Consider the following 144,179-nt stretch of genomic DNA (forward strand, 5'->3'; position numbering starts at 1 on the left):
GTATAGTAAAAAATATATTTACATTTCATGTCGTTAGTTCAATCTTTTCTAACTAACATGTTTATTTTCTCAAAGTCTAACCAAAATGTTCCCTTCACCTTGAAAAACCTTTAGACTAGGTTTTTCCTGACTATATGCTCCTGATCTCCCTTTTTGTAAAGTATTACTTCAGAAAACTTGCTGTAATTTCTGTAAATTCTCTGCCCCTTCGAGATTTAAATCTTTTACAACTCAGAAATGTTTTTCTCGTGGACCTGGGAGCCATCCCTTTGAAATGTAATCTTCCGAGGAGACACCACCCCAGTCTCTCAGTATCCGTGAGAGGGTAGAAGCCTAATTTCAGTAATTGACAGTTAACAAACACACAAGGCTACGCATTGATCAACATACTGTCTAATGTCCTTCAGTACTTCTTTAGCTTACCCCAATGTTTAAAAATCCTCCCACTTTTTGTTTCAGAGGAATTGAGTTCAGTCTCTCTACCATCTTGCAGTGGTCTTGGCCCCTATTGCAATAGTCTTCAATAAAGTCTTCATTGCCATTTTTAAAAAGTGTCTGGTGCAATGCGTCTTTGATAAGTCTCAAATTAAATTATCATGAAAATTACTGTTACTGTACAAGATGAATTTCAAATGATTATTTTACTTGTGTTTTTGATAATCATAAAAGACATATTATGTTTTTGATACCCATAAAAGACACATATTTGAATTACCCTATAAAAAAAGCTATGGCATTAAAGATTATTTGTGTCTGAGAGTGCCATATATTGTACAGTTATCTACAAAATATACACTAAAATGAAAACTTACATGCTTACCAAGCATCATTTACTAGGCATCCTCAATATTATGCAGTTAGTCAAGACTCTCATGACATTATGAGCTATGTAGCAAAAAACTATCTTAATGAAAAACTTAGAAACTTTAACTAGGATTTACTTCATCTCTCATTATAAACTTGAAAATTCACACTGTAGTAGTTTCTCCTACTGTATATTTGCCTTTTTCATCTTACAAATTCTAAATATGTTAAAACTTGTAAACAATTTTTATTAATGAAAACAATGTAAATATGCTAATTATGTTACATGAGCAAGATAAAGTGCTGGGTTATTTTGTTTGTTTATTGTTGGAAAAGAAAAACTATTACTTTTTGCTGCAGGTTTGCTCAACATCAACACTATTGAAGTATTGGGCTGGATAAGTCTTTGTTGTGAGGTACTGTCTTGTGTACTAGAGAATGTTTAGCCACAATTCTGGTCTCTCAACACTCTGGATGATAGTAGCACAACACCCCCAGTTGTAACAACCAAAAAAAAACAGAATGACATTCTTCACAGAAATAGAAAAAGCAATCCTAACATTCACATGGAACAACCAAAGACCCAAACAGCCAAAGTAATCCCAAGCAAAAAATGTAAAGCTGGAGGCATTACGTTTCCTGACTTCATACTATATTACAAATCTATAGCAACCAAAACAGCATGGTACTGGCATAAAAACAGACATGTGGACCAATGAAACACAATAAAAAACATAGAAATGAACCCACATATTTATAGCCAACTGATCTTCAACAAGGGCACCAAGAACATACACTGGGGAAAAGACTGCCTCTTCAATAAACGGTGCTGGGAAAAATGGATATCCATTTGTAGAAGAATGAAACTCTATCTGTACCTCTCACCGTATAGCAAAATCAACTCAAAATGTATTAGAGAGCTAAATATAAGGCCTGAAACTTTAAAACTCCTAGAAGAAAATGTAGGGGAAATGCTCCAAGATTTAGGGCTGGGCAGCGACTTTATGAATAACACCCCAAAAGCACAGGCAACAAAAGAAAAAGTAAACAAATGAAATTATATCAAACTAAAAAGCTTCTGCACGCAAAGGAAACAATGAACAGTGTGAAAAGACATCCTACAGAATGGGAGAAAATATTTGCAAACTACATATCTGACAAGGGATTAATATCCAGAATATACAAAGAGCTCAGACAACTTTACAGCAAAAAACCAAATAATCTAATTAAAAAATGGGCAAAGGAGCTGAATAAAAATTTCTCAAAGAAAGACATATAAATGTCCAACAGGTATATGAAAAAAATGCTCAGCATCACTAGCCATCAGGGAAATGCAAATCAAAACTGCTTTGAGATATCACCACACCCCAATCAGACTGGCTATTATAAAAAAGATAGAGAATAATAAATGCTGGTGAGGATGTGGAGAAAAAGGAACCCTTCTACACTGCTGGTGGGACTATGGAGAACAGTATGGAGAACAGCCATTATGGAGAACAGTATGAACATTCCTCAAAAAACTACAGATAGAACTTCCATATGATCCCGTAATCCCACTGCTGGGGATATATCCAGAGGAAGGGAAAACATCAGATCAAAGGGATACCTGCACTCCCATGTTTATTGCAGCTCTATTTACAACAGCCAGCTGAGGCACCCAACCTAACTGTCCACTGATGGATGACTAGATAAGGAAATTGTGGCATAGATACACAATAGAATACTACTCAGCCATAAAAAAGGATGAAATTCTTCCATTTGCAGTAACATGAATGAGCCTGAAGAAAATTATTCTAAGTGAAACAACCCAGGTACAGAAAGAGAAATACCACCTGTTCTCACTCATAACCAGAAACTTAATCCATAAATAAACAAATGAACAATAAAGAGAGACAGAGAGAAAGAAACAACAATGACAGTAATACATTGAACTTTTAGAAAACTAGAGGTGGATGCAGGGGGGAGAGGGATGGGGGCTAATGAGGAATTGGTCAATGGACACAAGAATGATTGCGTATTGCAATGATGAATAAGCTAACTATACTGATCTAACCACCACATATTGTACACAATTATTGAAAATCAACGTTGTACCCCACATGTATGTATAATAAATTATCTTAAAAAAGAAATATCTTCAGACATTGCCAAGTGTCCACAAATTGAGGGTGGGTGAAGCTGTTCTCATTCCTTGGTTGAGAATCACTGCTTTGTTCTTAGAAGATTAGTGGATAAAGACTTTGAAGTCATCTAAATATATTTGGAATTTATTAAAGCTCTAATATTTAAACTAGTCAATTCTCTTCCTTACATTGGGAATTATAACAAAAGCAGGAACTCATTATTTGACATTTGTTCACCCATTGATCTCTAGGCATGCCTGATCTAAGATGAGAACATCTGAACAATTATCAAAGGTAACCTGACACTGCCATTGGTTGGGTCACTGGGATACATGGCTCTAAGAACAACAGAAAAGATAATTTGTCTGGTTATAATCCATGTATGGCAAACCAAACCACACTATCTGAATAAAGGAAACAAGTTCAGGATTTGAGAAGCGGGATGAAATTAAACTGATGAAGCATAGGCTCTGAAATTAGTTATTCTCTCAGTGGTCCTAATGCCAATACTGCAAAGCAGGTTCCACCAGGGGGCAATTGATGCCTTACCATGGTGCACAAAAGGAGCCAAGGTACCTTCAGACCAGAGTGAGAGGAATATATCCAGGCTAAAGTAATAGTGTGTTGGTGCTTTAATTATACTATATACAAAAGGTATTTGTTGAATTAAAATATTATATCATTTTTCAAAACTCATCTCAAGTATCTCCTCCTCCAGTAAGTATTCTAAAATTTAAATCTGCATGTCCACTTCTATACTATAGTACTCCTTAGTCTAGCACTTGTCATAATACATTGTAAAGGCTTATTTGTCATTGCCTTTTATTATACTGGAAGTACCTTTAACAGCCAAGACTGTGGCCAATTTGACCTTGTATTCCCAATAATATAGACAGATCTCTGGAGTGAAGTCACTGTTTGCTGAATGAATAATTTATTTAAATAGAATATCTAATCAAAAGTAGAGCCCCTTATCAAAATAATAAATTAAACTAAAATAGCATATGGAGATGCTAAAATATAAAGTTCATAAGGAAACAATGTAATAAAATCATAACATTCGGCTGTATTTACCAGACTGGCATTTGCTTGCATATTATTTCCCATGATATGTTTTTATAAAGTGAGGCTTCATATTCCCTTTCCCTGATACTCGTCTCTCAATTACTCTTTGTCTAGGATCCATAAAAACAAAGTCAAAAACAAAAAGTTTCTGTTCCTTCCTTTTGCTTAAGACTCCAGGGTCCCACTTCCCAAGCAGAAAAGTATTATTTGAGTGCATCTACACTTGATCTGTCATATACCACTCTCTCGCTGGATTACTGCAAACTTTTATTGGTAGTGAATAAGGCTCTCTAGGGTAGTAGATACAATGTTTCTTCAAAGTACAGGTCATTCTTTTTCTGCTGGAAAAGAGAAAACGCTTTAAATATTTTAAGTATTTATAGCAAAAAACAAAGAACACATTTTCAATATAATACATATGACTATAAGAGAGTTGTTCAGGTGAGTGATTCACTAATGTCACTAACAGAGAAGTTCCTTTACAACTTGGTGCCAGATACTGTGAATTTGTATTGATGCAAAGCTCAGCCCATGGACATAAAAATTTGAGACACAGACTCATAATTTATTAAAAACCATCATGTTCCAGGAAATGTGATGAATAATCTACTCCCCAAATACATGTGAATTATATGCAATCCTTTTCCAGGAGACAGAGACTTTTGCTGAATCCACATGAATGCTCCTTATGTATATTTAATAAAAAAGCATGCTGTTTCTTGCAGATATTCTCTGAACAGAGATAAAATGAATCAAGCAATAACAGAATGAAAGATAGCTGTCCCACAGAGTTGACTAAAAAGAGATCTAAAATGATAAAGAAGGAACAAGATACAATGAGGGAATCTAATCAAGGCAGAGGCAATAAAAGAATAAGTTTAAAAAGCTGGATAGTATTTAAGATAAAATGAAGAATAACTTCCAAGTTAGTGAAACAATAAAGCTAGAAAAACATAATTAGGGTACCAGAGACTGACTAGAAAAATTTTTGCAGAGTCCAATTTCCTCTAGAACAAGTGAGCTAGGGTGTTTTTTAGGAGGCTCAGAGGAAGAAGTCTAGTCCAGGGGTTAAGAAGATAAAGAGCAACTAAAGAATAGACACCACAGGTTCAGAAGAAACTCATAGTTATTCAGTATGATAAACTACATATGTGCTAACTATTTCCTGAAATTCCCTTTGCAGAAGGTGTACTGATTTTCATGTAAGTTGAGAAGGAGTTTCCAAGGAGCAGGAAGATTATGGACATTTTAAAGCCAGGGTTTTATTTTTAAAGGGAAAATCCGACAAGGGGGTCTCCCATAAATCCCTTGGATGGAAACAACAAGTATGACCAACAGAAAAATCAGCTTTTTATCTAACAATAGATATTACTGACAGTGTTATCACATGCAAAACATATTAAAAGGTGTATCAGAGGTGATTACCATTCAATCCCACATTTCTTTATTCACCTTAATCTAATGAAACTACATACCTTCCTAGTGGACAGGGAATGATATCTCAGTGTTCAGGAGATGGTAGGACCACCACGTACCTTGGGTGTTTCAATAGCCTCAGGGTTCTTAAAAAGTCTTAGTCACTCAGAGAAGATACCCTGGCCACCGTTGTTAGGCTTGTGTTCAAAATGCATGTGTTCGCTGGGAATGCTCCTATGTGGAGCCTGACTCTAAATGTCAAGCTTCCCTAGACATAGCTTGTAGACATTCCTGCTTTCAATACTTCCACTTCTGCTATAGGATGTGTGGAAATGGAGGCTGTTCTCTATTACTCTGATAAACTGAAAAATAAAAATCTTTTCTGCAGGATTAGGATAAATTCTGAAAATAACAATAGTAAAGTCTTTATTTCTTCTTGGTAAGCACTCACACAAAGCCACACAAAACAAACAAAAAATTTGGAAGCTCTCATTTGAATATCTGACCATTATCCATTTGAGGACCCTACAATTTAAACAAAATAAAACAAATAACTATTAAGGAGTTCCTAAGCTTAGACATGATCAGAACACAAAGCTGCCTTTTGAGATGAGGATTCTTCTGATCGTTTCCATAAAAACGAGAATGAAAATAATTGAATAATCTATATTTTATCCTTCCACAAAGTCTACCTATGATTGAGTCTAATAATATAACATATTCCAAATTTGGCCTTTCTAAAAGACATTTTGATTTAGTACATGAAACTTTTTAGATATTTATGTACAAAAGTTAAATTCTAACATCATGACATTTAATAGATTGACTCTCTTGTACTAACGGAATCTGGGGAAAAAAGAGACCTCATAAATAGTACTTTGTGAAAGATTGATAACATTCTGATATATTCAGAAACTAATTAAATTTACACAATATACTTTTGTGTAGAACCAAATATTACATTTCTATTTCTATAACAGCAAAAGCTAGAAATCACATAAACTTCCAAAATTTGTTGAAAAGTGAAATATATTATTAGTAGACTTATGTTTTAAAATATCCAGAAATAAAATATCATGTTCAAATGTATTTTATATACAACAAAACAAAGTTTAAATGACTGAATACTTTAAAATCAGTTCTTTCTTGGGAATATAATTATAGTACTTGAAGAGAGACCAAAAAAGACAGAAGAAATAATATAATTTTTCTCCTCTATATAACTGTCTAGAGTTTTCCAATATTTTAAATAAATATGTTATATGCTTATATGAACCAATATATTACATAGCAATAAAATAATAAAATATGCCGAACATAAAAAAAGATTACTAAATATACTTTAAAATAAATGAGAATAAGTGCAAAATAAATATGTGGCTAGAAATCAGCAAGAGTAACATCTAAAACATAAATGGGGAAGCATAAAAGCTAAAACTGGACAAAAGTGTTTAAAAATAAATTTAGGAAATGAATAATAACATGTCTCATTGTAGTAATAGGTAATTTTTATTTAAAAAAAGCAGTAACCTGAGTTTAGGATATAGAAAATATAAAATACAATCTCTTTAACAATTAAAGAGATATTAAGTAAAAAAGAAATAAAATTAAAAATTATTCTTATATATCAGAAATAAGAATTTGAACATAGCATTCATATAGTAAACAAAACCCAACAGTAATATCAGGTTCACATTGTTACAGCAATTTACAGGATGTGATATGCTTTATCCTAGCACTAGGTTTGTTTAAGAAAGTGTGCAGGACAAAGAAAGAAGTATATGTAGCATCAAGATCTTAACCTGGAGTCACATCGCAGCCCCCAGTTCACAGTGCTGCACAGTATGCCCTTGGCCACAAGAGGCAAGGCTTATCTGCAGGGAGGCATCTTAGCATAGGGAAACTGTTCCTGTGTTTTTGCATGTATGCCCAATGAAATTGTAGATGTGATTTGAATCCAGAGATGACTAAAATAAATTTTAAAAAGATGACATTACTTGGGATGCTAAATTTTATTTATTTAGGCGGATAAAACATAAGATAACTTTATTTGAAGGCCAGGATGCCCTCTCCTACCAGCAAGGCCTCATGCCAAAGATAGAGTTGATAGGTTTACAGCCCGTGGACCAAAGCTTTAAAGAAGTGTGGGTTTCTAACTTATGGAACTGTAGGATAATACATATGTGTGTGTTTTTAAGCCTCTAAGTTTGTGGTATTTCCTTCTAGCAACCGTAGAAAAGTAGTAAGCCACAATAATCAATAATTAATTACTATTTGAATTGTTCAGGACATGGGAGATGGTTGTGCCTTCAAAGGTTTAAAACTTTTATCTTGGTTGGAGATTTTCTGACCCATTAGTAGATTTTCAAATCATTTGAAGCTCCAAGTAAAAGAAGAAAGTTTGGTTATGTGAGATCCCAGTCATTTTCCAAGAAAGAGGTTTGTTTTTAATTTCTTTTTATATTTATATTATTTCATTTTTTAATTTGGGCCAAGTCTGGAATGATCTAAGATGAACTACCTAGTCCATTTATCTTAACTGTAATTCCAATTCCCCCCAATATACATTTAGATCTCTGAAAGTTGCACTAAGTACTTATTTAGTTAATTCAAATTCTAGCCCCACTATCAGGAGTGTTTGCTCCCCTTCTAAGTAATTACATCTGTGTACAAAGGAAATTTTACAGTTGTCATGAAGTTTGACTGAGAAGAAGCTTTCTCACATTATGCTGCAGAGCATTTTGGTTTGGTCCTAGGCTGACAGGAATCCACTAAATTTCTAAGTTTTGGTTGGTTCTGTTCAAATACAGTCATGTGCCATGTAACAGAAGTCAATGATGGGCCACATACACTACAGTGACCTCATAAGATTATAATGGAGTTGGAAAATTCCTATTGCCTGGTGACGTTGTAGCTGTCCTAAAGTCACATGGTAATACATTACTCACATTGTGGTGACGCTGGGGTAAACAAACCTACTGCCCTGCTAGGTATAAAAGAATAGCACAAATAATTATGTACAGTGCATAATACTTGATTAGAAACAATAATAAACCATTATGTTACTGGTTTATGTATTTACTATACTTTGTGGGACAAGATACGGTGGTGGACAACAGTGATATTGATGACCCTGACCCTGAATGAGCCTAGGCTAATGTGTGTATTTGTGTTTTAGTTTTTGACAAAAAAGTTTAAAAAGTAAAAAAAGAAGTTAAAATAGAAGAAAAGCTTATAAAATAAGGATATAAAGAAAGAAAATATGTTTTGTACAGCTGTAGAATGTGTACAATGTGTTTGTATTTTAAGCTAAGGGTTATCACAAAAGAGTCAAAAACTTAAAAAAATAAAGTTTATAAAGTAAAAAAGGTTACAGTAAGCTAGAATTAATTTATTATACAAGAAAGGGTTTGTTTATTTTATAAACAAGCGTAGCCTGAGTGTACAGGTTTATGAAGTCTACAGTGTATACAGTAGTGTCCTAGGCCTTCACAGTCACTCACGACTCACTCACTCACCCAGAGCAATACCTAGTACTGCAAACTCCATTCATGCTAAGTGTCCTATACAAGTGCACCATTTTTTATCTTTTATACTGTATTTTACTATACCTTTTCTATGTTTAGATATTCAAAATACTTCCCATTGTGTTACAGTTGCCTACAGTATTCAGTGCAGTAACATGTTGTACAGGTTTTTAGCTTAGGAGCAATAGGCTATAACATATAGCCTTGGTATATAGTAGGATACACCATCAAGGTTTGAGTAAGTGCACTTTATGTTGTTCACACAACAACGAAATCACCTAACGACACATTTCTCAGAACATGTCCCTATTGTTAAGTGATGCATGGTGTATAACATTCTAGTGTCTGCTGCTGTGGTCCAGAACTAGTTAATAGTATGTTCTCTTGACTAGATTTTAGTGGTTCTACCTTGCTCTTCTCCAGGAACTTTAGATCCCTTCTTCCCCCCAGATCTGGACCCAGGGGTGGATTTAGGTTTTGTGGGTCCAAAAGACTGTGCATTTTGGGGACTCTTTAAAAAAACCAAGGGCCCGCCCCGTGGTGCACTTGGGAGAGTGCGGCTTGCGCCGCGGGTTCGGATCCTATATAGGAATGGCCAGGTGCACTCACTGGCGGAGCGTGGTGCGGGCGACACTAAGCCAAGGGTTGCTCCCCTTACCGGTCACATAAAGACCAAAAAAACAAACAAACAAAAAAAACCCCAAAATAATTTTGAATACAAATGTAGGTATAGGGTCTTTGAAGAAGGGCATGAAATGAGGAGCTCTTAAGTTACAGCTTCATTAGTTTCATGGTAAATCCAGGCCCAATCACATCACCTAGCACATTCAGAGATCAAAAACATTCTATACAAATGAGGCTATGATATCGCCCTAACTGGCAAGCTAATGCATCTGCAGCATAAGAGTCAGTCAGACTCAGTGCATCCTTCACTGAAACATGGAGGAACTTCTGGGGCTCTTCCACATCACATCCAGATTTTAGGTTTCCAAGAGTACCGCCTTAAGCTCTTCTATCTACCCATATCATGTCACTGCTTTACAATTGCCACTGTTTTGGTGTGGGTATTATATGAAGATTTTAAAAGAGAGAAGGGAAAATGTCCTTCTGTCAGCTGTCTCTATGACCTGTCTCACTGCTACCATTGCCAGAAGTAGGATCCAGAGGAGGTAAGTAAGTTCACGCACACATTAAAAATGCACTATTTCTTCTTGGAATAAGTAAAATATCCATTTTTACTCTTACAGAAACTTTACTTACTTCATACCTCTTTTATGTGTCTTCTCTTTCATTCTCAAGACGTTAATAATTCTGCTCCCATCCTTGATGCTATAAAGGTGGAGGGAGTAAGAAAGGGAACTCAATCTCCACCCTAATGTCAGAAGGTTCAATAAGAGGTATTGCAAAATGATCTCTCTCATTCTATATTTGGTGGTTAGATTACATAAGGAAGAATTAAAATGATGGGGATCCAGAATGGTGAAGGGTATTCTGTTTCTTTTTCATATGCGATAAACTTGCATACATAGACAGGGTGGGCATGATGCCAGTGGAGAAACAGTGTTCAAAGACACAGGAATGAGAAGGAAAAATGAAAGGAATAAACCAGAGGAAATTGTTCCAAATTCCACCTTCTCCTCCAGTCACAGTAATGAGATGAGCATGGGAGATGGTGAAGACAAGAGGGAGGGAAGGGGATGGGGGGTAGAAAATTGAGATATTTCAAGACTGATGGGCTATGTTTCCTAGCTCCGTCTTAAGGGCTAGATGTTATCTTCTGAGAGAATACATTTATTTTTAGGGAAAATGTCCTTTGACTGAGTTCACTTTGATTGTAAAAATATGAAAGTTATATTTTTCAGGTTTTGACATTGTCTTGGAAATTGCAATAGAAGGAATGGAAGACAAGGGAGAATTACCTTGCTTGCCATGCTTGCTCAAGTGATGGTAAAAGCATGGAGGTTGGGTAAGAAAGAAAGTGCTGAATTGGCTGATAGAATTAACGTTTTCAAAGGAAGTCTAAATGAGGTCAAAGATGAGTTTTCATGGAAGAAACACAGCAGTATGTAGAAAAAGTGGTTGTTATAATGTTAGAACTTCAGTATATTTCATTCTAGTTATCATAACATTTAATTATAGTTTAGGAAATGTAGTCCAGAGTGAATATAATGAAATTGAAGGTCGTTTTAATTGAGGCAGTCAAAATTAATATAGAGATGTAATTTTGAATAGGTTATTTTAATGACTATGAATACCCCATATATGATGTTATTTTTTATTCTTGAGTAGCAAATTACCACTTTGCCACTTAAAAATTACATTTATTATCTCACACTTCTGTAGGTCAGAAGTCCAGGTGGGCTCAGATGAGCTCTCTACTTGGCATCTCACAAGGTTGAAATTAAGGTGTTGGCCAGGCTAGGCTCTGACATGGAGGATCTGGGGAAGAGCTGAGTTCCAAGCTCATCAGGTTGGCTGAATTAAGTTTGTTATACCTGTGAGACTGAAGTCTCCATTTACTTACTGGCTGTCAAATGGGGGCTGCCCTCAGTTCCTAAAAACTATCCACATCCCTTGTGCATAGCTCCTATTACAAAGCTCATGACAGTGCACTGAATTCAAATCTCTGACTTCCTCTTCTTCTGACAGCCAAAGAAAGCTCTCTGCTTTTAAGAATTCACATGGTAAGATTAAACCCACCAGATAATCTCCCTTTCCTAAGGTTGTATCCCACACAACATGGGAATGATATCATATTTACGTATTCTGGGTATTAGGTGGGACATATTTGGGAGATCATTTTAGATATTCTATCTACCATAGGTGATGAGGATCTGGAGAATTAGATCAAGTTTTTAATAATGTAAAGGTAAACAGATAATAGCAACCTAAAGAGGCATCTATCTGTTTGCTGTGAAACGTAAAGACATGTTTTAAATACAAGTGAATACATAAGATTTTAGAAGTGGTACCGTGGAGCATTTCCCATTTCTACAAGATAGCTGGGCGAGAGGTAGATAAAGCAATCGACAACACTTACCTGAGAGGATTGCAGGGAGAGTTGTGATGTCAGGGTTTTGATTAAGAGCGAGAAAATTATAGAAAGTTTGGATAATGTGTAAAAACTTGCTGACAATCAAATGACAACTTCAAAGTCTCAATAGTGGGTATAGTGATGGGATGATGAGCTCCCAGAGAGTAAAATATACAAGGATGTTAATACAAGAAGTGTAAACCAGGGATTGTGTTCTGAATTTTGATTGAGAAGTCATAGATCAGAGTCATGGGTAAAACTGATCAGTCAAAATGGAATTTTGGGTCAAATAAGCTTAGGTGCTAGCACAGGCAAGAGTCCTGGTTGCTCTCTAAAGCTCAGAGACTTGATGAGCTCATCAAAAATAAAGCCAGTTAGACAAAAGTACTACATAGCAGAAAGTATACAAAACACCCAAGAGGTGAGAAGTTGAAATCAGGAGGAGACAGTGTTAGGTAAAATGTGGAGACCTAGCAGTGAACAAAAAGAGGGATTTTGGGGGGAAGCAGGGAAGAGAGTCTTTCTGCAGATTCTATGTCATAGGGAGAAGGCAAATTTCATTTGTTTCCTCAAATTACAGAACCCAAGAGCCAAGTGTTGTTCTGGGCTATAGGGAAAGATTGAACAAACACCACAATTCAAAATGATTGCAGTTAAATAAGGCTCATTTAATCACCAGTCTTGATGTCCCAAATGATATCCCGAGGCTCAGGAAAGCGAGGAGCATAATTTGATAGCTTTAGGTCACCACTAAGTTGAATTTCAGGGTTAGATGTAAAACCCCTAGTTGAATCCAAACACAAACAGAAACTAGAAAAAAGGACATGAGGGGACCAGACAAGGAAGAATGTCGATTCTTTGAAAGTTATCGTTCCCATCAGTGATCTCCAGACTGTTTGACTCTCCTGACAAACTTAGAGTGTGGCTCACTGCATATCTACTTCTGTAGCTGCGCTCTTGCTTAACCCATCCATAGAACTGTTTGCTGAAGATGAATCTGGAATAAGAACATTTCTTTACCATATCATATGTAAAACATTTCTTTATAACCCTCCTCAACCCTTAATCTATGCCTAATTTCAATAACAAATAAAATTAAAAACAAGATCATGCCATATTTCTGATTTCTAGGACCCATGGTTTTACTTGGCTACCTTAGAGATATAATGACTTAGTGAGCTTCTGCATTGAATGCTTGGATAATTACATAGTCTGTGCTTCTTAGATAATTACCATAGTCTGGCTATGATGCTTTTTGGATGCCATACGGGAAAGCATATTTTGTTCACAAAAACAGAATTTGTAAAGCAGATTTACTATCTGCAGTATATGAATTTGGCACACAGTCAAAACAGCGTTCTTATTTTTTCCCCATTTCGCTGATAAATGCTGAATTTTAACCATTCTGGCTGCCACTGAGAAGTTTATTTTTTTAAAGGACTATAAGTTGCTATCCCTAGAAGTATAGTGAACCTCACTAAGAAAATATCATTTGATTTGAATTACATTACTATACTCCTTATGTGTAATATTTCAAGACCATATTTCATCAAAATGTGAAATTATTTAACTCCAAATCTTGGTCCAATATTTATTTCTTATATCTTAGCAAATAATATCACCATACAAACACTGGATAATGCAAAACAGCATCATGGTAGCCATCAGCAATTTCTGCCTCAATGCCATCACACCCAAAGTGTCCCCAAGACCTGCACGTTCTACCTTTTCACAGTTTACAATCTAGTGTAGGTTCTGATGCCAGATAGCATGAGTTTAAATCCTGACTTTATTTACTAGTTGTGTGACACTAAGCAAGTCAGTTAGCCTTTCTGTGCCTCAGTTTTCTAAAATGTGGATTATTGTATTATGCACCTCTTAAGATTTTGCAGAATTTTTAAAAATTATTATAGGTAAAAAACTTAGTGGCTGACTATAAAATTTTTAGATATTACCATTTAAAAACAATAATATTTTTTTAATTTTAACTAATCTTATTATTCTCATTCTAATCTCCATAGCTTCCTTGTTAGTTTAAGTCAGTCTTACCTAAACTACTAAAATTACTTTGTGACTCAGTTCTGCCTCTCTGTGTCTCTCCATTCTAATCCATATCTCACACTATTTACAGTTAGTGCTCTAAAAAGCAAATATAACAGTGTCATAGCCTCCTAAAAAACATTTAGTGAAATCACCATAGCTTTCTTAAGCATTATAATATAGTCTCACCCAGTTGCTAAAGCCACACAGATATATTGAAGAGCTTCAAACTTCTAGCACTTTCTCATTACCCGTACTTTCTCAAATGCTGTTTCCTTGATTAGAACACTCTTCCATTCTTCTACCCATTAATGCGTTTAGGTCCTGAACGGTGCAGTCCAGCTATCACCCTTTGCAAACATATTTCTGATACCTATTCTTAGGCTGAGGGGGAGGCCCTTCTTCTGTGTTTCACTTTTTATATATATGCCATTTCTGGAATATATCTATTATTGATTCTCTTGTATATCACTTCCATTATCCCATGATCTCCTTGAGGGCAGGAACAGCATGTGGATCTCCAGTGTCTGTTAGGATGAATGAAATGTGGTTGATGCATAATAAATATTTATTCAGAGAATACATGGAAGGATGGAAAGTAAAAGGGGTGTTAAGATATGCTGGTGTCCATACACAATTTTAGCCCTTGCTAGATGGTTTTCTCTTCTACTTGACCTCTAAATGTTGGCAAGCTGGGGCTAAGTTCTTGACACTGTACTCTTCTCTAATTCTTTCTATATGTCTCAACCACATCATAGATATAAATATTTTCTGTACTCTGAATTGACATCACCATATCTGACCTTTCTTATGAGTTTCTGACCAGTCTTCTCTATATTGCCACTGGGATATCCAACAGGTGACTCAAACATATTGGCCGTAACTGAATTCTTTATTGGCTCTCCCCAAATCCCCTTCATTCTATCTCAAAAACAAAACAAAACAAAACCGGTTTCTCCGCTCAAGACCCCAGCCCAAGATTCTTTATCTTTATTTCACTACTCTCCCCTCTCCCTATCTAGTCCCTGAGAAAACATTTTAAGTCCTTTTTAGAAAGTTAGATCATGATTCCCACCACTTCTTAACACCTCCCTATTACTCCAATCCACAGCAGCAATGACTCTTCCCTGAATTATTACATTAACCTGCTGAATGGATTCCCTGATTGTATGCCTGATGACACACATTCTTTTTACATAGGCAGCCAGAATGATTTCTTAAATGCAAAATATATCACATCACTTCCCTGTTTAAAATTGTTCAGCAACATACAATTGTACCTTACAAAACTCCAAATTTTCAATCATAAATCTCAATGAGAAACGCTGTGAGATAGCGTAGAAAATGCCTCAGAGTTATCTCACGTGAAGAACAACAAAGCTGGGTATTTGTCTAGCAAACTTCTGCTCACGATTGGCTGCTCCTGCCAGGATTAATTCTCTGGAATTTCTGTGTTCAGTATGAGGGCAAGGGAAGTCTTGTGGCTGGAAAAAAAACACCTTCAGGTAGAGTCTCAGGTATAGAGGTACGCACGCAAAGGATATGGGTGGGGCACAAAAAGCAACTGTTCTACTGTGGCTTACAAAGCCTCAAATGACCTGGCCCCTACCTATGTCAACCTTTGCCCCTACTACTTTCCTTCCCCTTCACTTTGCTCTGTTCATTCCGCTGCTCCTTTGACATCTTTTTTTAGTCCATTTCTGTTGCTTATGATAAAATACATGGAACTGGGTGATTTATAAAGAAAACAATATTTATTTGCTTACAGTTTCAGAGGCTAGGAAATCTAAAGTCCAGGGAAATCTGGTGAGGGTCTTGCTGGTGGCAACAGTGATGGCAGGGTATCACATCGTGAAATGGCCAAGCAGGGAGAGAGAAGGACAGACTCTCCTCTTCTTTTAAAGCCCTCAGAACCACACCCTTGACCACCATTTTTAATCCATTCACTACCATACAGTCCTACAATCCAATCACCTCTTCAAAGCCCCACCTTTCAATGACCATAATAGGATTACTCACCCTCTTAACAGTCACAGCGGGGGGCCAAGTTTCTAAAACATAAAACATAGGAGACTCAATTCAAACTTCAGTGAGTTTTGGAGAGACAGTTCAATCCACTACAGCACTAATCTCATCCTTGCCTCAGGACTAACGTAGGTGTTGTCCTCTTAGTCCAGAATGATCTCCCTTATTTTGAAATCTGCCTTTTATTCCTCATTCAGGTATAAGATCTAATGTTGCCTCCTGAAAGATGCCTTCCCTGAATCCCATCTAAAATACTGTTCCTAACAAGATCACACCTGATATATATTTTTTACTTGCACTTTTCTATCTAAAGTTGTACTGTTTATTTGCTTACTTATTTATAATCTTGTCTTTTCCCTGAAAAGTAAACTCCTTTTGGCTAGAGACTTGGTTTTGTTCATCAGTGTATCCCCAATGCCTAGAACACACCTGACATATGCAGGTTCTCAGTAAATGTTGTTGAATAACTGAATGAACCTAATAAATCATGAAACATGATCTTCTTGATGAATACCAAGTTTTTATATATATTACATGGTCATTTAAAAATAAAACATTGCCTTTTTGCTTTACTTTGTACTTTGTAGCTATCCACCATTCTTCATAGTATCTTCATTCTTATATTTTAGACTTTGCACATACACTTATTTGGAATTTATTTTTCTTCTTAATGACTAAGTACTTAATGGCTCACTGATTCTAAAATTTTGCAATCATTCAAGTAACTAAGGATAATATACCTGTGTGCACATGTGTATGTTGTATGTACATGTGTTATCTGTGTGTTATTATTCAATCTAGAAATTTCATAAAATGTTTACTTCAAAGTAAGTATATTGGCCCTCTGAGTGCTGTTTAATAGATTCTAGTTTTTAGTAACTAGTTTCCTAGGTTACTTTTTTCTTTATTAATGCATAATCGTATACTGACAGAATTACTGTATTCTCCTATATCTAGTGTTTGGTTATGCAAACTACCTTTATAAAGTATCAATCATTTTTAAATCATTCCTTGTGAATAGCATAGTAGATATTTGTATGTTTGGAAGATAATGGAAAATTTGAAATGTTTGCCATTCTCAATAAAAATTATTTTAAAAGAGTTAGATTAATCATTTAAGTAAATTCTCTAAATAATGCATAAATATCAATGCAGTCATTACTTCCATACAACCACAGATTTCAGAATATTTCAATATTAAGTAGAAATCATGGAAGCGTTATTAAGAATTCAGAAATATATTACATATTATCCAATTTAATTCAAGAGTATCAAAGCAAATAAAACATTATCTACTAATACCCATATTAACTAAGAAGTGTGTAATATATTTTACTAGTCCATATATAGGCCATATTGAAAGTAATATATATGCAACGGTGATTGAATATGAATACAGAATGGCATGGATTTATAACCTGCTTCTGTTACTTACTACTTTTATGAACTTAGAAAATACACTTACTTAATCATCCACTGAAAAGAATAAATTGGATGGTTATTCTGTACTAACCAGAATAATTAGTATTGGTGTTTTTTCCCTGCATTCAAATATAATCTATTCAAAATATGAGTCTTGAAGTACTGCAAAAAAATTAGATGAGATTTTGTACAAGATGTGTTTATCATTGTGCTAGCTCAGGAAACACAATACGTATTAAGGCAATATAAGTACCTCCATTACAGCTAGAAATATTCTTATCTTCCAGATCACAGTTAATTATTTAAAGGCCAAAAGTCAAAATATGACAATGTTTGCTATCAAATGGCAGTCATGATTCAGTTTAAAAGACCACCACCACTGAAAAAAAATATTGATCACGATTATATCTGGTGCATTACATGCACCAATTAGAAAGCCAATAATTACTTTGAATAATTGAATGTTCAACTTAGGTATAAATTTTATACTACATTGCACTTTTTAACCCATTTATTTTAATTTCAAACATGACCAGTAAATAGAACTGCTATTAATGAGGATGTTTAAATACCACAGGAGACTTTTTTCAATACTATCCTTTTTGCCTATAAAATTATTTTAGCAGTTAATAGGAAGAGGTGCAAATATTGAATACACATTCATGGCTAAAAAAATGATCCATATCCCTAAGGGATATAAAGAGAGTACAATTTATTCATACTCTGAAATATTGTTCAAACTTTACATATGGAAGGCTCCTCTTTGTCAATCTCTTAACAGCACTGATCTCATAAAAACAAAATTAAGTGTTTAGAATTTTCTTTCATGTGTGACCTAATGAGTGAAAATAAAGATAAGTGCATACGAGGATAGTTAGGTTTCCTGGACTATCTTAGAATAGAGAGTGCTGGGTTTCCTTCTCTGAATTCAAATATAATCCTTTCCAGGTATCAGTCTCAAAAATAACGAAAAAGTAACAGGTCAGTAAAGGTTTAGGTATCTAATGGGTTGTAGAATAAGTTATAAAGTAGGCCTAATAAATAATTAAAATAATTTTTAAAAAAATAAACAATTGGTCATAAGTGAGGAAAAACAGACTCACTCAAAAAACAAAACAGATGCAAAAACATATGGGGAATGGAAAAAAATATTGATAGGTCAGAGTAGCAACAATTATTTTGTATATGATGCAACAGAAACTATTTTTTAATTTTTACCTAGTTTTCACTTAAGAAAGCAAAATTACAGTTTTCCTATATTTTAAAGAAAATAGACTAGCTCTATGGTTACATACAAAAATAATAACTGGGAAGGCACATAAAAAGGTAATTCAGTGAGTCAACCTACTTTACATATTATAATGGGTTTCATCTTCAAGGAGGTAGAGGCAAAGGATTAATACGGGTACAGAAGTCAGCAACACCGAGGAATGAAACAAAAGGCTTGGTACAGAGGAATTGAGAAGGGTACCCAATGGAAATTTAAAACACTGTCAAAAGATGGAATGAAGAAGGAATCAGAAAATTTTTAAGACCTATGTTAAGTCAATCATTAATGTTTGAGATTGTGTGTATTACTGCATTCTTACAGTTCGTCCACTGACCCAGTGTAAATTAGAGTTACAAGACTGAGTTACTTCATATCCTGTTTCACCGATGGGTAACACTGTAATGACTGTTCTTACCTGAGAAGCCTAGCGACTTAATTCCCTAACAGAGCTTGTGAGGTGAGCTTGTACTGGCCACCAAGAACAGCTGGAAGTGAGGGCAATGAAAATAATGTAGGGAACATTAAGAATTACCACGGAAATTAGCACAAACCTTCATATTTCACTTCCACGTCACAAAGTCAATATTTTCCCACATTGAAAAGCAAAACCAATAGATAAATGCAGATATTAAGGTGATTTTTAGGTGAAATCAGAATGACTGAAATAAAAAGTACTTTAATATTTACAACAGCTTATCTTTTAGTCACAGTTCCTGTCTTTCAATGTAAAACCTGATATACAAATTCTTACATATGGAAGTTTAAAGAACAGGATCTACAAAAAAAAATTATATATAATGTAATGTTTCTGGAGTTTTTTAACTGGTAAATCTTTAAAGAGATTTAAGAACAATAGATTTAGAAGAATATATATTACCCATGTATATCTGATAGTTCTTGGTCACGTCCTCCTGCCCTGGTAACGTAAAAGTTAAGAGAACCTTTGCTGCATGTGTAGTCAAACATAATGAATAAACAATCAAAAACCAATCAGAAAAATAAAGTTTAACACCCACATTTCCACCAAAGAAGATATATTCCAAAATAATATATAAACTCTTTAGATTATTTTTATTTTAAGTATGTATTCATTTCAATATCAAAGAAAATTAAATTAATGTGGTTAATTAACCATAATATACATAAAAGTTGTTCCAATCATAAATGACTTTTACAAATTTAATCACACACACAAACTGTAGAGTTTGACACTACTTAAAGATTAATATTTTAGGTTAATTGCACAGTATACACTCATAAGTACTTAGTAATTGATTAATTAATAAAATGGAAATAATCAATATGCTAAACTATTATCCAAGTTAAATGTTCCAGAAAGCATCTTATGTGTAATAACTATAAATTTACATCTTCTGTGCTCAAAAATGACTTACTTTAAATGAACAAAAGTACTTCTTCCTCTGTTTTTTAGTTAAAAATAACCAGAAAGACCTCATGTGAGGTTGAATTATTCCAAATTCAATTGGAATAAACAACCTGCAAAAGCTTCTGTAAATGTGTAGTCACAAGAGAGCCATCTGGCTCCATTTAATTATACCCATCTTTCATCCAATTCTGAATTCTAAATGTGAAAGCAGGTCCAGGAATGTCATACAGATTTGTGATATACACTTGGGGACTACCAATCCATAAACCAATTAACAGGTTTTATGCATATGTGTGTGTTCCTGTTTTTATTTACACACATCCAAAGAGGTCCAGATTCAGAGATTACTGAGCTGCTGCTAGTATGAATTTATTTCTATTGAAGTATTTCAGAATGACATGAAAAGGAAATTAAGACACAGTAGGGTTATAAGACAAAAAGTAGAATCTACCTCACTCTTTTTTTCAAATAAATTATTTGAATCAAGTTGATAGGTGCCTTGTCAGTACAGAAAAAATGTTTGTGGCCATTTACTGTACAAGATCACTGACTTCTGCAAGCTTGCTGCAAGGGATTAGATTTGTTGTTGGCACAGTATGGCCAAATTCACATTTATTAGTCTATATTTTGTCTAGATTGCCTTTCTTTAGAATAGTGCATTTCTGAGTAGAGGAGAAACTTCTAACAAATTTTAACCCCAGCACAGTAGCATTACAGCCATAGATACTTTATTGTATAGATGACATATCTTTCCTTATATGAATGGCATGGTCAATTGCTCTGTCTCATGCTTCTACTTGTTACACTACAACTTCTTTGTTTTCATAGCTTCTCTTTTATAGCATCAATTCTAGTTTGATTTTTTGTTCATGTATTATTAATTGTACAGCCAGATCATATTACAACTATTCATGTGTGCCTTAACAACTTCTATTTTATGGCAAATATAAGATCACCTTTTATAACTTTTGTTACGTATAAAAAAACTGAATTAGAATACTGTACTTGTAACTTGGACATAGAAAAGTATATTCAGGATTATATCATCCTTATTTATTTTCTTAGCAGTACTAAAGTTGAAATTTATGTCAATATATTTGTTATAAATATATCCTTAAGAATTAATTTGAAACATGTACAAAGATATATGAATCAATATATTTATATGTTAATTTATATGTTATATCATACAGGTATATGTTATATAGATAAATTATAACTAACTTAAATGTTCAATAAATTCTGAAGCATTAAGTGTATAATAAAGATCCATTCAACTCATGATGATATTATATTTATTGGCACTGAAAAATAATGCTGCATAAAAAGCACATAATAAAATGTATGCATGGAATGTTTTAATTTCTAATGTATGTTCTAATAAATACAGATGTGTGTGTTATTTCGTATGCTATTTTGTATGCATGCACACATGCATACACATATACACATAGATATATTCAGGATACAGAATGTGTAAAATGGGGAATATGTAAAAGTATTTTCAAATAATGAGTTAAAAAAAACTAAATGAACAGCTCAAGGCTTTAAAATTTCAATATGAATCAATAATTATGGGATTGCATAAAATTATTTTTTTTCCAAATAATTTTCAACAATAAAACACTGTTCTGCAAAGCTGTACTGGGATATTATTATGACAAACTATTATAGAGTAAGGTGTAGGCACAGATGAAGAAAGATGAGAAGGAAAGGGAGGAAAAATGGGGGAGAAGGAGAGGTAGAAGCAGAAACAAAGTGGCAGAGAGATAATAAGGAGTCAGTAGAAAGAAGAAAGTAAGGAGTCAGTAAAAAGAAAGAAAATGTGTGATCTACTTTCCCTCCCAGAAAACACATCATGAGAAAGGCTGTTGAGTGTGTTGACAGGAGTTCTTGGCAGAGGTTTTGATCAGCCTGATATTAACCCAAGGAAACTGTAGAAGGCAGCAAAGCCCTTTACGGGAGTGAGAGAAGTGAAAAAATCCTTATGAAATAATAGAATCCAGTGAGTTGTACTGGGATTTACCAATGTAAAATATCCCATTCCTTTCCAACCTGCCTGCCCAAAATATGAAAAGAAAATCACTTATATTTTTGTTTTCTTGAAATTTTACAAATGACCAGTGTTCACCAGAAAATACATTTGTCTACAGAAGATCAGGCTTGTCAGGAAGCAGGAAAAGCAATGCCTAAGGAGATTGGTAGAATATTAGGTGTCAGTGGTTAGGGGGGTGATGATTGGAGATTGATAATGGTAAACAAAGGCAAGTCCTGGATGGCCAAAAAGAGAAAATTTGGCATGTTTAATGAATGCTTTGGGAAATTTCACTAGTGAAATACTTACGTTAAGAATCTGTGCACCATGATTTAGGTTTGGAAAATATAATTTTAAATATCAATGACATTTTACCTGTTACCTTTATCAAAAGCAAAATAATATCAAAAGTTCTGATATCAGAATACAATTAGCCAATTAAAAGTAGCATTTAATTGATTCACATTTTTCAATTATGTTTAGTTTAAAGTTAACTTTAAATTTAATATTTGTTTCTCTATTTCTTACCAATATAGATCAAATAAATTAAATACCTACAATTCAATAATGGCAGGCTAGGTCACATTAATTTATTTACTTAGAAAAAACAATTATTAAAAATGCTTATTGATAAAAATCATTCATTCAACCAATATTTATTTATTAAGTACTCATGTTCCAAGCACTGATGTAGGTATATGGGATACAAATTAAAGAACCCTGTTCTTGTGGATCTTACATTCTAGCAGGAGAAAACAGACAATATTCAATAGACACAATAAAATGAGTAAATTCTTTAACATGTCAGAAAGATGGAAAATACCATGTACAAAAGCAAAAGTTGAGGAGTATAAGAATAATCTAGAGAGCCAGAAGTTTAATATAAACCTGCAATTTTAAGTAAAATGGTCAGAGTAGCCTTCTTTGTGATAGAAGATATAAGATGCAGTGATTTGTTTTCTAATTTGAAGGGCATAATCCCTTATGCTTCTGACCAACAGACCCATAAAAACTGCACAGAAATGGCAGATCCCTGAATCTCCATCATGTTATTTTCATCTCTGGAGTGCACGGATCTTATTAAGGCCTCCAGTATACTTGCCTCCTCTTCCTTGTCCTGTCCAATCAGCATAATGTAATCAATGTGATTTTCTGTGGGATGCTTAGATAACTTACTTCTTCAGATTATGTTATGACACAGAGCAGGAGATATAACATACTTCTGAGAAAACAAAATGCAAATAAATACCCTTAATGGTCTAGAACAAGCTATTCTGTTCATTTTTTTCTAATGAGAATGGAAAAGAATAAATTCACCAGCTCAGTGGCCACATATCTTGTACCTAGGGTCTTATTGATCTGCTCTAGCAACAGTATCTAGTCTAGTACAGCTTCTGCAATCAGAACGACTGCTTGTCTTAGTCTGTGAGAGTTTATAGTCATTCTCCAGAATTCATCCAATGTCTGCAGGGGCCTGGCTGGTAAATTAAAGGGATATAGGAGAGGGGCCTTCATCTCTTTATCCTTTAGCTTATTAATGGTGGGAATAATTTCTACCATCCACTGGCAGGAAGAAATATTAGTTTTAATTTACTATTTTGGCTAGGGAGATGGGGAGAAAACAGTGTCAGAGGTTGTGGCCATCATGGAATACAGAATCTGCCATAGTAACCAGAAAACTAACATTGCGGTCAGAGGTCTGACCAAATCCAATGGGAGGAAACATAGATGCCAACTCTGGATGGGAGGAATGTACATCCTATTGTAAGAAGATCACGTCGCATGGGACATATTTTTCTGGCATCGCGGAATGTACAATTTGCAAAAGTAACTTATAAGAAGAAGAAGAAAAACTGGAGAGACCAGGTCAGCACTCTGTAAATATGTTGTTTTATTTAAATGTCATTTAACTTTTTTAGGCAAAATTTGACATGGAGGGCATAGATTGGATAGAATAGGTATGGAGAGCATAGATATTGATGACAACTCCTAGGTTTCTGGTTTCTGACAGTGTGAAAAAGATAAGTGATGCTGTTATTCACATGAGAACATATTTAGGTGAGAAATACCGTAAGTTTTACTTTACAGGTTTCGAATTTGAGGTGCCTTGTGACACTACAACAAAGGACCGGATCATAGTCAAGTCTTTATATTAGTAGAAAGGCTGAGATAGGAGAATTAAATGGGTTAGACAGCTGGAAGTGTCTGAAGTTATGGTGAGGTTATATCATTTAGGGAGAGACTGCAGAATGAGAAGAGGAAATCTTACAGAGTAGAAGCTTGCCATTTCATATTATTTAGTCATCTGTAGATTAGAGCAAATCTGCAAGGAGACTGATAATGAGAGTGCAAACAGGTAGAATGATTTTGTTTTATTTTTTATAGAAGCCACATGCCTCATATTAATGTTAATATTACATTAACTATAATGTAACTACTGTAATGAACCAATGCAATTTAGCAATTGACTGTAATCCCCAAATCCTGAAACAGGTAAATGTGCACTCATAGATATACTTTCGGAAGGTAATAAGGAAAAAAAAAAAAAATGTTAGTGCTGAGCTGTCTAGGGCCTTTAAAGTACTGTAGAAAAATAGATCTATCTCACCTAAAATTTTTAAATTCTGAAGCATACTTTAACCAAACTCTAAATAATATCTAGGTAAGTCTGAAGTCTGTACTATATTCTAAAGAAAAAAAAAAAAAAAAAAGCCTCTAAAGGAGATCCTGGGAAACTTGTAAAAATATGTAGGTGAGGTTTGTTTTGATTAAATACTATTTGGATATCTCTAGGAAACGTGGTAAAGCAAATTTGTTTACATTTTAAAGTTTTGCTTCCAGAAGTTAACATTTTGAGGAGTAAAATAATTATTTTAAAGTATCATAAACCATAAACTTTTTGACTTGTCACAAATTTAACTAAAATTTTTTTTTTCTGAAAATCACAGTAATTTCTTGTTGATTGGGACAAAATTGTACTATCGCTTAATATCATAATAAGACATTATTATTAGTGTAGGTTTACTCCATTTCTTAAATTTTATTTTAAACTATTTCATGCTAAAAGTCATTGTGTTATCTGTTACAACTACTGAGATTTCTATATAATCAAGCAATCAAGATCAACCTAAGAGTAAATGCAATGTTTACATTATTATATTCCTATAAATGACTTCAATGGCTACTTTACATTTCACCTTAAAGCAAGATGGATATTATTTTTTAAAAATAATTAAGGTTAGGCTAGTTGAACAAATATTGGGAAAAAGGAGAGACATGTAACAGAAAAATACATGCATAAATATAAGTGAGAGATGCAAGAGAGAAAGAAAGAGCTCACAAAAGGAATAGATTCACATTTTTGTTCATTTGGGGCAGAGAAACTTTGGATGATTATCAATAAGAAACTGAAACATCTGATATTCTAAATTATTGCTAGCATTTTTTTGAGCTTGAAAAGCAAATAGTGCTCATTAATTCTGATATGTTACGAATGGTGTTGGGGAAAGGAACCAAAACTAGGCGTCTGGAGACTTGTTTTCTGCTTCTGACTGAATCATTGATTGTGTTTGTGGCCAATAACTATCTTTTGAAGATCAGATGCATACAACACACATAAACAGAATTTACCAATCACTGTAGGATTTGAAATTTGTGTTCTGCTATTTCTTTCTTTACTTTCTCAAATTCTAAGCTAGAGTAGTGTAAAGCTAGAGCTAGGTCTCACAGACCCCTTGAGCCCATTTTCAAGCCCTTCGCATGCAGGTCTATGAGCTAGGTAACAGGAAAAAGGTCCTTGGAGCCACAGGTGAAGAAAGAATAGTCTTTATTTCTAGACGCAGCTCTGCGGACCAGCAGTTCAGAGCCACTGCTTCACACATACTGAAGAACACACAGAATAGCAACAAGCTAAAAATACACAGGGGAGCATGCACACTAACACCACACCACACAACTTGTTTATAAAGAATGTGCTGCACCACCCCCAACTGGACCTGAGGTGAGGGGGTCTGACTAAATTACTCTATTTCTTCCCAAGTAGTAATGAAATTGACTGTTTGAATATTTGTAAAGTATTGCATGATCCCAGCTTACCGGATAAACACCAAGTTCCATGAGTGTATGGACTTTTTTTATCCTGATTAGCATTCTCTAGCTAGAACATAAAATATCTTAACACATAAATTATACTGCATACCTATGAAAGATTTGATGAGTATCCGTGACTTTTTCCCTTTCTCGCATCTGAGATTTCACAACTCTTTGTGATTCTTCTTTGTACCCTCTTCCTTTCTTCTGAACTCCTTCCTTCCTTCCCAGATTAATTAGTGTGTTTTCTTTCTTTTCTTTTTTTTTTTTTTTTACAATTTTTTTTCCTTTATTTATAATCATGCAATTTCCTGACCTGGTCACCTTAACTTAGAGTGTCTTTCTTGTGATATTGCCAAGTTGGTTCATACCTTACTACCTTAATTTTTCCTTATATACAAATTTCTAATTCTTTCTCTAGTCATTATTTGATGTGACTTTTCTATCTGCCTTTGTCAAAAACTGGCTTCTCAAAAATTACCATCAAAACCTATAGATAAGACAAAGCCGAAATTATTGCTTACTATGGAAAGGAAGAATACCACCTCACAAAATGTTGGTAGTGTCTCAGAGGAAGAAAGGCAAGATCAGATTTATCATTTATTAGAAATTTGATTTAAGGCAGGTCTTTCAATAAAATAACTTGATTAGAATTGGTTAAGAATCATAATATAATATTTTAGGTTGGTGGAAACAGTAAGGTGAGGATATTGAGGCAGGAATTCAAATGTGTAGGGTTCAGTGTATTTCCCGACTCTCCAAGTGTTGGTTAAATATGTGTGCAATTATCAGAATGTGAGGTTGCAAGGAACAGAGTACAAGATTAAACTAATTTAGAGAAAATAAAGCTTTTTCTTCTATTAATATAACTAAAATTTCAGGGACAGGGATGACCTAACGTACAGTTGACCCCATCCTTCAATACTATTAGCAGGACCAAGCCTCTCTTTCTTCTTCTGTGCTGGCTGCTTTTCTGGCTAAATCTCTCAGTAATAAGGACTACAACAGTTCCAGTTTAGTATCCTTTTAATGTACGGTCTAATGAAAAAATAAGCTTTCCTTTCTTCCTGATGTTAACATCATCCAAATGATATCAGAGGAGAGGATCTGGGGAGGCTCAATAGCCAGCCTTAACCCAACGTGTCCTCTTACCAGGTTCTTGACTCCAACACAGGAAAGAATTCAAGAGCAGAGTCACAGTAGAAAGTGAGAGGTTTAATATAACAAATAAGAGATACAGATTTCACAGAGAGAGTATGATCTTGCTCCAGAGACTGAGCAGTGCCCTCACCAAGTTTAATACAGAAGTAAGTAATGTACATTCATTGACAAAGTGCAGGCTGGCTCTAGAGTGAACAGCCATCTGACAAAGGCAGGTTTGATACAAAAAGAAATGCACACCTCAGGAAAAGTGCAAGCTGGCTCTAGGAGAGTGAGCAACAGCTCCCCTGGCCCCCAAAGAGATTCCACTTTTATAGTTTTGCTATCTAATACATATTCATGCTATCTAATGAATATTCAACTAAGGGGGTAGTTCCCAGTTATGTAATCTAGTCTTGCACATGCTCAGTTGATCCTTTTTTTAGAGCATGCTCATTGGTTAAATTCCATCACATGCGCTAAATATATTCAAATATATTTGTTGCTTTCTAGCACCTTCAGTGGGAGGTCATTAAAGGGATAAATTCCTTTTTACTGAGCATGCTCAGCCAGTGAGCTGCCCCCTGTGGTCTCAATCTCCAGGTACTCATGCTGAAAATAGGTGCTACTGGTCACCATAGCTCAGGACTCAGAGACAGAGCTTGAGTCCTAGGGGAGTGGTTTGAGACTCAGGGTAGTGGCCTGAAACTCAGAGGAGTGTCTGAAACCCAAACCCAGGGAAATGAAAACCTCCTATCTCACAATCTCTTATTGGCTTGACTTGGCTTACATATTTGAACTAATAACTGTGACCAGAGAATGGGAAGTCTCTAATAGGCCACTCATAGTTTACATGTTTATCCCTGATGTTGGGGGACAGGTATGTTTGCTTTCAAACCCTGTAGACTGAGAATACTGAGTAGATGGTTCCACTCAACAGAGTATGATGTTACCAAAAGAACAGAAACGACCACCCTGAATCAGCAAAAATAAGCTAATTATTTCCAGAAAAGAACAATGAGTTACTTTCTTGTTTGGTGCTTGCATAATAACCTCTACTTCTGGTATCACATTATAATTGCCTCACTATATAGCAGCAAAAGGACGAAAGTTAAACTTGTTCATTAATGTCATCCAAGCATACATCAGTGCGGCTGGTGTATGAAAACTGTGTACTAAAATTAAGTGCTTGCTGAATGAGTAAAGAATTAGATTGGACAAATAATTGCACTCTTTCCTAGTCACAATTTCCTATTAAACATTAATAATCGTACTATATTAATTAGAATAATTGCACTACTAGTTTAAATTAGTTTAATTGTTATAATTCATATAACAAAACTACTGAACTAATAATTTTTTAAGATTTATACAAATTAATACCTTTATGTTCTTAGAATATCCCCAACCCATAGTAAGCACTAAATAAATGTTAAGGGTTACCATTACCTATTGTCAACCAAATAACATTGCACTGGAAGACCTACGAAACACTATGATTTCGTAGTGATCTAAATTTGTATGAACTATGTTAGTAGTTTGATAATTGATCAATATTGCTAAGATAAATGCTTTCAAGTGTTTGAAGTTTTGCTTTTAATGAAATTACTTTCTAATGTTGTTTTCATAACATTTCTCCAGAGGAAATGGCATAATATTTTTCTCTAAATCCATGCAGAACGAATGATCTGGAGTCATTAGAATATGGTATTATGCACAAAAACTAAACAGGAATTCTATTACAGATGATTAGCCAACCATGAATTCAGCACCCAGCAGATGGACAACTCCAATGTACCACACGAATTATCTGCCTTACAGCTGCAGCTCTGGTCAAACTGAAATGCTCTTGATGAACAGCTGCAGTTTTCTTAGGGCTCTAGACAGGGAGTACCAGTTAAGTCTTTTATTGCTGTAGCACATGCGTAGAAAGGACTGATTACCTTGAAGAAAGGTTGTATAAAAAAGTATTTATCGTCTGCTGTGTTAACTTTATATTTAAGCATCTTTCCATATTTACATTTTGAGCACCTGCACTGTTATCTGATGTGTATTTGATGTGCTTATAACTCAAAATGAACAATAGTAAAATTGTTCTGGCTATGAGCTGATGATAGGAGAATGTGATTTTGTGGATCTATAAAAAGACAAAAATTAAAATATTGAGATATTAAAATTTTAAATGTTCAATTGCTTATATTTAGTAGCTGAACATAAGTTTGCATATTTACTTTTGATTACAGATATTTCTTATTTCAAATGTAATTTTAAGAACCAGTGTTGTACCATTTTCACTCAGAAACGAAGTCCTCTGGTTACATGAGTTCTGAATTTAGTGAAGACTGAAGAATAAGCTAGCACATATTAGCATTAATTTAAAACTTCATAGTCTAGGTTTAAAATATATGCTTTACATAATATTAAAATGCCTGCCTTGAGAAGAGAAGAATGCTTTTATGTGTACAACTTTACTGCACATGAAACTTACTGAATTTATTTCTCTACGTGGTGCTGTATTATTTCTTGCAGTTTCTAAACTATTTGTTTGTTTGGGGTGATTGTTTTATTAATTTTTCCCATAAATCCAGCTCTCCATATAAATCTTCTAATAAGTATATTATCATCTATAAAATTTACTTAGATTCATAATGCTTGATGCAGAATATTTCTTCTTATACATAATTTTGAAGTCTGTCATAAGATAGACATAACCATCTACATATTTATTTTATGAAGATAAAAACTATTTACTTGATGGAAAGAATAAAATAAAAATGTTTCCCTCAGAATGTAGTGTAGTAAAACTTCATCAATTTCTACTGTAGCAAATCTTATAAATAAAATGAAAACACTTCAAATATTTTAAGGAACAATAAAATATAAAACAATGCGATTTAAATATATTTAATTTCTTATGAGTTATATTTTAATACTTTGTCCTCTATTCTAATTAGTGACTTTTGTGAAACCAAAATACAAATATAGATTTTTTTAAGCATACATGCTGAATATATCCATATATGTGATTCATGAACATTGAACATATATGACATATATGTATCAAACATCTACCCTTTCCAACAATTTTAGGTATTGGACATAGACAAATGGAAAAGGAAATGCTATTCTACCTTGAGAAATTTATTATCCAAACAAGAAAACATACAAATGATAAAATATACCACAGAATAAAAACTATTATATTAAAGTGTATGGTTAAAATATAGGGTCACTGAAATAGAAATAATCAACTCTGCCTGGAAATGCCAATAAGAATCCTTGATCAGTAACTGGTAAACAAAATAGTACTAAGTTAAGAAGGAAACAAAGGCATACAATCACAAAATTGCATCATGTATCATCAATATAAATCCCATGATAGGACATGGATTTAGACATATAAACTGAGGTCTGAAAATATTCTGCTGAGGATTTACCAATGAAGTATTTGGAAACCATCATATTCTTTAGCAAAGTGAATGTGCAGTTAGGCATTCAAGAATTAGCTAATTACCTATACATAAAACAGGAACTTTGTAATTTACAAGAGGTGATAAAAAACATATCAGTGTTTAGGGATTTATCTATGTCAAGCTTTTGTTAACAAATATGTGAGGGAAGTAATATCACTATCTCTTATTTTTTACAGTGGAGCATACATGGATTTGAAGAAGTAATTCCCCAGGTTTATACAGCCAGAAAAAACTAGGTATTTAATATGAGTCTTTCAGATACTCCAGGCTCCAAGTGCTTATTTGCTAGGTTCTTTGCTATGTGCTTTACTAATTATTTATTTTAATCTTCACAACAATCCCATGAAGGCATATTATGATCTTCATGTTGCAGCTAAGGAAACTGGAATGTGGAAAGGTAAAGTAATTTTCCCAAGTTCACAATCAGTATGACGCAAAGCCAGAATATGAATACATTATTTTTTATCATGTCCTTTTTCACTCAACACTACATAAGTGACACATAAAGATGTGGTAGTGTATTGCAGATACACCTATGAAAACAAATACATTTTCAAAAAACTTTCTTCATTAGTCAGGATTTTAATAAATGTCCATGTAGCCAATCTTGGAATTTAAAGGGTCATGATATTTTGCTGCAATTTAATATTTTTAGATCAGATTTATTTTAAAAAATACACAGGGAGGTATTATATCCTAACGTTTGCACTAATTCAAATTCTATAGAAATCCATAATGGAGTTCAGAAAAATTTAGACAAGCAAGGTAATTACCAAAGGGGTTTGGAAAGTATAGAAAAGAAACTATGTGTTTTTTTCCAGTGAGATAAAATATCAGGTACAAAAATCAAAAAGGATTTTTTGTCTAAATCCAACTACTAATTAAAAGACCAAACTTATTCTTAAATGAAACTAGCAATTTCCAATGAAATATATTATACCACATCACATAACATGTGTGCTTTTTACTAAATAAACACAGATTAGTTTTGGAGATCTAAAATATACAGGGAAGGGTAAAAGTAACCAATTCTACTTGCAATCCTTTTAAGGATATTTAAAGCAGATGTAAACTTCAAAATATATTCTCCTCGTTTTGTAGCCACACAGACACACACAGACACACACACACACACACACACACACACACACATTCACCCCATATGTGTAAAAAGAGATCAACAGTAACATATAAAATATATGATCAAAATTTATTACACAAGTACTTAGTTCTAACTTCACTCCCAGGTTGTTTATAGAAAATCAAAAACCATATTTCCTCACAAAAATTAAGTCTTACATTACTAAATTTTCTAAGTCCTAGAAAATAAACTACAGTAAAATGTCCTTTAAGGAGATTTGTTTTGTCTGGGGACAAAAACAGAAACTCCTGTTTACAGCATAGATGTGTTCCCTGCCTACTGTTCACTTTTGTCCACAATATTCTCTGCAGCTCACAAGCTGCATTCACTATTGTGATTTTTATTTCTCTACCTTTTTATTTATTTTTCTTTTTGGCAATTCTACATAGCACTTTCTTTCTACCTTGATTACCTGGACACCTCCTTCTCTGTAAGCCATCCCCATATCTCATACATAGATTATACTAATCCTCCCTCATTTGTATGACCACCGAACCTTGGGTATAGCCTCATAATCCCACAATTCTATGTTAGTAAATTCATTGTTTACATGCATATTTCTTTGACTAGTCTTTGAGTTTTTGGATCCAAAGAGGAGGTCTTATTTATTGTTATATTTTCAGGAAAGATTGCCATGCCTGAAATTTAAGAAAGAATTTTCAAATTTCAAAAATGACTTAATTAGCATAAAATGCATACATAACTCTATGAATTTTAGAATTATTATAAATTCCATGTCTTTTTTCCTTCAGAAATGTGAGATCTTTCAACTGAAAAATTTGAATTGACATTAACCCAAAGGATAGCTTTCCAATATGTACAGATAATATCATATTTGTATAATATGAATTAGTATTTTAACTATGCTTTATATTTAATCACAAATGATATATGTGCATATTATAAATACATATATATTAGTAAACAACTAATCAAAATAACTGCTGTTGCAGGATATTTTATGCCTTCAAAATATATTTTAGGATCTAAATTACATTACATATGCATTTTTTTCATCCATTAAGTCTTTTAGAAATTGTATTTTCACAATTAATATTTACATTAAATGTTTACCCTACTGCTATTTTAACACTTTTTATGTCAGAATTAAGTATTTTAATCTTCTTTTTTTATTTTATTTATTTATTTTATTTTTTGGCTGTTCGCCAGTACGGGAAACTGAACCCTTGACCTCAGTGTTACAAGGCTGCACTCTAACCAACTGAGCTAACCAGCCAGCCATCTTCTTGTTTTAATTCACAAAATAATGTTAAAACTCTATTTATACATATTAAATTTCATATGTAGCCTGTACTCCCTTTCCCCTATTCTATATGTAAGATCTATATTTATCTATACCTATGCATCTGGTATATTGATGTTGGTCAAGGAATGGTTTAAGATTGCGGTATCCAACAGGGTCCCCACTGCCATAGGAAGCTACTTAAAATTAGATTTAAATTACATAAAGTTAAAATTCATGTGCTATCCCTATTTCAATTACTCAGTTGCCACATGTACTAGTGGCTATCCTATTGGGCAGTGCAGATATGGAATATTTTTATCATCACATCAGTTCTATTGCTCAATGATGATAGAAAAAGAGGATTGATATTAAAGTCTCTATTCTATATCTCGTTTAGATATTGTGTTACTTAAGGGTAAATAATGAAGAGCATACATGCCAGGCAATAAAGTAACTTTTCACGTTAGAAGACAGAAGAGGAATTCCAAGACTATTTCCATAATTTAGCTTAAAATAGGTCAAATTTAGAAGGGAGTCTGTATGTGATCTTCTTAATTCTGGATTTTAAAAATTAATATATTTCTTTGGGATCAACATGAGAGTCAGGGAGCATGCTTTTCATGAAAATCATCAGCATATGGATAGACAAAATCTCCTAAGTTACAACAAATTATTCTGATTTTTTCCTTCATTAAGTTAACTTATCAATATTGGAGACTATAAATACTCAAAGATTATCCTGGTAACAATGATAAATATAAGGCAGCCTTTCAAAATGTCTTAAATATTTTCACCCACCTAACAGAAATCAATCATTCGAGAACATATTAACCAACTAATATTTTGTTACAGCAAATCTACCAAATAATATTTAATCAAATATTATCTTTGCTCTGAGGTGATTTTTTTTCCTTTTTATTAAACTTTGATACATGCCTTAGGTTCAAAATATAAACATATTTTTTTTTGTCTGAACATTCCTCAGAAAAAGAACACATTGCATTTAATAAAACATGATGAAGAACATGAAGAAAAATTAAGATAAATGTAAATATTATAATAGGTGAAAAGCTAGTATCTTAAATAGAAATAGTGTCTTAAAATATGAAATATTTCCTTTCTTTATTTCTCATTAGTATCTATAGAGTGATATGTAAAGAGAAAAATACAGAATAAAACTCTAAGTTAATTAGAAGACTTTTGGATATTACAGTATCCAAAACAAGAATTTTACAAATTTCTTCAAGAATGGGAAAATGTTTAGAAATGCACCAAAGAGTTTCCCATAAGTTTTAGATTATAACTTTAACCAAAAATGCATAGCTGGTGTGTGACTACAATTGGTTTCCATATTAGTCTGTTGCTGTTGCTTATAACAAAATACCTGAAACTAGGTAATTTATAAAGGAATAAAATTTATTTCTTATAGTTTTGGAGGATGGGAAGTTCAAAGTCTGGAGAACATATCTGGTGAGTGCCTTGTTCTTGGAGATGACTCTTCATAGCAATGCAAGGTGTCACATGGAGAGAATGACAGGAGCAAGAGAGAGTAACCTCCTTACTTGCCCTCCTTTTAAAACCGTCAGAACTAAGCCCATTACTCTGTGAGTCAATCCATTCACAAGGGCATAGTCTTCACAATCTAATCACCTCTTCAAGGCCCCACCTATCAATTACCATAAAAGGATTTCCCACCCTCATAACACTGTCACAGTGGAGATTAAGTTTCAATGAGCCTTCAGGGGACATTCAATCTGCAGCAGCCTCTATTAAAACAGGGAAATTCTGTAACTCAGAGACATTTGCCAATCAGGATGATATGCGCCTTACTTGCAGGAGAAGCAAAAGGCAGCAGAACATAAAGGAAAGTTTAGAATTAGTGAGTTTATCCACTCTTAATCTAGTTAATTTAGCTAAACCCAATTAGCCAAAGCCAATTATTAGAAACCCAAATTGCCAAATAGCTAATTTGGTTGGTTTACCTGTTACTTTTAATTACTTGTAAAGTGTCCTGTAACTCATGTTAATTTTAAAGTATATAGTAATTCATAATTAATACAGTCATTTAACAGGATACTGGAGGTTTCTGTGATTTTTAAGTTTTACTTTTTTTTTTTTCTCTTAACATCCCTTTAAGGGGAAGTTCTTTGTCTCTGCCTCAAATTCCTGCTGCTGCAACTAGATATATTCTAGTATAGAGAAAGAGAACACGAGGAAAGAATGAGCACATGTCCACCCTGGGTATTGATGTCAAAGTGACAGGAGACCAAAGGGCAGAGAGAGGAGTAATTAAGGGTGTCATATATACACATTGTCATATATAAATAGTAATGGTATAATTTTGATAAATCTGTAAGTTAGGTAAATTTAGCAATTTTTTTTTTACCAAACATGAAGCAGTCATTCAGGAAATTGACTTTGAAGGGATGAATTCTGAGGAATTGGCCTCTTTCTGGCCACTGTCATTGAGAACTGCTTGCCCTGCGCCCACAAAGGGCCAATTTCTAGCTATGCAGCAATACGAGACCAGTTTCTTTAGAGCACCGGCCTACACAGGGAGGGAAGTTCCAGCAAAGAGTGAGAGGTGCTCTAAGTTTGGCTTAATGTGGCGAAAGGATTTAGCTGAATTTGATATTTGTAGCAGAAATTAAATCAGAAGGACTTTTCGTTAAAATTTAACATCAATACACTCAAAAACTCAGTGTATCTCTTTCATTTGTGTGGGAAATTTAGATAGACCATTAACCTATACAAAGAGGTTTATATAAGGAAAAGATTGGTTTTGAGATCAATTAAATACACATACAAAACAATCCGTCTTTTCAGTAAAATACAAAATAATTTTTTTGTTAAAAAAGAGAATGAATAGTCAAGTAGGCTGAGGTAAAGAAGAATCAAAAGACATAAAACAATGAATAATTTTAGGTAATTTGTGATTGTTACATTGAAAAAAGTTAGTTTGGAAAAAAATTTTAAAAATCACTTCAGACCATGTAATTAAGTAATATATAAAAATAATAAGCGAAAGACAACTTACATGGACCTTGTTTTTAAAGTTCCACAGATGTTTCTTAAAAGAAAATAGACTAAATGAATCAAATGTTCCAATATAAAATATAATCATAACATTGTACTAGCTAGTTTCTGGCAATTAACTTATCATCATTGTCCAAATTTTCTTTTTTAGAAACTCATGAAGATGGGGAAAAAAAAACAATAATATAAATAATCTGAAAGATCATGATCCAGACACTAGAGACAATGTCCACAAATCTGCATCTCTTAGAGAGTTGAATAAGAAAGACAACAGGGGCCTGTGAATTTGGTATAACTCTTCCAACTAAGATGAATGTAAGGAGAAAAAAAAGATTTTGCTGCCTCATGTATCTCTAGATAGGGTATGTAGAAATTCTAATAATCAGTAATTAAGTAGTCTTATTTTATCTACAGAGACTCTTCTCTGAAATATTATTTTATTTTCTATCCATTATTAACCATACCTTCCAATTTAATATGTATTCAGAGACTGCAACTCTCACTATACAACATAAATTGGGCAAAAGGGAGATGTCTGAATAAACTTTGCATCCTGTGATATAAAATTGCACACACTGGGGCAAAGGACAGAAGAGTATTATGAAAAGTTCATGTTGGTTATGAACTTCTCTGAGGATCCTGTCCTTTATATATTGCTTCCAGAATGGATTAAGTGTAGACAGTAGTATGTTTTCCAATAAACACAAAGAACTAGGCAGCTATAAGTGAAAACTGTACGTTAGTTAATAGTGCCACACAAGGTGACTGTGATGCTGGTCTTTGGATGAAAGCTAGTGCTTATGACCATTTATTTGCTTTCTAGCTTTATATCCAAAGAGGCAAGTCCACACACACAAGGTAGGTATGTAAGTTAATAGTAATAGGGTCAATGACTTTCCATTTTTTCTGTTTGTGGGCAGAAAAATGTAAAAGTACTGTTTTCCATTGATTAAGAAAAGGGGAGCAGAATGATACCTATAGAAGCACAATGAGAAAAATCAGAGCTGAAAACCACAAAAGAAAAACTGTACAAAAAAACAACACTGGAGATAGAGAGGAAAGTGTGAGAGAAATATATATATATTATTTTCCTATATTCCAAATAAAATGCAGGCAATAATGACCCCTAGAAAACAGGAATATGGTAAGATGGAGGACAATATGGAGAAACTGACTGAAATAAGAAAATCCAAATATATATATTACAATCGAAGAATTAAAATTTGCTTTGAGAAAATGTTGGCAAATAGAAACAATCACTAATTGAAAAATGTTCTAATGCAAAATTAAGAATATTTCTAAGAATAAGAGGGAAAAAAACAAAGAGTGGTAAAAATATTAGAAAGATAAAAACAGATCAGCATAGAAAAAAATTATTCAAGTTTTGTAACGAACTTTTCTGAAAGAAAAAGCCAGAATATTTTAAACAAACTTACTAATCAAAGGTAAAATAGAATACCTTTCTGTACTGTACAATTGTGATTTCAAGTCTTACTTCTAACCTTAAAATGTATATATTCAACACAAAAGCAGAATCATAGTGGCTTCAGAATTTTTATTGACATTATCAAATTCCAGAAGACATTCAAACAGTATCATCAGTATCTACAATGTTTAGAGTGTGGAATGGGTAATGTCCCAAGGATTCTATACCTAAATAGACTATTGTAAGCAAAGGAAAAATAATGACAGATATGCAATGTTTTAGAAAATACTAACAAGAATTTTCTTCCCAATACAATATCAGACACTTAATAATGTTCTTTAGTGAACAAATAATTAATAAAATCAAATTAGGATTGGAAGTAGCTGTGTCTGAGCAAAAGTAGTGGAAGATGAAAACCCTTGGTGGCTCTTCGTAGTGGCAGCAAGTGGAATATTGGGGTAATGGTGTTCTGTGCAGATTATCACTAAAAGGGTCTTTGTTGATATCATTTGATGAATCAAAAGAGATAACTGAGGCTTCCACTGTTCTGCCACTTAAGGCTAGTATCCTAGATCCCGACAAAGGCACAGCTATAGAAGACCATGTACACATATTATACAGACACAACATTTTGGTGACTGAATTTCAGATTACCCCAAAAAACATCTACAGCTGCACATTTGTTCCTTTGATGTCAAAATTAAAAATTGGGACTATATAGATGACATTCTGAAAAAGACTTTTATATTGAATATAAACATCATGGCTTTTTCACTCTTGCCTAGAGAAACATCTATATTTTTATGACGAATAAAGAAGGACCAGATGTCTCTGAGCCAACTCCCACAAAACTGTCAAATTGTCAAGATAATACAAAGAAGCTGAGGAGCTATCATTCACTTTGGATTACATAAACCAGTTAACACAAGTCCATTGCCTTTAATAAAAAGAAATAAGGGCAATATGTTGCCACACTACCAGATTTTTAATAAGAATAAATAAGTACAAAGAATAAATTTACTTATGAAACATTTCACACAAAAGGTGACTGCATATAAATGGCAAATATGATTACTGAAGGACTTTTGATGCTGATAAGAAGCACATATACACATGCTTACATTGACACCATGATGTGGTCATGGATCTGTGTTTTTCAGCACCAGGGACCACTCTGCCAAGTGACCATTGTGAATTTGTGCACATAGAGTGGCAAAATGCTACAAAGAGAGTTTATCTCCCACCTAGGAGATTCTATTGACTTAGTTTCATCTGCAGGGTAGTTGTTCTATACCTCACTTTGATAGTAGAAGACATCTTCACTTTGATAGTAGAAAACTGTCTTTATTAGTTTTACAATTTATTCAATAATTAAAACTTTGGCAATAAACAGAATACCTGAAATTTGCAGGTTTTTTCTCTCCATAGTGACTAGTTATATACAATATTGATACACAGCAAAAATATATCCTATAAATTATTCTAACCTGATCCAACTTGTCTAAAGGAAGCTTCATTTGTCTACCAATGTAGCTTCCTTGTAATAATGGAACAAGATATGGAAATTGAGCTAGAATTTCATGTGAAATCAGGGATACATACTAAGAAAACGTGTTTTCAACACAAAAATTAATATGCTACATGAAAATGACACATTCTTCTGTTTATGTAATACAGAAAAATATTAAAACCCCACTTTTGTTTCACCTAGTATAGATTATCACTTCAGATTATAAATGTTAACAGATGATTCTGATACATGCAAAAAAAACAGTTGCTGGGAATTGTGTCTTTATGAGAAGTTATCACAAACAACAAGCAACTAACTGCTATTTCTCAGAAGACGGTTCTTTCTTTCTTTAATTTTAATTGACACATAATAGTTATACATATTTATAGACTACAATTATATTTTAATTCACGTATAAATGTGTGATAATCAAATCAGTATAATTAGGATATCCATCAACACAAAAATTTATCATTTATTTCTGATGAGAGCATTTGAGCTCCTATCCTCTAACCACTTGAAAGCATACAATATTGTCAGCTATAGATGCCTGGCACTACTGTAGAACATGAGAACTTATTTTTTCTACCTAGCTATAGTTTTATGTCCATTAACCAACCTCTCCTTATTCTGCCCCACAGCCTCTAGAAACCAAGATTGTACTCTCTAGGAAGATGTCTCCTTGCTTCTTATCAGTTTTGAGGAAAAAGTCACAGTATGAAATTCAGAGGCATGGGAATATAAATATAAGTTCTGTCAATGAGCTGAGAAAATAAGAAATTCTGCTTTGGGATATTAATGTGTCTAAGTATCTTCTTGATACAACTGAAAAATGATATTCTTTGCTATTGAAATCTGCCTAGTTGTGCATTGGAATGGAGTACAAAATTGAATGTTAGAATTGTAGATCTTGATCCCAATTCAGAGAATTTTGCTACAGTATGTTGGTTTTCAAAAGATTCAGTTTTTTAAAAATTCACTGAGCTAAGTTCATTTTTGTATTCAGAAGAACATCTCCAAAGGGGAAGTTCACTGGTGAGTGTTTTGTTCTGGAGATGTCTCTGAATTATTCACCACAGAAGCTTGTAAGAGACAGAACTGGTCACACTTTTACTTATTACAGTTTTCCTCACAAAAATGATAGAATTGATTGATATGCAGTTCAACATCTCCAGAAGAAACTTTGGACTGAATGTCCAGGAGGAAAAATTCAGTTCAAAAAAACAAATGGCTAGTAGCAAAATAAAGTCATTCAACAATACCATTTCATTTCACATGTGAAAGCTCAGAAAACAGCAAGATGAAAAAAAAAAAATACAATAAAGCTCTGGGTAACGAATGACACAACTACCTTTAATGGAAAACACATGTGCAATTAGTGAGTTCCTAGTCTAGCCCATGCTCTGCCATCTGCTTTTCTGGGCTCCATGTTTGTAACTTCATGGTTGCTATCAAGAAACAAAAGAGATGATTTAGATAAAGAAGGCAATTTTATGGGATAGAATAAGAAATAGATATTGGAGAAGACACTTTACATGAGCTGTCTACAACTGAAGAAAAAAACTAAGAAATTAAGAAAAGTACATTATATCTGGAAAACTGTACTTTAAGTTTTCAAAATGAAGGCAACCTCTTAAATTTTGATTTTTATGTTTATACATTCAAAAAATCAATTTTTATGTCATTTTTATTCCAAAATAAAATATTAAAGATGGAAGAGTAAAGTTAGGAATTAGAGGATAGAAAAACAGATGTATACAGGGATTTAAATGAATGTGAAATACATTTATATGTAGAAACAGCCAAACAAATTGTATGAAGATTATTATACATTTAAATCAAATTGAAAAGTCAAAGAGAATTTTTTCTTAATATCATATTGGTAGTACAAGTAATGGTATGTAAAACTATCTAACCATTAATCCAATTTTAATTTAATGAATCCTGAGTTGTAGGTTACATAAATTTAAAAAGGGTGCTAAATTCTTTGTCTCATATAAGAAAAAGGCAAATGACATAATTTTGTTCCATCCTTTGATAATTTATATGTATGAATATATATTTAAGAAATCAAAAGTGAACTTGTTTACACATAACCACCACTTTTCAAATCCCTAGCAAATATAAAAGAAAATTCAAGTTGGTTCATATGAACCATAAAAAAATAGAAATTATCAGAATGCATAAATATAAAATTAGATAGCCATTATTTCCAAATATTTAAATTATAGTGATTAATTTCATTCAAAAACCCTTGAGATTAAGTTAAAACAATTAATTCTAACTACATAGTGCTTACCAGTGATTCACTTAAAACAAATAACTCAGAATAGTTAAACAATAAAACACGATAAAAAGATATGTCAAGTAAATTCTTCCCCAAATTATAAAAGAACAGCAATATTATTTGCAGACAAAAAATAATCCAAGGCAATAAGCTACATTACGTATAACTCTAAACCTATAAACAACTCCATATATCCCAATGTACAATTACATGCTCCCAATGCTTTTTTTCAGATTTATTGATTTGAAATTCTCTTCTCCTTGGTCCCATCTGACTGGTGAGCATCTATTTTTTACCAAATTCCGTTCAAGAATTACTTTCTCTATAAACCCTTTCTCATAACAAATTCCACTCCTACCAACCTTACACTCTTAACAACAAAAAATTGACCATGTTCTCTGTTGTATCATCTTTATGTACATATATTTGTTAAAATTCTATCACTCTGTACAATATCTATTTTTCTGCTAACTTATCCAAATAGACTGTGAACTCCTTAAAGTTAAGGTACTGTGTCTTATTCATCTCTTCTTTCTGGGCACACAACTAGACAATATTTCTCAGCCTTTCTTGTAGTTGGGTGTAGCTAAAGTTCTAACCAATGGGTTGTGTGTAGAAATGATTTACACAGTTTCAAGGCCTTTTCTATACAAAGTTTTCACTTGTGATCCTCTATACTGTTTTCCTTTCTGCTGGCTTGATGCATATGACAATGGTGACTCAAATGCTGGAACAAGGTGTTTCCCTAAATTACCCCTATGAGAGAGCTGCTTCCTGCAGGTTAGGAACAGTTTTGGACTTCACATTAGGGGAAAAAAAAAAAAAAACATAAACTTCTATTGTGTTAAGCCATAGAGATTTTGTGATGTACTCTCACTGATTAGAGTTACACAGTTTGGTGCTATTTTTGTATATTTAATACCTGGCACTTTGTAACATCCCAGTTATAGTTGCTGAATGAACAGGTAACATGTCCTTAATTATTCTCTGTTCAAAGTAATAACATACATCGTGTGAACATAAAACAGCTTTCAACCATCCAGCATATTCTTTTTATTTATAATAATCAGAAATATAACAGTTACTAGAATCCCATTAATATCAGGCTTTCATATTTTCATTGAATCTGGAGGGAAAAAATGAACTTAAATAGTTTACTACATGGTGACAATTTTCTTAAGGAAATATTTTAGTTTTTGTAAAAATTGGAATAATTATTTAATTGATAATAGTGTACTCTGAGTTATGAATCTTTATTAAATGTGAATTCAAATAGGAAGCCCTATAAAAATCCCTGCCTGTTGAAGCTAGAATATGTTGTTGTTGAATTGAAGAAAATTTATTGTTTTATATTACTCATAACTTGTATATTATTAGAGAATATATAGAATTATTGCTATATCCAGATCACTTTCCCTTGAATAGCAGTGTTTCATTGCCAAAGTGGAATGTAATTTTTTTTTAAAATGTGTTTAATGGTAATACATATATTTTTAGGAACCATGTTGATTGTAGTTTCAACGAAGTATATATAAATAGGATATACAAAAACTCTGTATTAGTTATTCCTGCAATACAATATCTGTTATCATAATATCTTCTCTAGATTAAAAGGCTATTACTAGCAATTACCTATCCTCTATATTTTACTATCAACTTCTAACTTTGATTATTTGACTCGTATTTATTGAAATCTAGTGGTGAAGGTAAAGAAGTGGGAATGGATACAAAGCAAAGGATCACCAGAAATAGTATGTTTGGGGCCGGCCCGCGGCTCACTGGGAGAGTGTGGCGCTGGGAGCGCAGCAGCGCTCCGGCCGCGGGTTCGGATCCTATATAGGGATAGCCGGTGCGCTCACTGGCTGAGCGCGGTGCGGGTGACGCCCAAGCCAAGGGTTGCAATCCCCTTACCGGTCACAACAACACCAAAAAAATAAAATAAAATAAGAAAGAAATAGTAGGTTTGCATAGGTATAAAGGTAATGAAAGGGAACTATGAAAGATACTTGAAGCAGAGAACATGATTGCATAAGCCAAGAGTCAGGAGAGCTGAGATCAAGGCACAGAATAAAGGCTTTAAAGAGGAATAAAAATACTTTTACCTGTGAGACTGAAGGAAAATGAGGTTATATGTAAATACAAAACTATTTCAGTGTGAGAAAAGTAAATCGGTCTTCCACTTAGTTAACAGGAAATCAATTTATAAGGAAAAGGTTTAGAAAAAGAGAAGGGCAACCAGTCAGGAAATCTTAATAGTATAGAGGCAGAAAGGAAAGCAATTAAAAGTAAATTGTAAGAGAATGGGAGAATGGATCAGGAAGGGACTATGTAGTTGTAAGCAGACAAAGTTTGAATTAGGTCAAAAAATCATTACTGGATTTGGGGATAGTATATAGATAGATACAACTTAATTAGATATTTTATTGAAACAGTGAAAGATGGAGTCGATGTTATATTTAAAATATATTTAAATACAATATTTTCTATCTTGAGAAATAAGCATATGCACTTGTGATCTACTCAAAATTTTCATAGTATGATGGAGACAAATGGTATTTGTTATTACCTAATAAGAAAGGATATAAACTGAATACTGACGTGATTCTAATATTCAATAGAAGACTATGAAGAATAAAAGGATGCTTAGACTCACAAATATGAGATAAATAACCAAAGGCAATAATGAATCATTACTTTAATTCTAGACCTGCCAAGGATTTTAAGACACCATATGAGGGTCTTTAAAAAGTTCATGGAAAGGTTCATATTATCTTTTAATTCTATTTTGCCATGAACTTTTTGAAGTACTCTTGTATGTATTTGCATAGTAAAACTGTCTACAGGAAAACCAGATGGTGGAAGAATTTAACCAGCATTGTAACAGTGATCTTTTAAAAGATTAGGCAGATGCTAGCTTAGAGAATTATATCTTATCTTGGAGGCAGACTTAGCTAAAGTGAATCACTGCTGAAACCCAGACCAATGACTAAACTTGTGATGTGATTTTATATTTATTACATCAACCAAGAGACAGGGCCTCTAAACTGTACCTGTCACCCAGGAGTTGTAGTTAGAGAGGAGAGAAACAGCAACCCCAAACCTCCCACCAGTCATTGGATGTTGCTGTTCCTGAGAAGAGAGGAAGCTGGCAGAGAGGAACAAAACAGGAAGAAAAGGAAATGTGGTTGAAGTTATTATTAAAAATTGTTTGCTCTCTCCCTGTGGAATGATTCTGTATCCCTGACTCACTAACATGAAGCTTAACTATGTGACTTGCTTTGGACAGTAAAAGTGAACAGAACTGATGTTTGTGATGTGAAGATGATGTAAGGCAGGAAATCAGCATTTGGCCTTAGCAAGAAATTAACACTTTTACTTTAGGACACTGAGATTTGGGGATTATTTGTTATGACAATATAATTTAGCCTATGCAATATTCTCTATCACTTTTTGCTGAATAGCACTGAAAAGATAATATATAGCACTATGGCTGTCCTTATAAATAAAAGAACTTTAGACAAAAATAATAATCAGTACATTCAGGAAAAAAAACCCTTTTATTATCAAAATTATGAATAAGCTCTCAGGGAAGTACTATTTACAGGATTAAAAAATATTTTTAAAGTTTTTTTTTAATTTAAAAAAATTGAAAAATAAAGAACATAAAGGCCAAGAAATGTGGCCCTTACCAGAAGGGAAAAAGAAGACTGGTATCCCAAAACTTGCACAGTGTGCCAAAAATCAAAGCAAAAGGACTATATAAACTGGGAGGTAGAAATAATTCTATAAGTTTTATAGATTTAGATGTGCGATTCTTACTTGTGATTAATCAATGAAGTCCATATCTAGTTTTATGGTTTTTTTGTACTCTATATGCTCTTTCTACCGCACACAATGTTTACCAGCACCCATAGGTGAATGGTTCCCAAAGCTAGATCCCACCTCAAAATGCTCTAATGCTTCAGATACATATAACCAACCAATAAATATCTCTATATATTTCATAGGCACCTTCCCATCTTTCACCTGAATTATTAGTAATAGCATCCTTCTACTACCTAGACCAAAAACACAGGAGTTTTTTATTCTAGGCACCTCTCTTATTCAAATAATGGTTAATAAGTCCATTTGATTCTACTTCTTTAACTTTCCTTTGATGAAAGCCCCTTTTGCCCATGATCCTCATTATTTCGCCAGTATTATTTTACAAACATATCTTTAGTTTCTTTGCCTCCAGGCTCACTACATGTTATGTAGGTCATCAACTGCATCTTCTTAGAGATCTATGAAAAGTGTAAATTTAACCATATAAATGCCACCTCTGCTTTTAAACTCCTCAGTGAATCTCCATTTGCTAAAAAACATGATTAAACTTCATAGCACATAATTCCAGCTCTCGAGATCTTCTCTATTTTCTTCTCTGAAATAATTTTCTACCACTTCCTTCATAAAACCTACATAAAAAGCTCAACATTTTCACTTGCAAATATTCCTTCATCATCAACACATTATATGCAGGCATGTGAAAAATACGGTAAAAGAATACTCAAATACACTCAAAGAGGTGTATTCCTACATATTTATCTGACAAAGTTTCATCTCTAATCTTCAGCAAATTTGTTTCAATTATTTGTTTTTTCATGCCACCGATTCATATAGCATCAGGACAAGAAGCTAAGTACTACTGCCTGACACCATGCAAAATCATTTCAAACAAAAACAATCTATATATTCTCATTGCATGGGTAAGTAGATTTCAGAAGTACATTTTCACATACATAGAAATGAGTTGTTGTTTTACAGTGTGTGCACATACAGCTTGTGGAATACAGTGTTTTTAAAGCAGACTCCACTCTTATCTTGTACAGGAAATTAATTTAACCTGACAAAATATTTTTAAATGAATCATTCAAGTTGTGCACACAAAAAAAATATTTAGGACCTAGTTTACATGTGTGCCTCAAGCTTAAGAAATATTTCTCTCTTCACTTTGTTTGTCACAACAGGGGGTTTTAATGGATGAATGACTTTGAGATCATACTAAAGGCCTTGCAGGTAATCCAGATGCTAGAATAAAAATGTAGAAAGCAAATTCCACCCTTGTAGAAATCAGCCGTTTACAAATCTAGGTGCAAAGATTCACTGCAGGGGAAAAAAATGTAAGCCCACTAGACCAAGCTATGATGCTTCCTTCCTCTTAATCATAATTTCGATTATTGTAAGACTGTGAATAAAGCCAGAATTCAGACAACAGTAAAGAAAAATAAATAAATTCAATTGGTCATTGTTCAATCTTCTGAATTCTGACATGAACAGTTGAGATAAATAATTCTGACTTTCCCACACATATTAGCACTGAAAACAAATGATGACATTAATTTTACTTATAATGAAAAATACAGTAAATATTTAAAACTTTCCAAATCAGATGCATCTTTGGCTATGTATTTTAGATTAATAATTATTTTAAAGTTTTGAGTACTATCTTTTCTAATATGTAAAACTAAATTTACCTGGTTTTCAACATTTTCTGGATATGTATTTTAGGTGAAACTATTTTATACTTTACTTTCTGAATAATTCAAAGCACAATAAAATTTACGTTTAGTCTCTGCTTACCATTATTGAACTTATGACCAGGTAAGAAGAATTAATTTTAGTACTCATCAAGGCAAATCATACTTTGGAGAATGACTGTTTCATTGAGCAACATCGTAAACACATACCAAAAGCAAACACATCATTTCTTTCTTAACTGCACTAATGCTTCCCTGCATTCAGTTGAATAATTGAGTTTATGGTGTAATACTTCAATGTCACTTAAGATCACCTCAACTTTCAGAAAAGCCATTGACTCTCTGAACCCTCAGATAGCATTGAGCATGCTAATAATGAATAGAGTAAGAGAGAAAGGTAGACAAAATAAAAACAAAACAAACAAAAGGACAAAAGTTTGTATACCCTGCATATATAGAAGTGGAAAGGAAAAGTAAAAGCTACATGCACAAGAGTTTCTGGAAAGAGTAGTTTACACTTTTTTTCTCAGGCTCCTTTTTCTTCAATTCATTAAACCACCCACTACAACCTATTTTTTTCTCCTCAACAAGTTTTTTGTATTATTTTTTTTTTAAATGAAGTGATCAAGCATAAAATCCCTCATAACTCTTACTACATTCTGGAAATTTAGTTAAATCTACATCCAGTTTGAAGTCAACCCCGTCATTTACATTTACTATTCCAATTGTCTCCTGCTTATACAGTACATATGTATCTTCCTTCAGCCTTCAACTGCTTCAACCTCTGAGTCTCTATTAGTTCTTTCTCCAAAAACTAGTAATATGTGTTCGTGTCTCAAATAAAAAGGAAATTCAGAAGTGGAATTATCTTACATAGGTGTATACCCAAAGAAATGGAAATCAGAATGTTGAAGTCATACCTGAACCCTCTTGTTTATTGCAGCATTATTCACAATTCTCAAAGTTTGGAGTCATCCTAAGTGTCCATCAACTGATGATTGGATAAGAAAAAGAATGAAATACTACCATTTGCAGCAACATGGCTGGAATTAGAAAAAATTATATTAAGTGAAATAAATCAGACACAGAAAGAGAAATACCACACGTTCTCACTTATTTGTGGGAGCTAAAAATAAATAAATAAGTAAATATACAAACAAATGCGGGGAGCAGGTGGCAGGGAAGAAGACACAACAATCATAATTCCTTGAACTTGTTAAGACAAGTGAACAGATATGATGTTGATGGGTTGGGGGGAGAGGGAGGAGAAGGGAGGAATTGGTAAAGGGACATGAAAATCAACTACAATGTAAATTAAAAGAAAAGAAAAAGGAAGGAAGGAAGGAAGGAAGGAAGGAAGGAAGGAAGGAAGGAAGGAAGGAAGGAAAGGTGGCATATATACACAATGGAATAACTCCCCAGCCATAAAAAGAATAAAATCCTGTAATTTGTAGCAACATGGCTGAGGCTGGTGGACATTACTGAGCGAAATAAGTCAGGCACAGAAAGATAAATACCACATGTTCTCATGACATGGAGAAGCTAAAAAAAAGTTGATTTCATAGAAGTAGAGAGCAGAATAGTAGTTATAGAGGCTTGGAAGGGTAGAAGGCAGAAAAGAAGAGGTTGATCAATTGATACAAAAATACAGCTAGAAAGAAGAAATAAGTTTTAGCATCCTTTAGCACTGTGACTGGCTATAGTTAACAACAATTTATTGCATAATATCGAACAGATAGAACAAAGGATGTAGAATGCTCCCAACACAAAGAAATGACAAATGTTTAAGGTGATGGATATGCTAATTACTTAAATTTGATTATTGCATATTGTATACATGTATCCCAATATCACATGGTATTCCATATATATGTACGACTATTATGTGTCAAATAAATAAATAAATGGAAGTATCTTAAAAATTTCCTTCCCCAAAATGGAACAAAAAAAAAGACTAAGAAAAAAGGTTAAAAAAAAAGTCTATACCAATATCTACTTATTTTTTTAAAGTAAAAAATACAATTTATTTGACTTTAAAACCAGAAAACAAAAAAAATAATAATAATAAATATTTTGGGTTAACACAGTCAGAGAAAGCCTTCACCCCTACATTTATCAGCTCCTCAGAATCCACACCATGAAGATGATTAAAACAGTGAAGTTTCAGTAACATGCCAAAATTTAAAGATAAACCAATTACATGGAGGTTCATATATGTATAGACTATTGAAACTGGCTGCAGGAAAATCAGGAAAGCAGATAATGAATCTGATTCTCTAAGAAGGAAGTGAAATATTGACAAAACAATCTAAACCCTAAAAGTATGGTACATAAAATATAAGTTAGTGGTGTCCACCATTATGCATAAAAAAATTAACCCAGTAAAAGATGAGGGCAGCATTTAACAAAGGTATTCTAACAAAGCCTGCAAGCATCCTCACTAAGCAAACCACTCTCAGCTTACCATTTCCTTTAGTTACAGCAGTGTTACAGAACACAAAATTCCTAGCCTTCACAGTATGTTGAAGGGAAAATCAAACCAGTCTGAAATACCATGGAAATAAAATCAAAAGATTGTGAAAAATTCTGAATAGACAGAAACGTTCAAGAATGAACGAGATAAAAAGATATAAAATAAAAATGTTTAAAATGCTACAGCATACATAAAGCCCACCACCACAACAACAAAAAAAAGAGCCCAAGAAAATTCTGTAAATCAACGAAATAGAAGCATAAGTTCTTAAAATGAGATGATAAAACAAAAAATAATATGAAAAGAAAACTCCAACTTAATATATTAAGAACAAAGGCAATGCCATTAAGGACTTAATAAATCAATTAGAAATAACAAAGATTAGCTTCAACAATATGAAAAACGGAATTATTGCAAAAAAGGCCTTTAAAAACCACAGTGAATACAGATGAAAAGTGACAAACTGATCAATCAGTTATAGGTAAAGAAATGTATATGAAAGACAAAGGAAATTCAACATAAAAAATATAATCAGTATTCCTCAAGCAGAAAAGTCAATATTTGGTAATGAAGATTTATTCAACAATATACTCCAAAGGAATTTCCATGAAATTGGGGGAATTTAAAAACTATGTTTTGATAATACGTACTCTTCTTGGGGACATTTGATACTGAATGTTCAGTACAAGATATTTCATACGTAAGTTATTGTTCCTAGACCATAAAAACATCAGTGAACAAAACAGAAAAAAAATCCCTTACTTCACAGAGCTTTTATTCTTTTGGAAATATGGCATAAAATGTTTCACGCCAGTGGCTGAGTTAATTTTACAAGGTAAAAGATTACTGAGTTAATTGAACAAGGTAGTTTCTATATTCCTTTTTGAACTTCTCTGTATTTCTAAAGTTTCTGAAAAAATTTCATGAGTTGGCATTCTCTTTTACTAAGTCCCTAGTCAACCAAACTCTTGTTTCTCCCAAGATTACTTTTCTATTTACTATAAATATACTAGAACAAGTTATTAAATATTTACATAAAATTTCCAAAATCCTATAGGGAGAAAAGAATAGCACTTCAAAAAAGAATACTTTAAAAAATAATTACAAGAAATAAATTGTAGAGTGTAGCAATGATATGGCTTTAGATATATTGGAGGGGCAATTTTAAATATTAGAACATGGAATGTGGAGTAAGATTCTGGTTCAAGACTAGCTTGTGCTACCTAATACCTGGATGACCTTGAGGAATTCATTTAAACACTTCATACTTTGGTTTCTCTAACTATACAACTTGATAATAACGTCTATCTCATAGGATTCTCATGGTATAAAGGATGCACAGGGCTTCATATGCCTATAATAAGTACAGTATACAAGTTAGTTCTTAATACTGTTTTCTTTTCCCATTTACTTTTCTTTTGTTTTATAAGTCAAAAGCACATCTGGAGAATGATTTAAACAACACTGATGCTCAATACTGCGTGCACATTAGAATCACTAGGGAAGCTTTTTAAAAATACAGATGCCTGAATCCCATCACTAGGGATTCTTATATAATTGGTCTTAGGAGGGAATGAAACCTCAATTTTTTTTCACTCTCCCCAGGTGATTCTTTTGTGCATCCAGGTTTGAGACCCACTTATTTTAAAACATTTCAAATTTTATGGTCTGGCTAGATTACTTTTACTTCCTTTAAATCTTTTCATTTACATTTTGATGGGCTGTGTCTGCCCTATAAAGCATTCACAATCAATCAAACACAACTCCTTGTCAATTTTACCTCCTAAATATTTCTCAAGTCCATCTTCTACTCACTTCCCCCATATTAGCAGTCTGACCTTCATCATCTCTCACCTGGATTATTGCACATTTTCCTAAATCTCTCCTTCCAGGTTTGCTCTCTTAAATTTTTTTTTACAAGCCAGAAAGAAAATCTCACTTATCTACTAAATCTTTTCAATGCTTATTTATCCTGCAGGCTGGAATACACATTCTGTGCCTTGTCCTTCAATGTCCTCCATCACATTTTTCTCCTTTTTAACAGTGAGGATCATCTGTTGTCACGCTCAGCACACAATCTGTGTCAAGTGCCACCGAACGGATTGTAGCATCATAACGTTACCTGAAGTTTTGTGTATCTTTGCCTATGCCTAGGCCATTTTTTTCTGCTTGAAATGCCTTCATTTGCCTGGGTCATCCTTTGAGATTTATCTCAGACATTCAGTCCTCCTAAAAAACCCCTAAATTCCTCGTGCCAGGCAAAGAACATAGGGGATCCCCTATGCTCATAAAATTCCCATTGTATCAACGACCTTATTAAAATTCTTTTTTTTAGACCGTAAGTTTATACCGGTATGACAGATGTATGTATCACAATCACTTTTCTCCTTGAAAAACACCATTTCATCTTGCCTACCCGGCAGCCCTCTATCATGCCTTACTGTCATTCACAGCTTGAGTTTTTTTTATACCATGGATTCAATGCCAAGCATTGCAAAGAAAGAGCCTGAAGAGTATCCCTCAAGCGTGAACTTGATCAAATTTTTATTAGAGATGGCAGATCAATGGATTTTAAGAATTGGAGACTGTCTTCCAGATCTTATTAAGATAATCATCAATCCTCAACTTCAGCTCAGTACCTTTGCAAGCTACACAAACAGTCTGAGATCCCAGCAGAGATGCCAAGCCAGCAATTATGTGACTTGGATGGTTTGGGCTGATGGCCTGTTCGGGACATCCAGCACTTCCATTGTTGCATAAGTATTATTATTGTCACCAGTCACACTGTCCAGGTGGATGATGCACTCTTGACACTGAAGCCCCATAATGACTTGGAATAAATTCAGCACACTGTTACAATTTTTTCAGGCTGTAAAAATGTTCTTAATGCAGGCACTGTTTACTTGATAGTTTTCCTGCAACTTTTATGGCTTTAAAATGGAAAATTTATTCTTGATAATGCAATCAGATATTTTGCTTCCACTATATAAAAGAAAGAAATTGTAAATGTAACTGCCAATTTCTTTTAGAGCCCTCTTTCAAATTCCATAACCCAGGTTGAACAGTCAGTTATAAAATGTTCCTTAATCATGGTTATGACAAAGTCTTCTTTTTTGTTGGGATACATAGTACTTTCTGTTCCCAAATTACCACAAGGAGATATCAATGGAGGTAATTAGTTTAGTTTTAAACTTCAGCTTATCCAAGAACCAAGCACAGTTGAGGAACCAGGAGATATCAATGGAGGTAATTAGTTTAGTTTTAAACTTCAGCTTATCCAAGAACCAAGCACAGTTGAGGAACCACTTTCCCAGTTTAGAAGTTTCCTTCTCAAATTAAATAAATGATTATCAGGATTTTCACTATATTTTAGTCCATATGAACAGTAGAAGTGGACCTACCAATAGAAGTACATTTACAGTTAAGATATTAAGGAAAGACCACCTGATTCTATTTCACTCATGATTTATTCTAACAGAATAATATGATGTCTGAACTAAGAAATAGACAATGCACAAAGCTTTTATTGCCTATATGTTACAAGTTTTTTTCAAAAACTTATTTCCCCCAAAATAAGAATAGTCAAATAAATTATGATGCAGTCTTATTATGAAATATAAGCTTTCCTTAAAATGCTGTTTATCAAGAGATGGAACATACATAAAGACATCAGATGCCTTTGATTTGAAATTAAGAAAAAACAGGACACAAAAATGTATATCATATGTGATCTCAAATACATAATAACATATGTATGAAAAAAAATAACAAAAACGGTATGTAGTTATTTCTCTATCAGGTAATCATGGATAGTTTATATTACTTTTACCTGGAATTGCTTTGTATTTTCTTTTTCTTTTCTTATTATAAATCATGTTTACAATTTAAAAAAAATAGAAAAATTAATTTACTTCACATTAGATAATAGTAAACAGAATTACACTTTAATCTTTATGCTTTTTATCATTTTTACAGTGTATTTAGGTTAAGAGGAGAAATTATATATATGAATAGTTTTAAAAATACATATTATTTTCTCTGTGCTAGCCTTTCTATCCTTTCTAGCACTTCAAAAATATTAAGTCATTTAATCCTCCTAACTGGGACTGGTTCTATTATTGTGCCTGTTTTACAGGTAGTGACATGGGTTGCCAAGCTAAGTAACTTGCCCAAGGACTTACAGCCTGGTGGTGTAGCTGGGATTCTAGAGTCTGTGCTATGAACTCCTATGTTATGCTTTCCTTTTATAATGACTATAAAATTAGTATCTGTTCTTTTTTAATTGATTGATTATAATTTGTGCAATATTAAAACAGTCTGCTCTCAAAAACCAAATTAGCATTTATAAAACCAGCCAACTAAAAAAACAAACAAAAATATTATTATTACTTTCACTCATAGTAAACCCAAACAGCCACTTTATTTTAATAAACTTGGTAGGACTGATGCCTCTCAAGAAATGTTTACAGGCCAATTTTATTTCTTATATTTCATTAAGATGTTGCTGAGTTTTAGTTACCAACTACAGCACTTTGTAGAGTCTATGGAAGGAATTTCTTTTCCATTGGCCGTATCAGCACTTTTTGATTGAAGACATACTTTTAGAGAGACTGTTGAGCTTGAGTTATAAACGATAAGTCCTTTTTATCACAGCTGGCTCAGTTTAATCACTCAGCACAGATAACCACATGGTAAAATGTACCTCTTCTGTGCATATTACTAAGTATTATTGTTGGGAGATATTTGGATTTGTTTCTTTGCAGCTGCCAGATATGCCTTGTTATATATATTGCTTAAACATGAGTTTCTAAGACCATGAATAAACAGTGTTTTTGATAACAATAGCTTTCACTCTCACAAGGAAGTGGCCTGTAATTTAGCAAGTTTTCAATTGAAAATGTAAAGAAACTATGCTAAATAAGCCCCATACTAGAACAGATGGTCTCCCGCTTGGTTTCCAAAAAGTGATGAACAGTTTTTGTAAACATATTTCCATAAACATAGATTCGTTTCATTCTCAACATCAAACATTTACTATTCTTTGATATGTGCTGAAAATTTTACTAGATATTATAATGCAAAGGTACAGCCCCTAGCCCCTATTCTCAAAGTTGATTATGAGTCAAAATAAAGCATGGAATTTCAAATGGCTAGATGAATGAGTGGATAAATAGGAAAATGACTACTAGCTAGATAAATAGATTGTGTAGAAATCTAGAATGTGAAATTAGTTGAATCCTCTCTTGAAAAGATTAACTTTTTTAATTTCACAAATTCCGTACTTGCACATTTGTAAAATTAGGTGAAATGGGAATAAATAAATAATATATGTAAAACATTCCATAGACTCTGGTAATTACCCAACAATATTGGCAGATGTCATTATTGTACGAGGAGAAAAGCAATAGATTTTGGATTCACCATTGTGTTTACTTGATCTTGGTTAATTACTGGCTCTTTGCATATTATGATTAAATATGGGTTTTAGAGGGAAGGTAACATAAAGCAATTGTAATCAAAATATACATCCATTTCATTACCCCCCAAATTTTCTTGTGCCCTTTTGTTGTTGAACCCTTTCACCATTCCCAGCCCCAGGCAACCACATATTGTTTTGTCACTGTTGTTTTCATTTTCCAGAATGTTATATAAATGGAATCATTTATTATATAGCATTTTGAGTCTTCCTTCTCTTATTTAGGGGCTCAAAGTTACTGATAACCAGGAAAATGAAAACTGCACTTAAGACCATACATACCAGAATGGATAAAATAAAAAAATTAGAACATATGAAGTTTTGAGGAGGATATGGGTAACCAGAACTCTTATCACATGCTGGCAGGAGGATATACTTATAAAGTTGCTTTGGAAATCTACCCAGTAGTATCCACTGCAGTACTCACATTGTGTGCCATCTGGCCTGGCAGTTCCACCATTAATTAGCTACATGTCCAACAGAAATGCATACATCTGTTCAGCATAAGGCTTGCACTAGAATTACATAGAAAACTACATGTGATAACAAAATAAAAAATTACCCAAATGCCATCAACAGTAGAATGGATATTATTATTATTATGTTGAGTGAAAAAAGATAGACACAAAAGAATGCACAGCTTCCAGCTTCTATTTGGAACAGTGGTTATCAAGTGGTGGCAATTTAGCTCAAGGAATATTTGGAAGTATCTGGAGACACTTTTGGTTATCCCAATTGGATTGGCACTACTGCGATGTAGTGGACAGTGGACAGGGATGCTAAATGTCCTACAAAACACAGGACACCCCCCCAAAAAAACACAAACAAACAAAAAACAGAATTATCCAGCCCAAAATGACAATAGCACTGCTTTTGATAAACTCTAACTTAGAAAGTAAAAATCTGGAGTGTTGCTCCCACCTTTACAACAACAGCAAAAATACAATACCTAATCTAATATCTAATCCTAAATATCATAAGTTTATTGACCCAATCAGAGAGCCAAGGTCACAGGGCAACCAGATAATCTGAAATGTAAGGAAAGATTGGAGCCTCCGAAAAAATGCAGGACATGGTTATTAGTTATATGTGTATTAGTAGCCTATGTCTGCTGTAACAAATTAACACGGCTTGATTAACTAAAACAACAAAAATGTATTTTCTCACAGTTCTTGAGGCCAGAAATCTGACATCAGTTTCCCTGGGCTGAAATCAAAATGCTGGCAACAGTGCCACTCTCTCTCTGGGAGCTATAAGCTCTGCTCTATGAAGGCAGACCCCAACCCTGACAATACACAGTACCTGCTTAAGTCTGAGGCTGAAACAGAACAAGGAATATTTTCCCACCCACCAACTGTCTACAGCTAACTGAGAGTCAAGAGAATAGAAAGAAATATTCTCTGAAGTGCAGGTGCAGTGGGAATACCCAAAACTGAAGGTAGAGCACACATTGAGAAGAATCTTCTGGCACACCAGCCATCATACTAAACACAAGTTAACACTAGGAGAATCTGAAGCCAGTGGTTCTGTGAGGGTAACCATAGCAACAACATTCCCCGAACGAACTCAACTCCTAAAGAGATTGACTCAGTCTCCCGTACGGAAGACCTAGAAAAGAAAAATCAGTTTATCATTTTATTTAAAATCATAAATCAGAGTTTCTAACAGAATTATCTTTGCTTATAATATACTAGTGGTTAAGTTATAATTTAGGAAAAATTTAAAAATAGATTATATCCAATCATCTAATTAATCCAGAAAATATATTATCATAAATTGAAATTTGGTGAAAGGAATCTATAGTTTAACACATTACAATAGTGGTGCCTAATAGATTAGGACAAAAATCTTGAACCTAAGTATAAATGTGGCCGAATGTCACATCCTATATATTTTCTACTTTCTCAAAAATTATTAGATGAAATAGAAAAAAGAAAATTGATGTTATCAATTATTACAAGATAAGTGCATTTTAAGATGTAAGTATATGCCTGTAACATTTCAGCATTTTCATGTAAGTATAATAATCATTTTGTAAACATAAAAATAAGTTCTGCTTAATTGTATCACAGTGAAGAAAATGACAAATCATTTTAGGAAAAAAGTTGCAGTTCACTCTCACATTGTAAAAGACCAATAAACTTCTCTGTATAATGTAACAAAAGCTTATACAAAGCAACAGATTATTCACAAAGAACTAGAAACCGATTTTGAAGCTGAATGCAGAATATCTGTGTGGAAATCTCTAATTAATGTCAAGCTAGAATTAGCGGAAGTGAAATGAGCTACGTGCCTCCCACTAAAGAGTAGAATACTCAACTTTAGAAAAAGATTTTGAGTAACATAAGAATACCAAAAGAAAACATAATAAAAGTAGCTTTTTAGTAGCATTATGTTTCACCAAAAACCAATATCATACACTTGAGATAAAATTAATATAAAAGCTTGCTGAATTGATACATAAGGCTTTAAAGAGATCTGAAGTATATATAAAAAGAAAGAGCTCAATTAATAATTACAATAACGATACCCATGGATATCTTGATAAAGGAATATTAGAGGCTGGAAATAAACCTATATGGGAATAAGTAATAATTGCTTCTTATGCAAAATTTTATTGTTTGAAAAATGGTTTTAATCTATAATAAAGCAAAATAACTGGCATCTAAAGTAAATTCCTATGTTAAAACAAATAAAATCCGATGACATAGATGTGTGAAAGTTTTTCTAGTGCTTTGGAAAAGAACTAAAAAATGTCTTTTTTCTCCCCATCAAATGTTCCTAGTTTCACAAAACTTCTAAAAATGTTTTGATATCTAGACTATATTTGAAAGTACTTAGTTTTGGAAGTAAAATTTTCAAAAGCTTTTCATATGCTGGAGATTACTCACTTCTTACAATTGATAAGGAGAATTCAAATACCTAAAACTTAATTATGACTAGCATTGTGTAAGCCCTGTTCATGATTGAAAGTGGTCTCTTTACTGTTTTATGGAATGGCTAGATATTGTATTCCCTAACTAAACTAAAGATCTGTAATGTCAAGGCTACTCCACTTAATAAAATTAAAATTTCAAATAATAATTTTTTCTTCCTCTTTTTTTATTGAAACATATTGATTATACTTATTACTGGGGTACAGAGCTGACTATCAGTATTTGTATACAATATGTGATAATCAAATCAGGATTATTAGCATATTCATCCTTACAAAACAACTATTCTTTGTGCTCATTACCCAATTACTCTCTAGCCCCCCTTGCCCTCACTCTTTCCACCCCTAGTAACTATAGTTCTCTTCTCTCCTTCTGAAAGTTGAATGTACTATTATGGTTCTTTCTTTCTTCATTCCTTCTTTCCTTGTTTTCTTTCTTTCTGTCTTTCCTTAATGTTTAGCTCCCACTTATGAGCAGGACATGTGTTAGTTCTCTTTCTGTGCCTGGCTTATTTCACTTAATATAATTTTCTCCAAGCTCATCCATGTTGCTGCAAATGTCAGAATTTCATTCTTTCTTCATGTCTGAATAGTATTCCATTGTGTATGTATACCACATTTTCCTTATCCAGTTGTCCGCTGATAGGCATATAGGTTGGTTCTGTTTCTTGGCTATTGTAAATAGAGCTGCAATGAACAGGGGAGTGCCAGTATCCCTTTGACATGATTTTCATTCATTTGGGTATATACCCAGTAGTGGGATTGCTGGATCATATGATAGTTCTACCAGTAATTGTTTGAGAAACCTCCATCCTGTTTTCCATAATGACTGTACTAATTCAAAGTCCCACCAACAGCATGTAAGGATTCCTCTTTCTCCTCATCCTTGCCAGCATTTGTTATTCGGTCTTTTTTATAATAGCCAGTCTAACTGGGGTGAGATAATATCTCAATGTGGTTTTGATTTGCATTTCCCTGCTAATCAGTGATGTTGAGCAATTTTTCATGTACATGTTGGCCATTTGTATGTCTTCCTTTGAGAAATGTCTATACAGCTCCATTGCCCATTTTTTAATCTGGTTACTTATTTTTTTTACTATTAAATTGTTTTGAGTTCCTTATATATTCTGGATATTAATCCCTTGTCAGATGTATAGTTTACTAATATTTTTGTCCCATTCTATAGGTTGTCTTTTCACTCTGTTGATTATTTCCTTTGCCATGCAAAATCTTTTTAGTTTCATATATTCACATTTGTTTATTTTTCTTTTGTTGCCTGTGCTTTTGGAGTCTTACTCATAAAGTCTTTACACAGTCCTACATCCTGAAGTGTTTCCCCTATGTCTTCTTCTTTGAGTTTTATAATTTCAGGTCTTATACTTAAGTCTTTAATCCATTTTGAGTTGATTTTGGTATATGGCAAGAAGTATGGGTCTAGTTTCATTCTTCTAGATATGGATATCCAGTTTTCCCAGCACCATTTACTGAAGAGGTTCTCTGTTCTGCTACATTGATCCATGTGTCTGTTTTTATGCCAATACCATGCTGCTTTGGTTACTATGGCTTTGTAGTGTAGTTTGAAGTAAGGTTGTGTAATACCTCTGGTTTTACTTTTACATTAGTTGTTTTTCTTTCAGAAAATTTTAAGCCAAAAGTGTGTGCCATTAAGATTTCTACTTATAATTCAAATAAACTAAAAGTAACTGAGTATACTATAACTCTCAGCATGACAAAAGCAGTATTCATTTTGAATTTCATTTCTTTAATTTTGTGTTTATTTTGGGGTCAGATTTTAAAAGATGGAATAGTATGTCACACTTCATTAAAACCATATGAAATACATTTCTGAGCATTATATTTTTTCTTTAACTAAATAATGGGTCAAAAATAATTTATACAATATTATTCCATATTGGTAGGGAAAAGACCACTTACTAAGTACTCTTTCTTATTCAGTTTTTAGTACTTATGGACTGTGTAACAGATAGATTATTTGAAAGAATAAGAATTTCAATTTCTGCTCCTGGCTAGATATGCAGATAGATTGTCATGCTGAATAAAACCATATTCTATATTACCATACAGAACTCCTTTTGTGAAGTATTAGGATCACTGTTAACAATGACAGGAGAGAAATGGGAAATAAATCTATACAAAGTGTAGAGATCATCAGAAAAAAAAATGGGATTGCACTGAGTGAAGATACCAATGACTCACTAAAATCAGGAAACCAGATCCCTGCAAACAAGTTCATGGAAGAGAAAAACCTGATACTCCTATGTTAAGCTAGGAGTCCTTTATGAGGGATAAATGTTTCCAGGTTAGGAGTATCCCCTATCTTTCAACAGAAGTAAATAACATTCTCTCCTGAATAAAGCATGCACAATTTAGGACCTATGGATTTCCCGAGATTACATCACAGAATGAAATCTACCAAATACACAAAGTAACAGTTTCAATTAATATGAATAAACATAAAGATGAAGCAACAGATCTAGTACCACCTCCAGATAGTTAAGATGTTAAAATACTTAGATACAGAATATATAGTAACTGTATGTAAACATAAAAAAAAATGTTGCAGAAAGATGATCATACATATTGGCCTCTTAGATTAGAAAATTAAATGAGTAGAAAGCTAAAATATAAAAATACAATAATTGAAAGTAAAAGGCCACAGGATCCAATATTCATGTAGAACAATGATTAAAAAAATGAAAAATAATTCTGACCATCACTATTGCTAAATAGAAAGAAACTAGCAAACATATAAAAACAAATGCTTAAGGACATCAAAATGGGAATACAGTAGTGAAGGATTCCTAAGACATCTGTGACATAAAAGATGCATCTAGAAAGGTGAGCCACTTTCTCTAAGAATTGAAACAAGATAAGAGTGTCCACTAACTTCACTCTTACTGGAACATAGTACTGGAAGTCCTAGTTAGAGTAATTAGGTATAAGGAAGAAATAAAGAGCATCCAAATTAAAAAGAGAGATTCAAATTGTCCCTTTTTGCAGGCAACATGATCCTATATATAGAAAAATCTAAAAGCTTCACCAAAAAAACTCTTATAACTGATAAACAAATCCAGTAAAGTTGCAGGATACAAAATCAACATACAAAAATCAGTAGCATATCTATACACCAATAATGAGCAAGATGGAAAAAAAAAATCAAGAAAGTAATCCCATTTACAATAGCTACCAGAAGAAATAAAATACTTAGGAATTAATTTAACCAAGAACATGAAAAATTTCTACAAAGAAAACTATGAAACACTGATGAAAAAAACTGAAGAGGACAAAAGGAAAAGGAAATACATTCCATGTTCATGTGTTGGAAGCATTAATATTGTGAAAATGACCATACTACCAAAAGCAATCTACAAATTCAGTGCAATCTCTATCAAAATACCAAGACATTCTTCACAGAAATAGAAAGAAAAGCAACCCTAAAATGCATATGTAATCAAAATATCTCCAAATAGCTAAAGCAATCCTGAGCAAAAATAACAAATCTGGAGGCATCATGCCTGACTTCAAAATATACTACAAAGCTATAGTAACCAAAACAGCATGGAACTGGTATAAAAACAGATTCACAGACCAATAGAACAGAATATATAACCCAAAATTAAAGCCATGTATTTATAGCCAACTGATTTTTGATAAAAGTGCCAAGAGTAGTCATTAGGGAAAGGACAGCCTCTTCAATAAAAGAGTATTGAGAAAACTGGGTAGCCATATACAGAAGAATGAAACTAGACCCCTATCTATCATGATATACAAAAATCAACTCAAAATGGATTAAAGATCTAAATCTGAGACTCAAAATCATGAAACTACTAGAAGAAAACATAGGGGTAATGCTTCAGGATATCAGGCTGGGCTTGCACTCCCATGGTTATTGAAGCACTGTTCACAGTAGCCATGATATGGAATCAGCCCATGTGTCCATCAACAGATTAATTAATAAAGAAAATGCAGTATACATACACAATGGAATACTATTCAGCCATAACAAAGAATCAATTCCTGTCATTCATGACAACATGGATGATATTGGAAGCTATTACATTAAATGTAATAATCCAGGAACAGAAAGAGAAACACCACATGTTCTCACTCATATGTGGAAGTTAAGAAAGTTGATCACGTAGAGGTAGAAAGTAGAGTGGTGGCTACCAGAGGCTGGAAAGGGTAGAGATGAGGGGATAGTGAAAGGGTGGTTAACACATACAGAGGCATAGTTAGGCAGCAGGAATAATGTATAGTGCTCTATAGCGTTGTAGGGTGACTATAATTAACAGCAATTTATTGTATAGTTTCAATTAGCTAGAAGAGAGGATTTTGAATTTTTCCAACACAAAGAAATAATAAATGTTTGTGGTAATGAGAAAAAAAATTAGTGGTTGCCAGGATTTCAGAGGATGAGGGAGAGAGAGACGGAGGGATGAATAGGTGGAGCATAGATGGTTTTTAAGGCAGCACAACTATTCTGGATGATACTGTAATGGTTAATACATGACATTACACATTAAGCAAAATGAAGTTCAAATGTACATTAAGTTCAAATGTACAATATGAAGAGGGAAACCTAATATAAAATTAACAATAATTTATCAATATTTATTCATAACTGTAACAAATGTATCACACTAATGTAAAATGTCAATAATAAGAGAAACTGTCTATGTGGGTGGGGGGAGTGCATGGGAACTGCTCAATTTCTCTGTAAAACTAAAATTGCTATAAAAATAAAGGGGGTAAAAAGAAATACATATAAGCAAAAAATGAGAATTGAAAAAAAAATAAAAATAGGTTTCTAGCAGAAAAAAAAAGAAAAGAAAGGTGAACCAAAATTCGGTGTTGCATTGGGCTTCTGGGGATTAGCTGATAAGAAAGAGGAAGTAAGAAGGTGAGCGGCACATACTCAGCCTCTCAAGGGAAAGGGGTCATATTTTGGAAACCATAGTGCCTCCAAGAATGGGGCCTTTGGTAAACACCCTATGTTTTAGGTAGTAACTCCAAAGGGCTGTACACCAAGATTAGAAGCAAATTGGGACTAATGAAACTTTAGTACATACTGCTTCAAGTTATCCATATGGTCTAGAAAATATAAATACTTAAAATTCGATATGAAATAAATATTTATAGATCAATTTTATTTCTATATACCAAGAAACAACAATTTGAAAATATAAGTTTTTATATATTACAATAACAAACAAACATTCAATTAGGTATAATGTGTCATGTGAAGTTTGGGTTTATTCCAGCCATACTACAGTGGTTTAACACCAAAAAATTAAGTCATCAACACTAGATAGAAAAAGGAACAAATATATGATTATTTCAATACATGAAGAAAAAAAGTTCATTTGATTAAAATATTTAACTTTATAGACAGGAGGAAATGCCTATGATAAACATACCACAAATAACATATTTAATTGTGACTTACTGAAGAGTTTTCTTCTGAGATTTGGAACAAGACGAGGATAACTGAAATAAATAATTGTATGCAAACAAGACTGGAGGTTCTAGCCAGAGCAAAAAAGCAAGAGAAAGAAATAAAAAGTCAAAGCACTGGAAAATTTTTTAAACAATAATTATTTGTAAAATAAATTATTATAAATGTAGAAAAAAATTCCTAAATCTACAGACAACTTATTAGAGTTAATAAACTATCAGCAAGTTTACTGGAAGCATGACCATTAAACAGAAATAAATTCTATATTTTTATAATGGTAGCTATAGAAAATACACTTTAACATGGGAGCCAGTTTTAATAGCATAATAAATCTGATAACTAGGCATAAAAGCAACAAATGGTATGTAAGATTGCTACATAGAAACTAAAATAGATTATTGAGAGAAATTAAGGACCTAATTAATGAAAGGCTAGAAATGGTCATGGATTACAAACTATTAATTCTTTCCAAATTGATCTATGGTCTTATTTGACATCCCTATCAAGATTTCCAGAAGTTTTAGGGGGAGATAATTGATATCCACTTTCCAAAACATATAGGACATGCAAAGGACAGAGAATTGCCAAATTCATCTTGAAGAAGAAAGAAAACAGTAGGACACACACGACCAGATCGAAAGGCTTGTTAAAGCAATAGTAAATAAGAAGTTGAGGCATTGGCCCAAAATTAGTCCAACAGATCTGTAGAATGGAATAAAGCTAGACACAAACCCAGTCATGTAATTTACGACAAAGCCTATGCTGCATAAAAGTGGGAAAATGGTGGTATTTTCACTAAAAGACATTTAACCAATTGTATGCCCACATGAAAAGAAATTATGACACCCATCATAAAAAAAAAAAACCAGGTGGAATGTAGATCTAAATGTGAGAGGCAAACTTAATAATATTTAGAATAAATATATATATGTGTGTGTGTGTGTACATATATATATGCATATTAGAATGTCTTTACGACCTTGCCTACAATTTATTAAAAGCACTAATAGTAAAGAGAAAATTGATAAACTGAATTCACGTGAATGTTGGGAGAATAGAATAATTTAATCAGGCTCCTGTCACATCAAGGCCCGTTGAGGGTCATTCTGTAAACAAATTGTGTGGGGGGGTGGAGTTAGTACACCTGCAAGGTGCCTCACCTTGGCTGGCGACTGCCTCAGGCAGACGCCACTCTGCCCAGCCATGCAATCCAACCTATGGCTTCCAAGGACCTGTGTGCTGGTTACCTAGCTCTTAGACCTGCATGTGAAGAATCTGGGGACCCAGGATGGCATGTGAGGGGTCTGGGGACCCAGTATGGACAAAGGGCTTGATGGGTCTGTGAGCTCCAACCCAGCCCTAGCTCGACAATTGGCCCAGTCGGCAAGACTACCGGCAGGTAAAAGAGCTCGGCAACGAAATGAAGAATCTCTGTTCATCAAAAGATACCATGAGAAGTATGAAAAGGCAAGGCACAGAGCAGATGACACAAGAGTTTTACCCAGCATATTAAAAACTCCTATGTACTATAAGAGAAATTCAGCTCAACAAAAAATGAGCAAACTATTTCAACAGATAATTCCAAAAGAAGAACGATTCTAACAGAAAAGCCAATGGCCATTAAACACATTAAGAGGTGCTGAGCTTCATTAGTCATTCTCAAGGAAATGGATATTTAAAAAGGATCATTCCTTACAAAACAGCTAACACGTAAAAGACAGAATATATCTAATTGTTGTTAAAGGGGTGAAGCACATGGATTGTCAATGAACTTTCCTTTGCTTTTTACTAGTTTTTCCTCTTTTGATTTGCAAATTTTATGCGCTAGTTATATTATTTTAGTGATGACCCTCAAACTTTTTTGATTTGACAAACTAATTTAAAATTTTAGAAAGGGGAAAGGTCAGGAAGAGTGAAGATGCTCCTGAAGAGGAGTAATGCGAGGAAACTTGTCTTAGTAAATAGTAAAACTTAGTAAGAGCTACAGTAATTAATACATCGTGGTATTGTAGGGGAACGAATTGTAGGGGAATTGTAGAAAAATATAACTTTAGTATACGCAGTTTTGTAACAAATGCTTGCTAAAAACATTTAAAGTAAAGCAGCTTCTAAGAGGCCGTATAGAGGTCAGGTGGGCCCAAGCACACTAAACATTCCAGGAAGGGAGTGACCCCACCCGGTTCCAGGAACTGACTAGTTCCTTATCTAAAGGCCACCTGGCCAGACCCCAGCGAAGATAAACGATTGAGAAATGTGCTGTTCCTCATCGGGGTGCCAGCCAGCCTGCTAAAGCCCACCTGTAAATCTAAAGGTGCCACAAATCTATCAGGGTAACATCCTGCTAAAGTCTACCCATAAATCTAAAGGTGCCACAGATAATACCCATAAATCTAAAGGCACCACAGATAACCAACAACTCACCCTGTCACAAAGATCTGTTCAGAAAAACTGTATAAAAGGTGTTTGTATTGTAAGCCTGGGGTTGCTTCTGTCCAGGAGACTAAGTGACCCCAGCATGCTGGAATAAAACTCCTCTTGCCTGATTGCAATAGTCTCTGTCTCATGGTCTTTGTGAGGTGAGCCATCCTGGTGTGTGTGGGATTTGTGCATGGAGCACGGGTCTTACATTTTTGGGGGCTCATCTGGGATGAAGCTCGCTCTCTCCAGGACCAGAGAACCGAGGATTGCTCGAGCAGCAGGTACCGCGGTTGTCTCTGTCTGTCTGCTGTGTCTGTCTAAGAGTCTTCTTTGCTGTTTACTGTAATCTGGTTTTGGATTTTCTGAGGCTCTGAGGCAGAGCCATCAGTCTTTAGTGGTCATAGCGGCGGGTAGACGTACCGACACGTCGCAGCCACAGGAATCCTGGAGGACGCTCCAAATTCCTCTGTGGGAGAGGAACAAGTTCAGCTCCACGGGAGATCTCTAGGAAGGAGACCCTTCCCGAGTTCTCTGATAATCTGCTTGTGGCGCCCATGGCAGGGGCGTGTCAGTGTTTTGTTTTTTGTTTGTCAAAACAAAAACAAGGAGAGATCATCGCCCTGCTAGAGGCCCTTCACAGACCGCTAAAAGTGAGTATTATACACTGCCCAGGCCACCAGAAAGGGGATTCCCCCATCGCCAGGGGAAACAACTTGGGCGATTCTTAGGCAAGGGCGGCAGCCCACGGGTCCTCATCTATTTTGTTGGTTAATGTCCTCAAGCCAGAAAAGCCCAAATTTAAATACTCAGCCGAGGACGTAGCTGTGATCTCAAGGGACTCTAATAACTACTTTGATCAGGAAAAAGGGCGTTGGCATGCAGCATCAGGAAAGCCTATCTTGCCACAAGAACAAGCCCGCGCCATGATCAAACAAATGCACCAATGGGCTCATCTGGGAGTAAACAAATTGGCCCAGACTGCCCTGAGGACAGAATATCATATCATAGGGCTAAAACAATTAGCAGAGCAGATAGTTAAAAGCTGTGTACCTTGTCAAAAAGTAAATGTCTGCAAAAATACAGCGGGACCTGGCAAGAGACTTAGGAGAGACACACCAGGGGTGTACTGGGAAGTAGATTTTACAGAGGTCAAGCCAGGCAGATACGGTTACAAGAACCTCCTAGTTTTTATAGACACCTTCTCCGGATGGGTGGAAGCATTCCCAGCAAAACAAGAAACAGCCACCGTCGTGATTAAGAAAATCCTGGAAGAAATCTTCCCACGCTTCTGGGTGCCCAAGGTAATCGGGTCTGACAATGGACCTGCTTTCATTGCCAAGGTAAGTCAGGGAGTGGCCAGACACCTAGGGGTCAATTGGAAATTATATTGTATCTACAGACCCCAGAGTTCAGGGCAAGTAGAAAGGGTGAACAGAACTCTAAAAGAGACCCTGACTAAATTAACCATGGAGACTGGCGTAGACTGGGTGATGCTCCTTCCCTTGGCCCTGTTTAGAGCTAGGAACACCCCCTCCCGATTCAACCTGACCCCTTTGAAATTCTCTATGGTGCCCCTGCCCCCTTGACTTTACTGGGGAATGCCTTTGAACCCACTTGCCACAGTAACAGTGACTTATATGCCAGGTTGAAAGGACTACAAGTGGTGCAGAAAGAAGTCTGGACACAGCTGGCGGCCACCTATGAGCCTAGGACCCCCGAGGTTTCTCACCAGTTCCAGGTTGGAGACACAGTCTATGTGAGATGGCATCGCTCCCAGACCCTGGAGCCCCGCTGGAAAGTGCTTTTAACAACCCCAACGGCTGTAAAGGTGGACGAGATCTCTGCTTGGATCCATGCCTCGCACGTAAAACCTGCACCACCAGAGGACCAAGGACTGAGAGACGCTGCCTGAAGAGTCCAGAGCTCCAAGAAGCACCCCTTAAGACTTAAAATTGTTTGGGCGCCTAGGGTGTTATAAGATGAGGGCCCTTCTATTCCTCCTGTGCCTGGGGGTCTTTTCCCTAAACCGGGGAGTGTCCAGCCCACAAACCCCTAGAAAGTTAATTTGGTGTGTTATAAATGGGGTAGGAGATAAAATCTGGAATTCATCCGAAGTCACCTCGGGATCATGGTGGCCAGATCTGTTTCCCAATGTGTGTAAATTGGCCCTAGGAGCCCCATCCAATTGGGATTTAAAAGAATACTTTGATAGCCATAAACCCCCTGGCACCCCCCAGCCCACCAGACCACCCCAGGATATCCACAGAAGTATGTAGCGCCACCCGCCTTAGAAGGAGTATGCTAAGCGCCTTTACCTTTTATGTGTGCCCTGGGTCCCACCGAGATAGAGCACTCAGCTCCCGGTGTGGAGGGAAAACAGAATATTTCTGTAAAAGCTGGAGCTGTGAGACTACAGGAGATACATACTGGAATCCCACATCATCCTGGGACTATATAAAGGTAACTGCCAATTATATTCACAAAATAGCGAGGGGCTTGTTCCCCAGCCAGTACGGGCAACTTGGGGGCCCTAGATATCAAGGGGTCCCTACCTGTAAAGGGTGGTGTCACCCCCTCCAAGTATCCTTCACGGATCCAGGGAAAAGAGCCATAGGATGGGAAAAGGGATTTACATGGGGGTTAAGGTTCTATAAAGAAGGATATGATGATGGGCTGTTGTTTACCATCAAGCTCAAAGTAGAAACCCAGTATACTGCTGTAGGCCCAAATAAATATTCAGCCCCAGTGGGGCCTGCAATGGTCAAACTAAAAACTACCTCAGCACCCCCAGGTACCCCACCAGAGTCCTCAGCCCCCGCTAAAAGGTCAAAGACCAGGGCACCAAAGAAAATGTCTGAACCTCCTAAACCTAGGCTTCAAAAACAATCTGGATATTCCGCTTAATCTCTGAAGCCTTCAAGGTCTTAAATAGTACCAACCCCAATGCTACCCGCTCCTGCTGGCTTTGTTATGATGTTGCTCCCCCATATTATGAAGGAATAGCCTTTAGAAATGAGATTAAAACTGCAACTGATGTCTCTAACTGCCATTGGCAGCAACGACAGGTCAAAGTCATGCTGTCAGCTGTTACAGGGCAAGGAACATGTGTGGGAAAGATCCCCTCCTCACACAGCCAGCTGTGCAATCAGACACTTAACTTGACTGAGTGGTCTGGTGACACATATCTGTTGCCCCCTCCAGGGAGATGGTGGGCTTGCGCCACAGGGGTTACACCCTGCGTTAGCTCAAAAGGTCCTAAAAGAAACCCAGGATTTCTGTGTGCTGGTTCAGTTGCTACCTTGGCTCGTTTATCATCCTTACGAGGAACTATTTTCATATTGGGATAAAAATAATGGAAACTAACAAACTAAAAGAGAGCCCCTAAGTATCACGCTCTCTGTCCTCTTAGGCTTAGGATTGGGAGCAGCTGGAGCAGCTACAGGAGCCTCAGCTCTAGTTACTCAACATCAGAATTACCAAAGTTTGCAGACAGCCATAGATGCTGATATTAAAGAGATAGAAAATTCAATTACTAAGTTACAAGAGTCCCTCACCTCTCTTTCTGAGGTGGTCTTGCAAAATAGAAGGGGGTTAGATCTCTTGTTCCTTCAGCAGGGGGGGCTCTGCGCTGCACTAAAAGAAGAATGTTGTTTTTACATTGACCACTCAGGACTAGTTAAAGACTCCATGGCTAAAATTAGGGAAGGCTTAGCCAAAAGAAAAGGAGAAAGAGATCAAAATCGGGGATGGTTTGAGTCATGGTTCAACTCCTCCCCATGGCTCACAACCCTTGTGTCTACTCTGCTAGGACCATTAGTTATTTTAGTGTTACTTCTTACCTTTGGTCCCTGCATTTTAAATTGCTTAGTAGCTTTTGTTAGGGAACGTGTTAGTACTGTCCAGATTATGATGTTAAGACAACAATATCAGGAAGTAAACCAACAAGAAACAAGTATTTCATGATTGAAATACACACAAGAAAAAGGGGAGAATTGTAGGGGAATGAATTGTAGGGGAATTGTAGAAAAATATAACTTTAGCATACGCAGTTTTGTAACAAATGCTTGCTAAAAACATTTTAAGTAAAGCAGCTTCTAAGAGCCATATAGAGGGCAGGAGGGCCCGAGCACACTAAACATTCTAGGAAGGGAGTGACCCCCCACCCGGCTCCAGGAACTGACTAGTTCTTTATCTAAAGGCCACCTGGCCAGACCCCAGGGAAGATAAATGATTGAGAAATGTGCTGTTCCTTATTGGGGTGCCAGCCAGCCTGCTAAAGCCCACCTGTAAATCTAAAGGCACCACAAATCTATCAGGGTACCAGCCTGCTAAAGTCTACCCATAAATCTAAAGGCGCCACAGATAACCAACAACTCATCCTGTCACCAAGATCTGTTCAGAAAAACTGTATAAAAGGTGCTTGTATTGTAAGCCCGGAGTCACTTCTGTCCAGGAGACTAAGTGACCCCAGCATGCTGGAATAAAACTCCTCTTGCCTGATTGCAATGGTCTCTGTCTCATGGTCTTTGTGAGGTGAGCCATCCTGGTGTGTGTGGGATTTGTGCATGGAGCACGGGTCTTACAGTATTTGCACAAGAATTAGCAAATGGACCAATGGAATAGGACAAATTGTGCAGAAATATACACTTGTATTTAAGGCATTTGATGTGAAAGAGCTGAAATTGAAGATGATTGTAAGTAAAAGAGTCTATTCAATAAATATTTCTGGATTAATTGGTTATCTGTATAGAAATAATATGAAATTTGACTCTTACTGAACAATGTCATTCCCCACAAGTCAAAATGAGTAAATGAGAGCCTTAAATCTGGAAGGCAAAATCTTCACACTTTACAAGAAGTATAGGAGAGTAGTTTTATAATCTCAGGATAAAAAAGGATTTATTAAGTAATTTTTAAAATGTAGTGAGCATAATAGAAGGAATGATATATTTGATTTCATTAAGAACTTCTGTTGATAAGGATACACCACACTGAAGCAAAAATGCAAATAATTGGCAATATTGACATCCAGATTATATAAAGAACTGCAAATCTACAGGTAAAAGGCATAATTGGATGGAAAAATAGAAAAAGACAAAGAAATTTTTTAGGAAAAAAAAGCCACTTTTTAAAATGGCAAACAACAACAAAAAAAAACAGATGGTCAACCTTATTAGTAACAAAGGAGAGTAAATTAAACTCCCCCCCCAAAAAAAAGCCATGCTATATGCATAAATTTGACAAATATGACATATACTGACAATACCTAATGTTAGGATTTTGAAAAAATGGGGCTCTACCATTTACTCAAAGTATGAAATAGAAGTTCTATTTTGGAAATTATATATAATTATCATATAAAACTATATGTCATTGCATTATACTTCAAGATATATGCAGTATAATATCCCTTCCTCATGTAAATTAAGAGATATGTACAAGAATATTCTTAGAAGCATAGTTCTTAAAAGAAAAAAGAAACTAGGAGCTCTCCAAGTGTTTATGAATAGGTGAATTAATAAATAAATTGTTTACTTAAACAAAAAAATTGTTAGACAGCAGTAGAAATGAATACATGAGATGCAGCTGACAAAAAATGATGCTGAGTGATGAATACAAACAAGGCCAGACACAAGCAAGAACAGTTCACATATAGAATAAACTAAAAATTCTTTACCTTGGCTTTCAATTTCTACATGTTCTGGTCCCATCTGATAATTTGGTATAAAGTAATGATGGCTTACCTTATATCCACTCTCTCTTTCCCCTTTGTAAACAGAAAATTATTTTCGTTTAGGGATCTATTGTATGCAGAAAAACATCTAATCATCTCATCCCACTTACAGAAATATGAACAAATGTCACACTTTTGGCTAATGATGTGAGCAGAATTTAAGTAAACATTTTTAAGGCAGCAGATTCTATGGCTCTTCACGTGTCTTTCATTTACTCTCAGTCTACATGTTCCTGCCTGATAAATAGCAGAAGGACCAGGTATGTCAAAACTGTGTGATGGTAAGCTTGAGGACAACAGCCACTCACTAAGTATTCATGAACTAGAATGAGAGAAGTAGCCTTTGTCCCTGCTGCCAAGCCAGATGTGGGCTTCCTGTCATTTTGAAATATGAGAAAATTTAACTACTAAGATAAGAACGAATTGTATCTTGAAAATAAATATATGGATCAAAATTGGGGAAAAAATGCAGTGAAAGGATTGAAAGATAAATTGATAAAATTTACAAGAAAACAGAACAAAAAGACGGAGATAAAGATCAGAAACGAAAAGAGAGAGAAAAATAGAAGATAAAACTAAGAAGTTTGATATGTGACTAACTATTAGGATTGCCAGAAGAAAACGTAGATGTGTGGGAATAATCAAAAGAAATATACACTGCCCGGACTTCAGTGACTTAAATTTTCTAGTAATAAATGAAAGGAAACCTACACAAAATGTACATCTTTTTTAACTTAGGAATATTGGAATTACATCACTGTAAATTCTGACATGTGAGTTCACACTCAGCCATTCTCATTTATTCTTTTCTATTCTTTCTTTCACCAGCTCTAAACCTGATTGATTCAGAGCCCAAACAAATGTAATGTTTTATATTTTTTATAATTGTTAGTATTCAAGCAGATTGCACATTCTTTGTTTTTAAACAAATATTTCTCTGCCAAATATTTAAAAAGCTCAACTTAGTGTCATGTGTATACTACATATGTGTGTGTGCATATATACACACACATCTATACACCTAAATAAATATATGTTTATACACACATATATACATATGTGTGTATAAACATATACACACATACGCATATATCTTTGGGATATATATATAAATATATATTTACACACATGCATAATATATGTATGCATATTTGCATGTATAAATATATGTATAAATACATATATAAATAGTATCGGCATAGAAAAAGCCTATTTTAACACCATTTGCCCGTTAGTTTTTTTAAAAGCAACCATTTCAGTTGTTTCATTTCCTAAAAGAAAAAAATGTAAAAATTTTATTTTGTCAGAAATCTGTCTCATATATAGAATTTAATAAAGAGTATATTGAATAAAATATACTTCAGGCATAAAATTTGAGAAATGCACTTGCCAGAAACTTCTGTTTCTCAGATTAATAGTTAATGCAGTATTCTTTTGAATTCTGTGGTTCTCAACTTTGGCGCCCCAGTACAATCACTGGGGAACTTTTAAAAATCCTGATGTCCACACTGAGCTTTAGGACAGTTAAATATGAATGTCTGGGAGTGGGACAGGTATCATTATTTGTTAAAGCTCTTCAGGTGATTCCAATGTGTCACCAATATTGAGAACAGAAAGGCTGCAAGGCAATGGAATTGAGTACAAGAGATGGTCTATGTGTAATTCAGGCAAGAACCCATAGTTGGTAATTCAGTGAAATCCACTACAAGGCTGTAAGATTCCCATAAACAAACAAACACACAAGCATACATGCACACATACTTGGCTTGTATGTAGTGACAATAAAATAATACTTCCACTTCACTAAAATTCCAGCTCATTATGTCATGCACAATAGAACTGACAGATAATTTTCAGAGACTGGCTGCTACTTGCAGGTATTCCATAAATACTTGGTTTGTTGATGTTTCTTGTGTTTCCAATCATCAGGGCTATCAAATAATTAAGTAGATCATACATCTCCGTTAAAGCGAACTGTAAACAGTAAAGTGACTTTCCTATAAATATAAAGAAGTGCTAAACAGGATTAATTCAGAAAATAAATATATAAAATGAGTTTTATTAAAAATATGAATGCAAATTAACATATAAATACCTCAAAACATTGAATTAGTAGCTTTTTAGCTAAAGATGATTCTATACATCACAGACTTTTTTTCCTGAGTCATTTTAATATAAAGATAAAAGACACAAAAAGTAAAATGTGCTACTTTGTTATAACAGTTTCTCAAATCAGTTCCCTGGTGCAACTGAATAAACAAAAAGTATATTTTTGCCTAAAATGGCTGAGTCTATGACATTCAAATAAGAGACATGTCCATTTTATTCCCTAGAAATCTTTCAAAGCAGCCAGTTTATTCGAAGGCCAGGGACAATGACAAGATGCCTAGCAGTGAATTTAAATCTTGGTTGTGCATTGGAATTACCTGGTGAGCTTTAAAAAAATACTAATGCCTCTGTCTATACTCAGAAATTCTGACTTAATCCTTTGGGGTGTAGCTTGAACTTTGGGGTATTTAAAAATTCCCTAGTTTATTTTCATCGCTGATCTAGAGTTAGTATATAGAGGTTGGAATACGATAGGTCAATATTTGGTGGTCAGTAATTTCACCAAAAAAAACCACATTTATTTCCCTTTTAGAACCAGTAGTTTTCCACATTTGCCTAGGGGTTCTCAAAAGAAACCACTTAGAGTATAGTATTTCTACTGAAATTCACTAAAATCAAGAAAAAAAAAAATTTGTATAGCTACTTAGTACATAACCTCTTCCTGTTGTATGGAAAATCCCAGATGTGGCAAGCCTACCTCACCTCCAGCTGAGGCACTTTCAGATGTGAAAGGAGCAAGAAGGTGGGAAAGAATTTTTATCACATGAGTACAGAATCTGTACTCACCTAGTTTGTGATGCTACATACTTTAATTATTTTAGTAATCCAGCAGAACCGGTATTTGCTAAGCAAAAATTCATGCCTAAATTTTTCAGACTGTTGAGTATTTCGAGTAGTCGTTATTCATAGAACTCAAAATATGACCTATATAAAGTAACTATTCTAGACAGCAAATATTTAAAATTACTGACTCTTTAAAGATAGAATCATTTTAACCTCCATGGGGGATCATTTCCAAATGATAACCTGCCTTCTCATAATGAATACCATATTTTCTATTTTCTCTTTAAACAATGGTATTTGACAGTGAACACTTCTAAAATCCAGCACTGAAAAGTACTGTCCCAATAAGGGAATATTATGATAATGGTTCCCAAATCTACTTGCACATCATTAAATCATGAAGATGCTATTAGAGATACGAAATTCCTGAGTCCTATTACAAACCTAATGAATTTGAATATACAAACTTATAGACTAAGAAGCTGTATTTTTAATAAGCTCTTCAAGTGGTTGTAAGCCAGACAGCCCAGCACTGATGTTATTGAAAGAAACCAATGCTGTCGTGGTTACCAAAATGTGGTCTCCATACCCCGGCATCAGCATCACCTAGGAACTCAGGCTTTAATCTATAACTGTTAAATCAGAAATTTAGGGGTGGAACCCAGAAATCTCTATTTTAACTAGCCTTCCATGTGATTCTGGTACATGCTAGATAAAGCTTGACAGCCATTGCTCTTACCGATGCTTCTCAAATGTTAATGTGCATATGGGTCACCTGGAGATGTTAAAATATAGATTCTAAAATTGTAGGTCTGAAGTGGAGCCTGAAGTTGTTCATTTTAAATATGCTCTTTGTTGATGATAAGAAACAGATCATACCATACATGTCTATTTGAATATAAAATAACTGAGAGAAGGCAAAAATAAAAATTCAGTTCTTTAACAACACATGACTTTACCAGATTGAACAGAAATCTACGTTTTCTCAACATTTTTTCTTCACCAAAACCGTGAGCAAAATGTCTCTGTTAAAGGATTTATATAAGATACTGCTAAAAATAACTCCTTTACAATGATTTGTAAGTCATTAAAGAAAGCTGAGAGCCTGAGCATACACATCCCATATATGATGGGTGGAAACTACTCCTGGTTAGAAAATTTTCAATACTTCTTTTCACTTTTCAGGTACTAAGAGATGCTCCGAATCAAAGCAACATGAATTGAATATGAAAAACAAATTTGGAACAGTCTCAGGAACAAAAACATGAGATTAGAGTATTTGACCTTTTTCTATCTCTATTTTTTCAGTAGGCTTCTGAATGCAATTAATGGATGAAAAGATGTCAAGGTATTCTCGTAAGGTATGTTTTCTATGACTTTGCGTGCACAATTTGAAAATATAAAGTTGGTCCTGATCAACACAGTCACCATCATTATGTCTTTTCTATAGAAGAAGAAACAACCCAAAACCATCAGCTGAAGCTTTTATTAAAAGACTACCAACAGGTACAGCTCTGAGATGACAGTGATAGGGGAAGCAAGAAGTAGAAAGAATTTATAGGAGATGGACTCAAAATTCATCTTGTTCTGAAAATTGTTCGTTGTTCAAATTCTCAGAAAAGTATGGGGAAACTGAAGTTGCACTAATCATGAGATGAGATTGAAGAGACAGAAATGCTGGGCTATGGTTTAGCAGCTGTTAGCTGGGTAATTTGATTTAGCAAGAAGGGTACTGAGAACCAATTAAAGTTCTTATTAGTGTCAGTAAAAAACATTTTGTGTTCAGCATTTTTCCTATTGCTGAAAAATATCCATATACCTTAAAAACTCAATCTTTATAATCTTATATCCAAGACAGTAATAAACACCAACTCCCAAAGCACTTAATATTTCATTCAATTTGCTAAATTGTAGATCAGTTTTGTCCTTTGAATTACTTTAAAATTTTGAATATCATGGTTGATATCATCTTTGCCTGTCATATCTTTCCCTCATCTTTCTTCTAACAGAATATTCCCTCTAAAACAGGTCCCATAAAGGATTAAAGTATCATATTCCCTGGCAATGTGATTTTATTTATCATACCAACATATCAAATTTAAAATATTTATTCAGTGAATAATGTAGATGCTAGAGAAACAGCAATGAACAATCCAGTAAGATTTCTGACCTCATTGCATTTGTTTTCTATTAAGTGAAGAGACATTAAACAAAAAATAAACCAGAAAAACTCAGTAATGATCAGTGATATGATTTTCAAAGGAGTCAACATAAATAACACCCATTATCACTAGCACCATCTCCACATATACTTTTTCTACATTTGGTTTCCTATGGCAATAAATCAGGCACCCCACTTTTCTGGGCTTATAATTGATCAGAGAACATGTCTATTACATTGCTATTGTTTGGAACCAAAGAACATTATCTGTTGACCATACTACAGTATCACTGAGAACCAAAATTTTTCCATTCCTTCTGCAACCATTACCACATGTCCCCGAAATCCCTATGAGATGATAGCTAAAGCTTCACGAGCCTTTTGTGGGGTGTGGTACGGGGTATGGGCATTGGATCACTTAAATCATTACTCAGCTTACAACTAATATTCCTCAACATTGGAACTAATTTCAATGGGTTTTTCACGTGGGTACTTTAGTATGTATATAAATTCTAATCTCCCTAGAGGTTTTAGAGTTGCTGACTAGGCTTACGTTATCTTTGCGATGCTAGTTTCCTCTGATGTCTGCACTTTAAGGGCTTGCCCTGCGTTCCCTTTTCCAAAAGGGACACATTGTGTCAAGAGCTCACTTGTATCTGTCACCAGGATGTTTCTGGTGTTTCACCCATCACCTTAGCTGTTCATTCACTGGTCCACTGCCTCCTCTTTCTCTATGCATACTTAAAGTAGTTTCAATATTTGGAAGAAGCTTGAGATGGCAGCTGTGCTTGAACTGAAATATTCTTTTCAGCAATTATTCCTTTAGGGTTCACTTTATTGAGAATCCTGTTATCTATTGTCCTTTTCCGTTACGACATTATATATTGGAATAGTCAATATTACTATTAAAGCAACACCTTTTGTCTACCAGGTAGTAAATAGTATAACCTCTGACCTGATCCATCCGATGACTTGCATATAGGCTGAAGAATTCTTAATCCTTCATTTTTAGGCTTGAGAAGGTCAGGTTTTCGAGGCTTTCTGTTCACCTCCTTCTCTCATCTTACATAATGTTAGGGGTGTGCCATAGTCAGTTGTCCAGTGTCTTTTCCTCTTCTAGTGGGATAGCACCTACTAAGTACACCCACTTTTTAGGACTTTTTATGGTTTCTACAACAGGCTTAATAATCTTTCTTTCTCTCTTGGATCCTGACTCAGGTGAATGTCCAAAATGAACACATAATAAGAGATTCTCTCTGACCTTGCTTGACTTTGACACATTTCTAGTATGATAGTAAGTCTTTTGAAGTTGAAGATCTGAGGTAAGCAATTTAAAATCATTTTGCACATACCTGCTTTTTTGATATCTCCATAGATATTACAGAGTTAAAATTATTTTTGGAAAGCTCCTGTTAGGTCCCATTCATATTATTTTTCCTCTTAAAGATTTTAACAAGCACTTACTATCATCCTAGAAAATTGTGAACAACTTAAAATGTCTTCAATTTCACCCTTATTATTTCACAATATCCCACAAACTCACATTAACATCTGCAAATCCACATTCATTTTCACCTACCAAAGTCATTGCCATTGTGGCAATCATCAATTTTCTTTAATTCTAGGACTAGTAAGTAGATTTTAGTGAAAAATACACTTACAGAATTCACATATATATCAAATAAGACGAAATTTTTTTAAATTGAGATAGTTGTGCCCCCAAATATTTTGCTAGAGATTGGCATCTACACCCTCAGAGTAGTCCAACTTTTGTCTAGATACAGCTCCTACCATCACCTGTCCTCTCCCCGACCCCCACACACAGCCCAATTCAAATGCACACACAAACTAGCATCACACTGAACGAAATCGCACAAGAAACAGTCAATGCTAAGTCGTTCCACTAAAAATCCTAGCTCATGTTATGTGTATTCAAAGCAGGTGAGAAAAGAAGGTTATTGTGACAAAAAGATTTTCTCTACCCTGTTCAAACAATTATCTTATTAATATTTATTAAACATATTCTAGTCTCCACATTAGGAAGACTGAAGAAATAAACTGGATATTGAAGACACTGGAAATACTTGCCATGGGTCAATACTAAAAAATAAATACAAATAAAGGAAAAATAAAACACATGAGGTGGTTTAAACTATATGATCACAATCCAGACATGCATCTAGGAAAGTATTTTTCTGAACTAAACTCAGAGTAACAACCATATCTTATTTTCTAAACAAATATGAACTTCTTTATTCATGGTAATATCATCAATTTCAGTTTAAACGTAATCTTTCTTGCATTAATTTAAACTTTCCGGATTAATACTTAGTCTTTCAGCTTTTTTCCTCATGCCCCTTTGCCTTCTCCTCGAGTGTCACCTGGGTGCACTGGGTAATTTACACATCATACTGGCATTTGGGGTGAAGTTTCAGTTCCACATAAAATATTCCAGACTCACTGATTTTCATTTAGGTGTTCACCCTGCTTGGCCTAGGACCCATGCAGGTATCTGCTGTTGTCAATATCTGTGTCTAACACCATGACATCTGGATAGAATATCCACATACCCTGCAACCTTCTCATCCCAGTCCTAAACCTTTCCCATTCCATTAGCCTCTCAGCAATTTGGGGTCCATTGGAACTTTTGGATGCTCTCTACATCACAGCAGGCTGTGGGGAAGGAGGCAGGGGAGGTGTACAGTGGAAGATTTATCTCAATCCCTCTCCTGAATTCTATTCCAATGAAAAGACTCCCTGTTATCATCCTCTTCCAATTATTCCAGCCGCAGAATTCCCATTGAGTGGCAGAGTAGAAACCATCTTTGTTTTGAAACTTCCAGAATTACCTAAATGTCTTTATTCCCAGACCTCCAGGATTTCAGCTCACAGGTAACTGGCAGGGAGTAGGCCTTACTAATGTCTGGTCTCTGAGACTCCTGTCTCTTCCCCCAGTGCAGGCACAGGTTGGACTGGTTTCTTGGGAGTGTGAGCGGAAACTGTTTTTAAGTTAGATCCTACATACATCTCTAATTACATTAGCCTTAGTAAACTTTCTGCTCTAAATGTTCATGCTCTGACTTGATATTCTATTCCAAGAGCTTTCAAATTTCAAAGATTTTCTATTTCATTGACCTGAGTTTGCTTTCAAGCCAATACTCCCTCTTATAAGCTTTTGAAAGCCATTGTGAACTTGAACTGACTTCCGTTTCCTAGGCTCTATCTGACCTAAGGCAATAAAATCTTTGATCCAATGATCAGAGACGTGGGGTGATATTAATAGTTTTGGAAAGAGAAACACCTCCTAAAATGAATTTTATTCTGCTACAATAACATCATATTTACGACTGCAATCTATTAATTCATAGATAAAACTTTTCAACTGTATCAGTACATCTACAGTAGCACATATAAAAATCAACTCAAGATGTTTACTTGAAATGAGCAAATCAGTTATATGAAAATATAAAAAGCAAAAAACATGATGTAAAGGTCAGATTAGTAAGTAATCTCTAAATGAATACAATGCAAATTATTTTAAAATCATAATATTGGTTTATCCACAATATTATACTTCATTCTTGACAGGCATATTTATAAGTTTATTGATTTTAAAGAAAAAAAAATCACATGAATTTGTTCACTTATTTAGTCAAAAAATATATATTCATTGTCTGTGTATCAGAAACTATTAGAAGCACATTATGCACATAGCTAAATATACAAGAGATGCTCCCAGCCAATTACAAAGCACAGCAGGATACTTAGGCCCTTTCTTGGGCCTCCTCTGAATGGCATCTTTGGCTCCACAATGCCCCAATGACCTTGCCAGACATGCCTTCATCTACACAGTAGTCTAGGACTTTTTCACCCAAACTTCCTTCTTCCCTTATGCCTTCACCTGGGGTAGATTTGCATAGTGATCTGATGGCTATTCCAATCTTCCCAACTTCCTCCCATTTTCTCTCATCAGTGTTTTCCCTAATGAAATCCTTGTAACCCTAATCTTACCTCAGTTTCTGTTTCTCTGAGGACCTAGACTAACGCAAAGCGAAGTGGGGACCTGCAAAACAACAGTTAAACATAGCCTACAAAGAAAGAACTAAGAAGTCCAAAGAGAAAGGAGACAATTTCAGAGGGGAAATTTCAGAGTACAAACTATTTTCATTATTTTTGTTTGTTTGTTTTGTTGTTTTTCACAGCTGGCCAGTGGGGGAATCTGAACCCATCACCTTGGAGCTATCAGGTGAGCTAAAGCCAGACTATTTTCATTATTCCATTTTCTTGTTCCTTAAACCCATGTGATAGTGTCTTTCCAGGGCAGTATTGCATGACACACTAAGATTTAGATTAGGATTTCAGTTTAAGTGACTAAGCAAAAAAATTTAACTGATTACTCACTGTTTGGAGGTGAGGTCGTCCATGTGTCAGGAGTGTCCCTGCACATTTTTGCTGAGTGTGCCTAACTGCAATATTTATTCTTCTCCTGACTCTGAGTAGTTTCCATAATTAGTCATTAGTCACAGAGGCAGCTAACTAGGTCAAGACCACAAGAGAATTACGACCCTGGAGGGAGGAGGATGGGTTTGTTTTCTGCTTGCTACAAAGTTTGCTGCTAGCTCAGTAAATGCTGCATCCTTGACCCTGAGATCTTCTCCTGTGAGGCAATCCACGATATGTGTAGGTGTGATCTGTCCTCGGCATAGACCAGTGGAAATTAGGAGTCAGAGAGCAAACACAAATTTCCTGACATTGGCCGTTGCTTTTCCTGTTGGGAATGATGCCTTTTGGCTGCTTCAGGAGTCTCATGTCTTCGGTCACCATCTACACATTGTGGCAGACTAAATTGTTAGCTTGCATGTAGAGTAAAATTGTGTACCCTTGTCAGTTGGTGACATTATTACTTCTCGAATTTGATTCTCTTGACGTGTTTCCTTTTCTAGTGAATGAGTTTATTATTCATTCTATGAAGAAGAAAACTTTTCAAATATCTAAGAATTCCAGTTGAAGTTCGGTGTAATACATGAAAGAAATCAATTATCTTAAACATTCTTTTTCTTTAAGAAGAAAACACTATTTTAATTAACTCAATGTAACTGGCTACTATTCACTGAGGACTCATCTTATAGAACTTAATGAGACATTATTCATGTTCAGGTTCTGGTTAAGAGAATAATAATCAAACATTTTAAAAATTATATTGGTTTGAGTATAATATCAGTTAATGAGCTGCCTTTTCATTCCGATGGTTTCATTCCAATTCTGCAATTTACCTTAATTAAGCAATTGGGTCAAATTATAATTTAAAGTGTTTGCACAAACCTAATTAAACTGTTCAGCTCTTAAGTATGCTTTTGTCTGAGAATAGAATCCTGGATATGTGTGCATAAACTCCTGTGCCATAAGTTCACAAAACGAAGTGTATTATATAATCATGTTCCTCCTACTAGCATTTGGCCCATCTTGTTTAAGCATCCAAGTGTCCAGATGTTTCAGGAAATGTTCAAATAACTAGAGATTACATATAAAAATATCTGAGCCAAATGAAATATTAATGTTTCTTCTAATATCTGAGGAACATTTGTTATTGGCTTCACAGTAAAACATACTCTGGATCAGAAAAGAAAATATCGAGATGTAGAATTTTAACTCTTTTAAGATCTAGCTGTATGAACTTATTAAGTCAAAACTTCAGTATTTAAAATGTTGGTTTTCTAAAGCATATAATTATAATATCTTTTTAAATAATAAGTTATATTTTACTTTTTATTTCACCTTCAGCTTAAACACACCATGAAATAACAAAAGCCTCATATATCCCAGATACATCACTCATATGTTAATTATTTATTAGTAGTATTCTTCATAACATTTACCTTTGTACATTACATGACACTCATTCTGGAGAAATGATTCAGGTATTTTGGAATTCAACAGTTATTTGGGGGAGAAGAAGGTAAAAGTAACTGTCATATTTTATGTTGCCTTTCATTTTTTGGCCCTTATATGCAAATGTTTGATTCCTAAACTATGTCAGAGAGTAAAAAGTGTAAACCTCAAAAAAGGTGCCTTAAAATGCGCTTTGTAATAACTATAATCTGTTAATGTATTCCTAGCAAAGGCTTTATTACTCCAATACCAAAATTACTGTCAAAAATAAGTCAGGAAAATTTCTTTTATATAATGTGACTGAAAGATCAGCTGATTATTTTAAATTTTTCAAAATGGAAATCATGAATTAGATAACTAATATTTATCAGTTTTATTGGTTGTGCCTCATCTCTCAAACAACATACTGGTTTTGTTGAAATGATTTCTGCTTTTTATTGTTCGCATTCCTGATCATGCTTTTATGATATGGACATACATCACAGTGTATAAAATGACAATCTGAAAATTACAATTGAAGTTTAATAAATGTCCTCATATATTGAAGTAAAGAGGTGTTATAGAAACAAAAGGAATTTGAGGTTTGAAATTAGATAAATCTGAATGTGAATCTATGATGTGCCACTTAAGAACTATCATGTTATATTAGGCTAATTAACATTTGCTTTGCTTCTCTCATTACTCATCCTCCTCAGGTGTAAATTGAGATTGCTGACTATTTCCTAAAATCATAGTGAGGGTTAAAGATACTATTAGTATCACATTTATAATGTATGCAGAACATTAGATTCTCAATAAAAGATCACTATTGTTACAAGTTTATTTGTGAAACTACATTTCTTCTATGTTATTTAAAATATTTTCATGGACAGAAATTAAGTTACCAATTGATTTTTTGTAATGTAAATAATCAACTCTTATTATCACTGCAACAATCGAGTTTTTTTCAGTCTTCTCGTTTTATCAGAATTACAATTATATATGGACATTCTTCACAGTGTATAAAATGAGAATTATTCTCTTCTTTCTTCTAATCCATAAAATATAATCTACATAAACATGATATTGTATTTGGACAGAAATTTTAACTTTGATTTGACAGTATACATACTAATGGAAATATTTATAGTTCTAGTTAGGAGAAACTATTAAAATTATGATAATTTTGCTACTCTAATACAGACATACCTGTTGATGTACTGCTGATTTTTTCTTTTTTTTACATAATCACATTTTGTAATTCAGACTTGAAAGTTCAGATACGCCACTGGTATTTTCAACAGATTTTATTAAACTCAATTTTAAGCTTGTTTCTGAAAATCTTTTTTAGTTTTTCTCTGTTTGGGGTTTTCGGTTCAAATTGAATGAGACTATAAATATCAAGATAGAAACCCTAGATAGATCCAAGGAGAAACTGGGAATACCTGGGAAGGTAGAACACCTTTGGCAAAAATTGTCTTCTAGGTAATGGACCTGTGATAAACTGTTTTTACAGCAAGAGGATATGAAAGATACTTAGACCTTCTCAATGTTTCCTGAGGGTGTGGCAACAAAGAAGTATTGAAAAGACTGTGGTCTGTATCTGTCAATTTAGAGGCTCAATTGATCTGAAGCACCAAAAAAATTCCCATTCTTTTGGGCACCACCCCCAGACTTTCCTCTGCTGCCATGAAAATATGTAAATTGTATTCACAGATGGCAATAGGGAATAGTTAAGGAGAAATAAGAAAAGAAGCTAAGCTTCTTATGAATATCAGCACATAATGGTAAAATAATTATTTACATATTTAAATACAAAAGTAAAGTATTCATTGTCATTAGCTTAATTATTTCACAGCACTTATGCTTTTGTTAATTATATCTTAAATATATTTGTGTATAATTAGGAGACCATACATCCTAGTTTTTCCAGGACAGTTCTAGTTTATGCCTGCTGACTTGGCATAAATAATTAAATAGTTCCCATTTTATGTTTGAAGTATCCCAGTTTGGACAATATGTTATATGGTCATTCTAATTATAGTTTAATTATATTTTCTTTGTATCATACCTTTATAATGCTTATATAGATTACATTTTTATAATTAATATATAATATAAACTCCTTTAGAATTCTGTTTTTATTTATGAGTATCAAAATAACATTTGCTGTTTAATGCATGATGAATATTGTCGGTCCTTAAAAACTAATGCCACCTTAAGTGACATTACAAGCTATGCCATTATGGGCCCACAAGGGCGTATTAACGTGGCAGCCTAAGATGGCCCCGGGAGGAAGTAGGGTGGGAGTGGGAACTTTGCCTTAGCCCTTATTGGCGCTCGTGAACACTGCGTGATTGCAACAGCTAGGCATTGAGACAGGATGCATGCTCTCATAACCTTTAAGCTGATTGGAGGATGTAAAAACCTCCCGTCCTCATTTGCCTTTAAAAGCAAGTGCTTGTGTGATAATAAACGGAACTGCTTGACAGAACCCCGACAGCGTCTGAGTGTTCTTTAACGGGCTGGTTGGGGCCAGCGGCTGTGCTCACCTCTCTTCACGGCTCTCTTCCCCCGGTCTCCTCCCAACGGGGACCGGGGAAAGAGGAATCTGGGCAATCCGCCCGCCCACCAGAAGGGACACCAGGCAGAGACTGATAGCAAAGCAAGGGCTGTTTGGGTCAGCTGGTTGTGGACCCGACAGAATATATCATGCATGTCACTCTCAACCTTGAAAATATGTCAAAAACTATTTTGTTGTAGGTTCATTTATAGTTTTACTCAAAGCCATTCCCCATACAGTTTTTAAATTAAAGCTACTCATAGTTCCATGCACAGGAGAATTCCAGCATGATTAATGCAAGAAGTAAAGTAGTCTTTGAAAGATGAAACGAAGAGTACACTGACCATTGTAAACTGACCCACTTGTATTCCCACTGATCTAGCATCTATCCAGGAGTATTTCTACAGCTGAAAAAGAAAACACTAAACTAGTTGCATTGGATCACATTTTTGGCAGTGTGGAAACTTCAGGAATTCGCTTATGCTCACATAAACCTACTCCCCTACTCAGCTAATTCCCATTTCAGTGAATAACAATAAATAAATTCCATTACACAGAAGCATTTTACCATATGGCAAAATAACAGAATGAACAAAGTATTTTAGTAACTTTCATATCTTTGTTACAACAAAGCTCAGTTACTGTTTCCCAAAATGATTTTCTTACCTAATATGAATGTCCAAAATTGAAAGCAGAGAATAGACAACTTTAAATATCCATGTACCTTGGCATCTGTGGTAATGCCATTTGCCAGGAATTTTTCAAGAGAATATAATGGATATTGTCATATGGAACCAAGTTGTGTCAACCACAGTGTTCCTAATAATTAGAAAGATTGGTCACAGGTGTAAATTGGAGTACACAAGGAAAACAGTAAAAATCAGGTTTCCAAGTCATTAAACCAGTGATGCAAAGAATAAAACATAACAAAGGAAAAACAGTTGCACACCTGTTTCATGCTTTATGAGCATCAGTGGTATATTCGATGCTCAATTAAATCATCATAATTATAATTTAGGGTGCCGCCCTCAAGAAAGAATATCTTAACTTTAATTATCTGTCCAGGAGTTACTACACTGTTTTGCATAGATCTGAGCAATAATATTTAATCATAACAAAACAAAACAAATTTTAAAACTGCTTTGAAGATATTTTCTGAAATAAAACAGTCATTCATGCAATGCAGTGTTTATCTACCTTTATTTTTTATAGGAAGCTCTTACATTGATTATATACATATACACAATGAAATTATCTTAGAGGTACACAGTGAAAAGACATTTCTCATTATCATAAAAAATTTCATTTAATTGAAAAAGAAATTTGAACAGTGTATTCATGAAATATGTGACTAGGATTAGCTTTCACATTTCATTAGAAGTTGTGAGTGATTCACAGCTTATTTAACATTTCTCCCTAAATTAAGCATCTTCCTCTTGCTAGGACTTCACCATATAATAGCTATGTAACACTGGCTGAATCGCTGAACCTCTCTGACCTCAGTTTTTATTTATAAAATGGGGATGATAATGACATCTACTTCTCAGGATAATTTTGAGGAGTCAAATTGGTTAATAAATGTCAATATCCTAGAGTAATGCTTAGCATGTAAGAGATCAATATATGTAGCTATAGTTTTGAGGATAAAACCAAAAAATGAAAGGTGCATGCTAAAACAAGATAGTTTAAAAGCAATATTCAAAATAAAGTTTATATCTTATAGACTATGTTAAAATTGACTTTATGATGCCGTGATTTTGCTTCTTAACCATTTCTCAAATGTTTTTTAACTGAATTATTCACAAAGAGCTTCCATTTAAAAATAGTTCATTTTAAATAATACAGAAAACAGACTAACATGAAAAACAGTGAAAATCCTGATGTCATCTTTAGTTATTTGACTTGATATTTGACTTGATAGTGCTTTGGCGTTCTAGTCATCAAAGGGACATAGAAAGAGGAAACCAGGATCCAGAAGGTTTAAGTAGTTTGCACAAAGTCTTCCTGATATTGCAAAGTTGGATCTAGATATGGATGTCAATTTCTGTGTTTTTTCCAATTATCTACTGAGTTTTCTATTAGCCAGTGCTACACTGCCACTAATATCCCAAATAAAAAGATACACAAGCAGACAACATACACACACACACACTCACTCACGTTCACATGCATAAACACCGCACACTCCCACCACCAACACACATCTACATTTATGGTGTTGGACTTTCATACATTTAAGTCCTGAACTACCTTTTACTTCCCTTTGTTACTAGTGATGTAGCTAACACTCAAATTGGTGGCCGAATCAGCACCAAAAAATAAATTCCCCTGTGATGGCTAAAATGCACCTTAAAGCAACTGTTTATAACTTCCATTTCATAAGGATGATCGAATAAAGATCAATGACAAGATCTCATTTTACATAACACAGATAAGTGCTTATTTATTCTTATTCAGAATGAGAGTTCTTTCTTCACTCCAAAATGTTTAATTCTGTACATTAGAGACCCTCTTTAATTTTACAACAATTTATTAAATCGTGTGCTTCAAAACCGGAAGTCAAATTATTTTTTTTCTCAGATTATCTTTCTCCCTTATGAAATTTTGTTCCTGCTATTTTATTTCCTTATACTAAGGTACTTATACTTGACTATGTTTATTTGTTTAAATATCTGTCTCCCGTTCCTAGATAGTAATCTCCTTGTATGGATTGTCTGGCTTTGTATATTCAGCATGCAGTATAGGGTATGCTACATGGAAGATGTGTTTGAAGGAAGGAACAAATGAAAATACAAATATGACATTAAAAATTGCTTAATATCAAAGTGTATGTTTGGAAAAACTTTCTTGAAGACATCACATACTATTTAAATTTTAGTTTCTTCATGTATAAAAAAATAATAGTAGTGGTACCAGTCCTGATACTGGAGGAGACGGTTTGGGGAGGTCAAGTCACTGACCTTTCAACCCTGTCCTCTACCACTTTCTTGATTCTTCAACAGGAAAGAATCAAAGGGCAGAATCAGGGTAGAAAGGGAAAGCAAGTTTATTAGAAAGAATAAGGAATACACACTTCACAGGCAAAGTGCAGGCAGACTTGAGAGTGAGTTGCTGCCTCATTTTGCCCTGGCTTCCACCTTTTATAGTTGGCTGCCTAACATTTTCATGCTCTCTATGAATATTTAACTAAAGGGGTGTGTCACCTCTCCCAGGGTGACTGAGACACAGAGGATTACTCAAAGCCCATTTCTCCAGAGCAGTGAGAGGCTCGGAAGGGGTTAATTCCAGGCAAATCCTTCAAGAGAGAAAAGTTCCTAGGAAATAACCCCGAACAAGATTTTCTCTCAATTTTTATTCTCCAGGTGAGAAAGTTACAAAAAAGGAATATAGGTGTTTACAAAAAGAACAATGAGATACTCATCATGGCAATAATCATTAGGTTTAGCTGCACCAAAGACGACTGCCCTTATAGCAAGCATTTTTGCTGTGTTACAGTTTTTTTTAATCTACAACAGAGACTTTAGTCCTGGGAAAGTTTTCTGCTTTTCCCAAGCTTAGCATTTCTAGGTACAATTCTAAGAGTTAGGCTATACCTTAAACTACAGGGCTTTGGCCATGCTAAAACTAAGGGCTGTTGCCCTACTAGGCTACAACCTATGATAAAGGGCTTCTAAAAACTAAGAACTATGGTCCTACTGAGCTATAAGTTAGGCTCTGTGAAATACATGTGCTTATAAATGCTAGTATCCTCCACAGGGGTGGTTCCTGGTTGTGTAACTCTTACTTAACTCCTTGTCTGTGCATGCTCTACCACTGATGCTGATCACTCTTGCCTTCTGCAGTCTCAATCTCCCCATGGTGATGCTGAATATAGGCACAAGATACAACTGTAGCTCAGGGCCCAGAGGAGGGGCCTGAGACTTCGGCGAGTGGAATGAGACAAAGGGAAAATAAGTATTCCCTATCTCAGTCCCATATGATACCTGCACAGAACAAAAGTATATATGTATAAAAAACTTTCGTAGAGTGAACATTATACCAGCATGAATTATTATTTTTATATCTACTTTCTTTTAACCTTTCAGTGGGGAGTTCTTTTACCCTTTAGTATATATCCCTAATTTATTCCATTTTTAATTCCTCTTCTTTTCATTTCCATTGCTTCCCACCCCAGTCTGAGACCACATCCATCAAATCATTAGTCAGCCACATGACCTCCTGCCCCTCCCTTCTGCTATTTAAATCATATTCAGAATATTCTTTTCAGAATATACACTAATATATCATTCACATGGTGAAAAGCGTTTAATTTCCCATTGAACTTGGGATAAAATTGCAGCTATTTATAATGACGTAACTGTACACACCATCATTTTCCACTGTTCAGTCTGATTTGGAAATGTAGATTTATTACTGAAACTGCAAAGGTCCATTTGCTCACCACTCAACAGCCAATAATTAAGAGACAAGTGTTGGTATAAAGAAAGGAAGCCTTTAATCAGGAAGCCAGCAGCCTGGGGAAATGGCGGACTTATGTCTCAAAGACCACCTCCACTTTTCTCAGACTTGCCAAAGAGTTTTATAGGGACAGGTGGTAGGGGGTTGATTCCTGATGACCTAAGCAGGGCCATGTAGGCATAATCATAAAATGCAGAAAAATATCAAAGAACTTCTGAGGTGGGAGCTGATTCATGGTGACCATCCTCCATGAAGTCAAGTCACAGATTCAGTTCCTGTTAACCTCAAAAAGATCTAGTTGGTAAGCTAGTTAAGAATGGAGACCTGGGTTAATCATTTCTTCTTTAATTATTCTGTGTACAGTATGAGCAAAAGTCATTATGTTCTAGCAATCATGTGAAAAATTCATTGTATTCTAATGTCCAGCTGCAAGCTATGTGGTTCAGATTACAAGAGTAAGAAGAAAAAACTTCTTAATTTAGAAGTTTAACAAAATGGAGTCACTTCTGTTCAGGCAGTTACAGATTCTCTTTCATTTGCTTATACTCAACAAGAAACTTCCCCACTCAGTGGTCTTCCTCTGCCTCACTTGATATTCCCATAACTCCTAGTTATTTTTCAGTCTTAAATTTAATCTCCTTCCCCAGACAGGCCTTCCTAGCATCTGCCATCTCATGTAGATGTTCTGGTTATGCCATCTCCTTGTGCTCTGTACTTACCCTTTACAGAGGGTATTGCTGTCTGTAACATTTTTATTTTGTTTGTTTTCGCTTGATTAATGTCTGACTCCCCTCACTAACTAAGAAGCATGAGGGCAAGGATAATGACTTTTTTGATCACCACCCTTGCATAAAGCAGAGTGTCTGACAAATAGTAGGCCTTTAAGAGCTTTTCTAATGGATATTGTCTGGTCTTATGTATAAGAACATATGAGAATTAGAAAAATGTACTAGAATAGTTGTACTTAGGTCCAAAACAATTTGTTGTAATCATATATTATCTATACATTGCTTAACATAATTAGGATAAATTTCTGTCTTTTCAGATGAATTCATCTGTATAGCTTAAACTGTATTTCTGAGAAGATATCTAATATAAATGTGATTTTCTTTATCTTTTCCCAGACAAAAAAAATACAAATATCAGTATTTAACTCTCTATCGGGAATTACCATTTTTATTATCTATCTAACAAATTGGACAAAGAAAAAAATATTCAATTTTAGATAACAATATTTCAAATAAAAGTATTAATTAATTAATATATATTGTAATGTGTGATTTGTGTACATTAATATATATTGTAATTGGTGATTTTTGTTTTGATGAATATTTTAGTTAGAATAATCCTAGCTAGTATAAGTAAACCCAAAACATCAGTGTCTTCAAAATTTAGACCTCATTTCTCATTCACACATCTCCTTTGTAGCTTCTAGTCTGCAGTTGGCTTTTATCACATGGTAACCAAGAAACCCGAGCTCTTTTCATCTTGTGGCTCTTCTCCTCTATCCCCTTGAGCCTTGGTGTTCTTTCATTTTAGTTGGAAGATAGGAAAGCAAAAATAGAGAAAGTACACTTACTTGTTAACCACTTTGTCCAACGAATGACTTAAAACAGCAGTTCATTCTATCAGTCTGGAGGCTAGTGGTCTGAAATCAAGGTGTTGGCAGAGCTGGTTTCTTCTGAGGGCTCCGATGGACCATCTATTCCATGCCTGTTTCCTGGCTTCTGGTGATTGCTGGCAATCCTTGGCATTTCTTGGCATGTAGATGCATCATTCCAATTTTGGCCTCCATCTTCCGATGATTTTTCTCCCTTTATGTTTCTGTCTCTGTGTGTCTTCTGTTCTTATGAAGACACTATTCATACTGCATTAAGGGTCCATCATATTTCTGTATGACCTCATGTAAATGAATGATATCTGCAATGAGCCTATTTACAAATAAGGTCACATTCTGAAGTATGGAGGGTTAGGACTTCAACATATCTTTTTGGCAGACACAATTCAACCTATTAATTCCCCCCAAAATTGGCTGTGAATCAGGGAAGCAAAGAGAAAGTTTTATAGGATTTATGCATTAATATGCCCATCACAATTTCTTCTGGCTTTGGGAAAGGAGAATGTCAAACCTCAAGTAGGAAAATAAAGATATATTTCAGAGATCATTTGTATTTTATCACTCAGAGAATGAAGAGGTAGAGAAAGATAAAATGTTTCCAGTACACATCCTGGGAATAGGTTTTACTGTGGTTTCTTGACTATGACAGAAAAACATCAAAACATTCTCCAGTCTACCAGTAAGAAAAGTACAATGGTAGCAGAATTTTGTTGACGACAGCTTTGGTCAAGTTGAAGAATATAGTAAGTTGGTATGTTTTGGTTCCTGCAGGACTTATCCTGATAATGACTTGATGTTGACTTAGCTTAGATAATGGAGGAAAAGATAAAAACAATCAGTTGTGTATAGAATTATCCTGATAGGAATAGTGAAAAAATGAAATTCCCTGACCATGAGAGAATAAAGATATATTTTTGCGTTGGATTCTCAAGGCTAGAATTTAAAGGTAATTCATTTTTTTGCTTTGGGAACTTTCCTAGATGTTAAGAAAGGAAGAAGAGCAAAGGATCTTCTCCATTAACCTCTGGAGAATTTGTTCACTAGAATTTGTGTTACAAATAGAACATAACACCTACTGACATGTAGTATTATTTGTAAATGCCCTCCTCTTCCCTAATCACTTTTCATTCTTCATTATAAATATACAGATATAAGGAGATATACATGTATAGGTATAATTGTGTGTTTGTAAAAATGCAGAACAATGACTAAACATGTTCTAATGATTGATTATAAGTAGTCAGTGGGAATCAGACAGCTATATTCTACTTTAGTTGAGTTGTGAATATCATAAATTCTCGACTCCATAGCTCTTTTTCTCACTAGAAATCTTTTTAGTTGCATTTACCTTCTAATCTCTTCTCTCTTTTTATATCACTTCATATAAGCGTCTATCATCACTACTGATTGAATACATCATCAGGTGCTAAGTTTTCCTAATTTTCTTTTATAAAATTCCTGCTGTAGTCAAAATCCTGTTACTCTCTGTGTTTCTTTAGAAAATCAACAATAAATTTATCTGCTCTGCTTCCCTCATATACTGCTCCCTACATGTGAGCTTCTCTAAACTCTCCAGGGAGATTTTACATTTTGAAAGCACAAAAGCTATTCTCTTGATGCCTGCCTCTGTAAAGAAGAAGTTTGAGGGAAATCTTCCAAGGGAAGATGAACAATTATTTATATGAAAATATACTCTCACTTACAAAACCCCAGGAATATCTAAAATAGCATGATAATGTCTCAGTTTTCAAATGGATTAACTATATTTGAAAGAGTTGATTTGATGATAATAATTATATTTAAATTAATGCTTCTTCTATCATCTTATCCCAGGGATTCACACAGGCTCTATCACAAAGTTTAATCTGAGATGTTTAGCAGCAATGGAACAGATCAAAATAATTCTTTTCTTTTATTTATTTTTTAAAAAATATGGCTTTCATGTTTATCTTAAAGAAAAAAATCTTAAAATATTTAATTTAAATTATATATATGGTGGAATTTTTAGAAATGATTATAACTCCATTTGGCATTGAACAGCTGATTTTTAAAAGTATTTGTACATGCTCATTAAACAAGAAGTACAAATATTCAAGAGCTTAAAAATAAACTAAAAGAAAATTTTGAAAATAGGCAGTTCTATTTGGGAAAAAGGGATTAAAAGAAAGCTCTTAGGAGATGGTTAGTCTAATTTATCTGTAGATAGAGCTGATTTAATGCTTCAGGCTTCTATGCATACCCTGAGGCACTAGTCTCGTAAGGTAGGGGGAAAGTAGTGTCCTATATATCAAGCTCATGTTATAAAAATACAAGATTCTCTGAGAACAGTTTAAAGATTTCAAGATCATTTTTGATTCATAGATAGAAAATAATAAATGCAATTTTATACTCAAATTATAAGTTCTGTTTGAGCACTTCTGAATTTATCAATTATCTTTAAGTAAGTTAAACAAGACCAGATAGAACATGAAGGGTTGTCGTTGTTCTGGTATTTTTACTAAATATAAATGAATTCCTGATAAATCTAAATTTACAGTAAGCTGCAAGTATTTACTATATTTAGGCAATTCAAAATTGTAGTTCAAATTAATTTTGTTAATTCATAAGTCAAAATATAAGAAGATTTTAATATTTGATTACTTTATGTTATATCACTTACTAAAAATGAGTCAAATATGGACATATTAGGCTCATGATTCTATTTAAGTTATATGAAAGGTGATGCTTGACTGCATCTTTAAAAAAAAATCCCAAGACCTCTCTTTTTCTGACAAAAGCCCTTTTTTTCCTAACTACAATGTTATATTGTCTCTCTGTGTTATTTAAGAACAAAGCATGTTGCTAAACTGAGAGCTATAAGAACTTGAATCTTGTCTGTCTACTTCATCACTGTATTTTTCATGTCACAGAGCACTTTTGGTACTCAATAAACACTGTAGCATGAATAAGAACACCCATTACATTAAGAGACTAAAATTTTCCATCATAAGAAAAACTGAAGTCACTGTGTCCTATGTATCCAAAAGTAGAAATCATGGTGTTGTGATATCAATCTTTTTTTTTTTCTTTTAAGTCTTTCCTCTAATTCATTCCCTTTAAGCAATCTTACTCCAATGATAACAGTTTCCCCCTCTATTTCTCTTGCCTTTGTTCTCTGTTTCAGCTTTGAACAGACCTTCATTGTCTCATGCTTCCTGATTAGCCACTCTGGTTTCATTCTCTGGCATTTTATTCACTGGCAGAGATCTGTAATGTTTGGCAAATTTTTCCAGTGTGTTGAATGTGCTGTAGTAGGATAGATACAGGGTCTTCAAGTGCAATTATCCTTTATAAGGTCAGAAACCTGTGCCTGAAGCTTTTACTTCTCATTTTGCATTTTTCTTTCTTTTTTCCTTTTCCCCTTTCTTCTGTCCTTCCTTCCTTCCAGTTTCTTTGCTTATTCCAACTTCCCAGGATGGTAACCACAGGTCATTCTCTCTCTTTCTCCTTTAACTTTTTTCAGACTACTTGGAGCTACTTTAAGAATTACAAAAATTCCAACATCCCACAAAAATAAATCTGCTTAATCTTTCTAACTGGCTTTATGAGTAGCAATTGTACAGCATAAAAATAATCCATATAGGAGAATAACAGTTTTTTTCATTCCATATTAAGATCAAAATTAAACTATTTGCAGGGGAATCACCCATGACTTCAATTCATTTAGGCTTATTTGTTAAGTAAAATTTAACAAAATTTGTTAAGTAAAATTTGTTAAGTAAAATCTATCTACTCATCTATTACCTTTGTTCTACAATGATGTTTAAAGTTATGCCCTAGAATTAATGATGATTCTTTTCCCCATCCTCTTAATCATCTGCTTACCAAATCACCCATTGAGAATCCTGTTCATTTGTATTTTCCAGGCCCAGCAATGTTTATAACATTGGGGGAAAAAAATCCCTCCTGAGTTGGATTTACTGTCTATCTCTTCCCAAATATCTGCGTCTAAGAGTGGTACTAAAAGTGCTTTGTGGAAGTACCTGGCTACTGTCTTCTCAAATAATTTCTTTGTTGAGTTATATACATCATACATTCTTATGTTAGCTTAAATAATATTTTGTAAAATAATTATCCTTGAATAATACTTCTAAAAATTTTTTCATTAATTACTTATAGAATTTTGTTAGATATATCTATAGGTGCCTTATCTTTTCTGTTTGTATTGTAAATGGACTTTTTCTTTCATATTTGCTGTAAGTTTATAGCAATTTCATTCATTTTTTATGGTGCTCTTCTATGTAGCAACATTGCTATGCTCTCAGTAATTCTATTCTTTTAAATTTTTTATTGAAACATTGATTGTACTTATTTATAGAGGACAGAGTTATAGTTCAATACATGCATACAATGTTTGATGATCTAATCAGGGTAACTGGCATATTAATATTGCAAAACAATTATTTCTTTGTGATGTGAACATTTGATCTCCCTTCTTCTAGTCATTGATAATGTGCAGTAAATCATTGTTAATTATAGATTCCTGGGTGGACTGTACAGCAATAGGACTTATTTTTCCTATCTAACTCTAATTCTGTGTCCACTGACCAGCTTCTCACTATGTCCCCTGCCACTCCCCTATCCCGCCTCTAGTAACCACATTTCTTATCTCTCCTTGTAACCATTCGGCTTATTATTATTATTTGTTTGTTTTTCTCAGTAATTCTAACAGCTGTTTTTGCCTACAGATTCTTTTGGATATTCTGCATCAATATTCATATCATCTGAAATGAGGAGGTTAGATGCTTTCTTCCTCACACTTGGCCTCTTTCTTGCTTGGCTCAGTCCTGCAGCTCAGTTTGAAATAAAGTTGCCACACTTAAAATAAAAGTGCCAGTAATTTGCCTGTTTGCTCTTAGATCCATTGCTGAAACCTCTAGAAGTTTACAGAATGTCTTTGATAGTTATCTGACTCTCATCCCCCATGGGTCAAGGATTGCTTCCATGATATCAATTCTTTCTTCAATCTGAACCTATGCAAAGGCTATGCACACTCTCATTAGCATCTGTAATTTTAGAGGAATGTTGGGGAGAAAATTAAGATATCTGGCATGGGTTTGAGGCAAGACACTATCACAGCACAACGAATCAAAGCCAACACAGAATATTTTACCCCATGTCCAGGTGGAATTAGTGTTGTGATCACAGGGATGTACGACCAAGCTCCACAGGTGCCCGATTCTTTATGTCTAGATGTTTTATAGACATGCTACGCAAAATAAAGAAAATTCCCTTCTATTTCTGTTTTGCTATTATTTTTCTGGTTTTTCTATTATTAAGAAGAATAATTTTATTCTTAATAAAAACAGTGATTGTTGATCTTTTGGAAAAGTTTTTCTTCTGTGCCAATTGAGATTTTATTTTTATTTAGTCTATTGGTATGGTATAATTACCATTATAGGTTTTCTTATGTCATACTATCCTTGAATTACTAGGTTAAAGCCAACATATTTAAAATACACACAAATACTCTCACAATTATGTAAGAATTGATTAAATTTAAAAAGAATTTTTGCACAACATTGTTCAGATATTACATTGTGGTAAGTAGAATAAGGATACCCGCCCCCCACGCCCTCCAAAGTTATCCATGTCCTAATCCTCAGAACTTGTGAATATATTACTTTCATACCAAAGGGGCTTTGCAGATATGATTAGATTATACAGTTAGACCCAATCAGATTACATGGGGCTTTAAAAGTGGAGGACTTTCACCTGCACTGGTCAGAAGGCAAGTTACTATGGGAGAATGGTCTGAAAGAAACAATATGCTGGCTTTATAAATGAAGAAAGGGGCCAACCAGCCAAGGAATGTGAGTGGCTTCCAGAACCAGGAAAAGGCAAGGAGAGAAATTCTGTCCTAGAGCCTCCAGAGAGGAAAGCAGCCTGAAAAACCTTGATTTTAACCCGGTGAGACCCATGTTGAGTTTGTGACCTCTAGAACTTGTTCAATACTAAATTTATCTTGTTTAATCTGCTAACTTTGTGGTAATATGTTACAGCAGCAATATAATACTAATACAGAAATTACTCTAAAAGGTTTCTATCTGATATATCCTCTCCTAATCTTGACATTTGATCAACTTTATTCTAGCTCAAGTATTATGTTGTAAAACTTTCATTCTTATGCCAGTCTTTGAAAGAGTTTGCATTACATAGGGGTTATTTTTTTCCTTAACAGTTTTGTAAACGTACCTGTAATACCAGCTGAGACAGGAGTCGTTGGTACAAGCAGATTTATTTACTAATTCAATTTATTCTATGATGGTTAGTTTATTCAGAAATTATATTTTTTTATGACTTATTTTTCTTAAGACCCACCTGTGGTGATGTCATGATTAAAACTCTAATGTTCTTTGGACATGCACATGTTAAGTGAAATAAGCCAGGCACAGAAGGACGAATGCCACATGATCTCACTCACGTGTAGAATCTAAAAAAGTTGATCTCAAAAGTAGAGAGCGAAAAGGGGATTTTCAGAGGCTGGGGTGGACGGGATGGGGTTAGGGGTTGGGGTGATGCTGATCAAATTTTCAACTAGATAGAAGGAGTAATTTCAGAAGACCTATTGTAAAACATGGTGATTATAGTAAATAATACATTGTGTTCTTGAAAAATTCTGAGAGTAGATATAAAGTGTTTTCACCAAAATATGATAACTATGTGAATTAATGTATATGGTAATTAGCTAGATTTAATCATATCACAATGTATATATACTTCCAATTAACATGTTGTATACCATAAATACATACCATTTTATCTGTCAATTATTTTTTAAAAGAATACTGAGAAATCTTTTATCAGGAATAGATACTTGATGTTATCTAACGCTTTTTCTACATCTATTGAGATGATCATATGGGCTTTTAATATGGTGAATTCGGCTGGCCAGTTAGCTCAGTTGGTTAGAGCATCGTGCTAATAACACCAATGTCCAGGGTTCAATCCCTGTACCAGCCAGCTGTAAAAAAATAAGTAATATGGTGAATTATAAAAATTGATTTTCAAACATTAAATAAAACTTGCATTCTGATGGTTAAAAAAATCTAATATTCTCTTTCACAATTACTTTTTCATGACTTTTTTTTCATTCTTTCTTGATCATTTTTACTAGAAGCAAGTCAATTTTATTACAGTTTTTTTTGTTTGTTTGTTTTTTAAGAATCAGCTTTTGGTTTGTATTATCCTCTCCAGTGATTCATGATTTTCTATCTCATTGAGAATTAATTTATTTTTCTTCCTCCTACTTTCTTTGAGTTAAGTCTGTTCAAATGTTTCTAGTTTTTTTGGATGAATGTTGAATTCATTTATTTTCAAACTTTTTTTTTTGCTAAATCATAAAATGCTATAAATTTATTTCATTCCATTAGTCCACCAGTTCTCCTCAACGCCACTCCCATCTCTTTCTGGCCTCTGGTAACCATTATTCTACTCTCTGCTTCTATGAGAAGAACTTTGTTTTCTTTTCTTTTTAGATTCCACATATGAGTGAGATGTTGCGGTATTTGTCTTTCTGTGTCTGACTTACTTCAGTTAACAAACATTTCTTTTTATAGCTGAACAGTATTCCATTGTTTATCAATACCACAGTTTTTTATCTATTCGTTTGTTGATGGGCATTTGGGTTAATGCCATCTCTTGGATATTGTGAATAGCATCATGATGAACATGGGAGTGCAGGTGTCTTTTTGATGTATTGATTTCATTCCCTTTGGGTATGTATCCAGTGATGGGATAGTTATATCATTGGGTAGATCTATATTTAGTTCTCTGAGGAACTTTCATACTGTTTTCCACAATGGCTGTACCAGATTACATTCCCCCCAACAATGTAGGAGGGTTTCCTTTTCTCTATATCCTCGCCAGCATTTGTTATTTTTGTCTTGTTGATGATAGCCATTCTAACGTGTTAGATGATATCCCATTGTGGTTTTAATTTACAATTCCAAGATGATTAGTGATTTTTAGCATCTTTTCATATGCTTGACTGCCTAATTATACCAAACATTTAAAGAAGAACTAATACCAATTCTTTTCAAACTCTTCCAAAAAATTGAAGAGGAAGAAATACTTCCAAACTTAAGTACTATTTTTTATAAAATTAACATAACTTAATATTAATTTAGTTTGGAATTTTAACATTTTTAGACTCCATTTCTCCATGAAAGTTTCATGGAAGAATGATACTTTAGTTTGACTATTAGGATTTGAAAAGTGAGTTCTGCACTATCTTCCCAGTTGGTGAATCAGCCTATACTATAGCTGTGGGCAAGACTGAAACTGTGGAGTTCTGACACCAACTCTTTAAACTCTCCAGTGGAAAAACATATTTCAGATTTCACAGAAAATAAATAGGCTATGAAACATGGACTTCCTTAATCAATCACTTTACATAAATATTTACATGTCTACCCATCATTATCTGTTCCTCTGGAAACCAAAAAATCCTGTGTTTTGTTTGAGGCTAATCCTCCCACATGTGTTCTTGATACAAATCCTGCTTTCTCTTATATGTTTAACTTTTCCTCTCTACTCAATTCTTCTCCAGTGGAATATGTGTGAATATAACAGGTCCTCTATAATTTTACAGTGACAACATATCTCCCACTATTTACTCAACTCCCCTAATATCTCCTGTCCTTTTACAGACAAGTTCCTTTACCATCTCCAACATATCACCTTTCACTTCTACAGAATCTAAGCTTATGTTTTAAACAAAACAATTAGACTGAAATTTTTGGCCCAATTTACCTATATTTCTCTACTTCTAAATCCAATGCTTTGTTAGATTTTTCTCAAGCAATACCTCCGAAATATTGATATCTTGATATTCTTACTTTACTTGGCTTCTGAGATGTCACTATTTCCTGAGTTTCCTAGTTATTTCTTCTCTCTACCATTAGTCCCTTCCCCAATCAAATATTCCACAATGGTCTGTCTTAGAATTTTTATCTCATTTTATATACACTTTTTTTGTTAATAAAATGCCACTGTGCAAATTCATATACATTGTAATGACTCCTAAGTCCATATTTCTGACTTTGTTCTCTCTTCCAAGTTTTGGGGGAAATATTTTGCTTGTCTGACAAAGAATTAAAAGCCCACATTTGCTGAATTGTTTTATATTTGTAATGGGGAGAAACTTGAAAAAAAAATGAATTTTGGTGTCATATTATGGCAGATTGTGCCAGCAAAGCAATTTGAACTCTATTCAATAGGTAATGAAAAATCATCAAAGGTTTTCTGAAAAAGATCCTGACTTTGTGGATAATGTGCTTCAGAGAAAATAGTGTACCACTTTATGGTAGACAAACAAGACAGAGAAGAGAATAGAGATAGGGAAACATTAGGATAAGAAATTAGAATGAGAAACTGATGGCCTAAAACAGGATGCCAAGGAAAAGGGAAATGTAAAAGGAGGGAAATATCCTATAGAGTTTATAAAATGTAATATACAATGATTCATGAATATTGGAGTGTGGGGAAAAAGGGAAGAGGGACGAAGCATGATGTTTAAATATTCACTGTGGCTGAATAGAAAAAGAATACACCCATAGGAAAAAGAATTAATTCATCTTATCTCACATTTAAGGTTTCAGTTAGACATCTCTGTGAAAAAATTCTGCAGGCAATTAGAAAATTAGTTCTGATATTAAAGACAGAAGTCATACTAGAGACAAAAATTAGGAAGTTACTAAAGCTGATGATGGATGTTGCATTAAAGTGCAGTGAAGACAGAATCCTGGAAAGTGATTGCTTTTGTGTGTGGAATTAAAGGAGTCATTGATATAGTTTTACATAAAAATACAGTAGCAATCACAGAAAAACAGAGCACAGCATTATGCAAATTAAGGGAATAGAGAGTTCCAGGAAGGAGATTATGGACAACAGAGATAAATGTTGCAGGAAGATCGATGCATAAGAGTTTTGGGGAAAAAAAAAAAAAAAAAATCTTTGGATATAGTTTATTTGGGCAACATGGAATACAATACAGTACACATTTTTTTTTCATTTATTCAAAACATATCTATTGAAAGTACATGGGAAAGGAGCAGCAGCTCTGCCCAACTGAAGGGTAGCACCATGATATGCAAAGGGCACTCGAGTACTGTGCCTTCCATTTGAAAGATGTGGCAGGCACTGGAAATAAACCAAGTTTACAGCCTAAAGGGTGTCTTAATTGGGTTAAAAAAGCTACTCCTATTGGAGTGTGTAAACAAATCTGCGCTAAAGTCTACAGGTACTGTGACAAAAGCAGGGTTTTAAGTCAGAAAAAGTCTTCATTGAGGCATTGATAGAGTTGAGTGACCAGAATGAAACTTAGAAACAGCTTACACATGGAGGAAAATAAGGGTGGATAGATAGGTAGGAACCAGAGCATAAAAAGCATCGTACACTCTCCAATGTAGACTATTAAAGTATCTTAGGAAGGAGAATCATATTGCAGAGAAATATTTTTAAATATTAACAATTTTCACCATATTACTTTCTCCTCTTTGCCTGTCCTCATTCAAACAAAAGCTATTCTGTACAAATTGCCAAAGTAAAGGTGATGACCTTACTTCCTAGATAGAGATGTGAGGAAGTAGCAATATTCCAGAAATTTAAAAAAATGCTATTTGGTGTGCTTAAAAAATAGATCATCAGATAGCCTTGTTGAGATTTTCTGCCCCTGCTTGACACAGAACAGCAGGCATTCTGACACAGAGCCACAGAATGATTTCTGAGTGTGCAAGAACAGAATAGAATAAAGCACAAGATGTTCAGAGAGCTGCTGGAGTTAAAAGGACCATGTACCCAAGGTCCTGAAGCATCTGCAATATTACCTACGTGAACAAGCAACACAGAAGACAACATGCCTGCCCATAAGTCATATCAACTTTTGCATCTCAACTTGCTCTTTTTATTCAGGTTACAAACAACTTCAGTTCTTTCAAATAATAAAAATATAATGACAAACTCTTCCTTTGACTCTACATTTTCTTCTAAGAATTTCAAAATCAGGATCATAAATTCCCAGTAATTTCAATTGCTATATTTACTTTCTTATCACTCATTCAGTTCATTGATATGTTACCTAGGTTTTACTTAATGTTAGAAACAAGGAGGAAGTCTCACATAAAGAAAGAAATATTTCAGCAGAACTTAACTGGCTGACAAAGTAAAATTATATTTTAGCCTATTGAAATGGAAAACAGATATTAAAATACCTCTAAATCAATTATACAGTATATATCCTTCTATACTGTTTCTCAGTGCAAAGTACTAATGTGAGAAATTATATAGTACAAGATGTCACTGACTAAAAGCCAAGTTAAATATCTCAAAGTTAATAATGAAGAGGCACTCTCTGTAAAAGACAGCCTAATATTGAAATGAAAATGTCTTTGAAACATTAGGAAAACTTTTGATTCCTCTTTCCTTTTTATGTCTCCCTTCACATCTGAAGATATAGTGTAAGTTGATAATACATTTTAAAATGACCTTCACAAATTTATAATACTGACTGTCTAGAACAGATTATGGTATTATGGATTACCCAATGAATAATGATCAGTTTTAATGAAAAGGAATAGTGAAACTTGTTTGACCCTGCCACTTCTATATGTCCTTCCAGAGAGTCACAGTAATATCTTAGTCCATTTATTTCCCATAACTTAATGATTTTAGCATCTTTATATCTACAGGGAAAAAGAAAACTCTGAAAAATTTAATCCTCATTAATAAAATTAAGTTAAATGGTAAGGCAAAGCAGTAAAATTTCAGTGACAATATTTGAATTAGAGCCTGACTTATCTGTAATACCAATCACAGACAGAAACTGAGAGTATGCCTGTGTATTATTCTAACAAAAAACACACTGAAAAAAAATCACCGTCTACCAGAAAATTAAAATAACTTATTTTCCCTAAAAAACATTTTCAAGAGAAACTGAAATATTTAGACAAAATTTAATATGCTTGGAAGAAATATGTTTGGAGGACTAAGTAATCAATGGAAGTTTAAATGTTTCAATTGACTAAAACATCTGTTTGAATGAATTAACCATACTTTGAGATTATAGGACCATGTAGATTTTGCCATAGTCAAACATATTAATGGACTTTAAAGTTGCAGTAATTATACCATCATAATAAAAATGAGTAAATAAAGACCAGCTACCTCACATTAATACGTTTTATACAGTGTACTAAAAGTTAACAAACTGTATCGGGCAAATATGATTTGCCCAAATAAAAGTGCTAAAGTAGACTGAGACTAACTTTCCTCTCTGTAAGAAGCTAACATTTTTTCATTTTTTTCTACAGTGGACCCATTCATATTTTAGCTTTCAATGTCATATTGCCAATAACCAATTTTTATTGTATCCTCTACTATAAAACATGTCCTCTTCTTGTCAAGCTCAAAAGGGCACTGTGATGAACCTTGCATTGCCAAGGCTCGTGATCATTTTTCGGTCAGCATCTATCATAATACTGCAGAAAGAATGTCTTTCCTGCAGTTACCTCAGTGAGGCTATTATATAATCAGCACTTATGATGCCTTAGCATCACTGCTCAAAATTGCACTTCTCAGGAAAATAAAAAGAGAGGCTTGCCTGTTCTGATTAATGATGTGCAATAAGATATATATATATATACACACACACACATATATGTGTGTATATATATATATATATAAAGTATTTTTTAAAAGAATCCCACATTTAAAAGCAAATTTACTGTATTATCCAAAAGTATCAAAAAATAGTGAGGCTAGAATAAATGTGGGTCAACTTCAAACCTGAATTTAAATGTTGCTTTATAGTTTGATAAAGCCAGTGGGATTTTATGTTTTCAGAAGAAGCTGATGTTTTGAGTAATTTAATAGGGAAATTGACAGAAAAAATCAACCAGGTTATGAACTGCAAATAGACCAGATGAACGAACTCCGCATGGTGAAAATATTAAGAGATTACACTCTAAAGACACTGAAGGACATGTCTATGAAACAGTCAACCTGCCAAGTGAATATTCTGTGGCACAGATATAGAATACCAGGGTCATTCCCTCTCCACCTCTCATTTTTAGGTGATCTGAAATGTTCAATCTTGAAATTAGGCTGCCCTGGGTTCAGTTTTGTGCTCTGCTGCTTTCTTACTGGCTATGTGACACTGTGATTATAATTTATATGGTTTGTCTTTTAGTTTCATCATTCTTCAAATGATGCAAGCTTGGTGGGTGGATTAGAGCTACCTTTATAAGTATATATCATCATGCCTGGTGATTTTTAACTTTATTATGATAATAATAACGGACATGAAGATAGTTTAAATGATAATATTAATGAAGATAGTTTAGAAATTCTGGTCTCCTGTCAAAGAGCCTTCTTTGATATTAAAGGCATATCAAAACATGAAGAATCATTTAGAGACTGTCTCTGAACTTACCCTGAGTAGAGAGCTTTTTAAATGGCCTACTTGGAAACTATACCTTCAAGATTAGATAATAAATACCTCTCCCCTTTATGTAGAGAGGAATTTTTCTTTTTATGCTTATGTAGAGGACATGTTTCCCACTTAAAATTCAGAGAAATTTAAGCCTCATAAAACAAACAAACAAAAAAGACCAAATACAACTAAAAGAAAAACAATTTCAGTTAAAGTAATAGAATCTGATTTTGTCTTAAGCAACTAATACCCAACTTGAAGTAACTTTGGAACTGACTATTTCAAAATACTCAGCGTAGGGGCAGTTACCACTAAAAAGAGAAACATGAACACTATCAAGCCCCCTTTCTATTTTTGTTTGTGGCCCATATTCCTCTCAGTTTGTTGATCTAATATTTTAATTCAATCTTCTCCATGGAACTGGAACTATGTTCATAAACAGCCCTAGAATAAAATTATTTTTAGCATTGCTTAGGAGAAATATCTATTTCCAATATTAAAAACCCTGAAGATAGTTTCCAGCTGGCCTAGGTTGGATTATTTTGCCAGCCCTGGGTTAATTAATGAGACAGGGTGCCTGAAAGAACAGAAAAGTCCCAGTCTTAAATCATTTGCCTGTCACTGTGAGTGATTAAGAATCTGTTTTTCACCCTTCAATAGAAGAACAGATTGGTCCAAAAGAAAATCAATGAATCCCCCTCAGTACAGGGCACTAGTACCAATGTGCAGGAGGAAATATATACTATAATAAGGGCATAAAATGTTTTATAGTTAAAGTGGAAATCGCTTATCCCTTTTTATGCTAATACCTAAGAATTTGTCCTTCAACTCATATGCAGTGAAGAACAATATAACTTATAAAAATGATGACATGAAAGTGCAAATAGTGGGAATAATAAAGAGAGAACATGATGGGTTAAGACAAAAAAAAAGAAAGAAAGAAAGAAAGAAAAAAACGAAGATGGATATACTGACTTTCTAAGGTAGAATAACTCTTTTTCCTTATATCTCTATGCAGTTATATATGCATATAGTTTATAAATTACCTAAATTACTTTTTCAATACATCTGTATATGTAACCCATAGATCAAGTTTAATCTATTCATTTCTAAAGGAAAAAAATTAACAATTCTTTTAGTATACTGCCTTAAAGAATGATTCTCTTACATGCTTATTTGTGTAGGGTTAATGATGTATTACCTGGTCAGATGATATGCTACATGCATGTTATTATTAGCTAGGGTGTGTTCTGTCAGAAATAACAGAAACCATTAAAAATAGTGGCTTAAAAAGAATGAATATTTGGGGGCCAGCCCGTGGCTCACTTGGGAGAGCGTGGTGCTGACAACACCAAGTCAAGGTTAAAATCCCCTTACTGGTCATCTTTAGAAAAAAAACAGAAAGAAAGAAAGAAGGAATGAGTGTTTGTCTTACACAAGATCATTTTTCTACACAACAAAAATCCACATGGTATGGTATCTTATTCTTGCCAACAGGAACCCACGCCCATTCATTGTCCCCCTCTATGACCTTTAGCTTGTGTCTTGAATTCTCAGGGTCACAAGGTGGCAGTCACACTTTCAGGTATCAAGTTTTCATTTCATAAAAGAGAAGGGAATAAAGGGAAAGAGCAAAGAGCCAATAAAGAGAGAACGACCAAGCTGTATTTCCTTTTAGTCTGGCCCAGCCAGACTAAACTTTCCTGGAAGTCTGGCCCAGCAACTTCTTAAAGTCCACTGGCCAAAACTGTATTATTTATACCCAAGGAAAATTAGAGTTCTCATTAGCAGGGAAAGAGAGACTGGTGATTGATCAGGCATCTACTTGTATTGGTTGAGAGTGCTATCATGACATAAATATATCATCTGTAATTTATAGGCATTAAACTGACATCTGGTATTACAGGTGGAAACAGTAATAAAATCATGGTAGCAACAGCCAGCTAGAGCTTTAAAAAATTACTGGTTATGGCCAGTTTAAAGCTGGTGTCTGAAGAAGTTTCCAATTTGTTATGTGTTCTACATGACTATTTGTGTATAACACAATTTATGATGTAAGTATTTCTTTTTTTATATAGATTAGAAAGCGAGCTTTCAGTTGAAGTAATTTTCCCCAAGTGCCACAGATAGGAAAAGTCAAGGTCAAGAATTTAACCCAGTCAAGAATTTAACCCAGATATTTTTCTCTCACTACTCTTTCTTTGTTCGTCATAATTTCCTTTCCATTCATACCTTTTAGTCTGAACTATTTTACTTCTCCCTCAGGTGTACATTGATGTTCACAATTCACTTGTACCAAAGTCAAACTTCAAAAAAAAATAAAATAAAATACAATTTAGGGAAGATAAATAAATAATTAAATTGATTAGCTGATTAGGAGAATACTTCTCTAGTGTGTTTAATGCGATTGATAAAGAAAACTTTTTAATCAAACCAACACATTCTTAGCAATACCTTCAACAATTGCAGCTATTTAGAAAAGGACAATGATTACTATAGTGATTAGATTGAATTATAAATATACTTAAAGATCTTCGATTAATTCTGAAAAGTGTTTTGAATGGGAATGGAATCTTCTGAAATAGTTCTTGAAGGAAATTAAACACAGAAGTTCTTAAAGTCAATTAAAATTCTACTTTACCAAATGTTTTTATATGCTACAACTATGGAATTTCTATGGAAATCTAAACTTGTAAATATGGTGATTTTTATTAAAGAGATAATAAATGAAGACCCTTTTTATGACACTGTGAAATTATTAGAAAAGACAGAAAATGTTTTATTTAAAACATGAAACAAGAAAACTCTCAATGTATTAAGGCCCCACTAAAATCCCTGTCCTTTACTAGATAATTAATGAACATAAATTATCAATGAATAACATTGATTGTACATTGCTGTCTTTGACATGTAAACACAAATTGTGTTTGATTCTCCCTATGATTGGGTTTGAGAAGAAATCATTTTTCACATCAGTGTCCATGTATCAAGAACTAAAAGCTTTGTGCTTTATCTACTGCAATAAAGATGTCAAATTAAAAATGCACCTGTAATTGGGGCTATCACCTAGTTATGTTTATGGCAGTCTACCTCCATTTCTCAAGATCCATCTAGTTTTCTGGTTGAACTAATCTCTTAGTTTCTTCCTTCTTCCAATACTATTTCTTTTTTAATATTTAATTATTGAATATTATTTATTCAGCCATAAAATAAAGGAAATCCTGCTATTTGCAACAACATGGATGAACCTGGAGGACATCATTTTAAATGAAATAAGCCAGACACAGAAAGACAAATATTGTACAATATCACTTATATGTGAAATCTAAAAAGATGGAACTCATAGAAGCTAAGTAGAACAGCGGTTGCCAGTTGCTGAGGGATGGAGGAAATGGAGGAGATGTTGGTCAAAGGGTACAAATTTTCAGTTACAAAATGTATAAGTTCTGGGAATCTGATGTACAGCGATGCTATTTCTAATTTCCATATTCATTGAGGTAAACAAGGTCAGTTTCAGGATTTTCCTTGTGACTTTTCCTACCATGATTTCTCTTTCTTCATTCCCATAGGTTTCAGGGACATATGGGGTACTAGATATCAGACTCATGAACCCAAATGTTTCTTGGATCAGAAATATGCATTTATTCTTCTTTATGTAGAAGAAGTAGCTCCTCCAGATTTACAATTAGATTTTTGAAACAATTTTTCAGCAATTTTATCTTTCAAATATTCCATTGTAGCCCACAGTTTTCATGATTTCTTAGAGTTGACAGTCAGCTGCCCTAGACCAACCATTTTATTTCTTAAAGTATCCAGTAGTTACAACAGCAGCCATCCGACTCATAATGTTATAGTCATGCATCACATAGAGATATTTCGGTCAATGATGGACCATATATAGTGGTCCCATAAGATTATAACACGATATTTTTACTATATCTTTTCTATGTTTATATGTTTAGATACACAAATACTTACCATTGTGCTGCAGTTGCCTACCATATTCAGTACAGTAACATGCTGTACAGGTTGTAGCCTAGGAGCAGTAGGCTACACCATATAGCCTAGGTGAGTAGTAGGTTATACTATCCAGGTGGTGTAAGTACACTCTGTGATGTCTGCACAATGACAGAATCACCTAATGATGCAGTTCTCAGAACATATCTCATCCTTAAGTGATGCATGACTATAATTATTATTGCTCCGATACATTTCAGTTATCATGCCCATAGCATTTCCTAACACCTCACTTTGCACCTGCACCCTGTCCCAATTAACCATAAGTTAAAGCCTTGATAATTGCTATGCCACAATATGCAAAGAATTATCATTACTTCACTTGCCACCAGAGATGGAGTTCTAATTGTCATACCAGTGAGAAAACTGGTTCCAAATCTTAGCCACAGGGACTCCTTTCTAGGGTCATCCTGGTTCCAACTATCTTAGCCTAAGTTTCCATGTCAGCAGCAACTGAGGCAGAGGACATAACAATTTTTATTGTTATGTTTGCTTTTGTATGTTAATTTTAAAGTGTGTGTTTGTGTGTGTGTGTGTGTGTGTGTGTGCGCGCATGACTAATAACGAGATTTTGATCTTTATAATTTCATTTATCTTATATAAAGTGTCTCTTCAATGGTCTGGTACTTATGTCTCCATTCTTCTTTGTTTGTTTTAATTTTTCACTTGACAAATCCCCCTCTGTTTTCCAAATTTTAGAGATGATACTAAGCTGTGCTAGTCATTTGCGTTCTATCCATGTTTTAATTTCCCTTTTAGAATAATAAATTATAATGTGTGTATTTAACAATTCAATCTGTATGGTCTGTATGTTGATGCTCTAAGATGTACAAATTAAAGGTAAGCATGTTGTTCTCAGGTAAATCTTCAGTAGAAATTTTAGTTTGTTACATATCTTTTGAGAAAGTAATTAATGCTCAAGGACATAGGGCTTTGGGTTATTTATTTAAGCATGTCTTTCTTAATACAATTGACATTTTAAAGAAAACAGTCTATTTGAATGAGTCTATAAGGGAAAACTTTTTGTATTTTTTTTCTGGCATTACTAATCATAATGCCTTCCTTTAAAACTATTTAGATAGATGAAATATAATTTAGACCATCAATATGAATTTCCAGCAATCTTTTTTGGGCCAATTTTGCAAATAATATTTCATACCAAATAATGTTTCATCACCTTTCTTTTGAATATAAGATTCCATAGTATAACCACATTGCTTGATATGGAAACAGTGTTTTCAGAGGAACAATAGGGAATGATTTTTTTTTTTTTCACAATACAATACACAAAGTGCTTTATTAACATGATTCATTAATCATTTTTTCTGGTTTGCTTACCTAAAAATGCATTTATTAGATCATGAAAATTTATACTTTATATGAACTTCATTTTGAATCGATATAATTGAAAGTGATATCATCTCTTCTTGGTAAATGTAAAGTCACAAATAATTATTTATAATTTTTAATTTTGAGAAAGACCTTTCTTCTGTTGTCACTGTTACTAGAGCTGTTAAAAGTTTTTTCATTGCCCATTAAAACAGTGGAATAATTTCTGATATCATTATTTTAAAATATAAATTTAGTACATCTCAAGCTGATGATTCTCACAAAATAGTTTTTCTTTTTTTATTTATTTTTTTTTTTAATTTTATTTTGTCGATATACATTGTAGCTGATTAATGCTCCCCATCACCAAAACCTCCCTCCCTTCTCCCTCCCCCCCTCCCCCCCAACAATGTCCTTTCTGTTTGTTTGTTGTATCAACTTCAAATAATTGTGGTTGTTCTATCTTCTCCCCCCCCCGTTTGTGTGTGTGTGTGTGTATGTGTGTGTGTGAATTTATATATTAATGTTTAGCTCCCTCCAATAAGTGAGAACATGTGGTATTTCTCTTTCTGTGCCTGACTTGTTTCACTTAATATAATTCTCTCAAGGTCCATCCATGTTGTTGCAAATGGCAGTATTTCATTCGTTTTTAGAGCTGAGTAGTATTCCATTGTGTAGATGTACCACATTTTCCGAATCCACTCATCTGATGATGGGCATTTGGGCTGGTTCCAACTCTTGGCTATTGTAAAGAGTGCTGCGATGAACATTGGTGAACAGGTATACCTTCGACTTGATGATTTCCATTCCTCTGGGTATATTCCCAACAGTGGGATGGCTGGGTCGTATGGTAGATCTATTTGCAATTGTTTAAGGAACCTCCATACCATTTTCCATAGAGGCTGCACCATTTTGCAGTCCCACCAACAATGTATGAGAGTTCCTTTTTCTCCGCAAGAAAAAAGTCTTAATTCTAAGAGGAGTGTTCACATCAGGCTATCATGGTTTCGATATATATGTATTTCTTCTTTCATACATTCATTTTATAAATATTAATTAAATGCCAACTACATAACAGACATTAGCAACATGGCATCTGAGCAAAACATCCCCAAAAGGATGCATTCAAACCCACCCTGCTGCTTCCAAGAGCCTCCCTTGGCTTTGAATATAAGCTCACCCAATAAATTCTTGGTTGCAACAGACTTTGTTCACAGGTTTTATATTTCTTTAAGATACCATTTATTTTCCCATAGAGAGGCTTAAGAAGGTAGTGCTGCTTTTAGCTAAATATGTAAACAATTCTGCCCTGTCAATTACGAAGACAGACTCTCTTGATGGAAAATAGTTGCCCAAATTTAAATAGTTAATTGATAAGGTTCACAACAAATAGCAAACACTAGTGAATTTACAACAGATACCAACATTAAAATTGATCTCTGAAAAATAATAACTGCTGATTGGCACATAGGGGTCTTTGTGTATATAATAGGTATAGCTTTTTGCATTCTGTTATTTTGTAGAGATTTTGTATTTTTGGTAATGAGGAATATAACTGGTGGCTTCTTTTGTTTTTGTTTATTTTATTGTTTTTGTTCTAGGACACAAAAACAGTAAGGCAAATGATAAGGAAGCATGGAAAGGATGGAGCCTTCAGTCCTCCTCTTCCCAAACACAACCCACCTATTAGTTTTGTATCATTAAAGGAGAAAAATTGGAAGAAAATATCTGGAAAAGTTTGCAGCTTCCAGGTGCCAGTTGGTCAATTAGGACAGTAAGATAAACTAAGGGTAGCAATCAAGGCTTTTATCACTTAGTATGATGGTGCAGGCAAGAGACAAAGAAAAATAAAAGTGCCATATCCTGAATAGTTCCATTTTTCTCTGCGGAATAGCATCAAGCAAGGGTTACTGGGATGACAAACAGTGCAACCATGGGAAATGTCTCACTGCTGAGAAGCCCTGAACAAAATTCTGATGTTTTATGGACTGGATCAATGAGAGGCATAGACCTAGGAATAGAAAAGTACTAAGTCAGACTGGAGAAAAGTATTCTAGCCAAGACCCTCCAATGGACTTGCCTGAAATGTGCCTCATCAGTGGTCTCCAAGTAAAGGAGGCCTTCAAAATGAGGTGCTTGAGGTAGGTGTGCATACATATGTGTGAGCATATCGCCCACACCAGGTGGGAGAGGTAGCTTGAGTCGTTGACTGCAGCTCCCTTCAGAGACTGCAAGGCATTGGTTGTGCACAGAGTCTAAAGTGAGGAGGGCAGCTTTCCCTTATGAGACTTGCCAGATAAGGTCTTCGTAATTACCTATGGTCAGACCTGAAAGATCACACATGCGATGCCCAAAAGTTCTGAACATCCAAAACATTTGTGACGCCCTGGGAATGATAAATATACTTCAGGTTCCAGGGCACCAAGTAAATCATAGATATGGAAGAGTAATTTTTTTTGCCCCCTCTAATTTGGCAAACTACAAAATGAAGGGCTCAAGCTGGTCATCAGAATTGCACCCAGAAGAACATTATTCTGAGTAAAGGAACCATGAGAAGTACAACTGGTACAGCAGATTATACCAGGAACACCCAAAATAGCAGCTGAAGGAGTTGAGAGAAAATGTTCTGCAACATGTGAGAGTCTGGAGACACTCTAAAACAACTTTAAGAAAAATTTTGTAGAGGTTATGGTGATTCCAGGTGTGGGTAAGATGCTGGTTTTAGATACTATAGGACAAAGAAAATTGTCTTGGAAAATAGATCTCTGTTATGAATTGAAAGAGCTGTTTCCACTAATAGCTGCTATGCTTCAGGCCACAAGCCACTTTGTTAAGGTACATTCCTCAACTAATAATCGGAGATGGGAGGAGAGCATTTTTCTTCTTTCATGGTACAATTACTGCTTAAGCAAATTATGTAATATCTACACTTATATTAAAGACAGTATGCATGAGCAAACTGACCAAAATATGTTTCTTTCACTTGTCTTTCTGTTTAAGCTATAAAATCTTAACATACAAGGCATCAACATTAGCAGACATCTTGCTCCACTTCTGATGTGGCAGAAGAAGCCGTGGCATCTCATCAAACTCCCCACCTGAGCCACAGAAATCAGGGCCGCTTGACAAACCCAGATCAACAGATGGGACCAAACGGATTGAAAAAATTCCTTCTCAATGATGGCAGAAGGGCAGAGTTTGCAGAACTGGCCCTCAGGATTCCTACCTCACCAGATGTGTTTAGATAAAATAAGAACAGGATTCCTACCTCACCAGATGTGGTTAGATAAAATCATACTCTAGACATGCTTAGAAATCCTAGAAAATGTCTCTAATTCTTGGTTGTGGAGATGAGGGACTTGATAAATTTATTAATTAGGATAACCTAGAAGATATTCTGAAGTCATAAACAACCCCCAAATCTTAAGGATTTAATACAGTAAAAGTTTATTTTTAGTTTATGCAAAGTTAGCAGAAGCTCTAAGCAACTCTCCAGGGCAACTGCTCTCTGCAGCAACTCAACAACCCAGGCTAATGAGGTTTCCATTACACTCTAAATGCTCTATCTGGGGTTTGTAGTCTCCCCAGTCTATGTGAAAGAAAAAGGCTGTGCTGAATGGTCTCCCACCAGTAATTAAAGGCTTTGGCCCTAAATGACACGTTACTTCCATTCAGAAAGACTTTGCCACAGACTTTTGTAGTCACATGGCTCCATCTAACTGCAATGATAAGTCAGGTGTGAATAGCAGAAGTCTGTAATGTGGAGAATCAAGCTGTGAGATAATGTAAATGCAACCTAACTTGTACTCAGGTTGGTATAGCTTGAAAATACTAATAGCAGGTCTTCTCTTCATGTTAAAAAGATTGGTGGGGGAGGGAGGGTGGAAATGACTTAACTGCTCTCAGGGATAGTTCTCCACTAAACAGTTTATTTCTCCTGTTCACACACATTAATATTTCTTACAATTTGTTTATGACACTAATGATTCCAATTTGATTATAATTTGGAAGTCAATTAATGACCTAGAAGTCATTAATCAAGCAGAAATAAAAATATATTTCTGTCTACAGCTAACTTAGTTACGGTGGACTCTTTGATCAAAATCAGCCCTTCCCGACAAATGTAGTTCTTTTCTAATGTTTACATTTTTTAAAGTTTTAATAACTACCACTTTAACAACTAATAAGCCAATGATCATTTTATATCCAAAATTTCAGCTCTTAATCAGCTTTTTTCCTTCTTTTGACTAATAACTGGAAAGTAATATGCACTGAAAAATCTGGAAAAAACTATGGTCAGCTTAAGATATCTGGGGTCCACGCTTTTAAAGATGGCATATTTATTAACTTAAATTGTTTTTTCATAGATCATTATTTCTCCTTTCTTTTTTTGAGGGAGAAATTTTATGGAAGTTGTTATGCACAGCTGTTATTTCCTCTCACTAATAATTAGCTCATTGTAAAATTCAATCTGTTGTTACTTGAAGCCTCGCTATTTCACTAAGTCAGCTGCCAAAAGCATTATGTAATTTACTTATTCATGTTTACTTTAGAAACTTGTGTGGAATGTATTCTGCCTGATATCAGGACAATTCATTTTTATCTTTAATTATTTTTATTTACTTGTATGTTGTCTCACTCTAACTCCTATCTTCATGGTATATCACAGTTGCTCACTAATTTGGAGCTTTTATTAGTTTTGTGCTTATAGATATTAAATGTCTTCCTATACCTCAGCTCAATGTTCTCATCTACTAATACAGTGCACAACCTTGAGTGTAGGCAAAACTAGGCATGGGAGAGAGGTAGCTGGGCAGGTTAGCATACAGGGAGTACCTTTCACACAGGCAAAAGAATGGCTTAGGACATGATCAGACATTAGGAAACAGACAAGTGTCATTTCACCAAGCAAGAGGAGAGGCAATGATGTGCTATTCACATTTAATCTTAATCTCCAATATTCCTATCATCTTCTGATTATAATTTTCTTTCCCTATCACAGACATACATGCAAATACAACATGGTAATATTTTGTCAAAAGTGACAAATATGTGGGCTGGCTGGTTAACTCAGTTTGTTAGAGCACAGCCATGTAACCCCAAGGTCACTGGTTTGGATCCAGTCACAAAAAAAAAAAAAAAAAAAAAAAAAAAAAAGACGAAGAGCTGGAATCTAAAAATTTTGATGGTAGTCAATGTCGTACTCCGAAAATATGTAAATCAATCACGTTTCCATTAAAAAAAGTGAACATACATCACACACTTACAAACTGTCCACATACAACATACCACATATCCATCTATATCATACACATACACACAACACATAAACACATCACACACACTACTTAACACACTCACATATTTACCATCTATCCCACCCTCACACACACCACACACATTCAGAATCCTGAAGTCTACAAACTTTACTAGAGCAGGTATGTATAACGTATTGTGGTCCCTTGACATCCTCTTTTTGATAAATATTTGTTTAAAAAGGACATTTTTTGTTTTCTAATAACACATAAAAATCATTTAAATTACATGTTTACATATTCTTACATATGTTTTTATTTTAAAAAATAACTCTTCAATATTCCCATTGGGGCATCCCAAGAGTACAATATTTGATTATAAGATTTGTAAAGAAAAAGTTAATTATTTTTTTCAATAATTTTTATATCTCTATGAAAGGCAGTTATGCCATCTTTCCCCTGGGAAATTTCAAGATTTTGACAGGAGGACAAGGGGCAGTAGTAAGTCCATTTGACTGAACCTATGCTGTACCTTCCAATATATGTTGTCAAGAATAAAGATAATATTTCGGACTGTATCTGCCTGACTCCTGTCTTTTTGCAAATTTGGTGAGGAAATAAGGCATCATTCCCCCAAACTCCAATCAACTTCAATATATCATTTAGTCTGCTAGGAACTAAGGAAACAACTGTGACTTAAAAACAAAACAAAACAAAGTTAATTTATGGTGCTCAAGGATATTTGATGGATGGATTATGATAATCAAGAGACATGGTCCAGTTACTCAATGGACCAACCACCCATCGGATACCTCACTCCTCATTGGGAAGTAGTAAGGGGTGAGCAGGAGGTCAAGTAAGTTTCTCTAGTGAAGATCCCTCCCCCTGAATATAAAGAGGAGTGGGGGAAAGGTGTTCTCTATACAACAGAAATATGTTGAATTCACGAATTAATTAGTGGATTTTACATTAGGGGAAGAGATAAGGAATATATAAAATATGACAATGATCCTTTGTTAATCCTATTAGCCAAGAATTGGAATACTATTAAATAAATGAAAGTACACATTAAATGCAGTACACAAAATGACCTTTTAAAAGCACACACAAATGACTTAGATGTCAATTAAACAGAAGTATACTGCATGCTTAAAAGGAATATGCATAGAATGGAGGAGAAACCAAGGTTTGACTTAAAAAGTTTCTCAGATTGTTTAGAACATTTCTCAAACTCTTTCTGAGAACAAGATACTTTTGGATATCCTGAAGTATTACAGCTAATAGTGGGAAGGTGTGGGAAATGAGGAGGTCAGGGGCAGGTGGCTGACAGCAAAAGTTTTATGGAGAGAACAGCAAAGAAAAAAATTCTTAAAAAGGCAGTTAATTATTCTAATGTTAAAAGTGCTACAATAAAATAATGAAATCATGAAATTAGCTCTTAACTTCATAAATGACTTTTACCATAATACACTGCAGTATTAAGATTTATTATAAAAATAAAATTTGGGTAATAAGAGGGAATTATTTCAAATATTAAATGAAAAATTTAAATTCCTGGTATTAGATATTCATCTTTTATATTTATGGATACATCATCTAAAACTCTAATCATGGACTTTTGAACACAGGCATCTTCAATACCTCTTATTCTGAAGTTTTCTGAAATCATATTTAATTTCTTCCACTTAAGTCAGAATATTAAGGTCAAGAAAGGGAAAAGAAAAAAAAAGATTATGAGAGCCTTGATCATTAAACCAATTATACATTTTTCCCAACTGGTAATAATTATTCCCTGCTCTTTCTCAGGGCAGAGAAATTGAGAGGGATATGGGTGATCAGAGTGAGAGAGAGAGAGACAAGAAAGCATGAAAGAGGACAGTAAGAAGTCTGCAGGGAATAGAGGATATAACACATGTAATTAAATTTTTTTAAAAAGGAAGGCATCACATATTTAGACTAAATTAGGGGGAAACCTTTGGGATTCATGGCTGCATAGAAGACAGTTTCCCAGTGCCTGTGTGCACCCATGCCCAGCTCTGTCACCCATTCCAAAGATGGCCTTTCCCTTTGGGACCCACCATCAAGTAGCAGAATAGCATGCCATGCCTATGTGCACCCATGCTCAGCCCTGCCAGGTGCACTGGCAGTGGCAATGCTATTTGGGAACCAATGCCACATAGTAGATCAGCCTTGCATGCTGGCCTATGCCTATGGTTGTTTTTGACAGCTTCTCCAGCCTTAGCCCCTCCCCTTCAGGAGCCACTGCCACACAGTAGGTCAGTCCTTTGTACTGACAGCAGTTCTAGTGGTGGCCTCAACCCTAGGAGACACTGATGCAGAAGAAAGAATGTCAGAACTTGAAGACAGGACTTTTGAAATAACCCAGCTGACTAGCCTACTGCACCCAAACATGCCCTGCCTGAAAACCAGCTAAGTGCTCCTACCCACTGAAAAACTACACTACTACCAATACAAACCACAAGGAAACACAGGCAGTCACAGTCATAGCTGATAAGAATTACAGCTAAAGAAATGGCACAGAGACCTTGCAGCTGTGCTGCCCAGAATTAAAGTCAACATATTACACCTAAATGACACCCTAGGACTCAATGACAGGAAACATTCTATCCGTACAAAAGTTAATCCCAATATTAGAAAAAGTAACTGTCCTACTAGATGCACAGAAATCAAAGTAGAGACACGGAAATATGAACCCCTCCCAGAAAGACCTCTGAAGATCACAGTAAATCTCCACCCATACCCCCCAACAAAGGATATTGATGAAATCTCTGATAAGGAATTCATAAGCAAGATCATAAGAAAACTCAATGAGATTTAAGAAAATACAAACAATCCAACAACAACAACAAAAAATTCACTACCTGAATGAGAAATAAAAGAGTTAGATACTATAAAAAACAACAGACAAATTTTGAAACTGAAGATCTCAATGAATGTAATAAAAAATACATTTGAAACCCCCCAAAATAGACTAGATCAAGCAGAAGAAAGAATGTCAAAACTTGAAGACAGGGCTTTTGAAATAACCCAATCAGACAAAGAAGAAGAAGGAGGAGGAGCTATGGAGGAGGAGGAGAAGAATAAAGAATGAAGAAAGTTTACAGGAATTATGGAACACTATTAAATAAACAAACATTCACATCATAGGAGTTCCAGAGGGGAAAAAAATGGGAAAATAAATAGAAAACTTATCTAGTAAAATAATAAGTGAAAACTTCCCAAATTTTGGAAGAGATACGGATATCCAGATCCAGGAAGATCAAGGAACACAAATAGATTTAACTTAAAAGGTCCTCACTGAGAAATATTATAATCAAACTGCAAAAGTCAAAGACAAAGAGAATTCTAAACAGAGCAAGAGAAAGATGTCAAGTAACATATAAAGGAATTCCCATTAGACTAACATAAGATTCCTCAACAGAAACATTACTGGTCAGGAGAGAATGGGATGATACATTCAGAGTGCTAAAAGAAAAGAAAATGCCAGCCAAGAATTTTGTACCCAGCAAGGGTATACATCAGAAATAAAGGAAAAATAAAGTCTTTCTCAGACAAGCATAAACTAAGGGAATGTATCACCACTAGACCAGATTTACAAAAAATGCTAAAGGGAGTCCTACATCTAGAAGAGAAAGAATGACAACAATCTTCATAAAAACATGTTAAGCTATAACCTTCACTGATGGAGTCTGGATATGTTGCCCCCTCCAAAACTCATGTGGAAATTTGATCTCCAATGTGGCAGTATTGGAAACTGATTGAGTCATGGGGGTGGAACCCTCATGAATGGAATAATGCTCTCCCTGGGGGTTGGGGGATTAATGAGTGAGTTCTTGCTCTGTTAGTTCCCATTAGATCTCATTGCTTAAAAAAACCCTGGCACCTCCTCTCTCTCTCTTGCTTCCTCTCTCACCATGTCATCTGCTTGTACCCACCAGCTGCCTGACACTTTCCACCATGAGGAGAAGCAGCCTGAGGTCCATGCCAGATACAGCTGTCCCAGAATCGTAAGCCAAATAAACCTCTCTTCTTTATAAATTACCCAATCTCAGGTAATTCTGTTATAGCAACACAAAACAGACTAATACACTCACTCATAGAGCAGGTAAAAAATTTAGAAAGACAAAGGAACCAAACATTGTTAATATAAAAAAAAAAAACCAAATCCAAAGATAAATAATAAGAGTGGAAGAAAACAATCAGAAAACAACCAGCAAAATGACAGGAGTAAGAACTCAGATATCAATAACAGCCTAAAATGTGAATGGATTAAATGCCCCAATTAAAAGACATAAATTAGCTGAGCGAATTAAAAAAAAAAAAAATGACCCATCTATATTGCATACACGAAATTCACTTTACTATAAAGACACACATAGACTGAAAATAAGGGGATTAAAAACGATATTCCATGCAAGTGGAAAACAAATGCAAGCAGGAGTAGCTATACTTATATCAAATAAAACAGACATTAAATAAAAAACTGTACAAAAAGATGAAGAAGGATGTCATATAATGATCAAAAGATCTATATAGCAAGAGAATATAACAATTAGAAATATATATGCACCCAACAACAGAACACCCAGATATACAAAGCAAATATTATCAGATATAAAAGGAAGAGATAGACAATAATACAATAGTAGAGAATTTTAACACCCCACTCTCAACATTGGAACGATCATCTAAACAAAAAAATCAACAAAGAATAATTGGATTTAAATGCACCATTGATAAGATGAACAGAACATTTCGTCCAACTGCTGCAGAATACACTTTCTTTTCATCAGCACATGGAATATTCTCCAGAACCTATCATATTGTATGCCACAAAACAAGTCCTAAGTTCAAAAAAAATGAAAATCATATCAAGTACACATTTTGATCATAAAGGAATAAAACTAAAAGTCAACAAGAAGAACTTACAAAACCATACAAATACATGAAAACTAAACAACATGCTCCTGAATGATCAATGGGTGAACAAATAGATTAAGAAGAAAATTTAAAAATTTCTTGATACAAATGGGGATGGATACACATAATACCAAAACCTATGGGATACAGCCAAGGCATTATTAAGAGAAAAGTTTATAGCAATAAACACCTACATCAAAAAAATAAAAATATTTCAAATAAACAACCTGATGATGTACCTCAAAGTACTAGAAGAACAAACCAATTAAAAAAAAGTAGAAGAAAGGAAATAATGAAAGTCAGATCAGAAATAAATAAAATTGAGACTAAAAACACAATACAAATGATCAAACAAAAAGTTGGGGTTTTGACAATATAAACAAAATTGACAAAGCATTAGCTAGACTAATCAAAAAAAAGAGAGAATAGACTAAAATAAAATCAGAAATGCAAAAGGAGTATTACAAATGTTACCACAGAAATACGAAGAATTATTATAGACTATGTGGACTATACACCAACCAATTGAAAACCTAGAGGAAATGGATAAATTCCTGGACACATATGATCCACCAAGATTGAACCAAGAAGAAACAGAAAATCTAAACAGACCAATAACAAATAATGAAATTTAAACAATGATAAAAAAAAAAAAAATCTCCCAATAAAGAAAAGCCCAGGACCAGATGGCTTTACTGTTGAATTCTACCGAACTTTAAAAACCAAAAACAAAAACAAATATCAATACTTCTCAAATTATTTCAAAAAAATTGAAGTGGAGTTAATTCTTCCAAACTCTTTGGTTAATTCTACCAAAATCAGATAGGGAGACACAACAAAAAATGAATACGAAAGACCAATATCCCTGATGAACATAGATGCAAAAATTCTCAGTAAAATACTACCAAACAGAATCCAACAACACATCAAAAAGTTTTACACCATGAACAATTGGGATTTATTCCTAAAATGTAAGAATGGTTTAACATATGCAAATCGATAAAGGTGATATATCACATAAACAGAATGACAGGGGGGAAATAAGTGATCATTTTGATACATGCAGAAAAAGCATTTGAAAGCAATTCCATGTATAATAGCAACAAGAACAACAACAACAAAAACCTAGGAATACATTTAAACAGGGACCTGAAAGATCTCTGTAAACTATAAAACACTTATTAAATAAATTATAGAAAACACACTAAAAAATGGAAAGACATCCCATGTTCATGGATTGGAAGAATCAATATTGTTAAAATGACTTCCCAAAATGATCTACAGATTCATTGGAATGCCCATCAAATTACCAGTGACATACTTCAGAGAAAAAAAAAATTGTAAGTCCTAAATTTTAAATGAAACAACAAAAGACACTGAATAGCCAAAGCAATTCACAGCAAAAACAACAAAGCAGGAGACATCACACTCCCTGACTTCAAAATATACTTCAAAGCTACAGTATTCACAATAGCATGGTACTGGTATAAAAACAGGCATATAGACAATTGTAATAGAACAGTGAATCCAGAAATAAACCTACATACCCACAGCTAACTGATTTTCAACAAAGGCACTAAGAATGTACACTGGGGAAAGGACAGTCTCTTCCATAAATGGTGCTGAGAAAATTGTATATCCATATGCAGAAGAATGAAACTAGGCTCCTATCTCTCACCATATGCAAAAATCAACTCAAAATGAATTAAAGACTTAAATGTAGGACCCAAAACTATGAAACTATTAGAAGAAACACATACAAAATACTTTAGGACATCAAACTGGGCAAAGATTTTATGAATAAAACCTCAAAAGCACAGACAACAAAAGCAAAAATAGGCAAATGACATCATATCAAACTTAAAGCTCTGCCCAGCAAACAATCAATAGAATGAAGAGAAAATCTATAAAGTGGGAGGAAGTATTTGCAAACTATTCATCCAAGAAGGGATTTATGTCCAGAATATACAAAGAACTCAAACAACTCAATAGCAAAAAAAATCGATATATAATATTTAATATATATATAATTTAATCATATATATATATATGATTAAAATGGACAAATGACCTGAATAAACATTTCTCAAAATAAGACATACATATGTCAAGCAGGTATATGAAAAAATGCTCAACATCACCAGTCATCAGGGAAATGCAAATCAAAACAACAATCAGATATCATCTCACCCCACTTAAACTGGTTATTATAAAAAAGATTGAAAATAACAAATGCTGACAAGGGTGTGGAGAAAGGGAAGTCATCCATTGTTGGAGGAATGTAAATTAGTACAGCTGTTATGAAAATCAGTATGGAAGTTTCTCAAAAAACTACAATTATAACTACCATATAAACCAGAAATCCCACTATTGAGTATACATCCAAAGGAAAGGAGATCAACATGTCAAAAGGATACCTGCACTCCCATTTTATTGAAGCTCTAGTCGCAATAGCCAAGGTACGCAACCAACTTAAGTGTCCATCCACAGATGACTGGATAATGAAATGTGGTATATATACACATGGAAATGTGGTATATATACACAATGGAAATCTATTTGGCCATGAAAAAGAATTAGATCCTGCCATTTGCAGCAACATGGATGAGTTTGGAGAAAATTATGTTAAATTAAATAATCCAGGCACAGAAAGAGAAACATTGCATGTTCTCCCTTGTATGTGGAAACTAAAAAGTTGATCTGATAGAAGTAGAGAGTATGATAGTGGTTACTAGAGACTGGTAAGGGGAGAAGAAAGGGAGGAATAGGTAAAGGGTGGTCAATGGATACAAAACTGCAACTAAATAGAAAGAATGTTTTAGTGTTCTATAACATTATAGGGAGACTACAGTTAACAATTTAGTACATAATTTCAAATAGCTAGGAGAGAGGATTTTGAATGTTCCCAACACAAAGAAATGATGAATGTTTGAGGTGGTGACTATGCTGATTATACTGATTTGATCATTGCACATTGTACACATTTACCCCAATATTACAATATACTCCATAAATATATGCAATTATTATGTTAATTAAGAAAAAATAAATTTAATAAAATGGAAAAAAAAACATTTTGGAAAATACATACATATACACACACAAGGGAGAAAAAGGCCCAAATTTAAACCACTATGTAACAGCATATTCTCTAGCAAAACTAAATGTATAACATTACAGAAGGTTATTAACTGGTACAGCAGTTCTTCTGCCACAGATATCCTTCTTTGGACACATGCACACGTGGATATATACAGAGATGCTCACAAGTACATGTAGAGAAGCAAAGAATGATAGCAATGGCAAAGGGGGTGTATTAGCCCATTCCCGTTGCTTATAACAAAATACATGGAACTGGGTGATTTGTAAAGAAAATTAAATTTATTGTGTACAGTTTCTGAGGCAGGAAAGTTCAAAAAGTCTACCTGGTGGCAGCAATAGTGACCCAGGGGTCTCACATTGAAAGATGGTAGAAGCAGAGAGAGCAGAGAGAGCAAGAGAGAGACACACTCTCCTCTTCTTTTAAAGCCGTCCAAACCGTGCCCCTGACCACCATTTCTAATCCATTCACTACTACACGGTCCTACAATCCAATCACCTCTTCAAGGCTCTGCCTTTAAATTACCATAACAGGATTTCCCACCCTCTTAACAGTCCCAATGAGGGCTAAGTTTCTAATACATAAAACTTGGGGGACACAATTCAAGCTTCAGGGAGTTTAGGGGGGACATAATCCAATCCACTATGGGGGAAATGGGAGAGTAACTTAACAGAGTTTTTCAGTATTTTCTAAGGCTATTTATGACTGTGATTCAGGTTCTCTTTTCTTCTACTGTGAATCAAAAAAGTCTTGCTTCATATGTATACTATACCCCTAAAAAGTATTTTTACATTTTAAAGAATGTAAAACCTACTTTTATATTCTTGATGGAGAATTCTTCTCTCTGGCGCCACATAAGAGGACACATCAGAACAGCATAGTTAATCTTCATGATCAAAGAGATAAAGATGTCTGTGATAACCCATTTCCTGCAGTTCACAGCAACAGAAGATATTATTGAATTAGATGATAGAAAAGAAAATGTCTGCGTTGTGAAGCCTTGAAGTCCTTTCACTGAATATGCCATAATATACTGACAAATCATGAATCTTCCATACCTGCCAGATACAATTTTAAAGAAAGCGATCCCCACAATTTTATTATTTCAGTTGCTTTGATTGTTTCCTCTTTATTCCTTGGTTAATTTTGTATTTTTTATAACATGTGCTTTGCTTAGGAGATGAAGGCTTCCAACACAAAAGCTACAGAGGTCTGTACTGGGGAATGTTGCACTATCTGTAAAGTAAACAAAGACAGGGCACAAAAGAGGTTTCTAGATTCTGAGATAGATGATTATAACTCTGAAAAATACAGACATACTATTCATATTAACACCAAATTAAAACAATTTAAGTCTCTCTTTTTGTAATATAGATGCAAGAAAATCAAAGAGGAAGGGCAGAGTACTTGAAAGGAATGCTAACTGAGCAACACTTCTCAAACTTCTGACTTACAGAGCTCATTATCTATCTCGGAACTGGAAGAACTATATAGACTATGACAACTGCATCACCAGTAGAATGAATTCCCCTTCTAACTCAAATCCCTGTATAGGTTCACAATAAACTTCCAGCAGCTACCATTTAAAAAAACAAACTCACTGCAGTCATTCAGCATTCCGTAATAGAGGAGGATTCTGTCCCGATGCACATTGATCTTAAGAGGGCAGGTTAATTGAGCTGGATTGATTTATGTATTAGAGAAAAGGAAATCTGAATTTTTATGGTTATGTTTGTTATGTATGTATGTTTCTAGTTTATTGTCTTGGAGATCTGAATGGATAAAGGGAATCACGGATAAAGGATGTGCCTGGAAAGTTTTTCATAGGGCAAGAAAATGTGATAGAGACCTAACTGACTGGCTACCAGTAAAGATGGACATACCCAACAAATTTTGGGTAGTGGTGATGAAGCTTGTTCAAACTGGTTATTATTCCATGTTCTAATTTCCTTCTATGATAGCCAAAATTTCATGAAAATTTTACACCATAGAGCACATTGTTTTTGATTACCTAGGAGATGGCATACATTCCTTATTTCCTTCCAGATAAAGGGAACAAACTAGAACACGATAATCCAAAGTGACTGATAAATGAAACTTAAGCAAACTTCAGAATAAGATGTGGTAAGTGATTAGCAAGGTATGAATGTGTGAATTCTAGAAACCATTAGGGAAAACCTGGGCTTCAATCAAGAACATCAAAGGGAAGCTCATATTATTTTATATACATATATTAAAAGAAAGGGCCAACTGCATAAAAGTAGGGTCTGTGGGTGATACCTGTTGGTCCTTTTGTGAGAGACAGCTATGCCATCCAGCTAAATCCACCTCCAATCCTTGGGAATATAGTTAGAAATTTCCCAGCCTCATTTGCAGTTAGGTGTGTCTGTATGACATTCTTTCCAATGGAGTATGATTGGTAGTGATGTAAACCAATTTCTGGTCCATTAAAACCTACTACATTGCTCCCCCATCTCCTTCCCCTTCCACCAGCTTTATGCAAATAATTATGTTTTCCCAGGGGATAACATAGCCACAAAATGGAAGAAACTTTAGTTCCCAAATCACCACATGAAGGAGAGGCATGCCTCTGTCTTGACCACCCACCTAAGACAAGACCACCCACCTAAACAAGTTCCTATCATATTAAGCTACTGAAATATTGGGGTGTATTTCTTTCCTGAGTCCAATCTCTCCAAACTAATGTGTATCATTTTGTTGGGAACTCAAGGAAGGAGAATGTTTGCAAGAGTACAGACATCTGATATATAGGAAGTTACTTTGATTTTGTGGTTTTGACACATTTCTTGAAGTCCTGTATATTCACATATCCCTTTATTAATTCCAAAATAAATAGGTAGAAAGGTAATTAAACAGGTAAATGCAATACATATGATAAAAGCTATGATGGGAAAAGTAAACCTAAAGGAAGAAAAAATTGTAAATAAAGGAAGATTGTTATCAGAGATGACTGGGGGTTTTAGATGGAAAGGGCATTTCAGACAGTAGGTAAAGCAAGTGTGAAGGTCCAAAAAAAAAAAAAAAAAGAAATAGAAAGAGCGCAAGATACTTTCCAGAAACTAAGTAATAAACAATCTCAAGAATAGTGTGTAATGAGATTGCAGAATGAACCATTAGGGTTACAATGTGAGCCAGGGATATGTATAACATGACTCAGAATCTAGACTTTTATTGTGTAGGCTGTGGGAGGCATTGAAGAATTTTAAGCAAAGAAGTGATGTTGCATTTTCTGCTTAAGAATGATCACTCTGGTGACCATAAAGAAGGTAGATTGGAGGAGCTCAAGATTAATGACAAGGAATGCCAATTAGGAGGTTGTTGCATTAATCCAGATAAGAAATAATGAGGCCTGAGCTATGGCACAGCAGTGGGGTGGGAAGAGAAGCACAGTCTGGAGTGATGTTGAGGTATGTCCTCAGTAATTGGATATATTAGATCTGAACACCAGCATCTCACTTTTGAGACACTACTTTATTCACTTGCCATCAAATCTTCCTCGAGCCGTTCCACATATACATATACATATACATATACATATACATATACATATACATATACATATGTGTGTGTGATGTAATGTCACATGGTGGAGGCAACTTCTGCTGGCTTTAAACACTAGATGAAAATAAATAATTGGACTATTTACTTTGTAGTTAGTGACCCAAAAGAAAGTTGCAGTTATTATCATAAAAATGGTAATAGAGAGAGTCACCTTGAGAGACAGAAGGGTCTCGAGCCACTGACATTTGACTGAAACCAGACTATTACTTACCACAAAGATTTGTCTGGTTTTACAATCAGTTGTATGAGACTGCTAAGTCTGAATCTCCATCTAAGCAGGAGATCTATCCTCTATCCTTGATTTAACAACTTGAGATACTTGACCTATGATTACACCCAGGGTTAGTTTAATGAAGGTTGGTTTTTATGTTTTGCTTAGTATTCAGGATTTTCCATCCTAGTCATCCCCCAAACACAAAATCTCATTAAAATCACTGTTTTTGTCATGCAAACTTCAGCTTAAAGACAAGTCCTATAGACTCCACCCATCCTCTAGAGACTGGTCCCTCTAAGTTTTTTCTGTAGAGAAATTATAGAGTAGCTGCATTTATTCATCTGGCAATGCTTGTGGTTAGAACCCCTATCTTGGGAAATTTAACTCGATAAGGACACCTGGAGACCCCTGAGAACACAGCCAACTGACCTTTTCCTGCTGGTCAGCTTCTTACATTGTTAAGTTGCTGTTACTATGATCTCACCATGCATTCTTCCTGCACTGCATCCCAGACAAACTGCAAAAATATCTTAGAAGTCAGCATATCAAGAGCAGAGCCTCAATTACCAAAGGACAGCATGAGTGCATGAGTGATCCCTTCTGAGACACTTACCCCAGGCATCTGAGGGGACAGTAGTTCTGCTTTAGTAAAAACATGGAACAGAAAGAGCATTTAAATAATTTTGATTCTCATCAATTTAGAAAGTTATTACCTTTACTAAGTTTTATTAGTACTTATTGCTAAATATTGTGCTCACTTAAAAAAAATACCTTAAATTATCAAATAGAAAATAAGAAAGGATGAAGAACAAATGTAGCTCAAAAATATCTAACTAGTAAAAAATTTATAATTCTTGATAAGCAAAGGCTGTATTAAACCCAGGGATGAATACTTGTTGAATAAAAAATTTAAGAGTTTTTATCAAGAAGACTGTATTAAAGGTAGTCTCTCCATTTTTGTTTTGACTATAAGAGCTTAGCAAAACTATGTAAATTTAGGCAAGCGAATTTGATATGAGCTTGAAAAATCACAAAAATCAAGTCATTGAAAATGATCAATTTATTGAAACATAGAGTTCTGAAAATAGAATCAAGATCAAAAGGTTAAAAATAGTACATTCAAGAAATGAGCTCAGTAAGCATTAGCATAATTATTAATAAATATTCTTTTTTCCTGACCATGAGTTATGATTTTAACTTTGATAGTAATCTTCCAAATGTGACCCTTAGCCCCTACAGAATTGTTTTTACACGTTGTATTTGTATGTGTACAAAATTTTGCTGAAAAAATAACTGTGAAAGTATGGGAGTGAGTCTATGTTACCTACATATAACAACTAACAAGAAGAGAAACAAATAATAATAATTGCTTACACAAGCCAGTTTCTGGGCTGACAGTTTAAAATGCATGATATGTTTAATCTTCATGACAAATTTACAAGGTAATGATATGATAATTATCATTTTGCATTTACAGTTGAGGAAATTGAGGTTTAAAGAAGTAGAGTACTTTTTTCAGGGTTACCGAATTGGTTAGCTGAACATCTTGGATGAGGACCTACAACAGGATAGGACATTTAACTAATTTAACAGATTTTTCTCCGAGGTTACGGAACAACTTAAAATAGTGAGTGGAAATATAAAGCTTACACCAGGGTTGCTTTCAAGTGGATTATCTACTTCAAAACAAAAGTTAAAAAGGAAAAGTAGCCAAAATCACCATGTGATTTAGTCAAACATTATCTTTATCTCGATCATTTAATCTCTAGCATTTTTGCAAGGCTATAGCCGTGTGTGCAGTTTTTAAACAAGGGACACAGTTTACTGACTTTTGACAACAAATTGAAAACCATTAGAACTGTCTCAGCAACTTAAACCTTCCATGGGCACCTTTTTCTTGGGAATATAGACATAGTGTTCTCAAGGCCCACGCAAGGGATAAATACATTCAATGTCACAATAATATCTGTTTAGTAACCAACTGATTTTCCTGTTTTGTCCCATTTCTTAATTTTAGAGGTCTGCTGCATGAAATAAAGATTGACCAACTAATACGTTATATTACAGTCATTTAAATTTAATTCCCCAATTGATTTTAATTTTTTTAAAATTTTAATTTATCAATATACAATGAAGTTGACTTTCATTTACCAATTCCTCTTCCCCCCCTTCTTCCCCTCCCTGCCAACAACATCTTATCTGTTCACTTGTCTTAACAAGTTCAAGGAATTGTTGACATTGTTGTGATTGTTGTGTCTTCTTCCCCACCCCACCCCATTTGTTTCGTGTATATATATAGAGAGAGAGAGAGAGAGAGAGATTGATTTTTTTGTTCCCCAAAATAAGTGAGAACATGTGGTATTTCTCTTCCTGTGTCTGATTTATTTCACTTAATATAATTTTTTCTAAGTCCATCCAGGTTGCTGTGAATGGTAGTATTTCATTCTTTTTTATAGCAGAGTAGTATTCCATTGTGTAGATATACCACATTTTGCATATCCACTCAACTGAAGATGGACATTTAGGCTGGTTCCAAATCTTGGCTATTGTAAATAGGGCTGCAATAAACATGGGAGTACAGGTATCCCTTCAACGTGATGATTTCCATTCCTCTGGGTATATTCCCAACAGTGGAATAGCTGGGTCATATGGTAGATCTATCTGTAATTGTTTGAGGAACCTCCATACCATTTTCCATAAAGGTTGCACAATTTTACAGTCCCACTAATAGTGTATGAGGGTTCCTTATTCTCCACAACCTCACCAGCATTTATCATTCTCAGTCTTTTCGATATCAGCCATCCTAACTGGAGTGAGATGGTATCTTAAAGATATTTTGACTTGCATTTCCCAAATGCTGAGTGATGTTAAGGATTTTTTCATGTGTCTGTTGGCCATTCATATATCCTCCTTTGAGAAATGCCTATTCACCTCCATTGCCCATTTTTTAATTAGGTTTCTTTTTTTTTCGTTCTAAAGTTGTTTGAGTTCCTTGTATATTAAGGATACTAATCCTTTGTCAGATGTATATTTTGCAAATATTTTCTCCCACTCTATTGGTTGTCTTTTCACTCTGTTAATTGTTTCTTTTGCTGTGCAGAAGCTTTTTAGGTTAGCATAATCCAATTTGTTTATTATTCCTTTCATTGACTGTGCTTTTAGGGCCATATTCATGAATTCTGTACTCACTTCTACTTCCTGGAATGTTTCCTCTATGTTTACTTTAAGGAATTTCAGTATATTTAATTCTTTAATCCATTTTGAGTTCATTTTGGTATATGGTGAGAGGTAGAGGTCTAGTTTCATTCTCCTGAATATGAATACCCAGCTTTCCCAGCACCCTTTGCTGAAGAGGTGGTCTCTTCCAAGGGTGTAGACTTGGCATCCTTCTCAAAGATCAGATGGCTGTAGGTGTATGGATTGATTTCTGGATTCTCCATTCTATTCCATTTATCTGTGTATCTGTTTTTATGCCAGTACCATGCTGTTTTGGTTATTATAACTTTGTACTACAGTTTAAAGTCAGGTAGTGTTATGCCTACAGCTTTATTTTTATTTTCCTCAGAATTGCTTTCACTATTTGTGGTCTTTTGTTATTCCATATAAATTTTAGGTTAGATTTTTTTCCATTTCAGAGAAAGATGTCATTGGAATTTTGATGGGCACTGCAATGAATCTGTAGATCACTTTGGATAGTATGGACATTTTCACAATGTTAATTCTTCCCATCCAAGAGCACAGGATATCTTTCCATTTTTGTGTGTCCTCTTTAACTTCTCTCAACAGTAGTTTGTAGTTCTCAACATAGTGATTTTTCACATCCTTGGTTAACCTTATTCCTAAGTATTTTATATTTTTTGGTGGCTATTGTAAATGGGCTAGCTTTCTTGATTTCTTTTTCTTCATTTTCACTGTTGGAGTATAGAAATGCTACTGATTTTTGGTGCATAATACTGCATATGTGTTGCTGTGTTCTGTTAGCTAGTATTTCATTCAGGATTTTTGCATCTATATTCATAAAGGATATTGGCCTGTAGTTTTCTTTTCTTTTTTCTTTTTTTTGTCCTTTTTTGTGACCGCGCTCGGCCAGTGAGTGCACCGGCCATCCCTATATAGGATCCGAACCCACGGCGGGAGTGCCGCTGTGCTCCCAGCACTGCACTCTCCCAAGTGAGCCACAGGGTCAGCCTGGCCTGTAGTTTTCTATTTTTAATGCATCATTGTCTGGTGGGATTCATCCTAGGGATGCAAGGTTGGTTCAACATATGAAAATCAATAAATGCGATACACCACATTAATAAAAGCAAAGACAACCACATGATCATATCTATTGACACTGAAAAAGCATTTGACAAAATTCAACATCCTTTCAGGATAAAGACTCTCTATAAGTTAAGCATAGATGGAAAGTATCTCAACATAATTAAAGCCACATACGATAAGCCCACTGACAATATCATCCTGAGAACAGGAACTAGACAAGGATGCCCACTCTCACCACTCCTATTCAACATAGTGTTGGAAGTACTAGCCAGAGCAATCAGAGAAGAGAAGGAAATAAAGGGCATCCAGATTGGAAAGGATGAAGTCAAGCTGTCCCTTTTTGTGGATGATAAGATCCTATATATTGAACAGCCTAAAGCTTCTATAAAAATACTCCTAGAGTTTATAAATGATTTCAGCAAAGTTGCAGGATACAAAATCAACACACAAAAATCAGTAGCATTTCTATACTCCAACAGTGAATATGCATAAAAAGAAATCAAGAAAGCTAGCCCATTTACAATAGCCACCATAAAAATAAAATACTTAGGAATAAAGTGAACCAAGGATGTGAAAAGACTCTATGAAGAGAACCACAAACCACTGTTGAGAGAAATTAAAGAGGACACAAGAAGATGGAAAAATATCCCATGCTCTTGGATTGGAAGAATTAATACTGTGAAAATGTCCATATTACCCAAAGTGATCTACAGATTCAATGCAATCCCCATCAAAATTCCAATGACATTTTTCTCTGAGATAGAAAAAGCTATCCACACATTTATATGGAACAGTAAAAGACAATGCAATCATGAGGGAAAAAGAATAACGCTGGAGGCATAACACTACCTGACTTTAAACTATATTACAAAACTATAATAACGAAAATGGCATGCACTGGCATAAAAATAGACACATGGATCAATGGAATAAAATAGAGAACCCAGAAATCAATGCATACACCTACAGCCACCTGATCTTTGACAAAGGCAGCAAATTTCATACGGGGGAAGAGACTGCCTTTTCAACAAGTGGTGCTGGGGAAACTGGATACTCATATGTAGGAGAATGAAACTAGACCAAATACCATATACCAAAATCAACTCAAAATGGATTAAAGAATTAAAAATACATCCTGAAACAATAAAACTACTTAAAGAACACATAGAGGAAACACTCCAGGAAGTAGGAGTGGGTACAGAATTCATGAATAGAACTCAAAAAGCACAGGCAACTAAAGGTAAAATAAACAAATGGGATTATATCAAACTAAAAAGCTTCTGCACAGCAAAAGAAACAATCAAGAGAGTAAAAAGACAACCAATAGAGTGGGAGAAAATATACAAAATATACATCTGACAAAGGATTATTATCCAGAATATACAAGGAACTCAAAGAACTTTACAGCAAAAAAACCCACAAATAACCCAATTAAAAAATGGGCAAAGGCGCTAAACAGGCATTTCTCATAGGAAGATATACGAATGGCCAAGACACATGAAAAAATGCTCAACATCACTCAGCACCTGGGAAATGCAGATCAAAACCACACTGAGAAACCATCTCACTCCAGTTAGGATGGCTAACATCCAAAAGATTGAGAATGATAAGTGCTGGAGAGGTTGTGGAGAAAAAAGAACTCTCATTCACTGTTGGTGGGGCAGCAAAATTGTGCAGCCTTTATGGAAAATGGTATGGAGGTTCCTCAAACAATTACAGATAGATCTACCATATGACCCAGGTATTCCACTGTTGGGAATATACCCAGAAAAATGGAAATCATCATGCTGATGGGATACCTGTACTCCAACATTTATTGCAGCTCTATTTACAATAGCCAAAAGCTGGAACCAGCCCAAATGTCCATCATCTGATGAATGGATAAGGAAACTGTGGTACATCTGCACAATGGAATACTACTCTAATATAAAAAAGAATGAAATACTGCCATTTGCAACCACATGGATGGACTTAGAGAAAATTATATTAAGTGAAACAAGTCAGGCACAGAAAGAGAAATACCACATGTTCTCATTTATTTGTGGGGGCTAAAAATAAATAAATAAATAAACACAAAAACAAATAAAGAGTGTGTGTGGGGGGGGTGTAGAAGACAGAATAACCACAAAAATTCCTTAAACTATTTAAGTCAAGGGCTGAACCCGTGGCTCACTTGGGAGAGTTGGCACTCGGAGCGCTGAGGCCACAGGTTCAGATCCTATATAGGGATGGCTGGTGTGTTCACTGGCTGAGCGCGGTGCAGACTACACCAAGCCAAGAGTTCCAATCCCCTTACGGGTCACAAAAAAAAAAAAATACTATTTAAGTCAAGTGAATAGAAACAATGTGGTGTGGGTGGGGAGGGGCTAGAGAGGAACAGGTAAAGGGGCATGAAAATCAACTATGACATATTTTGATATATAAATATTTTTAAAAAAGAAAATATTTTCATGCAAAAGTGTTTTGCATATATTTATTTAATTGAAGAAACACATCCAGCTATGACAAAATCACGCAGGGACCTGTAAAATATCAATAGGATTAATACCTTGAACACCAGGTGAGACCTTCTTTGTGTTACCTGCATGGAAAAATGTCAAAACATCCCTGGTAGTCAATTGAAGAAAACTCCCTGCCTAAAGGAATAAAAGGTTGGGACAATAAAACCACTGACTTCTTAGGAATCTAAGGAGAAGATTCTGGACCAGAATTAGGCTAGGCTGGGGATAGACATCTTCTAAAAGTATAATAAAGTAAGATTTTTCATCTTAAAAAAAAAGAAAAGAAATGCTACTGATTTTCTTGTGTTGATTTTTTATCCTACGACTTCACTAAAATCATTTATCAACTCCAAAAGTTTTTTTGTAGAGGCTTTAGGTTGTTCAATACGTAGGATCACATCATCTGCAAACAGGGACAGTTTGACTTAATCTTTTCCAATCTGGATGCTCTTTATTTCCTTCTCTTCTCTGATTGCTCTGGCTAGTACTTCCAACACTATGTTGAACAGGAGTGGTGAGAATGGGCATCCTTGTCTAGTTCCTGTTCTTATCATCCAGGATGATATTGAAAGTGGGGTTACTGTATATGGCTTTAATTATGCTAAGATACTTTCCATTTATATCTAACTTGTAGAGAGTATTTATCATGAACAAATGCCGAATTTTGTCAAATGTTTTTTCAGCATCTGTACAGATGATCATATGTCCTCTGTCTTTGGTTTTATTGATGGGTGTATCACATTTATTGATTTTCGTATGTTGAACCAATCTTGCATCCCTGGGATGAATCTCACTTGATCATGGTGTATAATTTTGTGTATGTATTGCTGTATTCTGTTAGCTAGCATTTTATTGAGGATTTTTGCATTTATATTCTTCAAGGATATTGGCCTTTAATTTTCTTTTTTGTTGTTTCTTTTTCATGTTTTGGTATCAGGGTGATATTTGCCTCATAGAATAAGTTTGGGATAATGGCCTCTGTTTCGATCTTTTGGAATAGTTTGTAGAGAATTGGTATCAATTCCTCTTTGAAGGTTTGGTAGAATTCTGCAGTGAACCCATCTGGTACTGGGCTTTTCTTTGTTGGGAGCCTTCTGATAACAGCTTCGATCTTTTATTGTTACTGGTCTGTTCAGATTATCTACATCTTTTCGGCTCAGTTTTGGTAGTTTGTATGTATCCAGAAATTTATTCACTTCCTCCAGATTTTCAAATTTGTTGGCATATAGTTGTTTATAGTAGTCTCAAATGATTCTTTGTATTTCAGATGTATCAGTTGTGATATTGCATTTTTCAGTTCTAATTTTTGTTAGTTGGATCTTATCTCTTCTTTTTTTAATTAGCCATGCTAATGGTCTGTCAATTTTATTTATCTTTTGGAAAAAATAACTTTTTGATTCATTGGCCTTTTGTATTGTTTTTTGGGGTTTCAATTTCATTAAGTTCTGCTCTGATATTAATGATTTCTTTCTGTCTGCTAACCTTGGGTTTGGATTGTTCTTGGTTTTCTAGTTCTTTAAGGTGAAGTATTAGCTTGTTCACTTGCCATCTCTCCATTCTTCTGAAGTAAGCATTTAATGTGATAAATTTCCCCCTTAGTACTGCTTTTGCAGTATCCCACAGATTTTGGTATGATGCATCATTATTTTCATTACTTTCAATAAATTTTTTGATTCCTGTTTCATTTCTTCTTGGACCCATATGTCATTAAGTAGAATGTTATTCAATTTCCATGTGTTTGTATAGTTTCCAGAGTTTCGTTTGTTATTGATTTCTAATTTTAGTCCACTGTGATCTGAAAAAATACATGGAATAATTCCAATCATTTTGAATGTGTTGAGACTTGATTTGTTGGTCTATCCTGGAGAATGTTCCATGTGCTGATGAGAAGAATGAATACTCTGAGGTTGTTGGATGGAATCTTATGAGAATATTTGCCAAGTCCAATTGGTCTAAAATATTGTTTAGATCTTGTGTTTGTCTATTGATTTTTTGCTTAGATGAACTGTCCAATATTGAGAGTGGGGTGTTCATGTTCTCTGCTATTATGGTAATAGTGTATATCTCATTCTTTAGATCTAATAGTGTTTGTTTTATAAATCTGGCTGCTCCGACATTGGGTGCATACAAATTTATGATTGTTATGTCTTCTTTTAATCATTACATAGTGGCCTTCATTATCTCTTTTTATGGTTTTTTATTTAAAGTCTATTTTATCTGATATAAGAATAGCTACTCCAGATTGTTTTTTCTATCTATTTGCATGGTATATCATCTTCCATCCTTTCACTCTTAGTCTATGTGTGCCTTTACAGGTGAAGTGAGTCTCTTGAAGGCAGCATACAGTTGGGTCCAGCTTATCAGTCTGTGTCTTTTGAGTGGGGAATTTAATTCTTTTACATAAGAGTTATTATTGAAAGGTGTTGATTTTTGTTTGGAGGTCTTAAGTATCTTTTGTTCCTTTCTTTCTGATTTACTGTTTTTCTTCTGTGTTTCTTGGTTTCTTAGGGTGGTAGATAAACATTTTTTCTCTTTATTGTTAGCATTTTTACTTCACTGGTGGGTTTTGTTCTTTCTTGAATATTTATGGAAGTGTTGGTTGTTTTTCAGGTAACAAATCCAGTACTCCCTTGAGAATTTCTTGTAAGGCTGGTCATGTGGTAGTGAACTCCTGCAGTTTTTGTTTGTCTGAGAAATATACTATTTGTCCTTCATTTCAGAAGGATAGCCTTGCTGGGGAAAATATTGTTGGCTGACAATTTTTGTCTTTTAGTATTTTGAATATATAAACACATTCTTTTCTGGCTCTTAGGGTTTCTGATGAAAAGTCTGATGCTAGGCTGATCGGGGCTCCCTTACAGGTGACTTGACACTTCTTTTTTGCAGCTTTTAAGATTCTCTCTTTGTCTTTGAGTTTTTCCATTTTGACTATAACATGACTTGGAGAGGACCTTTTTGGTTTGAATATGTTTGGGGATCTTTCAGCCTCCTGAATCTGAAGATCTGTGTCTTTCCCTATACCTTGGAAGTTTTCTGCCATTATTTCATTGAATGTTTTCAATGCCATTTCCTTTTTCCTCCCCTTCTGGAATATCCACTATTCAGATATTTGAGCACTTAAAGTTGTCTGTTATCTCTCAGATTTTCTTCAATTTTTTAAATTCTTTTTTCTTTCTGTCTTTTTTTTTTTTTTTTTTTTTTGTCTGCCTGTGTTATTTCGAACAGCCCATCTTCAAGGTCAGAAATTCTCTCTTCTGTTTGTTCTAGCCTGCTTGTTAAACTCTCTGCTGTGATTTTTATTTCATTGAATAAATCCTTCAGCTCTGCAAGCTCTGCTACATTCTTTTTCATGGCACTGATTTCTTTGTACGTTTCTTTTTTCAGGTCCTGTATATTTTTCTCGTTTCATTGTGTTGTCTAACTGAGTTTTCTCGTATCTCATTTAGTTTCCCTAGAATTGTTGCTCAATATTCCTTGGCAGTCATTTCTAGGACTTCCTATTCTATAGGATCTAGAACTTGAGAGTGGTTATTTTCCTTCGGTGGTGGTGTACTTTCTTGATTTTTCATATTTCTGGTATCTTTCCTTCGGTGTTTAGTCACTGTGGCAGGAGATTTCACAGTACACTTGTTCAACCCTAGTGTCTGGCTAGGATCCTGCAGGGACTGTCAATTAGGCACTGCTGCCTTGAAGCCTGTGGGCCAGCAGCTTGGGCCTCTCTGGGCCACAGGGACTGGTCTGGGCTGGAAGTCCCACAGCACAGTGCTTGCCTGTTCTGGCACAGGTGGCTCGAGGCCTGTGGGCCTGATGGCTCTCAGACCACTGGGCAGTGCAGACTGGCCTGGGCTGGGGTTCCCATGGTGCGGTGCCTGCCAGTTCTAGCGTGGGTCTGATTTTAATTTTTGAAACCCAATTTGAAAGTTAGTTTACCTTAGAAATATACAGACACACACACATAATTTACATATTACAAAATATAGAATGTATCATCACAAATATGATTTGATGTCAGTTTAAATATTATATCACAGCATTTATCAAATATTTCATTATTGTGCCTTGCTAGTAAGTTTCTATTGATGCCTAAATGAGCTCATGATTTTAAGTTTAGTGCTTAGGAGAGGTACATTTTGTCAACTATTTAGAAGCTAAACAGACACCAGTTTTTTAATGATTATTATAAAGACTTAACATTCTCAAAAGATTTTTAACTTAGAATCAGAGAACCTTGTAGATGTTCTCAACTATAAGCAGGTTTTTTTTTCTTTATGTAAAAAAAAAAACTTTTAAACACAAACATTGGTTTGAAATTTTTTACATAAAGATCTTTCATTTCACCCCAAAATTCACTCTACTATCTATATAATTTATAAACTTCACATAGTATATGAAATACTATTCATTTTGAAAAGTTAATTTAGTTTTCAGGAACATATTCAGTTTATAAAATAAATTGTATTTGTATAGGGAGAATCAGGAACCATATGTAAAACTCTAATACACTATGAAAATGGATTTGATAAGAAAAGCATATTCATCAACATTTAAAGTTATTTAAAACAGCATAAATTCAGTAAGAGATTAGAATAAAGTATAGATATATTTAACCAGATATTTAAAAGATTTTGTACATAAATTAACTACAAAAAGTGTGATGTGGAGAGTCCATGATCCATATTTGGTTTCTTGGAATCAGACTTTCTATTTGAAATTTAAGAGAATATGCTATAGTTAGATATGAAGGAAACATTCGCAAGATTAAAAAGTGATGATGATGAGGGTGGTAGCAATGATGATAAGGACAATTGCTTCTACTTACTTAAGAATGGTGATTAGCGCCTTTTAAGAGTGTGAAAAGTAAAAATATCTCCTTTAGAAATTGAAGAGTCCATGAAATAAAAATTAAATCAGATTTGTTTCTTTCTGAAAGGTCTGTTGAATAAAATAACTAAATACATATATCATGTATCAATGTGATCATCAGATATTTATAATGTAAAAATGATTCAAGTACTCTGTTTTGTTTTGTTTTTTTAACTACAGTCTGAGCAGCAAAAATTATTTCCTTACATATCATCCGATCTTAATTTAGAATTGTGTACAAAAAAGCCATTTTTTGAACCATTAATCAGTCTAAACTGCTTTGTGATCATGGAAATGACTTTTCTCCTCCCTCTGCAGATAACAGCAAGATAAATATCTTTTTAGTCATTGATCTAATATTGTTGTTCTGACTTAGAAGTGGCCTTAATAGAGAGTTGGCTCCATTAGCAAACTATGTCAGGAGGAATTATTTAAGAGCACTCACTCTTAAAATCATCATTTGGAGTACATATTTTTCACATTTTAATTGAGTTATAGTCAATAACTCCACAGAGTTAATATGGTCGCTTTTGGGGAAGGTAAGTTCACTGGGTATGTGTTATGGAATCTAGTGGGAATATTTTTATAGATTCTTAATTACTATGTGGAAAGTTAATTTACCTGCTTCAAAATATATCCAATTTAGACTTAGCTCAATATGGTAGATTTACCTGCCATACAAAGATCATTCTGTACCTTCAGACTTCTTCTAAAAGTGACTCATTAAAAACCACGTCTAAGGAAGTAAATGTGGGCTTTATATCCTGCCTTACATTGAGGAACACTAAAAAGAGTTACGGTCAGTTTTTCATTTTTAATATAGGTATATATTCAAAGATATCTTCTATTAGGTTAATAATTGTTTAGGAATTAGGACATCATATCACAGTCAATGTTCATTTTTTCCTAGGCTAATATTCTAGAAGCCTCGGTGTTTGCAGGACATTGGTTTTACCTAGGCAATTATCTGTTCAATATTTAACTGATGTGTATTGAGATATCACCTGACAAAGCTATGATTCAAACACAAATATGATTGGCAAAAATCTGACTCTTAAATAATTTTTGTGATGTATGTTTTCTTGTTAGCTAACTAAAATGTGCAATAATGAGTTATAAATAAATCATTCCAGGAGCGATTCATTTCATTTTTTGTAAACTACTTTTCTTTCAAATAAAAATACTACTTCTGTGTTAAAACTCTTTTGAGTCAATGACTTACTTTCAAAAATTTGCATTAACAACTAAATTCTAAAGTGTTTTGATAATGGATATTTTGTCCTCTAAAATAACAACAGAATAACAATCACAGTAGCAATAACAATAGCAATCCCATGTGGTACTAATTATTAGGCAGGCATGTTCTAAGAGCTGTTCTCAAGTAACATGTCAGTTTGCTTAAGAACGTGAAAGAACATAATGAAGGACAATACTTCAAAAACAAACTGTACTTGCCTTGGTTTATAATACTTCAGTCTGAAAAAGAAACTGCAAATTGTAAAAATTAAAATTAAAATTAAAATTCCAGCATAGTCTGCTCAATTTTGATGACGTTGGTTTCTTGGTTCCTTAGAATTTAGTTGCCTGCCTAAATACAAATGTTTATTCTTCACTCTCTGTGCAATCTGCCTAGATAGCAAAGATTCTCTGTCTTAACAAACTAGTTTCCTGTGTTTTATGTTGATGTTATATCCTTGATTATTTACAGAAAAAAATTTAATAAAAAAACAATATGTCTCACTTATTAGGCACCATATAAAGAGCTAAGATTCTTTACACTTGGGTTGTCTATTTATTTTAGTTTTTTATTATTATTTTGATTAAATGATCAAATATTGTTTCATAGGGATCCATGGTCTTATCTTAACTAAGTGACCAAATTTCTTCTCACAACTTTCTTGATTTTTGCCTACCAAAATCAGAACCTACACTCAACAATAATAATAACAGTAATAACATTTTCAGGACATTGTTTATATCTAAAACTCTCTTTGAAATTTTCTGAGAGCTTCTGGAAAATCCTATGGATTTATTCTTTATTCTATGATAGGAGATGCTAGAAACAACTAGATTTGTTTGAACAGTGCCATAGGAGGAGTTGTTAAACCGGAAAATACATTCAGCCTTTCCTAGGTTAAATTCATATAAGTAAAACACTACTAGTATAAATTTGTCAAAACTCTTGTGTTTTTTGGGAGGTCCCTGGACATGTGTCAATGCCCACAGTATATTTTTATCCTCAGGAAAAGCACTGGTCACAATTCTTATAAAATAATTTTTGTCAAATTTTCCCACCTTTACCAGAATCCTACTGGTGCTTCATTTGATAATGTTACATAACACAAGTATAGATTGTCAGTAATAATTTCAGTTATTATTTAAAGTATTAATTTGTCCACAGTTTCACTTTAATTTTGATCTAGGCTCTTCTAGACCAGTGCATATTAAATTTATTCCGAAAATTTTATAAAAATACAGATGTCTAATTTCAATTTTAGGCTTTCTTTGTTAATATTCTTAGAATAAATGTCTCAATATTATTATATATCATATATAAAGCTTTTCCTCAATAAATATTATATTACTAATTCATTTTTATAAAACAGATGTAAATTTCACTAACTTTGACAATAGACTTAAAATCTTTAGAAATATTTGTCATTTTAAAATTTTGAATGGCTTTATTATCTCTTTGTTTTACATTCCACTGGTGGGAAAAATTTCTGTCAGTTGCATTATTCTTATGAATTCTCAAAAGACTTTTCAAATTTGGAAATTTTCAGTAATAAAATAATGTAATTACTATTACATTTCTATTATCCAAAAGTAGTTTTTATTTTACACTAATGCTTTTCTAAAAGCTCTGCTATAGGCCAATGCTTGTTTCTTCAATAGAGAACAGCCTCAGAGCCTCACAGAAAGCAATTGAACCAGGTACTTTACACTATTGACATTTTAAAGAATAGACTCCTGGGTATAAGCCTTGAGCTGACATCACTTAGATAAATTTCACACCATAGCAATATGCTAAAGTCAGGATTTCCATGGTCTTTTTTTTTTTAATTCAAGAAACATACAGCTTCATGAGATTGCTCATCTAAAATCAAGTGGAACGTTAATTAATTACATAGGACTGATGAACTGATCATGGAAATTTTATTGTAATTCGTTTGAAATTTTTGATGTGGTTTAATGTTTTATTTTCCAGATTTTGAAGGAAGTCTTTTTCTGTTTCTTCTTAAGCTATTCATTCTTTTTGTTGTTGTTGTTGTTTGTTTTTTGGGTTTTTTTGGTGGCGTGCCAGTACAAGGATTGAACCCTTCTGCTTTCATAAGCTACAATGAAACATTTAAAAAAACATAACTGATTCTAACTCAACCCCCCAAATCAAAAACTTTTAAGTCTTTTTTACTTTTCATGCATTGTTATTTGTATAGGTTCAATAAGAATGAGTTTTCCTTTCGTAAGGATATAATTAAACAAACTGTTAAAACAGGCTTGACCTGGAATGTCATATTTGAGAATAACGTTCCTTTAATCAGATATGATAAACCACTTTTATGTAACTTAACTGACTACTTATTGACTCTAGAAGAGAGTAATTTACCCAAATGTATAAGCAGGTGAAATTTGGTGAAGAGTCTCTAGCTTGCTTCTTAGCTTCAGGATATCAAAGAATAGATGCTTTTAACAGTCTAATCAGAGATTCCTTACAAAAATCTCCAGACAGAAGTTAATTTTGTGATCTTGGTAAATGTTCCATACTGTATGGCACTAGGTTTTATGAAGCAAACTTAAGGAGGCCTTACATGGTACAGTAACAATCTTTCTATACCTATGTAATTCATCAAGCCTAATCTAATGTGATTGGCCTTATTTTGTGATTGAGTTAAATTTCTTTAAGATTATTATGATCACAAGGTGGGGATGGATGGATTATGAAAGACAAGACTAAAATGGGTAAATTAAAACTAGTGGGTGTACTTGCCACTTTAACTTTTATTATCTCTGTATTTCATTGTCTTAAGCTATTTTACAACTCTATAGATTATAGCACACTGATAATAATGCAAATTATTAATGGTTATAGAACTTCAAATTAATTGCATCCTATGGAATTCAATTCCTTATTGTTCTCTGGATATCTATTTTGCATCTATTTGTAAATTTATTTCAGAATTTCTTATTCAAAATATGTCTCTCTGCTTTTCGAATTCTCCTTCATACCAGCTCTGTGTAATATATTACATGTATAGCAATTCTTTTCTTAACAGATGAGTTAAATAAAATCTTTGGCATGTGTTCATTTTATTTAAGTATGAGAATCATGATTATAACTTAAATTAACTTTATCCTTTAACATAATAAATACATTCAAATAAAACTTATAAACATATTTAAAATTATTTACTTTGTCCAAACTAATAGAGAATAAGCTCTTAAACTATTGAGTATGTATAGCCTTACCTAGTAAATAATTGTCAGTATTCCAAAAACAATCACTTTTATAGCAAAACCAAGTCTCCAAGATCAGATGGATGAAGGCATCTGTTGGGGTGAAAAAATACTTACTATAGAGATAATTCACTCCTTAATGGAATAAAACAAAGTTGTAAATGTGTAGTGGATTGAATTATGTCCCCCCAAAACTGATTGAAGCTTGAATTGTGTCCCTCAAGTTTTATGTATTACAAACTTAGCCCCCATTGTGACTGATAAGAGGGTGGGAAATCCTATTATGGTAATCGAAAGGTGGAGCCTTGAAGAGGTGATTGGATTGTAGATCATGCAGTAGTGAATGGATTAAAAGTGGTGGCTGGGGCACGGTTATGAGGGCTTTAAAAGAGGAGAGTCTGTCTTTCTCTCTCTTTGTTCTCTCTGCCACCATCTTGCAATGTGAGACCCCTGGTTTGCTGTTGCCACCACTAGAAGGACTTAGGACTTCCCAGCCTTGTAAACTGTAAGCAATAAATTTCATTTTCTTTATAAATCACCCCAGTTTCAGGTATTTTGTTATGAGCAACAAAAATGGACTAGTACAAAATGCAAACAGGCAGAGAAGAACCTACATTTTTAAAATGTTCTGTTCCTATCATTAGAGGCAGATCAGGTCAGAAAGTCTGAAAGGGTAATTAGAAGATCATTGTACTCTCTACAAAACATACGTTTCCCTGGAATTACTACAAAGATGCTTAGAGGTTTTCAGAACTAATTAAAAATTCTAAGAAGCAAATTAACACTTTTTCTCTAATAAACTGCAAACAGATAGTTAAGTCCCTTTAATAATGCTCTGAAGCCCCCCAAACAGCTGGAGCAGCACAAACAGATTGAAGTCAACAAAGCAGACAATGTGGAATAAAGGCAAAATGCCCAGGCTGTTCCGATGGCCAAAGATAGAAGGAGAGAAAATTAAAGTTCATCCTGAAAGAGAGTTTGAAGGAGCTTGGTGAAAATAAATATAAATTAATAAAAATAAAAATTTAGTAACTGATGCTATCTTTCAGCATTTGTTCAGTACCATTTGTTGATTTGCATTGTTATTGTTCTTTTCACTGTTAT

This window comes from Cynocephalus volans, chromosome 3 (genome assembly GCF_027409185.1).
Source record: "Cynocephalus volans isolate mCynVol1 chromosome 3, mCynVol1.pri, whole genome shotgun sequence".
NCBI lineage: Eukaryota > Metazoa > Chordata > Mammalia > Dermoptera > Cynocephalidae > Cynocephalus > Cynocephalus volans.